General features: G+C 33.9%; 13 protein-coding genes and 2 pseudogenes across 23 annotated transcripts in view; 9 read left to right on the forward strand and 6 right to left on the reverse strand.

Annotated features, from left to right (window-relative positions):
- Positions 1–3038: 3038 nt before the first annotated feature.
- LOC110413601 (NAC domain-containing protein 21/22-like) lies at positions 3039–7153 on the reverse strand. Its single transcript, XM_021424467.2, is given in 4 exon segments — positions 3039–3307; positions 3310–3619; positions 4369–4634; positions 6726–7153. Coding segments are annotated over 4 exon segments (786 nt in total). The 5' UTR covers positions 6895–7153; the 3' UTR covers positions 3039–3266.
- A 10383-nt stretch (positions 7154–17536) lies between these two features.
- On the reverse strand, positions 17537–30607 carry LOC110413147 (Serine/Threonine-kinase). Its single transcript, XM_021423861.2, has 10 exons — positions 30490–30607; positions 30057–30262; positions 29875–29948; positions 28570–28650; positions 27782–27874; positions 27421–27540; positions 19408–19479; positions 18898–18975; positions 17963–18225; positions 17537–17881 (listed from the first exon to the last, which is right to left on the reverse strand). The coding sequence occupies exons 2-9, from the start codon at positions 30142–30144 to the stop codon at positions 18034–18036; spliced, it is 798 nt and encodes a 265-aa protein (XP_021279536.1). The 5' UTR covers positions 30145–30262; positions 30490–30607; the 3' UTR covers positions 17537–17881; positions 17963–18033.
- LOC110413146 (putative methyltransferase PMT3) lies at positions 30310–35434 on the forward strand. Of its 2 annotated transcripts, XR_002444924.2 has the most exons (10): positions 30314–30721; positions 31409–31460; positions 31582–31890; positions 31995–32159; positions 32269–32451; positions 32564–33158; positions 33861–33973; positions 34056–34276; positions 34452–34624; positions 34839–34863. XR_002444924.2 is itself a non-coding variant. In XM_021423860.2 (9 exons), exons 3-9 carry the CDS (start codon positions 31645–31647, stop codon positions 35005–35007), a joined length of 1692 nt encoding a protein of 563 aa, XP_021279535.1. In that variant the 5' UTR covers positions 30310–30721; positions 31409–31460; positions 31582–31644; the 3' UTR covers positions 35008–35434. The 2 variants fall into 2 exon arrangements, 1 of the variants encoding a protein (XP_021279535.1); XM_021423860.2 differs by lacking the exon at positions 34452–34624 and having other exon boundaries at positions 30310–30721; positions 34839–35434.
- A 262-nt stretch (positions 35435–35696) lies between these two features.
- Positions 35697–43632, reverse strand: HAP6 (ribophorin II (RPN2) family protein). Its single transcript, XM_021423858.1, has 20 exons — positions 43481–43632; positions 43167–43311; positions 42685–42877; positions 42495–42584; positions 42203–42265; positions 41882–41951; positions 41628–41692; positions 40750–40804; positions 40406–40533; positions 40198–40313; positions 39104–39173; positions 38615–38719; positions 38399–38488; positions 38167–38315; positions 37878–37989; positions 37715–37798; positions 37306–37386; positions 36992–37216; positions 36179–36301; positions 35697–36080 (listed from the first exon to the last, which is right to left on the reverse strand). The coding sequence occupies exons 2-20, from the start codon at positions 43307–43309 to the stop codon at positions 35964–35966; spliced, it is 2079 nt and encodes a 692-aa protein (XP_021279533.1). The 5' UTR covers positions 43310–43311; positions 43481–43632; the 3' UTR covers positions 35697–35963.
- A 10595-nt stretch (positions 43633–54227) lies between these two features.
- On the forward strand, positions 54228–57187 carry ABCI18 (non-intrinsic ABC protein 4). Its single transcript, XM_021424427.2, has 3 exons — positions 54228–54904; positions 55616–55900; positions 56876–57187. Exons 1-3 carry the CDS (start codon positions 54419–54421, stop codon positions 56939–56941), a joined length of 837 nt encoding a protein of 278 aa, XP_021280102.1. The 5' UTR covers positions 54228–54418; the 3' UTR covers positions 56942–57187.
- A 1123-nt stretch (positions 57188–58310) lies between these two features.
- Positions 58311–64283, reverse strand: CHR8 (chromatin remodeling 8). Of its 2 annotated transcripts, none has more exons than XM_021424071.2 (8): positions 64071–64283; positions 63678–63818; positions 62966–63541; positions 62377–62776; positions 61216–62089; positions 60462–61071; positions 59810–60286; positions 58311–59379 (listed from the first exon to the last, which is right to left on the reverse strand). In XM_021424071.2, the coding sequence occupies exons 2-8, from the start codon at positions 63798–63800 to the stop codon at positions 58720–58722; spliced, it is 3720 nt and encodes a 1239-aa protein (XP_021279746.1). In that variant the 5' UTR covers positions 63801–63818; positions 64071–64283; the 3' UTR covers positions 58311–58719. The 2 variants fall into 2 exon arrangements, with proteins under 2 accessions (XP_021279746.1, XP_021279745.1); XM_021424070.2 differs by having other exon boundaries at positions 63678–63880.
- A 199-nt stretch (positions 64284–64482) lies between these two features.
- On the forward strand, positions 64483–66820 carry ABCI19 (P-loop containing nucleoside triphosphate hydrolases superfamily protein). 4 transcript variants are annotated; one of them, XR_002444933.1, is made up of 7 exons: positions 64488–64688; positions 64790–64950; positions 65061–65112; positions 65205–65341; positions 65650–65736; positions 66071–66435; positions 66637–66820. XR_002444933.1 is itself a non-coding variant. In XM_089783110.1 (6 exons), exons 1-6 carry the CDS (start codon positions 64514–64516, stop codon positions 66159–66161), a joined length of 690 nt encoding a protein of 229 aa, XP_089639236.1. In that variant the 5' UTR covers positions 64483–64513; the 3' UTR covers positions 66162–66297. The 4 variants fall into 4 exon arrangements, 3 of the variants coding, with proteins under 3 accessions (XP_089639236.1, XP_021279747.1, XP_089639235.1); XM_089783110.1 differs by lacking the exon at positions 66637–66820 and having other exon boundaries at positions 64483–64688; positions 65663–65736; positions 66071–66297; XM_021424072.1 differs by having other exon boundaries at positions 66071–66820.
- Positions 66617–69290, forward strand: LOC149527394 (uncharacterized; annotated as a pseudogene).
- Positions 69291–79702: 10412 nt separating this feature from the next.
- Positions 79703–86120, forward strand: LOC110413625 (uncharacterized). Of its 3 annotated transcripts, none has more exons than XM_021424508.2 (14): positions 79704–79898; positions 79994–80284; positions 80714–80888; positions 81035–81118; positions 81199–81440; positions 81517–81736; positions 82084–82163; positions 82481–82565; positions 83456–83587; positions 83686–83799; positions 83904–83951; positions 84665–84749; positions 85331–85387; positions 85507–86120. In XM_021424508.2, the coding sequence occupies exons 2-14, from the start codon at positions 80049–80051 to the stop codon at positions 85629–85631; spliced, it is 1683 nt and encodes a 560-aa protein (XP_021280183.1). In that variant the 5' UTR covers positions 79704–79898; positions 79994–80048; the 3' UTR covers positions 85632–86120. The 3 variants fall into 3 exon arrangements, with proteins under 3 accessions (XP_021280185.1, XP_021280183.1, XP_021280184.1); XM_021424509.2 differs by having other exon boundaries at positions 80030–80284; XM_021424510.2 differs by lacking the exon at positions 84665–84749 and having other exon boundaries at positions 79703–79898; positions 85507–85580.
- A 16481-nt stretch (positions 86121–102601) lies between these two features.
- LOC110414324 (scarecrow-like protein 23 pseudogene) lies at positions 102602–104137 on the forward strand (annotated as a pseudogene).
- A 6744-nt stretch (positions 104138–110881) lies between these two features.
- On the forward strand, positions 110882–117741 carry LOC110413179 (casein kinase 1-like protein 9). Its single transcript, XM_021423920.2, has 14 exons — positions 110882–111742; positions 111868–111908; positions 112756–112825; positions 113276–113424; positions 113518–113613; positions 113796–113866; positions 114602–114663; positions 114763–114826; positions 114965–115049; positions 115621–115747; positions 115922–115995; positions 116073–116136; positions 116432–116565; positions 117209–117741. The coding sequence occupies exons 1-14, from the start codon at positions 111667–111669 to the stop codon at positions 117470–117472; spliced, it is 1377 nt and encodes a 458-aa protein (XP_021279595.1). The 5' UTR covers positions 110882–111666; the 3' UTR covers positions 117473–117741.
- A 1211-nt stretch (positions 117742–118952) lies between these two features.
- VPS2.3 (vacuolar protein sorting-associated protein 2.3) lies at positions 118953–121950 on the reverse strand. The gene is made up of 11 exons (XM_021424744.2): positions 121751–121950; positions 121454–121498; positions 121189–121223; positions 121061–121111; positions 120814–120918; positions 120626–120697; positions 120248–120319; positions 120064–120144; positions 119794–119829; positions 119634–119689; positions 118953–119288 (listed from the first exon to the last, which is right to left on the reverse strand). The coding sequence occupies exons 1-11, from the start codon at positions 121782–121784 to the stop codon at positions 119237–119239; spliced, it is 639 nt and encodes a 212-aa protein (XP_021280419.1). The 5' UTR covers positions 121785–121950; the 3' UTR covers positions 118953–119236.
- A 6560-nt stretch (positions 121951–128510) lies between these two features.
- LOC110413188 (serine/threonine protein phosphatase 2A regulatory subunit B''alpha-like) lies at positions 128511–135343 on the forward strand. The gene is made up of 12 exons (XM_021423934.2): positions 128511–129410; positions 130904–131146; positions 131276–131381; positions 131527–131626; positions 131749–131854; positions 132016–132106; positions 133099–133240; positions 133555–133702; positions 133831–133940; positions 134171–134327; positions 134397–134522; positions 134619–135343. Exons 1-12 carry the CDS (start codon positions 129243–129245, stop codon positions 134757–134759), a joined length of 1638 nt encoding a protein of 545 aa, XP_021279609.1. The 5' UTR covers positions 128511–129242; the 3' UTR covers positions 134760–135343.
- A 351-nt stretch (positions 135344–135694) lies between these two features.
- Positions 135695–137303, reverse strand: LOC110413189 (Ribosomal protein L14). The gene is made up of 5 exons (XM_021423937.2): positions 137178–137303; positions 136900–137001; positions 136620–136749; positions 136429–136541; positions 135695–135864 (listed from the first exon to the last, which is right to left on the reverse strand). The coding sequence occupies exons 1-5, from the start codon at positions 137178–137180 to the stop codon at positions 135808–135810; spliced, it is 405 nt and encodes a 134-aa protein (XP_021279612.1). The 5' UTR covers positions 137181–137303; the 3' UTR covers positions 135695–135807.
- Positions 137304–138985: 1682 nt separating this feature from the next.
- The window catches only part of LOC110413874 (uncharacterized), a 5863-nt gene continuing 3564 nt past the window's right edge, over positions 138986–141284 (forward strand). The window contains exons 1-4 of one of the 4 annotated variants that reach the window (XM_089783092.1): positions 138986–139250; positions 139715–139854; positions 139982–140077; positions 140888–140991. In XM_089783092.1, coding sequence (XP_089639218.1) covers positions 139729–139854; positions 139982–140077; positions 140888–140991 — 326 coding nt within the window. In that variant the 5' untranslated portion in view covers positions 138986–139250; positions 139715–139728. Of the gene's footprint in view, positions 139251–139307; positions 139472–139703; positions 139855–139981; positions 140078–140887; positions 140992–141284 lie in introns of those variants that run through there. The other 3 variants (XM_021424877.2, XM_089783093.1, XM_089783091.1) reach the window with 3 other exon arrangements.

Genomic DNA, 141284 nt, shown 5'->3' on the forward strand with positions numbered 1-141284 from the left:
CGTTCATTTTAATCAGCTCCTTCCAATATTTAGTTATATTTTTGAATACCCTACAACACCACGCATGCACCAAAATCCCTCTAATTGCCACCCAGTTGTAATGTATTGGTGTTTTAAAAGCTTCATTCCACTCCTCCATCAATAAAAACCAATTCCAACCCCTCCCAACTTCTTTTCTTTACTTCTCGACAATCCTTATTTTCACTAAAGGACATCAAACAGTGTTTTGGTACCTACCTTCTAACCATCAACTCTCATGGTAATCCTACTTGCAGATATGTTTGGAATGTGTCTACTCCATGTGATGCTCAACCTTAGTAATGAGACTTCTTTCCAACTAATGTAGATTTTCTACATGTACAGCACAATCACATTTTCTTCTCTTTTTTTTAAGTCTTCTTCTTTCTAGTCATACCAACTATAACGTCATTTCTTTTTCTTTTCCAACTACCTGGGCATATGTCACATTCTCTACATTTCTGCTTTATGGACTTATACTGTGTTGATAATTTGCATAATTGGGGCTAAATAAGGTTGATTTCTTACTTGGTTATGAGGAACAAATGCTTTGTAACTTGATATTTTATGTCTACTCTTTTCTTAGATGAGGTGTTGGCTTTAGGAATTGTGTTGTTGTTTTTTCCTTTTTATCTTTTTCTCTTTTCAAAGGAATACTATGTTTTGCATTCGAATTAATAGGTTTAGTGCATTGATGATGGTGCTATTGGATGTTCTGTTCTTATGGTTGTTTCCATTTTGTGACTTGTTATTATGTTTGATGAAGGCTTGATGTTTGTTTGGATTAGCTTAAATTTTTTTTTTTTGCACAATTTGTGATAATGTGCTAATTAAGAGTTTCAAGACAATTAATTGGATTTTTCCCTATCAAACAGGGGAGTTAGGTAGGTTTTTTTATCTTTGATTATGGGAATTGTTTCTTATAGAATGAAAATCATAGCAAGAAATGCTAGAGGATTGCTATATTTTGTGAACTGCAATGTGTTGAGGAAGTTACGGAGGAATGTTGGAAATTTATGGTGTTGTCATTGTCAAGGTGATGTGATTATGAGAAATTTAGAGTACTTCAAGAATGTAAAAATGATGTTGTGCGTCTATGAAGTGGTTATTGTTTTAGAAAGGTATGTTCTACATATAGTGGTTGGCATTTCACAAAAAATAGAGAAAGAACTACCTTGGTATTTAGACATATTTTGCTCTCTAGTTTGGTGATGTTGTGGCCTGTTAATTGACTATGATTTTTTTTGTAACTTGGTTCTATGCAGCCTAATGTTGCTTGCTGTGTTAAGGGGACTGAGCTATTCATAAGTGTAGGCGTGATGTCAGGTGGGAGGGCTTAATGCCTGTTTTGACATTATACTTTTTTTGACAACCAAGATGTTACGAGGTGGTTGACCTGCTATTTTGATTTTGGTGTTTATTGTTAAACATATTAATGAAATGGCGGCTTAACCAAAAAAAAAAAAAAGGAAAAGTTAAGAGCATTATGCCATAAACCTAAATCTTTTTTTTTTTAATGCTTCAGGAATTCTTCATTAATTTAAGTAACTTTACAAAAACTACCCTATATTGGTAGTGGTACATTACACTGCCAAAATCAACTTGAGCCAACCAATTTCAGTGTAACATGTATACAAAACCGGAAAACCTTATTCCTAACAGGTTGCATATGTGATCAAACAATTGATAGCTTAAAAAAAAGTGCCACTCGATTCCCGAAACCTGAAATATCAACACCTATACGCAATATCATCACGTAACAACCCAAGAACTACCAACCACCTATACACAAATAGCTATCAGCTCTACATAGTTAAAGTCACGTAAATTGAGAGGATCAAAGAAGACCCCAGCTACAAAACCATTAGAGTTCCTTAGCATTCCTTCACAACCTACCAAGCCTTATTTGCTTCTAGTCGAGCCATCCACATTGAATTTATACTCACCCATTGCCGGTGGTTCCCATGATACCCCAAGTCAATGGTGAAGAAAGATCCTTTTTATGGCAAAGTTTTGTGGCTTTAAACACCAATAGTACTCATCAATCACATCATTTTCATCACATGCATGGAACTAAAACAAAGAGCGCATTCTAATAAGGAAAAGAATTCCATATCCATCCCATAGCTTGTTATTAAAAATAGAATCATTACATGCCAACCAAAGAGAGCAAAGAATTTCCCCACATACAATCAGCTAACTCTGGCGAGTGCTGCCCAAAATAGTATAGCCAGACCATGCCTGAATGACCACAAAAGCTTCTTTTATAGCCAAGTAATATGAGGGAAGCTTCTTTAACTAACACCCCCCTCGCCTACACAAAGAGTATATATATATATATAAAAGCTAAGCCTAGGTGAGCCTGCATGATTTGTTTTTGATGCATCATGACCCGAGTTTAAACCTCCTATTTTGGATTTGCAAAGCAACCGTGATAAGTTTCTATAAGAATTGTTTTCAAAAACAAATTGTACTAGCAATATTTATCTTATGATTATTTTTATATTATTATAATTTTAGTGCATTTTCAAAATAAAATTACCCTTTCATTAATGAAATTTTTGGTTAAAATGCAATTAAGGAAAATGCTAAATCTTAAAATTAACAAATTTTCTTTACAATTTTCACAGCGATGATTTTTCATTTAATTATAATACATATATATTTTAATAGTTGATAGTATAAAGTTATTTAAACATTCAATAAAAATTTTAATTAGAAGGCTATAGTCTTATGATTATTTTTCAATACATTGCTAATGGAGTGTGAAATTTCACAAGCAAATTTGCACTCTTTTGTTTCCACACTATTATAAATAAAATAATTTTTCCATAAAAATTAATTAATTAATTAATTTGTAATCATGAAGTTAACATATTTAATTAAATGTAAACAACGAAAAAAATTAAAAAAATCTTGTCAGAGTTTTGCACTCTATTATCTACAGGTTTAAATTGCATTTTTTTATATTTGATTTTTTAAAAAAATAGAATTTATTTAAAAAGATAAAGACCAATAAAGAATAACTATATGCTTTATATATAATTTTTTTACAATACCCAATGTTGTATACAAAAAATAAATAAACCCTAAACTAAAAAACACACAATCTTCTAATATCCAACGTAACATGATTTGTATCGTCAAAGGCAAACACCACACCAACATCACAAATCAACAAATGGTAGTTTTTTTCTTTTTTCAAAGTATACAACATTTTTTATAGGAAAACCATACTGTTGTCAATCTCAAATCTCATGTCCTCCAAGTTGGAAGCGACCCCATGATGTCCCAAGCTGTTTTCTTCCATGTTCATGTCCCACAAGAACTCGTACTCGTCATCAACTTTGGAGCTAACTTCGTTTGCGGGATTGTTATTGCTCTTTTCCTGAGAAAATTGAAACAGGTTTAGCAAGCTTTGGCCGTGGCTTGGATGGGTAGGTGTGGCGGATAAAGAGCTGATTTGTTGATACGCACAAGCCATGGTTTGGTCTGTTAAAGAAGGGGCATGAGTTGAGGTCTCGAACATCATTGGAGGGCTGAGCTTGCTGCTGTTCTCTCCTTTGCTCTTGTGGAAAACTCTACAGAGAACCCAGTCTTCCTGTCAAACATAATGTCAACTTTATCAGCTACATAACAGCAGGACGAGAAATGTTAAAGGAGAAAATCGAAATAAAATATGACCACTATCATTTAAAAACATTCTTTATTTTTGAATGATTTACGATTCATGTCACTATAAATGAAAAGATTGACCTGATATATATTATTTTTATAAAAAAGAAAACCAATTTATTTAACCGAATTCACAATTGAGATACATATAAATAAATACATAAAAATGTAAATAAAAAGTTGATTAGTTCTTCATTTAAATATTTTACACTTAACAAGGATCTAAACTTTTAACTATGTACTCAAACCTGAGTAGAGTAGTACCAAATTGGCATATATATAAAGAAAGAAAGGAATTTCACAGTCATAATTAATATGGAGATGAAGGTTTAGAGAAAATATAGAAAAAAGACAAATGGTAAGCACACGTATATAGTAGCCATCAAATTGGGGTTGGTGATAAGCCTGAAGCATCCCTGGACAATAATAATAGTATTAGTTGATTAAGAGAAGACAGTGACGAAAAGTTAGTGGACAACTTGCATGCCCACTGCTTTATATTTGCTAATAAGTTCCCTTAGAGAAAACACGATATTGATATATATTTATACATGTGTATGTACACGGCTGGCCGCAATAGTGTCGACTCTCTCTTTCTCTCTCTGGTAGTCATTGTCAAGAATACAGAGACATATGATGATGAGTATAGTTGACAAGAGAAGCGAGGAAACTGACCTTTGGAGGCATATGTGGGGTCTCGAGGCGAAATTCATGCATGATCCAGCCCGTCTTGATACCATTAGGGGCTCGGTTCCTGTAAAACACCAAGGTCTTTCTCATCCCTACCACCTCTTGTGTTCTTGGGTCGACCACCGTTCGATCCTTCCCTGTTGCTTTCCAGTAGCCAGATGTTGTCGCCCGATTCGTTCGGAATCCCGTGGCATACTTTCGGTCACGAAAGCTGAAGAAGTACCACTCGTTTGCGTTAAGCTTCGCCACCTCTTTAATTTTAGTCCCATGCATACACAAAACAATAATATGTGGATAATTAGTTTAATTTAATCCCTACTCAGATAAAATAACTCTTCCATACGGTCTGAATATAATTAATTACTGTTCGTGCAAAATATATAATTTACCAAGGAGACAGCAACTTGGGTGAGTTACATCACGCTCTGCCATGGAATGCTATTTTGCTTTCAATCAACTTTAAAAAAGGAAAAAAAATCAAAGAAATCATCTTCACTAACTTTTTCTCCCTAATTACTTGAATTACTGAGAGTGTTGGTAAGTCTACGTCACCCAATGAGTTATGTCTAAGAAAGCTAAGGATTTGTCTGGCATTACATGCTTAAGGAAAAACAATAATTCCTATAATAACTAACAGTACCTTTTTGTTTGCCTTGGACGATTGTATCAAAAACTTAAAAGTGACGTTCTGCAGAATTGTGGGGAAGCAAACTCTCCCTTAGTAAATGCTTTATAACAGCTAAATTAGACAAAGTTGTCTTATATATACCTCAAATATCCTAGATATAAACTTTAAAACAAAATAATTAATAGTTACGTACAGAATTCTTTTACTGCTCGATTTATATTTAGAAAAATCTTTATGTTTTAAACTTTAAAAGTCACTAAACTAAGAAAAGAACTACCACCAGTCAAGGAAGAGTGGGAAAAAAAAAATAAGGAGACAAAAAGAGTGGCTTCTATTTCGGGGCCTCATGTTATTCCAAGACCACACTCTAACATTTTTAGGCATTATGTCTTGTGGAACTTTCTCTATTATAGCAATCACCCAGTAATTGAATTACCTGGCATGAGATGGTAATGATCTCTCACACGAGTGTAGGACTTTCCAATTCAGACTATAAACAACATTATTCTTAATGAGCACGACTGTATTAATTGGAAAGTGCACGAGATAACAGGAAGAGTGAGAAATTGAGAAAAATTAAGACGACATATGGGCCAAGGTATGGTACTTGCGTATGAACACCATATATATATCTACAATTTCTACTTTTAAAAGAAAATATCACAGTTCCTGCAACAAAAGTGAATGCATTTAGGGAAAAGCAACCCCTCGTATTTACTTGTGGTGGCTAAACAACACGTAAACATGCAAATGCTAGCTGTTTTTCCGGGTAAGGGTTGGCATAGAAATAATTGATAGATATTTTAACTATTTGTTCATATAATTTATACGAAAACACTAATCCTAACGATAAGTTTAATTAATAGTTGAGATTTGACAAAGGGGAAAAATGTAAAATTATGAAAAGTTGAAATCCTCACCACTTGTTGGTATTGAATGGAAAATATATCCGTGATTTCAGGCTATAGTTGTTAAAATGTATAACCAGAATCAGACCATCTCAAGGTTAAAAAACTTTTCATTTTAGTTCTTGCAATGTGCCAAAACAAAAGCATAAGCAAATGAGGGAAAAAACAAACAACCTTACCTGCATGACTTAAAGAAGAAGGTGACAGCATACAGAATATGAAAAAAGAAAGAAATACTTTTGGTGGATTCGTTCGAAGAAAAATTATACGTTTTAGGAAGTTACCACTTACCACTAAAGAAGTTGGCATTCTGTATTTCTATTCAAGGGAATGAAGATGAATAAACTATATACATATACATGCACGTGTATATGTTTGTGTGAGTGCATACACTCTAAGAAAAGTCATGTGCTTCCTTTCCTTTCTCTTTCTCTCTCTCTCTCAGACGGAGAAACGTGTTTATAATTTGTCTGCTGTTTCTAACAGCTAACATGGCAGATGGCACCCCATGTTTGTCTGCCTAGTACCAGAAGAAGTCAATAATTTTTCTCCATCCTGTTTGTCTTTAACATGTTAAAACAAACCAACAACAGCAGCAAGAGACTCCCCTAGTTTGCTTAAAACTTTCTTATCAAGCAATGATTGTTTTCTTCAGCTTTAATGGAACATTTAGCGAAAAGCGGAAAGGCAGAAAACATCATGAATTCGTGGAAGACAGAAAGCGATCAAAAGAAGAAGATTTCAAAGCAACCCTCAAGGGAAACCGAGGAAGGAAGTAATTAATAAGAAAGCAGAGAGAGACATACCAGGAAGCTGCCATGGCTCACATGTATGCAAATCAATTTCCACCAAAGTGCCCTTCAAGACTTCCTCATTAGCAATCTTTTTGTACAGATAATGGCAGACCAATTCCTCGTCGCTTGGATAAAACCTAAACCCAGGAGGCAGTGTAGCTCCAATGTCCCTTAGGCCCATATTTATGATGCGGAGAAGGAAAAGGGGGGGTGGTGGGTGGGGAAAGAAAGGAAACTTTATTTCTCTAGGAGATCTTTGGTACGGAGGGTTTTGTAAAATTTAATAAGAATAAATTTAAGGTAGGAGATGGAATGAAAATGAACTAAAAGAAGGTATGGGATGGTTTTCTTTGTTTGGGACTTGGAAATATTATATGGAAGAGGATGGTTTGTATTATAGATAAATATATATATATATATAGCTAGTTTGGGATGAAAAGTGGCTTTGCCAGTTAGAATCTCTTACAATATTCTAGCATATATAGGGGCCGTGCTTGTGTAACTAGTTAGTTATAATTGGGAAGTTTCAAGAAAAACCAAAGTTACAAGAAATCTTGTTTATTGAGGCTGCTTGGAGATAGGGTTAGAGCAATTGAGGCCAATATATATATATGGACAAGGATCCAAAAAATTTTATTAGAGAAACACTCCAAAATACCCCTTTTTATCTATCATATTTTAAAACGGACTATATATGTAAAATAAATAAATAAATAAATAAATCAAAATAAAAATGCTCATATTTCTTAGTACTTGTAGGGAGATCCCTTTAAAAGAGAAACTGTGTCATGGAACCCAATGATGCCCAAAGATAAGAGTATTTTTCATGGTCATTATCATTTACTTTTGTTTTGGGAACAATTCTACTTTGTGTGGTTTATAAGTTTCATTAACCTTTCTGCAATTTTTATCTGATTACATTGTTTGACTATCTTCACATATAGCTGATATTCATTGGACCACTTGTGACCAATTAGAAAGAAAAAGGGAAAAACAAGAGACGCAGAATTTTCCTATGACAAGAAAACGAGTAAAATTAGAATTGGAATTGGAATTGGTATTAGAATATTCACCGCTATTCCAATTAATTGGCGTGATACTGATTAAAGTGCTTGATTTCATTGGATAAAAATAATTGCAAAATATGCTAATTAAATCAACATGTACTTATTTTTCATACGTGGGAATAATAATTAATTGGTCGGACAATTCCATCAAAGGGGTCCATTATCATCTTCAATAGAAAGGCCCTCAGAAAACCTAATGTCCCCGACCACGTGAACCATTTGATTGGTCTGAGCAACAACAGAGACAGCTCAAGAAAAAACTACATCGAAAAAGAAGAGGATATAAATAATCAAATATTAATAGCTGGAACCTTTTTTTTTCCTTTAAATATGTTCATATTTATAACCATCAACTTAAGAGAGAGAGAGTCCCATCTGTTCAAATTTTGATCACATAAGAAAAATTCTGGATGGATGCGAAGCAAAAACCAGTGGGCCTGATGGCTTGTCTTTGATGGGGTCCACTAATGATGAAGGGGCATCAGACCCATCTCAGAAAATAAAATATAATAAAACTAAAAAAGAGTGAACTTATCTACACATTAATAATACTATTTGGTTGATCTTTCTTTTGTTTTGGTTTAGAGGTGAGTAATGTTAGAAAGGCAACAATTGCAATAAGTTAATAATAATAATAGAAAATGAGGACAAAAGGATATTTGTCACAACATGTGTTATCTGATGATAATAATTAAGGGATAGTATATATATAGCAGATGATGACTGGACTGGGGTCACCAGGAGTACACAATTAGATTGAAATAATGGAGCTCAAATTACACTATACCAGTGAATGTGACAGAAACACACACCCAAAAAGAAAAAAAAAACCCTAAAACCTAATTAAAACTTCTAGATATAGAGATATCTTTATATGCATATATCCGTAGCCAAAAGTCGATATTGTCCTCGTGATTTACCGTAGGGGGATACCTTGCATAGCAGGTCAAGTTGGCTAGCTATTGAGATGAAGGGTCATTTTCGCCATTAGCCGACAACTATTGCACTCTTTATTAATTATGTGGCATATATGGGAAGAAGAAGAAGAAGAAGCAGAGGCAGAAGAAGAATGCGATGCGACAGTTGTTAAAAATGGGGGTTGCTCTCTTTTGATTCTTGTCGGAAAACAACGGTAATTTAATGCGTATTAATTTGCCAGCATATATTTATCAGCTGAATTAAGATATGAAAGTGAGGTTCTAGTCATAATCATAATCTACATATGTGTAGTTGTTGCACACTCTGATTAACTTGGAATATCAATCAATGTTTCATCAAGACCATAAATGACCCAAGCTTGGGCAGAAAATATTGACAGAGGAGTTTACGAGAAACGGAAACAAGTAAAGCAGTAAGGAAGAGTCGTAAACATTTTCAAGTCACAGTAGGTCATGGAGTTTTCTTACTAATCTAGAGTGGTAAAAACTGCCCAACATATAGTCTTTCAAGCAAGCTTGATGGATATTTATACACATGTATACGTTTGTGTGTATATATATATATATATTATAATATTAAATTTTATTTTTATTTTTTATTTTTTTTTTAAAAAAATAAAACCCTAAATTCACGGGATGTCGAAGGCACCAAGCAGACATGTGATCCACATAAAAAGTTACACGTCATAAGGGGGGATGACGTACAGATTATTCTAAAAGAAATCATGGAGAGATCCCTAGCAAGGAAAGATGATTGAAATGATTGTGAGTTCCAGGGTTAGGGTTTTTTGCCAGGGAGGGAACTTGGGTTAGGTGTGGTTTGACGTTGGACGATGAGTGACGGCTTAATATTCCTCTTGGGAACCAATAATTCCAACAGTCCCTCTTCCCTCTTCCCCGAAATCCCTTTCAGAAGTGTGTCCTTTTTGCTTGATACACTTCCATAAGTTATGGGCTTCTTCTTTCATGGGATCACAACCCACATAGCAATCCGTTCTCTTCCCCTTGCCCTTCCCCTTCCCACCCCCAAAATTTCAACGTCCTCATAATTAATTAGAAAGTTACATATTTTTCCTTGTAGGGTCCACCCAGTCATCTACAGATTGCTTCCAATGGCGTGCCGCCAACTCAGCCCATGCGTCGGAACCCCCACGTGGCTTTCCTTAATGTTCTTTGGCCGCTTCTTCGTAATTGGCAATTGGCGTTTGTGAGGGCAAATCACTCCATCCATGAGCACCTCTGCCTATAATAATAATACTTGCCTCCATCGTCCATAGTCTATATTTACGCGTAGAATCATGTATAAAATTTAATAAAATATCATGATTTCAATGATTATCCTAAGATTTGCATACTGACTTGACAAGCTAAAACTTTTTTTTATTTATTACTCCCCTAGTTAAACGACGGTCGTATGCCAACAAAAAAGAGGAATAGTTTTCTTCTTTCCTTCCACTTCCTATGATTCAGACCCCAACCCTGCTCTGCTCTCTCAATTTTTTATCTTCACAATTCTTTTTTATTTATTTCCAGATGCAGCACCAATATACGCTATTCAAATATATAATCTCGATTCCTTCCATTTCTATTGTACATTCTATTCTAGAGAGAGTGAGTGAGCGAGGGATAATATTATTATATTGATATCTCTAATTTATTTATTTATTCCCTGGGGGCTGCATGATTTTCTCTTTTTCTTTTTTTTTTTTAAAGTTCCTCAAGAGTATGAAAAGGATGTTAGAAAAACCCAGCAGCCAGCCCAGGCAGGGGGCTTAAGTTGCAAAACGTTATCCTATGAACAACTATTTATAAACAGAAGTTGGGCACGTCATGGTGAAATGGCAGAGAGAGATTTACATCTTCACCCTCATCAAGAAACGAAATAAGTATTTGGAAATGCTCCTTCTCAGTGTCAAAATTCAACACCTTTTCTGCATCTTCCATGAATTACAACTTTTTCAAAGAAAAACTGGAAAAAGTAATCTTTATTCGCTTTATGCACTTTTGAAAATTGTGGTAAGTGATGAGGATATCTTTGGTGAATGGTGACTAATACTATTATCCAACTTTATCAAGAAACAACTTTTGTTTTGCTTTTATGAACAGATGAAACATTTGGGGAGGCCAGAGATTGCTTTTTGCAAATCATCAGGGAAAAAAAGATAAAGAGACTTCACTCGATCATTTCTTGTTATCCAACATTTTCTTAACCTAGGGTTGGGGTTAATTTGAAATTCCATATGATCTCCTTCCGACTATAATTAAATATTTTTACTCTTCATAAACCCAGTTTTTTTTTTTTTTGTTTTATCATCAAGCCTTGACCTCCAAGTCTTTATATTGTCTTCAAGTACATTAATGAAATAATCCACGCTTCTTCCTTGTTCAAATAAAAAAAAAAAACGTGTTGGTTCATGTGATTGTAATCCTTCCAATTCAATGTTTCGATCCAAGAATTTTTCTTTAAATTCAATCAGAAATCAGTTTTATTACGTATCAATAAGTTGATACATATATATATATATATATATGAGTTTAAAGCTGATTCAATCAATCCAGAAAACAAAACAAAAATGAAACAGTATCTCAATAGATAGAGTTAAACCATTACTTACAACACTTTACAAACCACCATAATATATAAACTGAGATTAAGCACAAATTGTACAACCCAAGATTTGACTACACCATTTATTTTCAATAATATATGAACAGAAAAGGAAAGATATAATTGCAGAAGCAAAACACTGAAAGCTAGAATTATTCGAGAAAATATATCTTCTTTCAATGTAAGATTAGGTGACTATGATGATTATTAATGTACCAAAGGGAGATATATATATATATATATATATATAAATGTAAGATAAATCTTTCTATATCTATCTTATCGACATTGGTTAACAAGATTTTAAAGCGATAAACTAATCTTTCAATGACTTAAAACAAGTTTAATTATCATGCATGCACTTTTGTTTGATGATTAATAAACAGTCTCGTCTTTGGCTTTTCAAAGGATTGTTCACCTTTTTGATTTGAATAAAAAATCTCATCAGTTTCACAAACCGAAGAAAGATTTTGCTAAGAATGGGCATTGATTTAATCTGTGTAACCAAAAACATGACGCTTAAAAGTTAACTCTAAGATTCTTAGGTATAGGAACAAAGTAGACACCTCATTTGTCAACAAAGCTATGGTAGATTCGAATTAGTTTAGTGAAGTTGTTGGCGATTACACCATCAAAAGGAATTTCGCACAGTGGATTTGAAGCTGATTTAGAATTAAAAGCCACCCTCAAATGGGATACATGATTACCAGACATATACCTTCATCACACAAACAAGAAGAAGAAAAAAAAGAAGAAGAAGAAATTCATAACTTTATGTCTTTTTCAATTCTCTCTCTTTTTTTGGGAAGATGTAAGCACATCAAAAGATTCGGTTGATAGCTTGAAAACGCGGGAAATTGTTATCTACAAGTAGAAGCATCGTTAATCACGCAGCCATGGATGTGATTGGCAGTCATAAAAGCTAACTCGGACAATTGAATTCACTAAGCTAATTTGTCACTCAAGTTATTTAGGGATTCTATGTTTATTGATTTTAACGCCAAAACTATTTGGCCGATCACCACATCGGCTTTGGGCTTTTCTTTTCACAAAAAAGAAAAAGAGAGAAAATAATTTTATGCTTTCGTAGGATTTGACGCGTATGCGACCAAGGGTGACGTTGCAGGCTTTGTGTGGCGACAGCTGGTGACTCATACGGGGAGTAATACCAAGGAGAAGCTAGGTTTTGTGATTGCAGAGAAAGCGTGTATGGAGAAGGGTTGAGGTGATTTATGTGAGAGGCAGACGCTAGCTCCTCCTTATGGGCGCCGCAAATGTTTCTGAATGAGCCCACAAATGCAGACACCAATGGAAGGAGAAAGAAAAGAGGAAATAAAAGGCAAAAACAGAATCCCATGCATGACTATCACATGAAGGATTCTGTTCCTTTTTCCAATATAATTATTTCAATTTCAAAAGACCCACATATCCAAAAATCAACAACAACATCTTGGCTTCCTGTTTCCGAGGATGAGATCGCTCCCGTCCATTCCGTTCCATTATTATTTGCTTGGTAATCTGGATTCCGGAAGAAGAAGAAGAAAAACAAGAACCCTAGATTTGATGACTAAGTGTGCTGGCTCTTGAAAGCTATTGCCCACCTAATAATTTTGTAAAACACGCACACAAACTCTGCGATCTATTTCTCAGCCAAAGCCGTTGTTTTCACCTCCCCACCCTAATCTATTTGAGGGTAAGCTGTTGAACTTGTTCTGAAATCTGACCTGCGTTGTTTGTTTCCCAATAATGAGGCTCTCTTTCTCGCTGTAGGCTGTACTTGAGATGTTCAATAATGGAGAAAGAGAGGCCTATCAGATTCAGCAGCTGTCACAGTAATCCGTGATGTTTAAGCTAAGCTAAGATAGACCATTAGTCTGAAATTGATCCCCTTGTGTCAGCTCAAAGGATTTCAGAGAAAGTGAGATAAATTACAACTTGAAACGTGAAAATTGTTATAGTGCTACAGCAACGGCTCCGGCTACATACATCATACAAACATCTTAGATTCTTAATTTTACATGTTGTCAGGGACAAAGAAGACGCGTGTCTTGTACTGCTTGGTTGTCGATAAATATTGACAAATAATAATGTTTTCACAGGCTATATCAATCAATCTGAGATTCTTATGTAAAATGGCCTACCATCTCCCATAATTAAAAATAAGCATCTATACACAATTAGGGAGGCCATGATAACTGCTCTAGCTAATAACATCTGCAGGTCTCTGATTGCACATTGGATTTAACTCTGGGATCCACACACACCCCTCCTAAAGCCTAATCCAAATTATTAGTATTTTCAAATTTACCTATTTTCTTCTACCACATTAATGTTTATTTTGGCAGGTAGCTCTGATCTAACCTACAATCAACCCAACTTCATGTCATGCAATACCCTTTATTTTCTCTTCTACTCAAAGGCCAGAATTAATCCCATTGAGTGTTTAATTTAAACTGCTCTTAATTAAGCCTCCAAATGAGAGTGATCGAGTAAGGTATATGCCCCTTTAGTTCTTTACCAACTAGCTAGGACTAATACTAGTATTCTCCTTTGAAAAAATCTTGGGAGTATCCTTTCTCAGTTTGGGTTTCAAGGGACCACTTTTTTCTTTTTTCCTTCTCCCTCTCAAACCCCACTTCATCCTTTTTTATTTTTTTCTTGTGTCAGCTCAAGAGGAACACTGACAAAAGTTTCATACTCCCAGCCCCTCTGGAAACTATCCAAAAATGGTCCCTCAACGCCCACAAAACTGAAATTAAAATTTGAACAACTGTTGACACGCCACCTCACAATGACAGCAACAAAAAACAATACATATATAGAATCTTAAAGCAAACCGTTTAAACAACCTTTAAGAAAACTTATCCGCCTAACTCCACTCTGTTAGTCTTGAAGCGCTTTCCTAACTACAGGTCAGAAAATTATTAAACAATCCCCCTCTGCCTATTATCTCGCGATTCTAATTAAATGGAAAATGCAGCACAAAGAGTTGTAATCAAACAAGGAACAAAATCAAGTATGTCACCAACATCTAAGATATTCCTACACTACCAAACGGCAATTGTTTTCCCTTGTGTGAGAATATTTGCATTTAAATAAGAGATTTGAGATTCACAGATTACATTGCAATTTAATTTATCCCCACATTAATTCTCATGACGCTGACGCCTTTCTAATCATTCTTTAAACGTATGTGCAAATACTTTTGCAAGGTTATATTTAATTATTATGGTAAGGTATACCCTTTCTTCGTTTAAATACTTGCTCTAAACGCATATTGCCTCAAGGCATTTTGTTAAATACCCTGTAGAGAGATTCCTATACGTACCTTGATGAGGCGTTCTTTTTCCATCATGATTTACATTAGTCAACTTGATTATTGTCACGTATGTAAATGATAATGATAATTTGTATAGATGTATTATCATGTTAAAAGGGGAAAACGAAAAAGAAATTAAGTTCATTGAAGAGCTGGCACGGAAATGTTTTTATCATGCAACTACATGGCCTAATTTGATAGCTCTTGATAAATCCAAGGGGGCGTGGAAAATTTTGGAAACATTACATCAACATGATTAGCGTAACACATATCTAGTTTTATTTTATTAAAAAATTCTATGGGAGTAGAAGAAAAGGATACACGGAGGGGACCAAAAATAGAAAACACTCTTGCTTACCCGTCTCAATCCTCCACTTAGGAAAAGAAGAACAAAAAAAAAACTAAGAATGTGAAAACAAGTAATATGAAGCTAATGTTGGCAAATTCATCATCGTTTAAAAATGGGAAAACAAGCGTTTAGCAAACCCTTTGATTGCCCAAGGACAAGCCTGAGTTGTCAGCTAGCACCACATGACGTTGAGTTCTCGGCATTCAGCCCCATGGGCTGGCCTGGGAGGTTTTAGGCAAGGTATTTGTGCTTAGTAGTCAGCATCCGGATGAATGATGAGCCCACAGGGATGCAAACCACCAACAACATGATTGTTTTCCATTGCATGAAAGGGCTCACTTTTGGCAGGAAGGGAAGGTGCCTGGATGCTGATTTAGTCATACTTTTGGCTAAGATTTGGTCGCACGTTTAGCTACCTTTACTCTCATATTATTCGAGCATTCATGTCCAAACAAAATTATAATTATTAAGTTCTCTAACTTTAATAGTTTATAATAACATACATAGTACAGGGCATAGAAAATCTAAAAGAAAAAGAAAAATAAAAAAAAAGACTGAATCACTTGCATATCATCCCTCGTATACTTTTGGATTTGATCCATTCCCTTGAAAAATTAAACACTATCCTAAACACCCTATCTTAATACCTTTAGTCCTTAAAAGGGGAAATGTTGATTCTAAATTCAGGAAACCAATAATTCATACCATTGTCAAAGTGTTTTCAGATGAACATATTACCCACTGAGCATGGCACAAAAAATATGAAATCGGTTTCAAAACTAAAGAAATAAGTAAATCAACACACACTAATCAACAGCCGCCCATACACATCAATGCTCTCACCATCACAAGCATAAATCCACATTCAATTTTCACATCTAATATTTCTACGAGCAACCAACTCGAAAACAACTTATCAAAGATAATAGAATAAATATAAGCAATCGGATGAATGGATAGTGTTGAAGCAACCTATGGATATAGTAAAAATACATACAGACCAATAGGACAGGATGGATTTTTTCAATTAAAGCAAATAGCCAAGACATACAACTGATGCAAGCTTTCCACCTTATGGCATAGATGAAAAAGTACCTTGCTTTAATAGGATTAAAGTTCTTCTCACAACTCTTATCACACTTATGAGAACTCAATGCAAATATGACAAATCCTACGGTTATTAATGACCATGCAAGTCTACAACATCATGGACCCCAAAAAATAATCATTCAACAATTAATTGTCCTAATTATGAGGAGCTGGCAACAGGAATCCAGTTCTCCATATAAGCCTACTAGAAGTCATTTCTGCACGGAGATCACAAGACTCTAAAATCTTGCGGGTCCTACATTTTTTCTTTCTTTCTTTCTTTCTCTCTCTAGTTAGTATGACAATACAATTGATGTAACAATATTAGATTCACATAATTTAGAAGATGTAACATCGGCTCCCATAGATGGTGATACTCCCAAACTCGATCAATGAGAAGAATTCACAGTAGAGACTGTTGGGGAAGTAATGACAGAATAAAAGCATAATCTTCTCTAACATTAACTTCTAATCCAACATCTTCAATTAAATCAAAGGTCAGATGACTATTCTCACAGCTTGTCACCACAAATCATATTTACCAGTATAAGCATCGTGTTCCATTAAATAAACACATTCCCCTAACACATAGATGACTTTCTCAGGAATGCATTTATTTCTGATAGAAGCTTGATATCCTTACTTTTGACCGAATGGTCATGTCACTGAATTCAGCTGATGTTTTTTCCTTCTGCTAAATTTCATCAACTACCTAAAATTCTGAAGCATAAGGCATATCAGCCAAGTTACTACCAGACCATATCATGGATTTTCTCTCTTAGAGTAGATTTGCAAGCAAAGCAAAACATTTTCCTTGGAGATTGTTACACCAAGATCAAAGATAAATTTAACACTAATGAATGTTGCAGCAGCAACAATATATTCCTTCTAATCCTTTGAGATTCCACTAGGTGGCAGCTGCACCATTGTCAAAAACCTTAATCCATATCAATGTTACAATTTGATTTGATTCTTTACCCCATTGATTCAAATCTTATATCTTCTCTTCTAAATTTGTTTAAAACAATTTACATTCTTAAGAATTTCCTAATGAGTGAGAAAAAAGTCTTATAAACTCTATATTTGTTTGACTATTTTCACTATATTATTTAGAAATTACGCGTATTTGATCATAGGATCTTTTAAATGAACAACATTTCAAGGGGAAGATGTTTCTTACAGTTCCCCCTTTTTTTTTTCAAACATTTAAGCACACAAAGACAACAATTACATATATAAATGAAAGTGCTTATAAATGTGGTCAATGAGCATGAAATGTTTACCAACAAATTTTTACTTTCAAAATATTTTGCTTTCTAGTATGTATACGAGTATGATATTAATAGTAAAGCATAAGGTTTTATTCTCAATTCAAGACTTTCAGCAGCCCTAGCATTCCAATGTTCAAAATATTTTGTCAACATCTTTGGTATATGTATTCAATTGCTCTCAGTTATGGTTTGGATCTACATGACTCTTTAAAAATCATTTACAGTGGTTAACTTCAGTTTAAAGATGGGGAGATCAAAAGGGAAGTAATGAAACGTTAGATTTGCAAGTTGATAGAAACAAAAACAAAAAAATAAAAAAAGTAGATGAATTTGGAATTGACCATGACATGCTACCAACTGAAATATTATTAGTGTTATGCCTTACAGCAGTTTAATCAATAATGGAAGGTTGCCGAATAAATGAATAATACAAGATTTAAAAGAGAAAAAACTCACTTCATCCTGCATTCGTCTATGCTGATGTGCATGATTGCAAGAAAGTTATTGTTTGTTCTTCATTCATCAACCTGATCAAAATTTTTCATAATTTATTAACAGATTACATAAAGCATTAAAAGCTAATGACTCCAGTGAATTAGTAACTACACCTCATATTCAAAGCTAAGCCAAAAGAGAAGAAATAATCCAACTGCCACTGCTAGCGGTATCCTCCTGTGATCTAATCTTTTGAAACCCGAACAACTATGCCAGTTGGTGAATGGGCAGTTTTGAGATGTCCAGATCCAATCAAGTCACGAAGGTGAAATCTCATATCAAGAGGAGACAATCGAAGGCGCTTCTTCTCCAAAGGGACCAACATCATTTCTTTATATCTTCTACGATTTAAAAGAGAGATGAGTTCCTTCCTTCCCTGAGTACCGAGCAAAATAAGAAACTGTAAGTACAGTGCTGACAGAGTAGAGGACTAAAAACTTAAATATCTCCCTATAAAATATAAAAGCATTCTGACCTTGCTAGACCTAAACAGCATCTAAATTATTCAAACTGTTTAAAATGTTTTGGAGAATAAGTATCTATATGTATGCAATTCATACTCAAGTATAAGTCCACAGGTTTTAATATTACATCCAGTTCCTAAGTTCAGGCTCCTTCCGACCTCTTAATTTGATGGAACTGAAATATGCAAAACCAAAAGTTTTGGCAACTGGGAACCCAAAATAACATAATTCAATGGGATTCTGTTTTAAATATCTGTTTTAACTTCTTTTCATAATCAGCAAAATGGACCGTTACATTTACTGTATAGTTCCAACAGTGCGTTGGTATTTTTATAAATCCAAGCACCTAATTCACAATATGCCCACAACTTGGGATACATAAGTAAGCAACCTATCAAGGATAAACATTCTCCCCCTTCTTGGCAAAACAAAACCTATCATATTGCCTCAGAATTATAGGAACCTAACAGACCTGGTGAGTGAAAACACTGAAACTCAGTGAACTTGTAACAGATGGAATATGATAAGCAAATATTTACATCCACTAGTTGTTGCAGAAAAATTAACTAAAAGAGGTTATTTACCTGGGAGATGCCTTTCAGTATCGAACCAATATTTGGGATTGCAAACCAATACATATTTGGATCAATCAATTGGCGAGTCTGAAAGGAAAATGTCATTGTTAGAACAGAAACAGACTCAAGGGGACATCAAGCATGTTTAAGAGCAACCATGCATTAAGAGGAAAAGAAGAAAACTAAAGGGAAATGGAATTGCATAAGTACCATCTGGGGGAAAATTAAAAAGAAAGACAAAAGGAGTTATAAAAACCCAGATATGCATTCAACTAAATAAAAATATAAAATCAGTGAAAACCATTTTCATGTGCCAGTTTACACTTGTCCATTCGAGTAAATCCATCCAGTGACATTAACAATATAGGATGTAATTCTAATTTGATCTAATTACTGAATTTAATAAAGGAAATCACTTTTATGATGTAACACAGCAAGTAGTCACATGATATATCCAATCATGGAATTTCAACAAACTGAAACAATATGACAAATTCATCAGAAGCAGAGTTCACTTACAAGAAGGCCAGCATTGATTAGAAGGGAGATGTGATCATCTTTCACCCTTCCTCCTAGTGATAAGAGTGAACACTGCAGGAAAGAAAGAAAGCTATGAAACTACAGACACAACCATGCATGCACATGCAATTGGTAACTCAAACAAATAAAGGTAATAACATTCTGCAAAGAATATTACTAACAAAATGTAGAAGGAACATAATCCTGATGACAAGGCATTCTTCTTAAGTAACATGAAAATTTCATGATATAAGATCTCAGAAGTCATCACATTTAACCCACATGTCATGTATTACACATAAATATATGAGTCTGCCACTATATAAACAACTTGATAATCAGTAACTCAAAATTGTTTTAAAATTTTCACATCATAACGAGTTGATAAGTGTGTCAAGCACACCAAATGTACACTTACCTATGACTAAAATAACTAAATATATCAGCACCCAAAAATAATAATAATGTTAAAGACTGATATATATTGTTATGTGTTAGGGCTATTGTAGGTTTAGAACCGTTTTAGTCTTTTCCATATTCTCTATTCTATTATAAATAGAATGCCATATTGTGGAAATAGACCTTTATCAAATATATGAAAGTAGTTTCCATGTTATTAGAGCCTACCTATCCAAAACCCTAAAAAAAAAAAACCCAAAACCCTAAAAAGAAAAAGTCCCAAAACTAAAAAAAAGGGAAGAAGGAGGTACTCATCGGATCATTGTAACTATGTGGATTTGGTTTTATTAAGATTGGTAGAGCTTGTTAGTCGAATATGAGGTTGGTTAGTTTTTGGTGTGTTAATTTTTTTTAATAGTGGCGGATGGAGTCAGAAGGTTGTGAGAGTGTGGAGGTTGTCCTCACATCACAAAATAGTTGATGTTATGCTAGCTAGAGATGGTTCTAATTTTGTAGAATGGAAGTTTCTAGTTAAAGTTAAAGTAAGAGGACTTGGGAAGGAAGCACATCTTACTGAACCCTATCCAGATAAAGAAGATACTACCAAGGTATGGATGACAGATGATGGAAGACTGTTTTCTTGGATTGTTAGTTGTGTTGATAGAAAGATGGTTTTTTCAATGCAACATACTATGACGGTTAAAAAGTTATGAGAGTTATTGCATGAGTGTTTTCCAGGCACAAAGAGTATGAAGAGATTGCACATTTTATCACTAGAGGTTAGTCATCCAAGTCAAAATGGACGTACAATTATGGATTATTACTATGATTATAAGTGTGCTATTGAAGATTCTTACACTGCCATGCTACTTTCTACTGATATGGCTCAAATGAAAGAATACCTTGAGAGATTGTTTGTCTTTGGTTGGCTATCTGGTTTAAATTTAGAGCATGACATGATTCATTCTCAACTCTTGGCTAACAAGGATGTTTCTTCATTGTTTGATATTGTTATCACTGTACTAAGTGCTATCAAGGAAAGTGTTTTTACTACTAATGATATGTTTGATCAATCTCTGCCTTAGTCTGACAAGGTAATAATGGGTTTGGCTATGGATATAGAGGAAGATCAAGTGGGGAATAAGGCAATTTTAGAGGAGGTCGTGGTGGAAAAGGAATAGATGCTCATGGAGGTCCAAAAGTGTGTTATAATTATGGAGAACAAGGTCACCTTAGGAATCAATGCTCTAAACCCTGCAGAGACAACAAAATTATCATTATCAGCCTACTTCACAAGGGTAACAACAACAACAGCAGCAGCAGTATCAAGTCACCTCTAAATTTGCTAATGCAGCATTACAAGTTGGCAATTCTACTTCACCCCGCATTGAAGGCCATGTGATAGGAGTTTTCCAGATATACGCAATTCCAGAAGTCTCAGCAGCCTTCATCCTCTTCTATTGCAACCTTAGTTTAAGCCAGGTAATCCCGCAGCATGTCTTTCTTCTTCATTTCATCACTGGGTCATTGACTTAGGTACCATTGACCACATGACAGGAAATTCAAGTATTTTTATCCACTTATAGGCATTCCAATCACTATACTATATCACTGTTGCTGATGGGCATGATGTAGTCGGAAGGTTTAAGATAATTAGAACTCAACAATTAGGCTTGAATGGGGTTGATTGTGTTTGGAACAATAAAAGATAATTGGGTTTCAAAGAAACCTCTTGAATAAAACTTCAAAATAAACAAAAATTAGTAATAATCCTCTATCTAGGATCACCTATTTATACTAGCTAAGATAAATCCTAATCCTAAATAAGACTTAAGGTACTAAAATTCTAATAAATATAAGAAAAAGAATCTCAAACTAAATAAAATAAAGAAAATAAAATCCTAAGCTAACGAAAATACTAAATAAAATAGAATTCTTGATGTGCCTGCATCAGTAACCTCGGGTAAAAAAAAAACTCAACTCCGACAAGTAGGCCTTAACATACTCCTCATAGATGTCTAGATTTACTTGTTTCAATTCTTCTTCATTACTGCCTTCAACTTCAAAATTTTCAGCAGATAAATACCCAGCAATTTTACTGATTTTGCTACTTGTGGGACTTGAAGTTGCCAATTGCTTAGCCTCTTCTTTAAAAGGATATGAAGTATACCTCTTGTTGTCCTTGTAAAAGGAATAGGTATTTGACTTCGTCTTATAATCCATATCATGATCATACAACTAAGGTCTACCAACAAGAATATGACCAACATCCATTGGCACAACATCACATAAAGCCTCATCATCTAAATTACCTCCCATAGCGAATTTCACCAAACAATGAGTAGTTACCAATACCGATATCCGTTCTTTAGTCACCTAATCTTGAAAGGGTGAGGATGTTTGCTTGTAGGAAGCTTCAATTTATCTATTGCCTCTTTTGAAATAACATTTTGCATGCTTCCTCCATCAATAATAAGATCACACACTTTACCTTCACGAACAACACGTGTGCGAAAAATGCTTCACCTCCTCCATCTTTTGCTTCCTCATTGATGGTTGTAGTCATCATCCTTCGTACCACTAAGGACTCACTTGTGCCAGATACACATCAATTTTCTCTATTTCCTCATATTTATTATAAATGGGTTCTAATTCCTCCTTAAATTCTGCTAAGTTCACCCTTCTTTGTGGGCAAGCAAAAGAAGTATGTCCTTTCTCCCCACAAGTAAAACATCGAATCTGGGAATTGCTACATCCTGTATTTGTAGAAGAACCAGAATTATTTTATCCACCATAAAGCATTATACTTTTGCCTTTATCGTTCTTTTCAACATTGGTTGCAACCCCATTAGTTTTATTGGTTGTGGTAGCCTCTCGGTAATTTGTAAGTATGTTTCGTAACCTTGTCTTGCTACTAAATAGTTTTGCTAATCAGTGTAATATAAGGCCTTTCTAGCACCATAGCGTGAAACTCATTTTTCCGTTGCTAAAGCATATCGACGAGCATCTTCAATAATGAACAAACGAACTACTCCCATCTCGTCTCTAATAAAATGATTTAAACCAGCAAGATAACAAGAAGTAATTTGTTCATTACTCTCTATTAACCCAACCCGAATTGATAAGTTATTTAACTTCGATGTATATTCCTCAATTGTCATGTTATTTTCTTTCAAGCAATGAAACTTTTCATATAATTCCACAGTATAATCACATATAATTCCATGGTATAATCAATAGGCAAAAATTGCTTTCATAATTTACTTTTCATGTGCTCCCAAGTGATGATTTTAAGCTTCCCTTGTCGCGCACATTGCTCTTCAACTCTCTTGCACCATTGACCTTCAATTTTTGCTTTACAAATAACACTTTTCAATTTTCTACCATGGTTTTCCGCTCAAAGTAATTTTTCAAACTAGCTTCTCAATCCAAATAATCCTTTGCATGAAACTTCCCATGAAAATCAACTACTTCAACCTTAATTCCTTGACCATTTAGATCAAAGGTGTGTAGTAACCAGCCTTCCAATCCAACTCTTGCCACTTGATTTACAAGTCCATCTCATGTATCAAAATTCTAATAAATATAGGAAAAAAATTCAAAGTAAATAAAAGAAAGAAAATAAAATCCTATGCTAATGAAAATACTAAATAAAATAGAATTGTTGATGAGCCTACATCAGGTCAACTACTAAAGTCTTAGGTAGTGTTAGTACATTTGTTAATCTGTCATTTCCTTTATCTTCAGTTTTGCATCTTCTTAATTTTCCATCAAACTTGATGTCTATTAGCCAAATAACTAAAGCCTTAAATTGTTACGTTGCCTTCTTTCCTGGTTATTGTCTATTTCAGAATCTCTTGACTTGGAAGATTATTGATAGTGGAATGAATCAAACAGATTATACTTACTAGATGAAGTTATTACTACTTCTATTGGTGCGTCAATTGCCTATTCTAGTGATCTTTCCCCTTTCCAACTTCACTGTCGACTTGGTCATCCATCTTTATCAGTGTTGAAGAAATGTATCCTAACTTAGTATTTATGTCTAGTTTACCATGTGAGTCTTGTGAGTTTGCCAAGCACCATGTGTGCCATATGTGTCTAGAGTTAATAAGAGGCTACGTCTGTTTTTGAGTTAGTTCATTCTGATGATTGGGGTCCATGTCTTGTGACTTCAAAACCGATTTTAAGTATTTTGTAACATTTGTTGATGATTTTTCCATAACTACTTGTATTTTTAATAAAATCTAGATATGAGGTGTTTTCCATCTTTGTTACGTTTTATGCAAAAATTCATACTCAATTTAACCCTAATATTAGTATCCTTAATGATAATGCTAAAGGGTGTTTCTCTAATTGTTTTAGTTCTTACATGATACAAAATACTATTATTCATTAGTCTTCTTGTATTGTTACTCCTAAGCAAAATGTAGTAGAGAGAAAATCGTCATCCTATGAAAGTTGCTAAAGCATTAATGTTTCAAATGAGGGTTCCTAATGTTTTTTAGGCTGATGTTCATACAACTACATCTCTTATTAGTCGCATGCCTTCATCTGTTCTTCAACGTCAAACACCATATTGTATCTTTTCTCCAAATCAATCCTTATTTCTTAACCTCCCAAGCTATTTGGTTGTACTTGTTTTGTTCAAGATATGCAACCCCTTGTTAGTAAGCTAGATCCTTGCTCATTAAAAAGTATATATTCTTAGGTTACTCATGTACATAGAAAGGCTATCATTGTTACTCACTAGAGTTAGGCAAGTATCTTGTTTCTTGTGATGTCACATTCTTTGAGCATAGTCCTTTCTTTGCTGGTCCTCCTTCCTTTGTTTTTGAGACAGAGACAATAGATGATATCTTGATTTATACAGTGAGTACTCCTAGTCTTGATACTCCATCTGTTTCATCTTAACCTCCTATCACACAGGTGGTACACCTGTTATCATGGCGCTGATGCAACAGTTCTTCAGCCCATAGATAAGTCGTCCGATTCACTTCTTGTACTAACTTCTACATCATCAGATCTTGATCTTGATCTCCTTATTGCTCTTCAAAAAGGAAAGCATCAATGCACACATTCCATCTCTTCTTTTGTGTCCTATGACCATCTTTCTCGTTGTTCTTGTTCCTTTGTTGCTTCTCTTGATTCAGTTTCACTTCCAAAGACTTTTATTGAGGCATTATCTCATGATGGTTGGCAAACAGCCAGCGAAGAGAAAATGTTGGCTCTTAAGACTAATAGTACTTGGGATTTAGTTTCACTTCCATCAAGTAAAAAGGTCACTGGGTGCAAATAGGTGCAAACAATAAAGGTGAATCTTGATGGAACTATTCCTAGATTGAAAGCCCAATTGGTAGCTAAGAGTTATGCTAAAACATATTGTGTGAATTATACAAACACATTTTCTACTATAGCTAAATTAACTTTTGTTCGTATATTTCTTTCTTTAGCTGCTACTCATCATTGGCCTTTATACCATTTGGATGTGACAAATGCATTTCTTCATGGTGACTTAAAAGAAAAGGTGTATATGGAACAACCACCTAGGTTTGTTGCTTAACGGGAGTTTGCTAAAGTGTGCAGGTTGAGAAAATTATTGTATGGCTTGAAACAATCTCCTAGAGCTTGGTTTAGGATGTTTAGCGATGTGGTATTGGAGTTTGAACTGTCGTGGAGTTCATGTGATCATACTATGTTCTTTCGAGATACTGAAAATGGTTGTATTTTGCTGATTGTTTGTGTTGATGATATTGTGATTACAAGTAGTGATCAACAAGGTATTCATGATCTTAAGGTTTTTCTTTAAGCAAAATTTCAAACGAAAGACTTGGGTTCCTTAAAATACTTTGTAGGGATTTATTTAACTCGCTCCTAAAAGGTTATATTTCTCTCCCAAAATAAGTATGTACTAGATTTGCTCAAAGATGTTGGATTATTTGGAACAAAGCCTTGTGAGACTTCTATGGAATCAAGCGTTAAGCTTATAGCAAGAGTGGGAGGCATTTGTAGATCTTGAAATATATAGACGGCTAGTTGGTAAATTGAATTACTTGACAGTGACTCGTCTTGATGTTTCTTTTCTAGTGAGTGTAGTAAGTCAATTCATGTCAGCACCTACTACTATGCATTGGGATGCTTTGGTTCATATTCTAAAGAATTTGAAAGAGACACCAGGCAAAGGGGTCGTATATGGATATCATCGACATACTTGAGTTGACGGCTTTTCTAATGCCTGTTATGCTAGGTCACAAGATGATAGAAAATCTACTACAGGATATTGTGTTAGTGGCAGGAAATTTGGTATCATGGAAGAGTAAGAAGCAGAATGTGGTAGCAAGGTCTAGTGCAGAGTTCAAGTATTGTGCTATGGCACAAACTACTTGTTAGCTTATGCGGATTCGTCATTTGTTGGAGGAAATTGGTTTTGCAGATTCATCTCCTATGAGATTGCGGTGTGATAATCAGGCAGCTATGCATGTTTCTTCTAATCTAGTGTTCCATGAAAGGACAAAACATATTGAGGTTGATTGTCATTTTGTACGAGAGAAAATTCAACAAAAATTGATATATACTTCCTATATGAGCATGGGAGAGCAGTTAGCAGATTTGTTTACTAAGAATCTTTCTCGAGTTAGAATTAATTATATTTGAAAGAAGCTGGCCATGATCAATATCTGTGCTCTGGCTTGAGGGGAGTGTTAAAGACTGATATGTATTGTCATGTGCTAGGGCTACTGAAGGTTTGAGGTGGTTTAGTCTTTTCCATATTTTCTATTCTATTACAAATAGAATAGCCACATTGTGGAAATAGACCTTTATCAAATATATGAAAGTAGTTTACAAATAAAAACAACAAACAAACACATGGCAATCAACATCCAAAACAAATTTCAAAACGCTATTGAAATACGAATTACAAGTTGGCTATAGATCCAGAATGATTACTTAAGGAAATGGTTTGAACCACTTGAAGTACGACACAAGTAGAAAATTTATCTGTAAAGGACATCGACAGATTAATTACAAAAAGCTTTTGGCATGTCAAATCTCCAAGTGAAAGGACGCTGTGGTAAGAGATTAAAATTAGGTACTATAGTTGCATCATAAAGAAAATTAGGATCACTTGAACCTATGCCCATTTTAACAAATGTTAACACCTCTACCTAATTCAAGAAAAATATATGTACATCTGTCTGTTCTCTGTATCAAAATTCAATAAAGTAAGAGACCAAAGAGAAAAATACAAAAGCTGGAGATCCAAACTAAAGATTTAATAGACTACTAGTGGCTAGGATCTATTACTTTGTAAAATAATTTTAATTATAAGAACCAATGTTCCTCAAAGAAACTTTCAAGACAATACCTTATAACGGGGGGAAAACTAGGTGCACCACACATGGATTATAATAGACAAGCATGGTAAACACAAAGAATAAGCATCCAGACATACAAACACAAACAGACACAGAAAAAATGTTCACACAAAGACTCAAAATTGTACTCACAGAATGCAGTTGGTGACTCAGGATTCCAATAAACACAGTTATGTCTATCTCGAGTAGAGTAAAAAGTAAATAAAGAACACAGTTCATTGGTGTTTGGGTCACTCACGAGTTCTTGATGTTCAATGCTAGGTTCCAACTTGGATTCAATAACATACGCTTTAAACCACTTAAAAACTTCGAGATCACCTTGTTTCCTCTCTTCCATTCTTCTGATAACATGTTCCATCTGTACAAATATTATGGGACACTGAAAATCTGTCAAAATGTAACTCGCATAGTTCGCATTGCAACAAAACAAGCATCCCTTATTAATAATGCCAAGCAACATAGAACCTAATTTCTCAATCAGAGGCCAGTCCAGCTTGTAACAGACTCTCAGTTTGAACTATTGACATTAAAGTTGAAAACTAAGAATGACAACCTAATCATCCTTAATCAAATGAATTCACAAATATCAATCAACCAACCTGCTTTATATAATCATCTAAAAGCATTATACCATGATCATCTTGCCCGGTATTTAGTTTGAAAATGCGCACAACTTTCTCCCTCCTTAGAGACTGCACAAAAGAGAACACATAACATAAACCACATGAGACAAAAAGAAAAAGTTATTCCATATATAACTGCAGGAGAGAAAGTTGAAAAAAGTATCGCAATCAAAGAAACTCCTAACAAACTAGAACATATACATGCTCATTTCACAAAAGCCAGGCACTCACTGTACAGAGAGAATCTTTTCTTATCATTTTTCAGCCATGAAACATGTCCCAAATATCTATTTTACCAAGAACCACATGATGTATTAATCATGAAACATACACGTCTAACTAAAAATGCAAAACGCATATGGATCTAGTTCGAACTTGTAAAGTAGGTGATACCTTTTTCTCCTGAAAAACCACGTGATGCCCTAGAGAAATACATAAAGTGCAGAAAATCAACTAGAATATATATACAAATATATATATATCATAAAATAAAGTCCAACAACTTGGATATAAAATTTGAGGCTTCAGCGTAAAATGCAAGACTAACATGCCAAACACACAACTAATTATAATAACTTGAATAAACTTTACTTCAGATTGCAACAGCATTTAAACCAAAAATAAATAAATAAAAGCTTTTTTATTGCTACTCTCAAGATTCAATTAATAAAATAAACTTTTGGCCCAACTTAAATTGAATCATAATTCAGGAACAACTTCGTATGCAAAGTAATTTTCCAAATTTCAAGGTTAAGGAACCAAACCTCTAGGTCCCTATCCACTTGAGTTCTGTCCTTTACACTGCTATACAATTGTGACTGCAAAATGAAAGGCTGAATTGCAGCCTACGAAACAGAACCAAATCAAATGAATGAATTTTAGCTTTACAGCTTTACACAAAAGTTACATAATTAAAATTACGCATTGCAACCCAAAAACCTTGCTTTTAAAATTGAAAATTGCTAAATAAACTATTTTCAGAAGGAAAGGTGGAAATTTAGGAAAAAATACCAAAGCCCCCATGAGGTTTAGTAGAAAATACACCTACCCTCCCTTAATTTGAAAATATCCTCTTACCCCCCTGAAGTTTCGTGAAAATACACTCATGAGTGTTAATTACAGAATTAACATTAAATGAAAAGACAAATATACCCTTTTTAATTATTTATTGTGTATTTATTTTGTTTTTCTTTCTCTTTTCTTTATTTTTTCTTTTACACAAGATTTTTTTAACTACAAAATTATGAGATTAGTTAGTTGTGAGATTTTATTTGTTTTAAAATGATCTTTAATCACTATCAAATTAAATTTCAATTAAGTTATATGTTACGCCAATTACATATTAACATTTTTAACTTATCTTTAATTCGATTACATATAAACTTTGAAATGAATGTATAAAATTATATTTAGTTAAAATAAACTAATTACCACTGCTTTCAAAAAAATAAGGTTTAGTGATAAAGAATTGATTAAAACTCAAAAAAGAAAAACCAAAATGACCGTACTTTTAGTATTTAAAATAAACTTTGAACAAATATTAGTTCGGTTAACAAAATCCTAACACCAGTTACTTTTTTGAAAAAGATAAAGAGCGTATTTCAAACTAATGGGGTAAGTTTATATTAAACAAAAAGCTCATGAATGAAAATTATTTTTCTTAATGAATAATATATAATTTAACACATAATTAAGTTATATTTAACCTAACTTTTGATAACAATTAAAGATGATTTACTTTAAAATTAATAAAAATTTTCAATAGTAATTATAATAAATTAAATCTCACAATTTTGTAACTACGAACAAAAAGCTTTGGACAAACAAAAAGAAATAGAAAGAAAGAAAGACAAAATGAAAAAAAATTAAAATATAAAATGCAGAAATAAATAACAAAAAATATGTTGTCTTTTTGTATAAAATTAATGAAACATACAACACCATTACAATTTAGGATAAGTGTATTTTCAAAGGAATTTTTCAAATTAATGCGATAACTGTAGTCTTATACAAATCTGAAAGTTGCTTCGTACATTACCCAGAAATTGAAGGAGAAGTAGAGAGCTGACCTTATCAATTTGAGGAAACTGAGCTCGCATTATACGAAGCGCCACCAAAGTGTCGCTGAAGGTAAGATTTTGCTCTGCAAAATAAGAGACCAGTCATGATAAACATTCGCTATAAATCAAAAGGAAATATTATGTTTTTTGCTTAGGTGAATTAACTGGAATTGAAACGTGAAGTTTCATACCAAGAGAAAGAGAATGATCAGCATCGCTACTTCCGGCCTCGATCTCTTCCTTATTTTCTTCTCTTGTGCGTTTTTTCCCTTTCTCCATCCCTAATGAGAGAAAATAGTTCCCTTTCAGAACCCTAACACGGCGGGAATTCGAACATTTGCGGCGGAGCCCACGTCTCCGACTTTGAACTTTTCAGTTTGGATTCAGTTGTTCAGCGCTGTGACGTGTAATTATAGTTAAACTGAAGTTTTTTAATTACATTTATCCATATTTTATTTATTTATAAAATGGTTTTTTTTTTGGTTAAATTTGAGCTGCATTTACGTCAGCTCTGTGCCACACTTCCACTATTATAGTTAATTTGACTGAAACAAGAAAAAGGGAAAAAGAAAAGATTTCTTCTAAATCTCTAACGAAAACCACAGAAAAAACCGCCGTCTACACCTGAATGTTGAAACCAACCAAACGACCGCCTTCATTGTCGTTAAACTTGTTCTCTGTCTCTCCCGCTAACTGACTTACAGCCTAAAAACAGAAAACCAGAAACAGCTTTAACATTCTGAAAGATCTCAAAAGAAACAAAAATTTTCCCTTTCTGCTCGTCCGTAAAGGTTTCTTCACTGCTCCCCACGGGCTCTTTCCACTTTTAGCAAGTTTTTAATTTCTCTCTTTACAGGTACGTGCATTCATTGATTAATTCAGCCGTTAATTATTAATTTTTTTCTTTCGCTTCTTTGCCCACGTTGCCGACAGCATTTCTTTTTATATTTAATTATTACTTTTAAGGTGTAGAAATGTTGAAACTTTGAAAGACTGAACTGGCTCTATTCTATCTCTTTCAAAGCATTTGGTTTGGATGTCAAATTGTAGTCGACAATGCAACTGTCGGTGCTTTACTAGTTATTACTGTTATATTTGATTCCTTTCCTCTTTTTCTATTTCCCTTTTTGCCCCCTGATTCTTTCTTCACTTGCGCTGTATTAATTCCAAATTTCAATGCTTTGATTTGTCTATTTACTGTAACTGCCCAACTGTTTGTTCTATTTGATCTGGGTTTGTCCTCTTTCATCTCTGCAATATCTTTCTCTTCTGTTGTAAGGGTTTAATGAATCCTTTTTAATACTACGGCTCTGTTATTTATTTCACTGCCAATGCTTCTTTAATGTGTTCTATTGGATTCAATGTCTGTAATATGATAATGGTTTAGTCCTCTAAATGGTCTTATTTCGTGCATTTTCCACCACTGATTCTTGGAATGAATGGTTTTGTATTTATTAATAGCCGAGGAGCTGAGGGTGCGTTGTGTGGGTCTTTTTGATATAATTGCTTTTGAAATTTTGTATGTATTTTGTTTTCCTATCAGTTTCCTATGAATATGCGAGTTGGGGAAGAGTCAAAGACACTGCTAATTTGAGGTATTTTCTTTGAGTGAAATATTGACTTAGTTATTTGGATATTAAATGTATAGTTAGTCTTTTGAATCCAATAATTTGATTTGTAAAGATTCTTTCTTTATTTCCTCTCTGTATGTTGAAGTCAAAGTAGAAGGGAGATCCTTTTCCTCTTTCTTCTTGGTTTGGTCGAAAAGAGAAAAAAAATATGACAAGGGGAAGAGCTGATGCGAATCCAAGGAAACGGCTAATCACTTGGATGGTAGTTTTGGTTATCTGTTGTGGTTGCTTCTATGTATACACCCGAAACAACAGTTCATCCGCACTAGAGTATGGAAGTAAATCTTTGAGGAAATTTGGTTCTTCTTACTGGCATGGGGATGAAGATACTGTTGATACTTCTGCTAAACTAGCTGAAGATGGAGATGATGGTGTTACGCTGAGGAGTTTCCCTGTGAGTGAAATTTATATGAGCCAACTTCTTTACCATTTTGCACTTGTATTGGTTTATGGATGACCTGATATAAATTGTTTTTGCTGCTAATTGCTTTGTCAAAGGTTTGTGATGATCGACATTCCGAGCTTATTCCTTGCCTAGACAGGAATTTTATATACCAGACAAGATTGAAGCTGGATTTATCTTTGATGGAACACTACGAAAGACATTGCCCACAGCCTGAAAGATGCTACAATTGTTTGATTCCTCCTCCACCTGGGTACAAGGTGAAGCCTTGCTCTAGTTTTCTATGTTAAATGGAATTAAGAAAAGTTCATAGGTTTCTGGCCGTGCAGGTTTAGGCATTATAAAGTGTTTAGTTCTTGATGGTTTCAGATACCTATCAAGTGGCCCAAAAGCAGGGATGAGGTATGGAAAGCAAATATACCACATACCCACCTTGCAACGGAAAAATCTGACCAGAATTGGATGATTGTCAAGGGTGACAAGATTGCATTTCCTGGAGGCGGAACTCACTTCCATTATGGGGCAGACAAGTATATTGCTTCAATGGCAAATGTAAGTGAATTGTCCTGTTCAGGAAGGAAAAAGGACAAAATACTGGTTATTTGAATATATAAAACTCAGTCTGATCATCAGCAGTAATCATATTCATGTTTTCAACTGGCAGATGCTGAACTTTCCAGACAACATTTTAAACAATGAGGGAAATATTCGAACTATTTTTGATGTGGGTTGTGGAGTTGCTAGTTTTGGAGGATATCTTCTTTCGTCTGATATCATTGCAATGTCTTTAGCACCAAATGATGTTCATCAAAACCAGATCCAGTTTGCCCTGGAGAGAGGAATTCCTGCATATCTTGGTGTTTTAGGGACAAAGAGACTTCCTTACCCAAGTAGATCTTTTGAACTTGCACATTGTTCACGTTGTAGGATTGATTGGCTTCAAAGGAATGGAATCCTTCTTCTTGAGCTAGACCGGGTACTCAGGCCGGGAGGTTATTTTGCCTATTCATCTCCTGAAGCATATGCCCAGGATGAAGAAGATTTGAGAATTTGGAGAGCAATGAGTGCCCTCGTGGAACGAATGTGTTGGAAGATAGCTGCTAAAAGGAATCAAACTGTTATTTGGGTCAAACCCCTGACAAATGACTGTTACATGCAAAGAGAGCCTGGTACTCATCCTCCCATATGCAAATCTGATGATGATCCAGATGCAGTTTGGGGTGTTCCAATGGAAGTTTGTATCACTCCTTACTCCAGTCGTGAGTACTTCTGCCCTTTGTCTTGTATATTTCATCTGATCGTCTGCTTTCCCTATCTATGAACTATTGCTACATAAATATTGTACAGAATTTTGTGAAATTCCTTCAAATTTAGACTGAAGTAAGTATCCAATGGATTCTTTCCATCTGCAAGCTAGAATTAAACATGGACTATTGCTACATGTATGTGTTGAAGAGACTAGTGTAAAGCTCAAGGACTTTAGACTAAAATAACTTTTTCTACCAAATATGCAAAGTAGAACTAATCATGTTGACACAGCACTCTTTTTTAGATAGAAATGACTTTTAACTTTGAAGCCATTGTTTTAGAACGAAAAGCATGCTTTAGAGTCTAGTTACTCTTGTATTCCTTTTCAATGAGATTCTCTACTTACCTAGTGCAATCTTCTGGTATCTTAATGTTATTGCTTTTTGCATCTGTAAGTTGTAAAAACTATATGCAGAAAGGTAGAATTAAGCATGCATTAATGATTGATTTTTTATCTATTCTTTTATAATTTATGACAATTAGGGAAGTAAACCTCTATTGTCAATATTAAATAAGGAGGAGAATTTCCCATAAAATTTTTATTTCTCAAAAGAAACATTGCTCTGTGCCTTGCTTTCTTGTTGCATTATAAGCTGATTCCATGCTAGAAGAGATTAATGTTGGAAGTTGACATGCTGTTTCAATCCAATCAGAAATTCAGAAAGCAAGAGGGAGTGGGTTGGCTCCTTGGCCTGCTCGTTTGACTACTCCACCTCCCCGTCTTGCTGATTTGGGCTACTCTGATGAAATGTTTGCAAAGGACACGGTAATCTGTCTCAAAACTTCTACCTATTTATCTGTGCATGCATTAAAGAAGCTGGTTTACGACAGTGGTTGATGTGTTGCAGGAACTTTGGCAGCGAAGAGTTGAAAACTATTGGAATCTTTTGGGTCCACATATTGAGTCTGATACAGTGAGAAATTTAATGGATATGAAGGCAAACATGGGTTCATTTGCAGCTGCTCTGAATGACAAAGATGTTTGGGTGATGAATGTGGTGCCAGAAGATGGACCTAACACTCTGAAGATAATATATGACAGAGGCCTGATAGGAACCGTCCATAACTGGTATGTTAAGAATTTTAATTAGACAATTAATTTGACTTTGTTTGTTTAATATGCAATGGCTTCTTTTAGCATAGTCCTGCTTCGAGGGGGCCAAGGAAGGTTGTGGTGAGGATTTCCAAATAGACATGCTGATACTTAGTTTACCTTCAGAAAGGTTAATAGTTAGTTTTCTCAGGGACTAAAGAGTGTAGCAGGCAGGGTCTAGACTCCATAGGTTCCAAGAGACCAAACAGTTACAGCTCCCAGATCGAAGAAGTTATTAACAGCTAATATGAATCTGAGTAATCGACTGCTGCAATCAATTATCAGAAATGTTCTAAAGCCCTTCTACATATGCTTTACCTAAGTGTAAGCAGTTTTTGCTTTACCCTGAATGAAATAAGGGGAAACCCCTGAGGTGCAAGATTGTTTTGCAGGACATAACCAGCCTTGGAAAGATCCATTCCCAACACCCACACAAACACAACCCCCCTTTTTCAGTTCGCATTGTCATATATTTCATTTTGTTCTGCCTTGAAGTAATCCTATTGTTGCTAAAATTCCTGTGCCTGGCAACTAACAGGTGTGAAAGCTTCTCAACTTATCCAGAACTTATGAACTCCCTCAATGCTTGGACTGTCTTCTCTGATATTGAGAAGAAAGACTGTAGCATTGTGGATTTATTAATAGAAATCGACCGTATCTTGAGGCCTAAGGGTTTCATCGATGTTAATGATAAGCGACGACGGTAGGTTGAATAAAGAAATATTTAGGAGCATTACACTGGGAATCATGGCAACACAGACTTTCAGCTGGACTCAGAGCAAGATGAGGACGTAGTGCTCATAATTCAAAAGAAAATGTGGCTTACAAGTGAAAGCCTTAAGGATTCGGAGTAAGAGAGCAAAGTTCGAATTCAAGAAATGCCTTTGACTTCATAAGGTCCCATCATTGCAGGGTTGGCACAAACAATGCCCATTTCTACAAGTTTAGTAGCCTTGTCTTCTTTTATTTCTCTTCCATCTTCAGTGTAGAACATAGAAGACAGCTTATCCAGAATATTGGTCCTATTCCTCTCTTTTTTTACACCCATTTATATTGATTAAATTCATAGATTGTGTAAGATAATTATTCTTTCACCAATTAATATCCTTGAATAATAAATGTAAGATTACGCACTGTTGAAGAGTTCCTTTATTCAATTGCGTGGAAAAGGAGATCCACTCTCCACATAATTCTCGAAATTGATTTAGTATAGTAGAATTTTGTTAAATTAATAATCTCAATTAAATAATACTTTTGATTTCTTGATTTGAGATCAACATCATAAATTAATAATTCGTTAAATTTATAAAATAATACATATTAAAAATATATATATATAAGTTTCGCTTAATATATAAATTAATAACTGAATTTCGTGCTTGGCAGAATCGAACTCTAACAAAAATGATATCGAGCTAGTAATAAATCTTAAAAGGGGATTGATTCCAGTCCAGTGGCTGGTATCCCAAAGAAGCCACGAATGTCTCAAGTCAACTCAACTTTTTAAATTAGAAATATTTTTGCCACCAACTATGGCATCGACACGCAAGTAGCATTGTATTTCCTTTTCTGTAACACTAATTACTAAGACTCGTAGCAGAAAACATGAGCCTACAAAATTGAGCTAAAATGTAGGAGACAAATCTTTTCGTTTGTTCTTCAATCAGGCAGATTTCACCTTGGCTGATGTTGCAGCCAGGTGGGAAAGGATTCTATGCCCAACCAACACAAGGAAAACTCCCAAGAAACCAAGTAGTTTCAGTGTTTGGAATAGATCCAACTGCACCAACAACATCAAATACAAAAGTTAATGAATGCGATAACAATATAATCAATTTTGGCAATTGACTTTGCTAACCACTATATAATAACACTAACCTTCAACCAGAAAAGCACATACAGCAACAGAACTGCTCCAATTCCAACATGGAAGAGAATGGCAAATGTGGCAGGTATGGCTTTGCTGGGAAAGTTCTTCAGGTTCACCCCTAAACGTAACAGCTGTCAAACCAAATTCACCCTGTCACTATCAACAAGTTCCAAAATAGAATGACCACGCTCTACTAAACTAAACACCACTAAGATATGCACGGATGCAATAACTAGCCAGAAACAGTTTAAACTCATGCCTCCAAAATTGCAACCCCCCATATCTTGACAGCAACACTGCCAATTGAAATGGCCAGACTTCTACCGAGATCTTTTAACAGGCTCTCAGAATGCTATCAAAGCAAAAAGCTTTTTCTTTTTCCAGGGCCGAGACCAAAGAGCTCAATAGCTCCAAAACCCCATGTTAAAAGACTTTCCTGTTTTCCAGTCTAATAAGTCCTTGTTTCTAATCTATGAAACACCCAATGACCCCACAAGAAATGTACTAAGAAGCAACGGCAGGACAGTGGCATGCAACACGCTATAGACACACAAATGTGAGGAGTTATGAAAATAAGTCCACGAGCCAGGTCCACAAGAAATGTTGATTCAACCTAAGATTTAAAATTTCCGAACAAATTTATAAGTTCACATGTAGAGTCAAGAAGCCCCCAGTCTGAGTTTTGGACCTGAACCCAAGACAAAGTCAAACAATTTGATGAACCAGCATAAAGGATTTAAAACATAAATAAATTAGAAATTCAGATATCAGTAACATTCTGGTTTAATGAAAATATAAAAAGAAACGCATGCAGGACTCACCCCAACTAAGAATCCAAGTAATGGCAAGATAGTAAGGCCCAGGAAAGCAAGAGAAAGCTCCTTAGGTGGATGCTTTTCAGGAGCCCTGAAGATATGTGTTATCTCTGCTTTGGGCCCATATCTTGAGTAAGGATCAACAGGCTGTGGAGGAGGGCGGGGTGCCTTCTCTGGTGGTTCTGGTAGATCTAACTCGATATGTCCAATAGCTCGTAACAAGGAGTTCTCCTGAAGAAAGCAAAAGATATATATTTATTTCAACATATTTGTGGACTCATACAAATTGAAAATTTTCTAAGAGCAAAAGCAACACTTACCATAACAGCATCACCAACTGTGAGCTCGATGTCATATCTACCTGAGAGATAGAAGAACTTCTCAACCAGCCCAAGAAAATTCTGCAAGACAAGCCATATAGGATTAATAATAATAAAAATTATTTTATAAAGCACATAAAACTGAATATTTTTCATCTGATAGGAGTCTCAAATCTTAGAACAGTGCAGTATAAGCTGAGCCAGCTGAACAAAACTTTAATTTGGGAACAGCTCTTAATAACAGAATAAAACTATAGATGTCTTCTCGTTTCCCGATGAAAAGACTAATAAGTCATTATCATTTGCCATAGGAAATAAGAGAAATCTCAAATAATACTTTGATAATAAGATTTTAAACCGACATACACCCCAAAAAGATACTCAACCTATGAACAAAAAGATACTTAACTAGAACAATCTCAAACTGCTTTCCAGAGTTTCCAACCAGAAAGATGTGCTCAATCTTGCTTTCATGTCTCAACTTGAGCAATGCCTGCAAGCCAGCAAACTTAGCAACAAACTGCTGCAAAGAATGCAATTCATTCAAACTGAAGACATGTAGATGCACAAACCTGATGTGGCCTAAAAGCACGTCCACGAGGAGTTGTCAACTGAAAGGATATTCGCAGCTTCTGAAGGTGGTTTGCTGATAATGATACAGCATTGTGTCCAGCTAAATCTAGCCTATATATATAGGGTATAAGACCATGAAAAAAACATAATCAAACACACTAGTCACTAACTTGTGAAAGTGTCGTTAGGACATTATACAGGTATCCAACACAGTCATCAACTATATCAATTATTATAGGAATTATAGAAACCAACAAAATATAAGTAAAAGAAAAGGTAGAGCAATACTTTTTCTGTGTTTCTATGCTCCCAAGATCACCATCAAGTACTGTAATTTCTGCACTTTCAATTTTGATAAGTCCTGTGACAAATATTGGTACTTTTGTTTGGCTCCCTGTAACATAGACCTTTACATGCTCCGATTCATGAAGCACAATCTACAAAGATTCAAAGTTCATACGTCAAGGAAAGACAGATCAACATAAAGCTTCAATCCAAGAATAAATTACAACAACAATACCTCAAAAACAAATGTGTAACTTCCAACGTCAATGCTCTTCGGCAAGTTGCTCAAGATATGTACCCCAGTTTCAGCGTCAAACTTCAGTTCCTGCATTTCATCATTTTCGTAAACAGTGAATCATATTAAACAGAATAAAAAAAATGCAAAAATAACACTTGTAGGCAGCAGAAATTACATCCAACAAAATGAACACTACTTGAGGGAACAACAGACCTGGCTTTCAACTAGAGATGCATCCTTTGAACCAGAACTAAAAGCTCCAACAAGCTTCACTGTTAGAGGTGGTGCATTTGAACCAAGCACAGTGTTAACTCTAACCTGTTAACATTCAAAGAGCATAAGTAAAAGTGAGTAATAACAAAACCCTCTCAACCAGATTAAGTGATTCCAAATCTGGCATAAATAAAAAAGGCTTAAGTATGTGAATGGATAAGAATAGAGTGTGGAAAGCAAGTCAATGGACCACTTATATGCATCATGAATTTGATGCAGTTGAATGAGACTTAAAAGAAGATTCCTTTTTTTATTAAAAGACCAGAACAGGGGTCAGCATACACTACGTCAAATGACAAGGTATCTTCATGAAGCAAAACGGAAATGCCACTAGCACTAATACCATCAATCTGGGTGGTAGGTTTTGGGCACTTTAGAGGAATTTAAATCACTACTTATTCATGTGAAAGATTTTAACTTGAGACAAACCTTGAGTGAGTCTTTTTTAGTCAAAGAAAGCTCTGTAGATGGAAGTGATAGGATCAATGGGATGGAAACCCTGCATGGCAAATGAAATTTAAGATCAATTAAGTTCCAGAGTTTCATTATGCAAAACCAAAAAAAAAAAGGGAGACACTGGCACACTAAAACTATTACTCATCTCTCTGAATATCACAAGATAAACTATTACTCATCTCTCTGAATATCACAAGATAAAATGCAATCTCTCTGAGCCTCAAAAGACATATAGCAAGTGAGAAAACATGTTGAGAAACACTAAGGGTGCATTTGGATGAGGGAATTTCTTTTGTAGAGAGAATTTAAAAATTCTGAAATAAAATTACCTTGTTTTGCAAAATAAAAATAAGAATTGCCAAAATTCTTGGAATTTAAACGAGGAATTTATTAATGGGTCAAATTCTACCACAGGAGGTGGAATTTGTGAAATTCTTTGGTTTTTAATTAGATATCAACATTTATTATGTTCCCCTTTTTTTCTCGACTTTTGCTTCCTCTAACTCTAACTACAAAAACTCATTTTAAAATATATTTCTTGATTTTTCCCACATTTATTAGTAATACTTATACATTTTTAAAATACCTAATGGTACCCATATTGCATATTTTGCTCACATTTTTCTTCATTCTATCCCTAACATGATTGTTTTCTTCTACAATTATGTTTTCCAATGCTCTAAATTTCCTTTTAAAAAGTACTTATCCAAAAAATGCAAGTACAAATACCATGCTTTTAATTGAGGCATTCAAAATGCCTTCATTTCAAAATTCTTCTAACTTTCAAAATTCTTCACACAAACACACTCTAAGCTCAATTCCAGATCATACACAATAAACCTAAAACTTCTGCAAACTAAAGCTATACAAATAGGCCTGTTCATAATTTCTTGCTTTCTTTCCAGGAACAACCAGAAACTGTATTATCCAAGAGCGACAAAAACTCAACCAAGGTTAAGATATCACTATCATTAAAAAGCTATTGAAATAATCCCATGAGCTAAGATCATCATCAAATCATATGAAATAAATGCAATGCAATAAAACTGCCAAAAGAAAAACCTTGCCTGTTGCTTTCCAAACAAGCTAAGGAGTCTATTTGGTTGAAGAAATCTTCAGCATCGCCAGGAACTCCAATACCAAGGAAGAATTTCGCCAATCCAAGTATTTTGTCCCCTGGAAGCTGTAGACATAAACCAGAAGTATTAGAACACATTCCAAAAACAAAAGATAAGTGGACTAAAAATGCATGATGAGTGAGCTCTCTGTACAGACATTGACACTTCCAGCAGTCACTGCTGCTAATGCTGTGAGCCCTCTAACAACAGATGAGGTGGTTGACAAAGGACCTTGATGTTCACGACCATCAACAAGTTTATCATCAAAGTAAAGGGCCCCAACATCTGAAATAAGAGATAGCTTGATTAACACAGAATGATAATAGAATAAAAACAAATATCAAACTAAATAAGATTTAAAAATAGTAAACAATTCTCTCTTTTTTTCAATTGAGAGATGATGAATGGAACTATTAGGAGCAAAAAGATTTTGAAAAAAAAAATCAAACAAAAAAAATAGAACATAGAAAGAACCTGGGAAAAAGGAGAAAATATACATACCATATTTCTCAATACTGTCAAAAAGCTTACTTACATCATTCTTTAGAGTAATGATCTGCCAACAGGAAGCAAACACATATTATGGAATGCCCAGACTAACAATAGAAATGATTGACAAACACAGATAAAAAGCAACAAAAATAAGAGTTAAAATGAAAGCAAAACCTTTTCACTGTCGCAGAGATAATTGGATATCAATAGACACCAAGATATGATTAAATGAAACAATAAACTGAAAACATTTAAAAAAATTCATAGAAATGTTGATGATTATGAGCTCATTTGATGAGTCTTGCATTGTTTATAGACCTAAAACATCCATCTGCGACTTAATATGTTTTAAGAAGTTTAATCAGACTGCCTAGAGTTTTAATATAGGCTCATCACTATAGAAAGTGGTAGTTCCATACTTACAAGAAGGATAATCCAATTTTCCTTCTAAGAGTTCTAATATAGAACTCACCACCACATAAAGGATAATCAATAATCCACTTTTCTCAACACAATAATTTAATAATTAAATAGACACCCAAAAGAATTGGAGATCTAGTAACATATACTAATCCTTACTTATATTGCTTTTAAAAAACAATAATTTAAGATCCATCCAAGTCTACGAGCTAGATATCCCACATGATATGGCTAGCAAATGAAGTAAACCATTTGCAAAAAGACATAGGGCAAGAAAATAATCAATCCAAATTTGAAACAGCAAAATACATACAGCTAAAAAAACTACATTTGCCTACAAAAAAGGGGGGCAAAATGAAGATTAATAGGAGAACATCTTATCATCTATTTAGAGCTGATAAATGTATCAGACTCATGAACTGATCAAAACTTTGACCAGATCAAAGCAAGTAACAATGACTACTTACCAAAGATTGGTCCATTTCTGAAGATGCTAATGAAACAATTCCAGCAAGTGTTTCAAGTGCTATTCCTGCAAATATATTACAAAGCCTAAGTGAATTAGTATCACACAGTTTGATTGAACTTAATAAATGGGAGAAGAAGATAAGCAACATTAATCAAAGAGGTAACATCATGATAGAAACAAAAAAGCTATATGGTCAGCTATACTGGACATTTTCTTTGAAAAACAAGTTGTAGAATCCAGATAAATCATTACCAGCAGCAAAGGCACTTGACTCAGGATTATTTGAACTATAACGCCACCTGCCATCACTCTGGCTGAAAGCCTGGCAACAATTTATAACATAAAATCAACCATTCGTGACAAATATATGTTGCAACACAAATCAAGCCATAGAGTTGGCTGAAGTGAAAAGGTAAATATAAATATAACAATGGAGGTTTGAGTCAGTTCAAGTAGTGAGCCTCCTCCACAAACCCAAATCTCATGACATCAACAACAAATCCCACCAAAATGGTAGGCCCAGCACCATATCTAAGTCTGACCATAAAACTAAAGCTAGTTATAGCAACAAACCTTGACTGAGCGGAAAACACCCTCAGCATCAGTAAGATAAACATCAGCTTTAGAAGTCTGACCCTGCATTGACAAACAATGCATTAGAAAGTAGGGCAAAAAATGAGAAACAACTTAAAGCTAAGACCCTGTAGAACAGAAGCTAGGTTAACAAGGTCCCTTGATCAACATAACAAAACTGAAGCAAATTTAGGGCATATACAAATCATATACAAAACTGATAAATTTCTTAAACTACATGCATAAAAATGAAGTACATCATAATAGTTAGTATCCCACATGCATTCATTACCTTGATGAGTACCAAACCTCCTATCGAATAGTAGAAGTCAAGCAACGAGCTTGCACCATTGACAGCAGCATTAAGTCTTGTAAAAATACCCTTTTGCAAAGTAAAGAAAAAAAAAAACTAAATTTGAGCAGGGTTAAATAAAGTTAAATGCTGTTGAACAATATGTCAACACACAAAATTCAAATAATACCTCAGAAGTTTTCTCATTTATCTTGCATTTCACTATGCTATTTGCTTTTAGAGCATAGAAAAGATCCTTTGGGGTTGAAGTCAATGAGCCAAGGGTTTCCGAAATGGAGCGGCAAGCTGTGGCAGTTACATCAGGCTTCTTTTCAATTCCAAGAACCTCAAATGTTCTTAGTGCCTCGTATGTCTCTTCTAAGCTGGTAATCAATTGCAGCAAATAAGATAGGCATTCTAAAATGTCATTCTCAAAGATCTCTTTTCTACTTCCAATTCAAACAAAAAAAATACTAAAATCTTAAATTTCACATCACTAAAATTATTAAGAGAGAGAGAGAGAGTGTGTGTGTGTGTGTGTGTGTGTTTAAATATAACTGACTTTGACCTTCAACGGTATCTGTCCATTTTCTCCTAATTTCTTTTCTATGAAACACCAAAAAATAAACAAAAAAGAACGGCGTGCTAAAAAAGATTAGGGTTTAAGAAAACCTTTTGAAGGATCCATGGGTTGGAGTGAAGAGCTCAAGAGCGGCAGATCGATGAGAATCGGAGATCGGTTGAAAAAGAGAAGCGGCTCCGCAGATCAATACGAAGGGAAAGAGAGCCAGAAATCCAGCTAGACTTCTGGCCATTCCTGCAATTAAGATCCAAGACACACACCCTCAGTCGGTCAACAGCCTAAAATCTGACGCTTATTTTGCAAATAAAAATTTTTATAGGATTCGAAAATCGAGAAGAAATTGGTGATAATTTGGGAAACCCAGGGTTTAAGAAATATTTAGATCGAGAAAGGGTAAACGTACGTGAAATGTGGAAGAAATTCGTCTTCGTCTGTGTTGCGTTTTTTTTTTTTTTTTTTGGGTGAAGTCTTCGCACAAGTGATGTACTGCTAGCAATGAAGTGAGTAGTAGAGGGAGAAAATAACGTAAATTACCCTATTCGTCCAAGCTTAAGTTGCATTTACCCACTTTGTCCCAAGCTCATTTCGCACCAAGATGTTATGGACTGGACGCAACTGGAGTAGCGTCAATTTATGTAAAAAGGTATTTTGTATTTAACGACTTGGTGACAGCGACACGCCCGGAGGAGCCATTACTTGTCAATATAATTTACAGATTATTTTAAGTAATTAAATAATTTTATGGTAAAGTGAAAGCACAAAAATATGAAACAGCAAAGGAACTGTGCATGATTCTACAACCTTTAAATAACTTTATTATGTTAACTCATAGTTCAATAAAAAGAAAGGAAAAAAAATTCAAGTATCTTAATTTAAACAAAATGCAAAATATGTCAACAAATTTGACAAACGTAAACAAATTATTTTTTTTCCAACTTCACATAAGTTGGTCTAGCTTTGTTCCTTGAAAAACAATTTGTAAAGAGATTAAAATAACACAGATAACAGATATAATGTAATCAAACACACATACTCAAATACGTTATGTTCATTGTTATTAATAATATGTATAGGTGAAATTTACCCGAGGCAAAAGGAGAACTACAATCCTCTTAAAAATTTCACATCCATTTAACCTCTTTTAACTATCGAAAGAACATAACGATGATTTGCAAAATATCAATTTGACCAGCTAAGACCGTTTGCAAAATATCTAAAGTACATGCGAATGTTCATATCATGCTTTCTAAAAAATGTAAGCAAGAAAGACGGCAAACAACTTATACATGAAATGAAGAAAGGGAGAAAGTCAAAATAGAAAAACACAGTGGAAAATATTAGAATGATATGTTACAATCTCTGTCTACTTGTACACCAAGTTTTTGGCAACCAAAACAGGTGATTAAGCAAAAATTAACAATTGAAAAAAAATATATCTAGCAAAAATCTAAGTCCTAAGTTTACTATTTTAATGTTAATCAAATAATAAAATAAACGAAAAGGGGAGAGGAATCGAAACCTAAAGCAGCAGAGAAATAAAGAAAATGAAGTAATTAAAAATATAAGTGAAGCAAACCATTAAATTCATTAAAATGAATAATAAACTGCAAAGTAGGGGAAAAAATTAAGCAAACATAGATTTATAGTCACCAACATCACATCTTCCTTCTATTATTTTGAGGCCATCTACAAATAATAAGAAACGACTTAAAAAGTAATTTTCACTTGAATAGAATATACAAAGAAGATGTCTAGATGGCAAGATGTTACTTTTAACAAATTTTGTTTGACAAATTACATAAGTTAAAATCAAATGCAGCTTGTCAAGCAAGAAGAATTTTACGGCAGATAAAAGAAAAACTTACATAGTCATGAGTGCATCCCTTTCCTAATACCCCTAACTAAAAATGAACCACCTTCTCCTATAATCATCTATAGGTAAATCAGAATCATTAGTGCCATTCAAGTAGGAATCATAAAAAATGAGAACAGAAACTAAATAGTGAAGTTAAGAACATAGAAGAGACACATGATAATGGAACTCTTACTTTATTTAATTCAAAAGATTAAAAGGTTAAACCTCTTTCAATAGGAAATTTAGAGACTTTCAAAATTACTGTAAAAATCTTAACAATTTACATAAAAAGTAGCAGAGAGAATAATTCAAACCTCAACTTCTTTTTAAGTTGCACTAAAGGTGTGACTGCCTTGTTTTCAAGCCCTAGTTCGTCTGACTTGATGGCTTCATCAATACATATCATGGTGAAGAAAACCTCTTGAATGCATATATTTTACTCTAGTAATCTAGAAAAAAAAAAAAAAAGGTCGAAAAGGGGAAAAATTTAAAATAAAAATAAGTTAAAAACTTATTATTTACCATAAAAATTTTAAATATACTTACCAATTGATGAGCAAGCATCAACACTATTTTTAATGAGAGTTTCCTGTTCTAATAGTTGAACAAATCTTCCAAACTAGGTCTAAGAACGTCGATTACCATTACATTGTAAACTGCTTTAACTCCAAACCACTTTAGCTGGAGAACACCTGCTATCAAAGAGAACCCACATCAAGTTATTTAAATATAAAAATAATGTTTTTTTTTTTAATTTGTACAAACAAAGAGAGGAATAGAGTATTCAAGATGAAACATCAACCTATTAGCCAACCTATCTAAAGAAAGGTTAGCACTTATGTATTGAACAAATTGTTTAAAGACTTAGTTGATTTATGGAAAGGAAAGGAAAGGAAAACTTACTATTCTCTTTCTAAATCAGTAGTTACCAAGTCCAATAGCAAATTTAATGAATTCGGATTTATAAAATTATAAATAAAAAAAATTATTAGCTTCCGTCAGACCAAAACTTGTATATTTTTCTCTTCTTTTTTTTTTCTTGTATAGTGATAGTGTACTAGAAAAGGCTGCTCAGAGAAGACTTTAGTCAAATTATGAAGTAGTAAAGAAAATTTTTACAAAAAGACAAAGATGAGGGAGAGAGGAGAGACAGAGACTTACTTTTTCCTTGAAGAAGCATATACAATTTTGATTCATAACAAAGTTGTGGATGCTTGGTTTTCACAGATTCTTGACATTTGTAACAGAAAAAGAAATATTAGATCAAGATCATTATCTTTGAAATTAGAAACTCTAAAATGTCAAATAAATAAAAAATGGTTTTCACCCATCTCTATTTTTTCATATTCAATGCCATGATTAGAAATTTTTTCACATCAATTTTACAATGACACATTCTTACATGTAATTAGCACCATCACATCTTTATTTCAAAGTAAAAAAAAAAGGAGAAGTGTAAGTTGGAAACAAAACTTGATAAAATTGTGTTCTAAAATTACACTTAAGTATTAACTTGAAACACTTTTTCTCAAAGAAGCATAGTTTAAATTTCTTGTTTGTGTAAAAACACCTTTCTTTTTCTCAAAATGGAAATGAGTGTGTTAGTGCAATAAGCATAATGTAAATAATTTCAAGATGAGGAGAATTAGACTGTTTTTAAAATTTTGAAGAATCCTTTTCAATTTTAACAAAATAGAAGCAAGACAATTGATTTCTTGTAAAGTATGAGAGGTTGGAAACATAACTGAAATTAAAAGAGTAAGAAAGGAAGAAAAATCAACACATTAATTTTATACAGGTTTGACTTCCTTACCTGCGTCTTCTCTCTTAGATTGACTAAGAAATTTAAAATCCACTATTGAAATGGAATTCAATACAATGCTTTTTGGGGATTAAGCACTACCTTTCAATACAATGCTTTTTTTTGTTCAAGCGCAACTACTTTTATCTTAGTTAAGGTATAACCACTCAATTGATGAACATGTATCAATAGATTTAGACTTAAGTGCATTTCTCAAAGTCCTTTTTCAATGTTTTTCTTTTTAAACTCATTCAAAAATGCTAGGGAATGTCTAGGCTTTATTTTTCAAGTCTTAAGGCCTTCAACCACTTAATATTCAGTAATACTTTTCTATGATTATAAGTCGCAACTTTGCTTTTTGAATTTCCATTCTTATCTCTCAGTCTACATTTGGACCGTTTAATCGCAGAGCCCTCCATGGTCTCATTACCAACCTCCATAGCACCATCAAACAATTTACCATTTACAAAAATTATAAGTTGCAAATTTTCATCATTATCATCTCTCCAGAATTTTTTATTAGCCTCAAACAAATCCATGTCACCTTCATAATCATCCCATTTTCAGCTAAACACCATTTTTGAGAGATAATATCCCTTTCTTCAAACCTTGTCATCCATGGATAATTTGAAGTACACTACTTATCAAAAGCCCCACCTCTTCAAACTCTTCCAATTAGGTTGGAAATTTTAAATTGAGTGGACTTATGTTTAAAGGGCTTTTGTCTTGACATAGAGACCTACTGTGCATAAGTCCTCCAACATGATTACAGGGTTCTTAAGAATTGTAACATATTAATTCTGTTTAAAAAGACTTCCCTTGATCCAGACAATTACTTCCATGATTAATTATTTTATTAATGCTAGAACCCATCCCCACATTAACGTTAATTCCCTTATCTTGCTTCTGACAAAACTTGTTTGCCTTATCCATATGGGATATTGGCTACTCGAGTTTGAATTTAAAAGCCTCATTTCTCTCCAAATCATTGGATGATCTTCAAAAAAAGAATTAACAAGATATCTTTCTGATTATTTCCTTCTCAATCAAACTCTGATTTTCACAACTTCTAACAACCTTAAAACTCACATCCCTCAATATCCTTTCCCACATCTAAATTTGAATTTGAGTTGAACAACAGATTAGAGAATAATTGAAGCTCCTCATCCAAACAGTCTTTATGTTTGAGACCAATCAACCCCTTTCATACTAATTCCATTTCTGACAACCATTGTTCATTTGATTTTGATACCTTTAGCACCTCTGTTACCAGCGCCGGAATTTTGTATGAATCCTCTCCCACCCACAAGACAGTGTATGCGAAAATTTGACTCACCTTTTCTACTTTAACATGTATCTTATCCGTAATCAAATCGATTCATGGCCGAGGTACTAGCATCCATCCTCTGAAATTCTCCTAAGTTATCCCTTATAGCTTTAAATAAGTTAGGATGCCATATTTGCAGAAGAATTTCTTTTAGTTTCACCTAACATAGAATTTATTGTTGTACAACCTTATTATCAAAAGGAACAAATTTATTGGACCATGATTGAAAATAATTAAAATAGTCATCAACTAACACTTTTATCACCTTAGAATTAGAGAAAGTGAGAAGTACCTTAAACCTTCTTATTGGTTAAATCTTGGCTTTAATACCTTGCAATGCTAAACATTTCTACTAGTCAATGATTAAACATTTGACTCGAAGAGTTCCTACAGCACTACATTGCAATCGGGCAATGTTAGTTTTAGGATTAAATATACCATCATCTTCCTTATTCAAACCTTGGGCAGAAGGTTTGGCAGAGGGTTTGGTAAAGGTAATATTCACCACTCGAGGAGGCTGAGCAGGTTAATCACCCTTTATTACATCTTTAAAGGAACGATTCAAACTCTAACTTGTCACTGGTTTTACAACTGGTGCTACTTTTATTTTCTTATCTCTTGCATTTGCCTCCTTCACCATAACCTTTCTACCAACAACTATCATCCTATTACCTTCCCACATAGTAGTCCTAAGTTCCATTTCTTCCCTACAAAAGGAAAATTTGACATCTTCCTTGTAGAACTTCATAACACGAAAACATCCATTGCAATAATAAATCTATCAAATGCTGCTTTGATCTCAACACAAGAAATCCATTTCCTCATATTATCTACGAAAACCATAAACAAATATTTCCTCCACCGATCCAACTCAGATTGACCATAATTCTGTGTGACTTAAAACCCATATCTCTGATGAACACTAGTTGCCCCTCCTCTTCCAAGCCTACTTACAAAAAACTCTCAACTTTTTCTCTTTCTCATTTTTTTTAGGGTAAAATCTATTTTGAATAATTTGTAACTTAGTATCAAGTCATGGTGACATGAAATAAGTATTTAACTCGCACAAAGTGATAAAACAAAGTTCTAATTTCTTGACCATTAAATTTGATTTACTTGATCAAATTATTGATTACATAAGTCCTTTAATTGTTTAAATCAAATTTTATGAAAGGCGGGATTGATAAACACTAAGTACAATTAATTTATAAAACAAATGAATGATAAATAATGAGAGGCAGTAGAGATAGCGATAAGGGAAGACCAAGAGATCAACTGACAACCAAGTAACATTTCATTGAAGCAAAGATTTTATAAATTGATTCAACAAAAAATTGATTCACCATTAAAGAATTAGTCCAAGTCCTCCAAGAGATGTCAATTCTAAAGCAAAGATGGGAAGTGGGAGTGAAAAGGGAAAAAAGTGAACTAATTCATGTAAAAAGTGGGAGGAAGTGGAAGTTAAGATATGTACCGTGGAGGGTGGCAGTGGCGAGGTAGAAAATGGTAGGATTTGAAGAAAAGAAAGAATTTATATGGGAGGTCTAAAGGAACCAAAATCGGTCATGTAGATACGTTTACATGTTTAATTCAATGAGTAATAAACAAGTTACAAGTTATACAGATACATGATAACACAATTAACTAAATGTGTTGATTAAATAAGTTCGACAAGTTTAAGATACAAAACACAGTTATTCTAAAGCAAAACTCATATAACTTTCTATTATGTTATCGTGTAGTATGCAAAATTATCAAATTTACAACATGCCTCATTCGTCTTTAAGTTAGAGTTGGAGAATTGCTAATACTACTATGTAAATGTCTTTTATTACAAATTTGAAAATAATGCATTAGATGCATAGATGTTTGTGTAGTATTTTTTTTTAACAAGATATACCTTATGTCATGGGCTTACATTTTCGACCCAAAAGACATGCCTGTTAGATGGAGGAAAGCATATGTTTATATACCTACGACCCACTCTATCTCTTACTGATGTGGGATCCATGACATTTTACCACTCAATTGTGCAATGTTCTCGTTGCACTAGCTCTTTACCCATAAAAGAGAATGACCCTTATACTGGTCTGGGTTTACCTTGACCCTTGTATCTTTCATGGGCACATTAGAAAAGATTTGAATTTACCATATTTTCAATCCAAAAGATATGTATGTTAGGTGGAGAAAAACCCATATTTATATACTTAAGACCCACCTTATCTTTTAGGGATGTGAGATTTGTGACATTTGTCACAGACGCACGTTTCTAACCTAAAAGACATGCTTAATAGTTGGAGAAAGGCCCATGTTTATATTCCTAGGAGCTATCCTATCTCTCACTTATTTAGGATCCATAACATTCTACCCGATCCAATTATGCAATGCCATCATTGCATTGGCTCTTTACTTATATAGAAAAAGGACCCTTACACAGGTCCAAGTCTACCTCAACCCTTTTATCTTTTATAAGGGTCCCATATCAATAAAAATTTAAGTATGCTTTTATACCACTTGTTACAAGCCCACATTTTCAATCCAAAAAACATGCTTAATAGGTGGAGAAAAGTCCATGTATATATACCTAAGACCTACCCCAATTCTTTCTGATGTGAGATCCATGACACCTACTTGATTTAATAAATAAAATATGCCATTTATATAAAAAAATTGAATAACCAAATAAGCCCGTGACTTAGACCAAAAAAGCCAATTAAGCCTTTATCCTTTTACTACATTCAATTAAGCTATTAAACTTTTTTTGTTGATCAAACAAGTCCGTGTCACTAACTATTGACTAACCTCCGTTAGTCAATGGTACAATTAGCACATTTTATGTCATAGCATTTGCCATGTTGCATGTTAACATGTCATTTTGATGATGTCAACGCCACATGGCGAATGACGTGGCAATAAAACTAGCTACATAAGAATTATGTCTTTACATTTTTACCTCACTACGTATCCAAAAATAATTGGATGAGAAATTTGAAAAAATAAAAACAAAAAGCATCAAATTTAATAAATTATCATTTTATTTAGTTCTTAACCTTGATTTAGGGTTTTTAACCAAATTTAATAAATTATCCAAGAAAACAAAAAAAATTTCTAACTTTTATTGTTCATTGTTGAAAAAAATTTCATTAAATTGTTGGTATATGCCTTTGAACCAATTGGATTGGTCAAGGAATATATATTGTCATTTAATACATTCTTAATCGCATAACTATATGTGATAAAGGTTTTCCTTCATGTTAGTGCAATAATAAGGAGTTATTAAGTACTAATTGGATGAAGCCCATGGAACATAAACGTCTCGTAAGAGAATTGTAAAGTTGTTATAATTATGAGATCACTATGCATTAAAGCCATGTTTCTAAAATTATTTTTGGTCATTGTATTATCAAGACAGGGTATTGACAATACTCAAAGACTGGTACATGTTAAGTCTCCTTACTTAAAAAGTAAGCAATCGATTTCATAGATTAAAGTGTATGGGTTACTTAAGGATAATATGTAGGTCCTTGTTAAAGAATAAGTTCACTGAACATGACTCGCTATAAGAACTCCATTTGATATTTCACTCAAATGTCTATAGTCTATGTTCTCATGTGATAGTTGTGCAACTATTCTTCAGACTTGAGACACCAAGTCATCTTGTTTGGGGAATGACATACTTTAATTTAACCCCTATGGGTTTGGAGGCAACCAAATGCCTAAACAAGGTGTTTTTAGGTATGCCATAAAGCATGCGAAGGTAAATGAGTGGTTAAAAGAGAATTCATCACCTAAGTGATATGAGGGGATGTATCTCACTTTTTCTCAATTCTTGATTAACTTGTATAAAATCTTTAGCCAAAGCATGATGAATTTGAAAAAATTTAGTTTCTTAAATTCATAAGATTAGTCATGAATTGTGAGAACTAATATGGAATGTTATAAGTAGACACTGAGCTAGGCTTAATGACATCCGGGATATTTGATGGGAGGATCATATTGCATTGAAAAGCTTATCAATGACAAACTTTGTCAAATTCTTTAATTGTCTTTCTAATATTTAGGTGATCATGATATATTGCTAAATGCCGCTCATGATCTATAAATATAAATCAATTATCAAATTAATATTTGATTAAGATTTATATTTATTGTCAACATGTTAGAAGCCTAATGAATCACACACTTTTAAGTGAAATGATTAGGATTAAATAAGAATAATTAATTAAGTTAGATTTAATTGAAAAAGACCAAATTAAAGTGAAAAATTAATTAAGTTCTCAAAGACTTAATTAAATTAAAATACAACTATTATATTTAAAGTTATAACTTAGTTTGGCTATATAAATATATTATATTATCAAGCTAAAACTATAAGCCTCCAACCACTTTTCAATCGTTTCATAAAATAAGAAAAGAAAAATAATTTTTTTTATCTGACAAAAATAAGATTAGGCAAGAATTTTTAGTCTTTTGTTTTAGAAACAAAACTTGCTAGCACAAATTAAAAAAAAAATTTCTACTTTTGAAAAGGTCTTATTGGGTCACTGTGTGGATTATTATTAAAGGCTAAACACTTGGGTGATTGAAAATTTGACAAATCCTAAAGTTGAAGAAGCAAAGATTTTGATCTAATAGGCTCTTAATTTCAATATCTAAAGCGAGGTATATAACTCTTAAACTTATAAATATTTATAATTAATTTGAAAGTTATATGAAAAACACAAACATTGATCTTGTAGGATTTGACTGTTTCTCTAATTAAATACTAATTTATTTTTCTGTTGTGTTATATTTTAATTTTTTGATTATTTTTTAATTTGAACATGAGGTCGAATCCCAGCATAAAATCCTTGACATCTGTGTTTATATGTTGTAAAAAAGCTTAGAAGGAGATGACAGTTTTATCTTTCTCATTGAGAAATAATTCCTAGAGAGCAATTCAATCACCCTTTGTCAACCCCTCGTTTATTTTTTCCTAAATCGTTTAGGGTCTTTTGTCAATAGAGCCCTCCATTAACTCAAAGGGAAAAAAGTGACAACAAAAATCCAAGCTTTCAATTTAAAGATTGAGAGATTTAGTGGAGTGCCAATGCCTTATAAGCCACACACTTCCTTTATTTGTTTAAACATGGCGGTTCTTGATGGAAGACTTTGCTTAACATTTTATAATCATAAATTTTATCTTAGATGAAAAGCACAAGCAAGGCAAAGCCAGGAAAGGGAAGAACATGTCATGAGGTTGTTATCCTTAAATCCTTAGGATGAAGGTAATCCTTTTTGGCTTGTCTATTTCATATCATCCCTTTGTTTATATGTTTCACTAGCTTGTGGACTATGGTTTTCCAGCCAAAAGAGGCAATTCTAGTCGGTCTAAGGTCTAAAGATTGAATTTAATGGGATAATGCTTACACTAATTAACTCGTTAAATTGAGATCCAATTTAGGATTTATTTGACTTTTTGTATCTACGATAATTTTTTTTCTATTGAAGATGATTTAGTTAGTTTTGTTAAAAACTCTATTAGATGATTTAATTTGTTTAGGCACAAATGATTATTCTATTAAATTAGAGAAAATTGAATAGAGTAATTAGGTTGTCTTATGACAAACCCTATTGCATGATTTAAGACATATGATTGGGCAAAAAGAGAGAAGAACATTGTTATTCAACAACATTTTATGTCACATAATTTATCATGTAGTATTAATATATCAAAATAACACGTTAATAAGTCACGCGACAAACAATGTACTATAAAAATACGAATAGTACTGTTAACTAACAAAAATTAGTTAATAATTAAAAAAAATATTTATTTAATTTAAAATAAAAATTTAAAAATTTAATTAAATGTATTAAAAAGATATGGATTTAATTGACTTCTTTATATCGTTTTAGAATTTATTTAAATATTTAATCAAAAAACACAAAACTTCCAATTTGAAGACAAGATTAAGGGACAAAAGGGGAAACAGCTGAAGGGCCCGCCCACCTACAATCCTAGTTGGACGCAAAATCAAAGGTCCAGCAGACCAGACCACGCAAGAAGGCTCAACCCCGCCCACCGGACTTGGTAAGGTATGGATGGGAACAGGTGCCCAAATGCCCGAAATCGACATTTTGGAAAACAAAAAGGATAAAAGAGTAATTGAGTACAGCTTCCCCGTCCGGAAAGCAGTTGACATATCAATCAGTCTCTTTGAATCCACGTCTCTGCCACCCAAACCTCTCAACATCCGATTATTCCCTTCCACCTCTCACCTCTCTCTCTCTCCGAATTTTCCCTAAAAATCTTTCAAAGTTCTTATTTTTTGCCAAAGAAAAAACCCTAATCTTACCCCCTCTGCATTTCTGCGACATGTCGTTCGACGAAGAAGAGTCCTTCGAACACACCCTCCTCGTAGTCCGCGAAGTCTCCGTCTACAAAATCCCGCCCCGCTCTACCTCCGGCGGCTACAAATGCGGTGAGTGGCTCCAATCCGACAAGATCTGGACGGGTCGGCTCCGGGTCGTCTCGTGCAAGGACCGTTGCGAGATCCGATTAGAGGATCCCAACTCGGCTGAGCTCTTCGCCGCTTGTTTCGTCCACCCGGGCCAACGCGAGAGCTCCGTCGAGCCGGCCCTCGATTCCTCGCGATACTTCGTGCTCAAGATCGAGGACGGGCATGGGAAACACGCGTTTATCGGGCTTGGGTTTAATGAACGGAACGAGGCGTTTGATTTCAACGTGGCGTTGTCCGATCACGAGAAGTATGTTAGAAGAGAGAATGAGAAAGAGACCGGTGAGACGAGTGAGAGTGATTCCCATATTGATATCCATCCTGCTGTTAATCACAGATTGAAGGTATCAATTTTCAAGTTTTTTGCTTTTTAGTAGTTTTAAAAGTTCAAATTTGACTGATCTTAGAATGCGGGTTGATTTCTTGTTTTACTGATTTTATCTTATTATTTTAGCTATTTACGTGAAATTGTTGGGTTACAATTTGATTTCTTATCTTTTATTTAGTATTATAAAAGTTTCAATTTTGACTGATTTGAGAATGTGGGGCTAGGGCAGGTCGTTTTGATTTATTTTATTGTGTTTTTTTGAGCTATTTAAGCGAAATTGTTGGCGTTATATCTTGAAAGATCATGATTTTATGAATGCGAGCAAAGAAAGATACATAGTTGATTGGTTGGTTCCATTTATAATTTAATTTGTATTTATAATTTCGAATTTATTTTCTGAATTTGGATTTTGGTATTGATGTCTTAAAGAATCCCAATATTGTGGAGGGATTGTGAAATTTCTTTTGGCCAATGTGCCATATTTAATAAATGGTTTATATATTTATTGTTTTAGGTTCCATCGTTCTGATATTTCATGCTTTACTGATAAATAGTAAATAAGGGTTTTAATTGGATTGATCATTCATCATTTGCGCTTGCTTGTTTTATTTTTCTGCTCTAAAGAGTGCAATTTAGTCTATTATTTTGTTCATTATTTATGGGTTTTGAATACTGTGTTTGTTTTTATTATAGGTGGATTTTGATCTTATGGTGTTTTGGGTTATAGGAAGGTGAGACCATCCGGATTAATGTGAAGAACAAGCCATCTAGTGGAACTGGCATGCTTTCAGCCGCAGGATTGTCAGGGGGACTTTCAGGTAGTGGAAAACCTAAGACTTTGGGCCTAGCCCCACCACCCACTGGTGCAGGAAAAATAAGGTCTCCTCTCCCACCCCCTCCCAATGACCCTGCTGCTGCTCGGATGACCTCTACTAGTCAAGGTGTTGGTCTAAGAGCACCCAAGGAAAATGCAAGACAAACTGACCCTTTAACAGATTTTTCTCAACTAGAGGTATGGCTACCTGATATATGTTTCACGTACTGTACGCAAACTTTGATGTCTTTGTCTGAAGGTTATAGTTTTTGTATTCCTAAATGCATCAGTAGGCTGTTGCCAAAAGAAGATGATCTTTATTCACTGATTGTGCTCTTTTTTTGAGATGACTGTAGTAATGTGTGCTTTGGATGCAGCTTTTGCTTGGTAATGATGTAGTTTCAAACTATTAGTGCTTTTTTTTTACAGAAAGAAAACTTGAAAAATATAAGAAAATATATGGTAGAATATTTACATGTGCTGATCAATTGGACAAAGTACTAACTGCTTTTAATAGCGAAGCAGATTTCTATGCATGTCTTAATCATGGAGGTAATATGTCTGAATGTAGCTTTGCTGGGGATTTGGCATTATAATATATTTTAGAAGATCTTTGTTTCCCTTAATGTATACTTTCTACACCATATGCCTGATTTTTTCTTGGCTTCTAAGCATGTCTTAATCAGGGAGGTAATCTGAATGTATCATTGATAGGGCATTGGTATTATAATATATTTTAGAAGACCTCTGGCTTGCTTTGATGTATACTCTTTACACCACATGCCTGATTTTTCTTTGTTGGATTTAAGTTATACTCAAACCCCTTGGCAAGCAATGTCGTGCCAGCATGTCTTCAAGATGATTCTGCACGTCCATTGTTTTATAGATGTTATATGTGTTTAGCGGCATGGACTTCTTTTATATTTTCCTGTACTAATTGTGCTGTGCTAAAATCAATGCTTATCGTTCCCTAATCCCTAGTGGTGGAAGAAGCTCTAATGTAAAATGGAATTATTTTTTGGCTTTTATCATACTTGAATGATGTTATGGATGTTTTCTTAGGTACTGTTTACCTGGATGATAAATGTTCAGCACCATAGGGTCTGCTGTATTTTCTTAGAAACAGAAACCTGTTTTTGGCTGCACATTTAACAACTTTGATGGCATTTACAGAGGAATCTTCCTGCGACTGGATTAGGATCTAAGAAGACCACTGCATCAGGATGGGCGGCTTTCTAATTGTGTGAACATTTGTTGAGTATGTAAGATCTTCTGTTTGATGTTTTTGATATTTGAAAGGAAAATGAAGAGAGCAAAAAAAAAAAAAAAAACAAAGAAAGGACAAGGTATCAAATACTTCCAAATGTTTGGAAAATAATGATTCCAAGATCATAATGATATGCCTCTTTTGTCTTACTTGAACTTGTATGATTTTGTCTTATACTATTTACATATAATAGAGAAATTTCTTATTTTTCTTCTAAATCTAAAGTGAATTGGATGTGTTAATTGATGTGTGACATGTTGTCTCCATGGCCGGCCTATCCACAAGGCAAGATACCCCTCCATTTGGACTTTGCTCTGAATATAATTTGCTGATCTAAACAGCACAACCATCAATCCTGGCCCTTTCCAGTCGCCACTGATTTCTAGTGTTGCATGCGTGAATGAACTGTGGATGACTAGATTGATCTGGTAGGGCCCAAGGCTAGTTTTAGTTTAGAGTAGCATCTCGACTTCTCAACTGTGCTTCTTAGTATCTCAAGCTGGTCTCCACTCCCGTTTTGCTAGCAAGAATTTGCATCAGTGACAGTGACTCAAGAGAGCTGCTTGCACAAGCATTCACCTTTAAACGTAAGGGTAAGGGTATTCTGTATTTGAGCTTATCCAATTAAATTTTTAAATTGTTATCTGAACTTGTATGGATTATTTATTAAATATTTAATTAAAATAATTTTGTATGTATATCATTAATAAAAATTAAAATTAATTTATAAAAAATTTAATTAAATTTGAAAATTATATGTAGAATAATTAATTAATTTTAATAAACAGTATATTGATTGTAAAGAATTTAGAGTAAAATGTGGACATTTTTTAAAATTTTAATTAAAATTTCATACATGTTTATTAGTTTAAAAAATAGATGATCTATCTTAAAAATTATTTTTTGTTGTACGCGTGAGTTCAATCATTAGAGTTTCGTTGATATTTTAGTTAATTAGTTAATGTGGTTATATTTTTCAGATAATTTTATTTTTTATTAATTTTAAAAATTACATAATATATAAATAATAATTTTTATTTTTAAAATATGTTTCCTATTAAAAGAACCTTTTCACCTGTAACTTTTTTCCTCCCAAATGGTCGATTGGTAACACTCCTACCATTAGTTGACCACCTTTTCAGTCTGATCTTTGGACGCACTCCTTTGGGGAGCACTCAACTATGCTCCGCAAGTTAGGGGAGTCGAATCTTTGATCAGTCAATGTTCAACGGTCAACTTGGGAGAAGGAAAAGAGTAAAACACATAAAATATTTTATATATTTCATATCTAAATATTAACGTGTATTCTAATCTTAATTAATTAAAAAAAAAAAAGCCGACGGGCATCCAATGAGTGCATATTGACGAAAATAGTCGAGGAAAAAAATCAATTAAATTATATGCACGCCTCATTAAGGCCAAAAAAAAAAGGTACATTTTTTTCATGCGTTTTGAGCTAACCATGAAGGTCATGTCATGGTCCAGCAAAGTAAAAAGCCTCAAACAAGTGAAACTCTACGCTATACGCTGAGAGGGGATTGTGCTTGTAAAAATGCGCTGCAAACAAGGGCACCAAAAATTTATAGACTAAACTCTTCCCTTTTTCCATTTTCCCCCTAAATGAAACTGGCCGCAGCTCCGAAGACAAAATTTAAACCACTTGGGCAGGATTGGTGTGTGGCCTTAAGAATGAGTTCAAAGGAAGTAAACTAGGAGCCCTGTTGAAGCAATAAATCTCTGGATAAACAAATTACTGCTGCCGATACTCTGGCTTTAGAATCCAAACTGATCCATTTGGATCCTTCTCTAGTATAGCAATTTCCTTCAATAGATTCTTAAACAAAGGCAGATTGTTTGGGGGTATTCTGTCTTTAAAGTAATCCACAATGCTGGCTGAATCAGTGCTGCCACCTCTTTGTTGTATAAATGTACATATCTGACGTATCAATACTTCAGGCTGCACACTGGATACATAAGAAGATGACCTAGTAGTCCCATTAACTACAGATCTTGCCCTGTTAAAAGAACTCGAAGACAATCCAAACTGCTGTTCCAGCCCAGCACCAACTGCTTCTTCTTGGTTTCCTTGAATTCTAGCTAGCAATTCTGCTGAAGACAATGCCTTCCCAGCAGCTGCCCCAGCTGCAATGCCATTGCTAGACGACTCACCTGGGGGTTTTACTAACTGGGAGTTCAAAGTTGATCCAAATTTCTTACGAACTGCTGATGGTGCACCGGCCGCTCCTGATTTCCCAGTCCAAGTTGGAACAGAAATACTATCATGGCTTCGAAGCATTCGTGACTGGCGTAGTGCTTCTGCTGCTCTTTGTGCCACCTGTGAAGCCTGTTCCTCAAGCCTCATCTTCTCTTCACCATGGGCACTCATGATGGCATCATGGTTCACCGCACTCTGGAGGAAAGAAAAAATAGAAAATAAAAAGCAAACCAAAAAAAGATCACATTCACCGGTGCATAAGAAGGAAAGGCAAAATTCTTCAGTTATGTGGAAAAAGGTTTTATAAGAATATAATGGATCTAAAAAAATCTATTTATCAAAAAAATTTTGTTAAACATGTGCACCAGCAATGGTGAATACTACTCACCATGTGTCTCAAAAAGAAAAAATTTAAAAAGGAGTTTTCAGATAGCACCACTAAGCAAAGAACGTGCACTGCTTTGATTTTCCAGATACAACAAAAAAATGTGAAGTAATACATTTTAACTTTTCTGTGGAGTTAACAAGAAATTGTAATGCTTTTAAAGAAGCGGTACCCTAAACAAAACAGTGAAACTACCCTTAGATAAAGGAAATCATTATCACAGATAGAGGGACATCTTACATGTATCCCTTGGGCATCAAAAAGGCTTCTCAAAATATTTTTTTCTTCATCTACTTCACCATCACTATGATCATCTTTTTCCTTTTCCTTTCCCTTTCTCTTTGAAAGACCAGTATTTGAGCAATTTCCTTTTCCACTGGCAGCAGGATCAGCATCAGGAGTAGCAGCTTTCAACTGTTTCTGCTTATCCTGCTCATCTGTCTGAGCACCAACAATATCTACATCTTCAGACAACTGGCTGAATATATTAGATGTTTCAGTTGATCCATTCTCTCCATTATCATTCAGGGTGAAAAGATCCTTCATATCTCGAGCTTTAAAGAACCTTCTCTGCTGGGGGTTCTTCAATATCTTATTTGTAAGAAAATGCTTGTAAATTTGCCGATGATACACCTTCTCCTCAATTGTTCCACGGGTAATCAATCTGTATACGGTTACATCTCTTTTCTGGCCAATACGCCAAGCACGTTCCCTCGCCTGTTATATATGACAGCGATCACAACAACCTTCAAATAGGAATATCAAGCAAAATGCACCCAGATCCACCACAGGTCTACCTTTTACTATAAATTCATCTGAATTAATGTTTTAGGTGTGTTTTGTTATATCTTAAACAATATGTCATTAAAAAGAAGAGTCATTCAAAAGATACCTGTATGTCTGTCGATGGGTTCCAATCAGGATCAAAGATAATCACCCTGTCTGCACCTGTTAAATTTGTTCCTAAACCACCAACTTTTGTTGTCAGAATGAAAATAAATATATCATCAGAGTTATTGAATTCATCTATTAAGGCCATTCTCTGTTTTACGGGAGTATGTCCATCCATTCTTCGATAGTCATAATCACTAGTAATTAAGAAATTTTCAAGAATGTCAAGCATTTGCTGTGTTTGAGCAAACAAAAGAACACGATGGCCCTGCTCCTTCCAAACCTTGAGCACTTGGGCAACAACTTTCATTTTCCCGCTGCGTTCAGGATTTCCGTAGTCTGGATTCTGGCAGGAATGATCTCTCTCAAGCAGATCAGGGTGGTTGCAGATCTTGCGCATCACATCAATTCCATATAGAGAATTTCTACTCCCATCCAATATTTGTTCCACCTCTGAGCTAGCAAGAAATGCTCTATAAACAGATCTTTGGTCAGCAGTAAGGCTGCAAAAAAGTACATGTTCTGTCTTTTTAGGCAGTTGGGCATTCACATCAGCCTTCATGCGCCGGAGGAGATAAGGCATGATCAAATCACGGAGGACAACAGCACACCTGCACAATATCCAAATTCAGAAATCATTCATAAAGGAAAACAGTCAAAGAATTCAGCATGAAGAAACACAAGGCACTGATGACAACCACTCCTCCCAACTTCCTTAAAACCAACTCAAATTTTCAGAGATACACAATGTGCACCTGTAGGCTGTGGATACTTGTAATGGTGAAGCATTGGCATATCCACCAACAGATATAGGGACAGCAAACTCTGCCTCAAATACAGGTAAGACACCCAACTTTCCAGGGAAAACAAAATCAAATAATGACCACAGTTCACCAAGCTTGTTCTGAATCGGTGCACCAGTCATTATTATACGGTGAACCGTCTGAAGCTGTTTGCAAACCAGAGTGATTTCAGCATTTGGATTTCGGATTCGATGTCCTTCATCCAGAACCGCATAACCCCATTCTATGTCAAGCAACTTTCCCCCTAGCAACCGGAGTTGCTCATAAGTTGTAATTAGCAACCCAGATTTTGATCTCAAAACTCTATTTATCAAAGAATCCCATTTTTTTCTGCTTTTGGAAGAAAAGTTTCCCTCATAATCGCTGTCAAGTGAACCTTCACTTTCATGATCACTTTCTCCATGAGATTTGGCTTGACTCTTCTCATAAGCAGGATCCTGAGCAGAATCATGTAGTATCTCAATGTGAAATTTTGAATACCATCTTCGTGCCTCCCTTTTCCATTGTCGCAAGAGTGTTACAGGGCAGACAACAATGCTTGGTTCATACATGTTACTGAAGTGTAATGCTCCAAGAAAAGACAAGACCTGGACGGTCTTGCCAAGACCCATTTCATCCCCTATAATCCCACCTGCTCTTTGGCAATGCAGTTCCCACAACCACTGCACTCCCACTTTTTGATAGTCAAAAAGTCTACTAAAAATGGTTTCAGGGATCTTTAGCCCACCTTCAAGTGTAACATAAGGAGGATCACTATCATCCATATCCTCCCAGTCCTCTTGGTTTTCTTCTTCATCATGAGAAGTGAACTTATCCCTCTCATCTTCTGCACAATGTAAGAAAAAAATTGATGCAGCAAAAAAAGCTTTCAGCACAGCATATATTCAAGCAACTGTCAGCACATATTCAGCAGAAAACAGAACAGTTACAACTGTGTTCATCATAAAGATAATGTATCACAACCATCAAGAACAAACATTAGTTCATATATATTTGCTGCCTGTTAAGGGATGATGGTTAAAATGGTAAACTAAGCAAGAAACTTCTTCTTTAAAAGAAATCATGGTAGTCATAGAATACATAGTAACTTAAGCAAGGACAAAGTGAGCACACCTCCCTCTTCCAGATCCCTTTCCTCATGAGAGATGCGCTTTCTCCATTTCTTGTCAGGCAAAGGCCTCTTCTTTTTCTGTTTCAAACCTTTATTCTCCTCTACCTCTTTAGTTTGAGGAAATTTAAAAGGTTTTCTTAACCTTTGAAAAGGAAAGGTGGGTGCATCAAGCTTTGGCAAAGCTTCAGTATCAAGTAGTTTGGTTGATGGCCGAGCCTGTGCAGCCTCTGATATTGACTTTGCAGCTCTAGCAACACTAGAAGAAACAAGAGTATCATTCTCGTCTTCTTCAACAGGTATACTGTGCCCATCAGATGTTCCAGGCTGTTGAAGACGACGCTCAAAGCCCTTAAGCTTATGAAAAGGAGTTAAAATTCCCTTCCGCACCAGTTGATCCCTTTCCTAAGCCATAAATATTATAGCGTTAGTAGCCTTCCCTTCCCCCAGCTTTAAACAGAGGGAGGTGATAAACATATACAATTTAAAACTTCAATCACAGACGTAAAAAATAATTATCTAATCCCTTCTCTCTAACTATTTAGTATTAGGCAAGCCAATAAGTATCAGACCTAATAACCATGATTAACTTACCGTTTCTACAAATCCAGCAGATGCGGCGTCCAACACTGCATCAAAATCAACATCATCATTAAAGGAAACTGTTTTCTTCCTCTTTTCTTGATTTTTGCTGGGTTTCTGAATTTCTTTTGACTTTCTCTTTGGTCTAGGCTCTTCCTTCACCAGGTCCTTTATCAACTTGTCATGCTTAATGCCCTCAGACGAACTTTCTACAAGTAAACCAGACAGTTCTTTCTCAAGTTGAGCCTTAGTTTTCTTAAGGCTCTTCAGTCTATCAGTAGCTAGGGCATGCTGAAGGGTCAAATCAAGTGAAGACACATGCATAACACTTTCGTCATCCTCTTTATTCCCTTTCTTCGCGCTATCATCATCATCATCATGATCAGCTCGATCATCACCACTCACAACATTTCTCCCCTCTTCAACAGTCGATGCAACAGCATCTATCTCAAATTCTATGGCCCTCAATTTATTCAAGAGTTTTGCTTGGTTGGCTAATGGAGAAGGGTCACTGCTTTCGGACTTTCCAGTAGGTTCCTCCTCAGTGCTCCCTCCTACTTCACTACCATCCCCAGCATAATTTTCCGCCTGTCATTCAACAATTGGCCATTGTCAAATATCCACAATATAATAGCACTATTTATAAATGCTAGTAGTAATTCTAAAAAATAGAGTCAGATTATAGAAACTAAAGTTGAAAATGAGAGAGAGGTTGAGGTGATACCTTGGCTAAGATATCCCGTTCGATATCCTCAGGATTTGCAGACGTGACCCCCAAACTACTCAACAAGATCCTATCCTCCTCTTCCTCCATCCAATTTGCCTCAATCAGCTCCAATCTCGTCATATAAACCACCAATTCCACCTACCAAATCAAAATCACATTCAACTCTTACTTCAACAACCGTTTCCGTCACCCTAATTTAACTGCAAATAAAATGTACAACTCTGTTAACGATTCGATTAAATCCAATTCCTGTTTGACTACTAAGCAAAGCTACTGAGATTCTAACGAGCACGAACAAAGTAATACGCTGATATAATTATGATTTTTTATTTGTTTTTTTTTTCCTTAAATGAAAAAGAAAACAAATTGATAGAAAGCTGATCGTCGTACCTAAAGCTTGCAATTCGAATCGTTGCAATAGGTTTTAAAATTTGTTTCCTTCTTTAACATTAATAACGAGAAATCATCGAGAATGCCATTCTTGACCCGTCTCTCTCCCTCGCTGCCTCCGGTTTCTCCGTGGCCTCGACACGACCCAAATGGAGGTCGTATTAGCACCTAAATTTTTTTCCCGTCTTCCTCCGCAAGGAAAAACTCAAGAAGCCAACGTCCGCTTCTAATCAAAACGCAGCCTCACATCCGCGTTTCATAAAGCCGAAAGGGCGAACAACGTGTCAAATCTTTCACCGGCACGTGTAGAAAAACTAGTGCTTGAAAATCTAGTTCCAGCAACCATGTACGTGTCAATTTCCTAGTGGCTGAATCTCAACAAAGAAGGGCATGCCTATATGATCGCCAAAAGCCGCGGGAGCTACCTTTTACTGCCCCAAAAAATGGCGGAGCAAGCTTGTTGCAAATCAAGAGAAGAAGAGGGGAATGGAGAATCGAAAAGCATCAGAGTGTGTGGCATGCAATTCGCATACGAATCACAGCCTCCGCTGTTCGTCGATTTCGATCTCGACATCGCTCCTGGATCGCGTTGCCTTCTCGTGGGCGCCAACGGTTCTGGTAATCTCGATCGCTTCCAATTCATTTCCTCTTCAGTTTTACCTTCTAACCGAAAGAATTTCCTACAAAAAATTCTAATTTATATTTGTCCTTGTGGACAGGGAAGACGACATTGTTGAAAATTTTAGCTGGAAAGCATATGGTTGGTGGAAGAGATGTTGTGAGAGTGCTAAACCGTTCGGCTTTCCATGACACTCAACTTGTTTGTAGTGGCGATTTAGCTTATTTGGGTGGATCTTGGAGTAAAACTATTGGCTCTGCTGTCAGTAATCTTTCCTAAGCGTCTTTTTTATTTCCCAAAAGATTTAAATTCACCGTTTTTGTTTAAAACTTGTCCTCAAATTGTTGTTTAACCTTGCCAAACATATGCAGGGGGAGGTTCCATTGCAGGGGGACTTCTCTGCAGAACACATGATATTTGGAGGTGGGTGAATTAGGCTCCGTTTGACCGTTGCTTTCGCTATTTGCCTTTTTGTTCAACTTTGAAATTGATTTGTCTAATTTTACTGTTGGCAGTTGACGGGATTGATCCTGTGAGGAGAGAGAAATTGATTGAGCTGCTTGATATTGATTTGCAATGGCGGATGCATAAGGTATCTGATGGGCAACGGCGACGAGTCCAAATTTGTATGGGTCTTCTTCATCCTTTCCAGGTATTTTGAAGTTATGAATTTGCCATTTTTATATGAGTAATATCACCAGATGAAGCTGCACGCCATGTATACTTAATATTATGATTCTAAGATTGATATAAATCCACGAGTGGGTGAATGTAATGATGCCTTGTAATACTATCTTGTGACAAACAAAACTTCAACTGCCACCGTCCACTTTAAACACTGGAAAAACTGCAGATAAATTTTGTGGCTGCTAACCTGCATGATTACTAGTTTTGCTGATTTGTTGTGGCGACTCAACTTTTTTTTCTCAGAACTTGCATTTGTCTTTTACTTTCTTGCAGGTTCTTTTGCTAGATGAGGTTACGGTGGACCTTGATGTTGTTGCGAGGATGGATCTGCTTGATTTCTTTAAGGAGGAATGTGAGCAGGTAGTGACTTCTGTTGTGTGTTATAAGGGCTAGAAAATGAGGGATTACTATGAATAGGCTGCTGGAATAGTCATTTATCTACAATATGTTCAGGAAAAGGATATAACAGTTGATATAGCTTTTCATTATCTGATACATTTGTTTCTGCACAATTAGTTAAATTGGCAATTGCATTTTGATTTATACATTGGCTCTCTTATTCAATTGCTCTCCGCATGTAGAAAATTGATGTTCTCGTACTGTCCAAGTACTCTCATTGATGATTGCATCATCATTACTAAAACCAGTGTGTAATGCTTCAATTCTTTAACTAATATTTACTATTATATTTTAGAGAGGAGCCACAATTGTATATGCAACCCATATCTTTGATGGGTTGGAGACATGGGCAACACATCTGGCTTACATCCAAGATGGTGAATTGAAGAGATCTGAGAAGTTGACAGACGTTAATGAGTTGAAATGTTCGGAAAATTTGCTTTCTGTTGTTGAGACCTGGCTTCGCTCTGAAACCAAGTGTGAGAAAAAGAAACCCATCAAAACCCCTGCCCAAGTCCAGAAGGCCTCGCCCTTTGGTACTTCTCCTTTCATGTCATCCAGGCACATGGCATACTATCGTTGATCTCTCTCAATCCAGCAATTTTTCAATAATTTTTTGAAAATCGAAGCCAGAAATACAAGTGGGGAAAGTTTTCTGAGGTCAGATACTACTGACTTTTGCTCTCCCCACTATAGAATAATATACTTGTGAGCTCCATCTTGTCTAATTAATAGGGAATAGCCTTTCTCTCTTTATGGTAATTCTGTTGAAAAATGATAATGGTGAAACACATGGTCTGTCATTGCAAAATAGTGTTGTAATTTATCAACCATTTTGGTAATGGTGTCAATGCTGAACAGGTGCTAGCTGCTGGATCTCGATGGCTACACCAGTGAAGCCCTGACCCAACAATCTGACTTGGGCAGATTTTGTTTGAATTGTCACCATTTTAATAATGGAAAAAGCTTTGAGTACATTGGACATATATCTTTTGAGATTTATAATTAGTTGATACAAATGTTTGGGAAAAATTCTCTTTCCTGACTTTGTTTTGGTACAATATTGACAAGAAATTTTTGCTTTTTGGTTGTTCAAACTGTTGCTGTAAGAAAGCTTTTGGGCCGTGAATTTCTTAGTTTTAGTTGGATTGAAGGGATGAGTTTCTTAGTTGCAGAATTTTAAGTTATGGTTCTGACTCTTCTTCTTTGCATGATTTGAGACTGATTAGAGTAAGTGATAATGCTAGAAATATTAGAAAGTCTACTTACTGAAATTACAATGTACAAATGGAGATGGGATATGACTAGGCAATCTGACCTGCAGCTTAAACATGAGTGATTTCCCAGAAAACTTAAAATACCTCCGTTTGATATGCTACTTGATATCTTTTTCAATACTTTACTCTGCTTGTATCATCTCCAACTCCTTTCAAAGGGATGAAAGCTAATGGTTATTATTCTTCAAAAAATTAAGGGAAAATAGCCCACTTTTAAGTTTTAATTGAAATTCTAAATGGGTTCATTAATTTTCGAAAAGAACACTCAATCTCAAAAGTATAAACATCGTGAATAGATAATATGAAAATATTAAAATATTTTTTATTAATTTAAAAAAATATTATTATATAATTTTTTTGAATAGAAAGAATTGATCAGTGTTTTTAGTTTATTTTTTTAATTAATAAAAAAATTAATAAAAATTATATAATAGTAATTTTTAAAATTAAAAAAAGTAAAATTATCTTTTCAATATTATCATGTCATCAAACTAATAGAACATTAACGGTTGGTTAACAGCTGGACTTATGTGTTAAGTAAAAAATACTTTTATGTAATGAAATGTTCATTTCAAAAACTGTCAGTATGAGTTTGAATTATTAATTTTAAGAATATCTTGGAAAGAATATTTTCTTATTTTCTTTTTACTTTATTTGTACTCTAAGTAAGTTTAAGGTTAGAATATTTCTTTATTTGCTATTTTCTTTACTTGTACACTAAGTAGGTTTAGATTTAGTTGGTTATTATAATTACTTTACTTATATTCCAAGTAAGTTTAGGTTTAGTTGGTTATTATAATTACTTTACTTGCACACCAAGTAGGTTTAGGTTTAGATAGCTATTATAAATAACTTCTTATGTAATTCTTTATTTTGTCTCAAGCAGTTTAGGTTTTTGCTTAGATATTGAATATTTTCTATATGGTATCAAAGCACTTCTAATCACAAAAAAACCTTCTAACAGGAATCTCGTATTCTAAACTCATACTTGAAAAATCATTATCATATTTTTTTTCTTTCTGTTCATCTCAAATTATATGGCAGAAATCAATTCCATTGTTCCAACCAAATTAAGCAATTTCATGATTCAAACCGTACAAGCAACCCAACACCACAAATTATTGTCCATTAAGACAATTTTGTGTTTTTTACCAATATTACACTAGATGAGACAAATTACTTATTATGGTTTCAACTCATGAAGATGTATTTTGTCACTTGCAATAAAGCTGGATATCTCACCAAAAAAGCAAAAAAATTGCACTTAGAGATTCTAACCTTGGAACATGGATTATTGAAGATCACAAAATGAAAATTGGCTTATTGACTCAATGAGTCCATCATTAATGCAACGATTTATTCGTCTTCCCGCAACCAAGAAGATATAGGAAGCTATATTGAAGTTGAAAACTATTTATGATGGATTAAACAAGATCCGTATTTTTGAATTGAACTAGAGATCTTTCTCTACCAAATAAAATGGCCAACCATGTCAACATACTATAATGAACTTGTGGTTATTTTTCAAGAAATTGATTACGGGATTATCTCGCAGGAAAGAACAGTTGAAGGTGTAGTCTAATTGCATTTCGCGATGGTTAGGCTCCATATTTTTCTAAGTGGATTTGATTCTGAATTTGATCAAGTCTGTAGAGAAATTTTACTAAAAGATCTAAAACTTGATTTGGAAAGCACGTATACATATGTCATGAGAGAATATCAACAAAGACAGACAATGGGAGGCTCTCATCCGAATCTTGAGAGCACAGCTATGCTAGCCAACCAAACTTGGCCAGGACCATCGTCTAGTTCTTCTAAGAATCGAAGCAATCAATCAACTAAAAAATTGACAGTTTGGTATGTATTCATTATGGTGAAACAGGTTATTCGAAACAACGATGTTATGAAATCATTGGCTATCCTGAGTGGTGGGACTTCACAAAGAAACCTAAAAAGAAGATTACAGGAAAAGCGATGGTGACATCTACAAAAGAAAACCAATCGAAGCCTACGACAAATGTTATAGACAAATTGCAACCTACGGCAAACATTGCCCACTCAAGTATGGGTAATAAGGCATTAGTATTCTCTACAACTTCTAAGAATAATACATGGATTATTGTTACAGGTGCATCTGACTGCATGACTAAGGACTTTGGTTGTTACAATCAGTCCTCCCTTTTTTCTCAATTTGTTATCTCCATAGTTAATGGTAATATATGTCCTATTATTGAATAAGGATCTATCATATTATTTAATACTTTTACATTGGATATAGTTCTTGTTGTTACATCCTTTGAATGTAATCTTTTGTTTGTTAGCCAAATTACCTTTACTCTTAATTTCATTGTAACTTTTTGGCCCTCATTTTGTATTTTTTAGGACATTCTAACTTAAAAGTAGGGGGCGTGTAAACGGTTAGCTCGATTAGTTATATAGTTCAGTTCAATTTCAGTTATTTTTAAAGCAATCCGATTAGCGACCAAATGCAGTTCTTCATAAGCAGCTTTGACAAGTATATGCCATTAAAGTCTCAACACAAACTACATCGATAATTCAGCTATTGCCTCAAAGGCATATCATGCTCCTCAAATTTTTTTCTGGTATCACTTACCAGCTCTAAAACAGTTTATAGATACAAAGTAGTACTACTATTAATTGTAGTTGCTGCTTTTAATGCTCTTCCTTTTCCCACTAATGGAGGCTATGAGCTTAGTTGAAGAATGCAATAGCTAGGGTGTCTTTGTCTATCTCTCAAAATGCAATAAACAGAACAAATATCATCAAGAAAAGTATTAATAGTGCCATAAGAAGTACTTGAAACTTTTACTATGAGTGTGTAAAAATTTTTCAAGAAAAGATTCAACCTCGTAACATTTTCCTAATCTTCATGTTCAAGTATCCCATCTCCCATCAACGAATCAGTTCTATAATAAGAATTGGCTTTTTCAAATAAATTAAAGGCTTTTTCAAACTTTTGAGCTGTTTCTAACATCAAATAAGTGGAATTCTATTGAGTACTAACATCCAAACATAACAAATTTTTTAATTGAATATTTGTAGACTCAACACATTCTTTGAACTTTACTAACCTAGCAGGTGACTGTTTCACAGATCTAACTATCCTTCTAATATAAGTAATTGAATCATTCATTTCCTTCAATCCATCAGTGACAATGAGATTAATGATATGTGCAATACATCTCATATGTAGAAATTTACTTTCTAAAAAACTGTTTCCTGATAAGTTCAATTTTTTCTTCATATGTGCTATTGCAACATCATTGAAACTACCATTATCAACAGTAATGGTGAAAACCTTACTAATCTCCCAATCACACAAACATTTATCAATCATTCTCCCAATGGCCTTACATTTGTGACTATAAATGGGATAAAAATTTAAAATTCTTTTGTGTAATTTTCAGTCATTGTCTATAAAGTGAGTCGTCAAATACATATAATTCTCTCTTTGAATTGATGTTCATGTGTTTGTGATCAAAGAAACTCTAAAAGAAGATGTTCTCAATATATTCTTGAAATGGTTCTTTCTATCAACAAAAAGGTTAAAGCAATCTCTAGTAATAGTCCATCATGATGGCACAATAAATTTAAGACATGAAGTTGACACGAATTCCTTAAATCTTTCCCCTTCTACTGATCTAAATGGTAACTCATCTTTGATGATCATCTTAGTTAGAGACTTTTTAGTGGCTTCTTGACTAAATTTTCAAGTTCCTATTGACCCATCTCTCTATTGAAAAGCTAACTCAGTTTGAGAAGAATCATTAGTAGAACTAGGAAACTTTTTGCAAGAATTCATGTGATTCTTCAATGAAGTTGTGCCATTATATTTAATATTAGTAGAAAATACCTATCATAATAATTACATCTAGCTTTTTGTTCACCTTGATCATTGACGAATCTGGTGAAGTGTTTCCAAACTTCAGACTTCTGTGGAGGTGCTTTCTGTTTCTTAGAATTAACAGCATCACTTTTATTAATGGAGATTATAGTTTGCTGTGCAATTGGTGTTGGTGATGATGACAGCATGCCAATAGGCGTAGGCTATGTAGTAGCATCACTAGGAGTAGGAGCTGGATTATTGTTTTTCACTTGCCATTGAAATCTTCAATTTGTCACTCAAAAAGAATTAATTAATTAGCAAATATGTTATTCAAGAATGAAGAATCTATTAAAGAATTTATCACTAATAGCAAATATTAAAAAATGAGCAAATATAATTAAGAATCTATCACTAATAGTAAACATTTTATCTTTTTATTTAGAAAGCAAAAGGTAAGGTAAAGAAAGTTAATAATATAAGCATTATCTTTTATTTTATTCTCGTGTCCATGAATTGCTATACAAAGACTTTTGCCTAGTCTTCATACTGTAGAAAAGCTAAACCAATGACCATTTGCAGAATCACAACAAACAGGGAAATCACTATCCTATGAAATGAGCTTCATTCTCCCACACAAAAGAAATAAATATTTGGACTAGAGGCACAAAAGTTGTCAATTTTTCTATTTCTTTTTTCTTTTTTCTTTGAGATAGTTTCTTGGCTTTTTTATTTGTTATTTAACACCAAAAAAGTAAACAGGCCACTCAACAAGTGAAAGCTGGCAGACAAAAATGGGAAGGCTTTTAGTATAAAAGTTTACCCTTGAAACATGTAATGCCATGGAAGATTCCTATTTGCTGCAAAGTGCAACCATTATTGTGTTCTACTTTTTGGTTCATGGAAATGAACTAGATCAGAGCTGGACTTATAACAAGATGAGTGTTAAAGTGGTTGACCAAAAGAAAATAGCAGAGGGAGTGAAAGTTGGGGGTGGGGGAAGCCATGCTTAAGTTGATATCTTGAAGGAACCTTGAGGGTACAACTATGGTTTGACAAACCAGGATGAAAGCTACGTTAACCTTGATTAAGCCTAAATACGTGATAGGCAAAAAAAAAGGTAAAAATGCAAAAGTAATTGATCATATATGTAAAGCAAAAGCATGGAAAAAGAGGGATGGAAGCTTTATGCTCTCCAAAAAAGATCTCCAAGCTTTGAATTTATGCAAGAGAAACCTTAGTTACTTTGTTTTGGTAATGGCTTTTCTCCCTTTAAGCTAGGACAAGAGTTTGATATTGCATTTGATTATCGAAAGAACAACCTTTAACAATTAACACAATGTCAAATATCATTTAATTTTAGGTTTAAAAGCACTTTTTTAGACTATGATTTTTCTTCAACTGCAGAAGCACATAAAAAGTGCTTTTGCCAACCGAGCTTTTTCTAACAGCAATGCCAAACTAGGCATTAATCTTAGCCCAACTTCTACCAGGGCCTAGTTTCCCTTCCTTACATTTTCTTTATTGTCCTCTTCTGTTTAGATCTACATGTGAAAAATGCATCTTTTCAAATTACTTTAATTCTCTTTAAGGATATTTAACTCATCCTAGTCATGGCATTAAAGAGAAGAAGAAGAGTTAATGGTGAATAATCTATCAATAAACTACATAAAATGGCCAAAAATCTCCATATTAATAGCATAAATATTTACATGTTACACAAAACCACCACTCACAAAAAATCAAGCAGCAAAAAGTCAAAAACCAACATAAAAAACTCATTGACCAAACCCATAAAATTTCAAGCTAAGAAAACATAGAACAAAAGGAAGAGAAAAGGAACTAAAAACCCATAAAAACTTACTTGATATAGGAAAGGTGAAGGATGGTAGCAACTTGCTAAAAATGAGAGAAGAGGAAGAGAAAAGGGTGGAGACTGGAGAGTATCGGGAGTAGAGACAAGACAGATGAGAGAATGGGAAGAGAAAAGGGTGGAGATTGGATAGTCTAGAGAGTGGAGATGGGACAACGGAAAGAGGAACCAAACAAAGAGATGAGATTAGACATTTAGGTTTAGGATTTTTTCATGTAAAATCTCCATAATACCTTTATTTAGGTTCGGTTAGAAATTTTCTTAACCGAAATAATTTTACTAATTAAAGTATCATAACCAAATTAACCGAAAAGCTGAACTCATTTTGGCTCTATACGGTTGTTCGATTCAGTTTATATTTGCTCACCCTTACTTAGAAGATTCTTGGTTATGGAGTTAGGTGGGGCAAACTCTACTATTTGGAGTTAACAGAAAGTAGGAGATCGAAATTCAACAAGGCAAATCTAACTAGTAGCAAAGACAAGGCTCGAACGACTATATGATTCTGGTACCGAAGATTGGGACATCTTTTTGCGGTTATTTTAGAAAGTTACAATCGCATCCATTTTCAAGTTTGAATGATTTGGATTTTCATTGTGACATTTGTGAACTAGCTAAGGGCCATCGTATTTTTTATCCACTAAGTTTGAATGAAAGTTCAGAACCTTTTGCGATTATTCACTGTGATGTTTAGGGTCTTGTAAAATTCCTTCAATTTCTAATGCTTGTTACTTTGTTACATTTATTGATGAATGTGCTAGAATGACTTGGGTATCTCTGCTTCAAAATAAAAGTGATGTACGCACAACATTTCAGAAATTTTATAGTATTGTGGGCACTCAGTACCAAAAGTAAATTCGTGCTCTACAAACAAACAATGGTGCTGAGTAGGATAGATCTCTTGATAAATTTTTGAGCTTTAATGGGATTCATCATCAAACTTCTTGTACTTATAATCCACAACAAAATGGATTGACGGAATGGAAGAATAGATAGATGTTGGAAGTGGTTCATGCCTCTCTTTTTGGCACGAACATGCCTCAGTTTCATTAGAGAGAAGTTGTAAAATCTATTACCTACCTTATTAACCAAATACTTTCTTGAGTAATAGACTTTTAAACCCCCTAACAAAAAATGCGATATTTACTTTCAATTTCCCACCTGCTTAATCTTGAACCACAAGTTTTTGGTTTCACTATATATGTCCACTTTCCCAAAAGCTTACGAAATAAACTTGATCCATGTGCAAAAACGATGTGTCTTTGTTGGCTATTTTGATTTTCAAAAAGGGTACAAGTGCTATGACCCTCAAACCTGTAAATTAGATGTAACCTTGGATGTTTCTTTTCGTGAATTAAAGCCTTGTTATTTAGAGGGAGTCTCTAGACCGTCTCTTTAGAGGGAAAGCTCTAGTGAAGAAAATGTGTTACAATAAGGAGAAGGAGGAGAGGAGTTTATGGAGTTAAAGGAAGTGAATAAACATTTTGGGAAAAGTGTTCAACAACATTGTAATTGTATTCATGAAATTGAGATTGAGTTAGTTCTTCTTGCAAATGAATCAGGTGTTTCCATCAGAGAGTCCTCAGAATTGCCCATGTCTATGCCTACACCATTAACTGAAGAATCAACCCAGAATGTTGTCCCTCAGGTAATCCTGAATCCCATATTTGATGAGGTAATCTCAAATCCCATATCTAATGAGTCCCATGAAATTTTGAATCTCATATTTGATGAATCCCATGAAACACATGTTTTTATATAAAAGCTGGTTCTTAAACATCCGTAAAGGTTGAATAAAGGAGACCCAAAGAAACAATATGAACCTTATCTTAAAGCTAAGGTTAAATACCTAAGCAGCAACTATGTGTCCTCCCATAGATTGTCTGAATTGTATGCACTCACTATTAATCAATTATCCACTGTATCATTCTTAGTAGTTTGCAAGATGCATTAAAAGATCTAAAATGGATCAAGGCGATGAACGAAGAAATGGAGGCTTTGCTAAAGAATGCTACCTGCGAACTGGTTCCCTTACTTGAAGGAAAGAAAACGATTAAATGTAGATCGGTATTTACAGTGAAACTCAAAGCAGATGGCAACATTAATAGATATAAAGCAAGGTTAGTTGCAAAAGGGTATATGCAAAGGTATGGGGTGAATTATCAAGAGACTTTTGCACTAGTAGCCAAGATCAATACAATTTATATTCTTATATCTATAACAACAAATCAAGATTGGCCCCTACAAGAGTTTGATGTTAAAAATGCTTTCCTCAATGGAGACTTAGAGGAAAAGATCTACATAAAGTTACCAACAGGAATTAAACACAGTTCTTTGTGTAAAAGGAAAGTTTGTAAACTGAAGAAGTCATTATATGAGCTGAAATAGTCATCTAGAGCTTGGTTTGGGAGGTTTTCTTCTATAATGAAAGCATTTAGTTATAAGCAAAGTAACTTAGATCATACTTTATTTATAAAACACAACGAGGGGAAGGTAACAACTTTAATCCTATATGCTAATGATATGGTTTTAGCGAGAGATGACCCAAGTGAATGAAAGCATTATGGGAATATTTGGCTATTAAATTTGAAATGAGGGATTCAGGGCAATTTAAATATTTCTTAGGGATTGAGGTTGCAAGATCGAAACAAGGGATTTTCCTATCGCAACAGAAATATGTATTTGATCTCTTAACTGACAATGCTTGCTTACAAACAAGCAAACATGCCCATAAAGATGAATCATAAGCTTAAAATTTTTCCATATCAAGTACCAACAGACAAGAGTTGTTATTAGTGGTTGGTTAGGAGATTAATTTATTTGTCACACATAAGATCGGATATGACTTATGATGTAAGTGTCGTAAGTTAATTTATGCATGCACCAAGTGAAGAACATATGAATGTAGTATATCGAATCTTAAAATACTTGAAGAGTGCTTCGGGCAAAGGCTTGTTGTTCTCAAAAAATGGTGTCTTTGATATTGAAGGATTTACAGATTTTGACTAGGCAGGTGATCAAACAACTAGAAGATCCACATTTGATTATTTTACTTTCGTGGAAGGTAATCTTGTCACTTAGAAAAGCAAGAAGCAGAAAGTTGTGGCAAGATCAAATGCAGAAGTTAAATTTCGAGGTATGGCTCATGGTGTAGGTGAATTATTGTGGATTAGAAGTATTCTCAAAGAGTTGAGAATTAAATATGCAAAACCTATGAATCTTTATTGTGTTAATAAGGCAGCCACTGAAATTGCACAAAAACCCGTACAACATAATCGCACCAAGCATGTTGAAATTAATCAACGTTTTATTAAGGAGAATCTCGATAAAAAAATTATACAATTTCCATTTGTCTAATTTGAAGGTCAATTAGTTGATATTCTCACGAAAGTAGTTTCAAGGAAAGTGTTCCATGGTATAGTTGATAAGTTGGACATGATTAATATCTATGCTCCAACTTGAAGGGGAATGTCAGCATAAGCAGTAATTATTAATTTTAGCGAGAATATTTCTCTATTTTCATTTTATTTTGCTTGTATTCTAAGAAAGTGGTTAAAATACTTCCTTATTTACTATTTTCTTTACTTGCACTCTCAATAGGTTTAGGTTTATTAACTATTATAATGACTTTACCTGTACACTAAGTAAGTTTAGGTTTAGTTAGCTATTATAAATAGCTCATTATGTAGTTCTTTATTTTGTATCAAGTAATTTAGTTTTTTGGTTAGATCTTGAATATTTTCTACAAAAATTAACAAACCCATTTGAAATTTTGATTAAATCTTAAAAGTGATGTATTTTACCAAAAAATTAAACTACCATCAGACAGAACCAAAGAAGCCTCCTCAAAAGTGGAGAATAAGGCATATGTTTATTGCTGCAGGCTCATCTTCCATTGGAGATAAACTCCACATCTGAATTAATTTCACATTAGGAAAATACCCTGAAGGTTGGTGGAAACATTTTTTACCTTTTTATTTTGAAACATACCTTCTTGTCCTCCTTTTGGTAGAAAATACAGTTCCTTTAATAATAATAATAGTAATAAAACCTATAAAAGAGAAAGCAAAAGAAAGGAGAAAAGAAAAAAATTCATGGAAAAATAAATAAAAAGGAGAGCGTATTTATCTTTTCATTGAAAGTTAACTTGGTAATTAACAACATTGTATTTTTAGGGAATAAATGTATTTTCAATTAAATATTATCAAATAAAAAGGAATATTTCAAACAAATGAGAGCAAGTATATTTTTAACCAAAGGCCTTTTCATTGTCTTGAGTGTTGATAGAGCTTAATGTTTTTTTTTCGAAATTTTAAGCTATTCATTTGTAAGAGGTTTTGGTTTTGGAGCAAAAGTATAGTATATGTCAAGAAAGAGCAGCATCCTTACATGTCACTAGACAGGGCATTAGACGGCTAGGATATGCTAACTAGTTTGGTCTTTACCAAAAGGAGATGAGAGGTTATGAGAAAGAGAAGGCCTAGTTATTATTACGTTGCTCCAGCATGCAATTAGGGAAAAGAAAGAAACTTACAAGCATGGCTAACAAGGTGAAATGGAAGACAGCATTTACCTTACTCATCTCAACTGTTGGTTGCAGTGATATTATATGATAGCAATGCTTCTCCTACTCCCCCACTCAGCCACCTACTCAACTCAACAGCAACACTGGCCACTTCCAAGCTCAACTCTATTTCACATCATTTGCCCATTTTCCATGTCCCTCGTGCTGGAACTAAGGACTTACACCCATTGCAAGATAATCAGCCTTGTTAACAATAACAAAGCCTACTTCCTCTCTCTATCTTTGTGTCTTTGTTGGCTCTTCTTGTATGCTTTGGTTGCACAATTTCCTTTTGGTTTTTAATATAATGATAAAATAAGCGCTGAAATTATGATAAACTTTTTACGTAAAATTCTTATTCTTTTATCTGTATCAATTGAATTCTCAATTTCTTATTTAGTGTCCAATGAACCCAATTTAGATGAAAAATGTTGACAAGGCTAATGGTTTGATCAAATCACACATGTTAAAACAAGTTATGCCAGTAATCATGTCATTGTTTTCTACCCAAACTGAAATAAAAATAAATAAATACTTAGGTGAAAATTTTACAATAACTCAAGAGCATATTTTATCATCATGCCAATTTTCTTTTGGATGATGCATGGTCAAAGGTTAGGTGAACTTCAAAGCTTTTTATAACACTTGAACACATCAAAATACTTAGTGACAATAATTAAGTCAAAGTTACATTGTATTTTAAACTTGTGAGACACTTTAATATATATATATATATATTTGAGTATAGAATTTGGATGGATATATTGATACCTAGAACAAACGTGTAGTGACTAGTTGAGACAAATATGAGAGACATCCCTATAATCTATATGCCTAAATTTGTGGATTGGTGATGTTAGGGTGGTTTGGGTTAGTTGGCGGTGCAAGGAAAAGGTTAGAAGATGGGTGGCTTGGCTTGGCTTGTGTTATTTACACAGCTCTTGTTTGGTTTTGATGCCTACTGAATAAATAGACCAACGATGGTCCCATGATGCCCTTCTTGCAAGAAACCCCTCATCCAAATCCTTTACTTTTTCCAATTCTGATCCAACCAAAAAAATTTAAAAAAAAAAGAAGAAAAAGAAAAAGGAAAAGCTAAAACATTGAAACTTTATAACTAGCTTAATGTATTAGAGGTTAACCAACCCAGTAACAGGCTAATCCAAGAAGCCATCAATTTTATGCTAAAATCCTGATAAATCATGATTTCGTCAGTTCAATTAAAAAAAGAGATCATTTCAACAGTTAAAAGAAGGGTAAAATATTTTTATATTTTAAAATTTTAATTAAAATTTTAAAGGAGTTTATTAATTTTTGAAATAAACACTTTATCTTAAAAATATAAATAAGATTAACAAATATTATGAAAGAATTAAAATATCTTTTTTTCTTTATTAATTTTAAAATTTATTATTATATTTTTTCAAAAAATAATAATTAATAAAAAATAAAAAAAAATATAATAGTAATTTTTTAAATAATATCACATCATCAAACTATTTAAAACAATAATAATTGATTGACGATCGAACTTATGTGTCAAATGAAAGATATTTTTTAAAACATAATATTTATTTCAAAAACTAATAAGTTTATTTAAAATTTTAATTAAAACTTACAAATGTAAACAAAGTAACTTTAAGAATAACAATAAATTGAGAATGGTTTACCTTTCATAGCACTAATACTACAAAGTTATCAATATTTTCAAATTTCCTAATATATATATATATATATATATATATAAGCCTTTTAGGTAGAATTTTGATTGAGTTGAATCAATTAGAATCACACCAAATCATAATCCCAATCATTTGCTTTGATTTACGAATAATTGAACAACTTTTGAATTACTAAAAGTAAAATATATCCCAGTATATTTATTGCTACATTTTCAATATTCTAACATTAATCTAAGCACAAAAGTGAAGAAGAAAATATTCCAACATACTAGAGGATCATAATTGAAACCACTCAAAAAATATATTTAAAAAAACTTAAGGATTATTCTAATTTTTAAAATAAAATAAATTTTTATATTTAACAGAATAGTATTTATCATTAACAAAAATGTTACATATTTGTTGAGAGATGACATTGGACGATGAGATGATCCTGTGGCTTATTATATTTTTTATTTTAATATTATGTCAGATTTACAAGAATAAAAAAAATAATAAATTATGTTTTACTTAAAGATGAATAATTATAAGAATTTATTTAATTTTAAAAAAATAAAATTTAATTAAAAATAATAAAATAATATTTTATTTAAATTTTACGGAATAGAATAGAGAGTTTTTAGCGTATTATACTATCAATTTACTTGTAAAAAGAAAAAACAACTATATAAAATGAAGGGTCTGCAATCAGAATACAAAAGAGAGAATAACGCGCGCGACAAGAAAACGGAAAACCTTTCTTTCTTCTTTCCTTCCCTTTCTCTGATTCCGATACAAATTTTCTGTTTCTCATTCGCATTTTCTTTTGGAAAAAATAAATAAAGCGAGGCGAAATAGCCGCGAGAGCTTTTCGCGAATTGTATCGTCTAACGCAAGCTACGCGGTAGCGCGAATTTCTTAGCTTCGCTTAACTTTTCTTTTTATTTTTATTTTTCAAAAAATGAGAATCTGTGTTTTTTTTTTTGGTGAATTATTTAGGATTGACATGCAAAATGCGGGGGGGATTTTGTTTAGGTGAAGTTTGATTAGAGGGATGGATTCGGCGAGGAGTTGGTTTTTGAGGCTACAGCCGAGGGATAAGATGAGGGCTTCCACGAGGAGGAAGGGGCCCTCGGCCAGCGGTGAAGGAGGAGGAGAAGGGAATGACGAAGCGAATATGGACGAAGAGGCTCTCTCCAATGTCACCAAGCAAAAGGTCGCCGCTGCCAAGCAGTACATTGAGAATCATTACAAGGAACAAATGAAGAATCTGCAAGAAAGAAGAGAGCGGTACGCCTCCCTTCCTCCCTTTATCTTCCTATCTAATCTCATGCTTAAATTTTTTTAATTATCTTTTATTTTTGAGAAGCGAGGATTTTTGTGTACCTTTGAAGGTGTCTAAAATAATATTGAATCTGACTCTTGGTTGTATGCTTTAATCTGAGTAATAATTAATGAGATATAATTGATTTGTAGCCATTGCACTTAGTATCACTTGCTTGCCCCTATGATTAACTGCATTACTCTAAGATGACTCCACCTTTTAAACGGTACGAGGTAGTTGCAACTAGTGTCAAAATAAGCAGGGAATGGCCCCTTTTGGAGCGGATTTTATAATGATGTTTGATATCGTGAATTTTATTACAATATGCTCAACTTTGGTAGATTACTATCTTCATTTAAAAGGAATCCATTTTCTGATAATTCTTTTTATAATAGACGGACGATCCTGGAAAAGAAGTTGGCAGATGCTGACGTCTCTGAGGAAGATCAAAATAACTTAATAAAGTTCTTGGAGAAAAAGGAAACCGAATACATGCGCCTCCAGAGGCATAAAATGGGTGCTGATGACTTTGAATTATTAACTATGATTGGCAAGGGTGCATTTGGAGAGGTATACTTCTTTATTGTGTCAACTGTCATATATCATGTTCTGTTTGTCTTTGTGCAAGGGTTACTGATGCTATAGGCTACGCAGAGTCCCTTTTATCCAAAAAAAGTTGATCTTTTGAATTACTTGAGATTTGCTTTATGGTGCAGGTTAGAGTTTGTAGGGAAAAGACAACAGGCCATGTATATGCTATGAAGAAGCTTAAGAAATCAGAAATGTTGCGTAGAGGCCAGGCATGCATGTATTCTAACCATGTGGTATTATTGAGGTCTTGTAACGCTATATTCATTCAGATGTTTTTATCTTATTTTAGGTTGAGCATGTGAAAGCTGAAAGGAACCTGCTTGCTGAAGTTGACAGCAATTGCATTGTCAAACTCTACTGTTCTTTCCAAGATGAGGAGTTCCTTTATCTTATTATGGAATATCTACCTGGTGGAGATATGATGACGTTACTTATGAGAAAGGATATCTTGACTGAAGATGAAGCTAGATTTTATGTTGCAGAGACAGTTTTGGCTATTGAATCTATCCACAAGCACAATTATATTCATAGGTTAGCATACAGACAAAATGAATAGGTGTATTTTTTTGGGACGTAAGGTTAACCTTTCAAGTTTTAAATGTTGCAGGGATATCAAGCCTGACAACTTGCTATTGGATAGATATGGACACTTGAGATTGTCAGATTTTGGACTATGTAAACCTTTAGATTGCAGTACTCTCCAAGAACAAGATTTTTCAGTAGGAGGCAACATTAATGGGGTTACACAGAATGATGAACACCCAGCAGCTCCAAAACGAACACAACAAGAGCAACTACAGCATTGGCAAAAGAATCGGAGAATGCTTGTAAGTTCTCAGCCATTATGTCTCTACTGTCATCTCTATCTCTCTAGATCTCATGCTATATATGTGTCATAAATTAATGTTATATATTGATGTCTTGGAGGTTTGTTGACCTTGTTTGGTGAATTGAAGATGGTCTCATACATGCATCTTTTCACTGGTGGGCTGACTAAATGAAACATATTGGACCCTGCATTGCTTTTGTCTGAGCGTCCTTGTAAATGGTTTTGTTTCTGTCTACATGTGTTTGTTTGTGTTTTAAAAGTAATGGTTATGAGCTTTTGATAGAACTCAGCAGTGACTGTTAGATTCATCTTTTATTGCGATTGGCAAATATTTGGATTTTGCAGGCTTATTCTACTGTTGGTACTCCCGATTATATTGCTCCAGAAGTCCTCTTGAAGAAAGGTTATGGAATGGAATGTGATTGGTGAGTAGTTGTGCATGTTGAGATGAAATTCCATTTTGTTTCTCATATTAATCTCTTTTTGTTTGTTTGACATAGCAATTGAAATTATAACTGTTTACTTTAAAAACTGAATTGATTATGTCTAGTTGCTGGTTTTAGGATCTTTCATTTTTAAGTATTTTATATAGAATGGTGACTTCATTTTGAAAGATTAACTTGTGTCTCTCAATAACATCTGGTGAAGTAAAGTGATCTTGTCTTCAGCGGATGCCTATAATGCCTTAATTTCTTGTAGAGTATTATAGATAGTTGTGACTGATGATAATTGTTTTCCATAGGTGGTCACTTGGTGCCATTATGTATGAAATGCTTGTGGGATATCCACCATTTTATTCAGACGATCCAATGTCAACTTGTAGGAAGGTAACCTGAGAAATATTGCCAATTGATGTTATGTACTTATTCTCTAAGTCATCTCTTATTTTTGTCTGGATCTTGCTTGTGTTATCTTTGTTTTTACATTTTCCGTTTTTTATTTGAAGAACTGTTAATTGGTCTCGATTATGGTGAGGCAGCGATGTGAAAAGGAATTGCCCTCCAACAATTTAAAATTGCTGTTTTTCTTGTAACATTTTCTTGGCATAATGCTTTAAAAAGTCTTGAATTATTCAAAAAAGTTCAAATAGGTCTTTATTCTTTTATTGTGTTCAATCAAACCTCTATATTTCTATTTTAAGCCAAATAGGCCTTTATAGTTAATGGTTGACTAACTGTTATTAATCAAAATATCACTTGTCATTTCATACCCACGTGGCATTAGCGTAGAAGGTGAAGATACCATGTGACTATGTCATCATACCATATTAGTATGTCACGTCATCATCAACTATGACATTTTAGCATGTCACGTTATTGCCTTGTGGCATATATAAAATGACAAGTGACATTTTAACTAACAATACTTAGTCAATTGTTTGTCATAAGTGCTTATTTCGTTCAAAATAAAAATACTAGAGCTTGATTGAATGCAATAAAAGAATAAAGATTTATTTAAAATTTTTTAAATAGTTCAGGGGCTTTTTTAAAGGTTTATGTTTTTTTCTTTTTACTTTTTGTTTATGTGCTGTTATTCTGGAATCTTTACAAAACTTTCTCCATTTTCTTCTGTTAGTAAGGCAGCTTCAAGTGTAATCCTTTTTTCAGCTGCATAACAGCTATCTGTTTGAGTAAAATGAATGAATTGATGAAGGGAAAGGAGGATATGAAGAAGTTTCATTTGTCTAATAGTGTTGTCATTTTTTTTCCTTACATAGATAGTAAACTGGAGAACTCATCTGAAGTTTCCTGAAGAAGCAAAGTTATCAGCAGAGACAAAAGACTTGATTAGCAGACTCTTGTGCAATGTCAATCAGAGACTAGGATCAAAAGGGGCAGGTGAAATTAAGGTGTTTCTTTTTTTGTGTCCTATTCTAGATTCTTGGATTTGCTTCTTAAACTTGTTTCAGATAAAGGAGATTATGTTGCTACCTTTTTACTTCTCTAGGACCACCCATGGTTTCAAGGTGTGGACTGGGATAGGATATATCAAATGGATGCTGCGTTTATTCCTGAGGTTAATGATGAGCTAGATACTCAAAATTTTGAAAAGTTTGACGAGGTATTGATATCCCTGAAATTTTGGAATTCTGAAGTGCGGATTATGTTGGGACGTTTTGGCATTCATAATGTTTGTTTTATGTTTGCTTATTTTTACTTGTGCAGTCTGAGAACCAGAGTCAAACACAATCAAAAACAGGTCCGTGGAGGAAGGTAAGCTTCCGGTAGTTATTGTATGGTATTCAACTCATCTGTCCATTGCAGTCAGTCTGCTGTTAGCTGCAAATGACAAAGTTGTCATTCTTTCGTTTGGCTCTCTAGAATGACCATTTTGTCTGAACTAAGATTTTCTAATTAGATGCAGCAGCAGCCATAACAAAGAATTTCTATTGTTATTGTTATTAATATAATAATGGTTTTTGCATGAGTACTGTACAAATGATGTTTGAGGTGCTTCAAACAGCTCATGCAGTTCTGGCTGGCATTAGGGGGGTGGTGGCGGGGGAGTGTTCTTTACTCTTTAAGGTGTAAGAGTGTGGCAATGTTATTTATGTGAGGATGATAGCGAGGAAATAATTTAATTACGGAACAATATTTGGTACCTTGAGTATTTTAGAGTTTCCTTTAACTGATAGCAGAAGCTTCAAAAGTACAATTTTGATTGTTAAAAGTTCACAGAGATCTTTATTCTAATTTCTGGGAGTCTTCCATGAATGTACATTTCCTGATTTTGTGCTTCTTAATCCTAACATGTCATGGAAGTGTGTTTCATATGCTAATGGTTCATGACATAACAATTTTTTCTTGATCAACCCATCCCCGCTTTCCCCCACCCCCCCAAAAAAAAAAATTCCTTCTTTATTTTCCCAACCCCTACTCTTCAATTTTTCTTTCTAAGTTTTTCCTCAATTTTCTCCATGTTGCAGATGCTTTCATCAAAGGACATCAATTTTGTGGGATACACATACAAAAATTTTGAAATTGTCAATGGTTATCAAGTGCCTGGGATGGGTATTCTTCTTCCTCCACTATATGTTGGAATTACATAGGTTACACATGCATGGTATGGGTTTCAGAATCATGTGTGAGAATGCCCCTCTGGCCAGTATTTCAAGTCTTCAAGATTCTCTGGCCAAAGAAAGAAGTCTTCAAGTTACTAAAGCCTCATATAATCATTATTATGTTTTATAAGCTGTGTGTCTGACTAAGAATGGGTGCATCGTTGTGTTTGTCTGAATAGTGCATCTGAACTTTATAGCTTGATTGTGCTGTATGCGGAACAGAGTTGTTTTAGTTATTTGCACTAAAAGATTTATCCCCAGTCACTGAATTTAAGGGTTATTGGTTTATATTCTTGGGGACTGCGAGTGGACCGGTTTGTTATATTGCTATAATTTCATTTGGGTTAAATGGTCAAATGGCCAACCCAGAATAACTGGGAAGTACAGCGTTATCTATCCAGCCTGTTTTGATTTATTGTTGGTATTACATAACCATACCTCTTTTTTGTTCAACACAAATTTTCTACTATTTGTTAGTATTTTGACTTGGGAAGTTACCTTTATAAGATGACAGTTTCTTTCTCTTTGTAGCTGAGTTGAAGAAGAAGAACACGAAACCAAGGAGGCCGTCGATCAAGTCGCTTTTCGGTACTTTTACTTTTTCCTTTTTATACTTAATATGTTGTTGATTGTTCTTTGTACATTTGCGGACATATTCCTGACTGTCTTAGCATATTTGACTCTTCTATTTAATTCACTTGACATAGAGGGTGAGTCAGAGTCATCGGATACTTCAGACTCGACTACTAATGATCAGCCTGTTCAAGGGAGCTTTTTGAATCTGTTGCCTCCCCAACTGGAAGCCACTGAAAGGCAGTGTGGATCCCAGTAACTCAGCCCATCTTTTGGACTGTTAGAAGATAAGTTCGTCCGTGGGTCACTAACCAATCACATTCTGACACTCAAACGGCGATTTCCAATACCACCTTTTACATTTGGATATGTTGGTGGCCGTATCTGCAGGAATTTCAGGTTTGATAGAACAGCATAAGGCTTAGATGCCAAGGAAAGCTACTGCTTATCAATGTTGGCTTGGGCAAGAGTGGATTAAAGTTTTATTTGTTTCTTCTTTTAAAATAAAGATCAAAACAAACAGGGAGTATAGAAAAGGAAAAGAAAAAGAAGGGAGTGTGAAGAGTAACTACTGATTCATTCCCTAATGATAGGTGTAAAATATTTTCTTCTTTAGTAGTGTCACAAGCAGCTAAATGTTGTACAAAGACACTCTTTTAAGTCATACCATCATGTATACATGCATTACTTGCTATGTGTTAACAGTTAGCAGATTTAAACGCTCACACTGCTCTCTATTCTTTTCTAATCCTTGAAGTTTTTATGTTCACCCTTAACCTTTTAATGCCCAGTTTCTTCATGTGTTGAAGTTTTGAATGCCTTGATAGATGGTTTGAACTTTGAATAGGTTAGCTTATAGATACTGCCGCAGGCCAGCAGATATTAACAGATTGTTTTGCTCCCAAACTTCCCTAAGCCCCAGGGGCCAGGACCCGGAGTGACCAAATCTTTATGTTGTGTGTTTTTTCTTGGTATAGAAAATGAGTGCAGATAGGGTCCAAGGAGCATTGCCGCCTTACCCTTTGACTACCTAGAAGAGAGGAGTAAGTTCAATCCCACCAAGTGGTCATATGGTATGGCTCGAACCCTAATCTTGGCAAATGCTTCCAACTATGCCAAATTCGAGGAGCATGATGAATGACAAAATGATTAATGCTTTAGATTGACTGAAATAGAAGTTTTTAGATTGACTGAAATAGAAGTTGATCACAATCTATTTGACCTCTCTAGTCTTTTGTTACCCAATTCAGAATCTTGTCAACAACCAAACAATTTGGCATGTTATTAGAATATATAATATATATTATGGGCCCAGATTCAGGTTTTGGGTGCCATCTGTCAGGATATTATGGAAATGTAGTGTCACCATCAATTTTGTTTTGTTTAACCCAATTTAGGATCTAAATTTGACTATGTGACAAGCAAAACTACATTGAACCCTTGGTAGAAGCGAATTTTTTGAACTAGTAATCAATCATTGAGTGGTGAAAGTGAGCTCAACAACTAAACTGATTAAAGCTGAGACTGAGTTAAATATATCATACAAAAAAGAAAATTAGGGTAAGATGCAGCTTGATTTTCTTTTATAAAGATTTTGAACTGTACAATGAAAAATAGTTAATAGGTACAAGTGTTTTTATGTTAGTTTGGTTCTAAGTATGTAAGTACTTATTGAGATGAGAACAATACAAAGTAGGTCAATGCAACTCATAAGAACTTGCAATTAAAATCTGCACCCAAACAATAATCATTCCCCCTTACTACCAGGTGCAAAATATTTTAGATTTATCAACACCCAGCTTTTTTAGGAAATCTGTAAATGAATTTAATTCTCTACAAGTATACATAAAAGTAACATTCCTTTTTTTTTTTCTTTAAATTGTCAATTTCATTAAAAATCCATCATTTATCCTATGATCTTAAATTATTATTATTATTATTATTATTGATTAATCAATTATCAATAAATTAACTTATTTCTCTGTATTAGACTCCAATTGAAACACACCATTATGGTTTCACATTTTCTTTATCTAAACTTATTAAATTAGGCTTTTCAGCTGATGGAGGGAAGTAGTTTATGTGGATTTCAAACCAACCATGAAATTTTATTTGTCACCTAAGTTTTTGGTTCGCCTTTCTCCAATATTCATCCTTTTTTTTTTTTAAAGTCATAAGGAAATATCCCTTAATTTATAGCAAACTCCAAAAGTATGTACTGCCTATAAATATTCATATTCATATTGTAATTGTGTAAGTTAGTCCAAATAAGTTTTTTTTTTAAATTTTGGCTATTCAATTTTTTATTTTTTATTTTTAAAATGATTTGCTAGGTATGGTTGTGAGTGCTTCAATTGTTTGTGTGTTTTATGACATGGTTTGATCATTGATATCATAATTTAATATTATAGTATATCATAATTCATAGGGTAAAATACCCTATCCTTTTAGTTTTAATTGAAATTATATAGAAATCTATTAGTTTTCAAAATAGTTTCTTGGGGAGCTAAAAAGCGCCGATTGGTGCTCTCCATTTTTTTATTTTTTTAAAAATATAAATAGTTTTTAAATTAATAAAAAATATATATTTTAATCTTTTCATATTTTCTATGAACAGTGTTTGCATTCTATAGACGGAGTGCTCATTTTCAAAAACTAATGGATTCTCTTAAAATTTCAATTAAAATTTTAAAAATGAAGATATTTTACTCTAATTCATAATATATAATTTCCAATTAATACATAAGTTGAAGAAAGCTGCCTTGTGGTGCTAAAAAGCTGTTAATAAGATATTGATGCTGTTGTAACAACTCCCACCATAGCAATTGAAAGAGATATCACATATCATGCACATTGGGAAGACAGTCATGCATAAATTTAAAACAACTTTTTTTTTGGTTGTTATGACCTTTCTAAATGAACTCACTAGTTAATTGGCATAAAATTATCAACAAAATCATTTTTTTAAAAAATTGTATTACCTTCTTTTAATAAACTTTTAGTAATTTGTTTTTTTAATCTCATCATTTATACTTTTATTATATATATATATATATATGTATATTGCAAGGTTAAATTTGGTTGAGAATGTTGTGACATTAATTATGTGTCTGTGGTCGTTAACCTATGCACTTGTTTGGGTGCGCAATGGCTTCAATCCAAGTCTCTTGAAAAAATTCAAGCAGGCGAAGACTGGTTGTTTGAAGGTTTGGCCCTTTCTTGTTAGAAAAGAAGGCATTTGACCCTTTAAGAGCTAAGACAGCTTCCATCTTTGATTCTGAGACTGATTTTTTTTTTTACTAATTATTTCTAATACCCACTTTTAAGCACTACTTTCCATTATTATATATTGAGTTACATCTAATCCTTATCCGGCCTGCTTAATTTCTATTCTTTTTCCCTCCTACTCCTGCATAATTTCTTTTGTTATGGCCATTTGCAGGAGAATCATTAAATTGATCTCAAGTTAGATATAATTTCATTTGTATTTCATGGCGATTTGAATATGAGAGTCTAAAGATTATCTTGTGGTATGTACTTGTATGCATTTGTCTTTACAGAAAAGGTACTAAATCACAAGTTTTGCATTTCTTTTTTCTTTTTTTAGCAAAGAGACTTCATTTATTTAAAAATAAAAAGAAACATTAAGAATATCTTCCTAAACAATCGACAAACTGGTTAAAAATTAACATCATATCCTGTGTTCATTATTACACCAGTTTTGATAAAATCATTTGTCAATTCATTAGTAGTCCGAGAGATGTGCTGATCATTTTCAAACTGAATTGATAAACTTTCATTACATAAAACAAATTTTTTTCTCACTTTCCATGAAGAAATGAGAGGATTTAAAACTCATTTAACTGCATTTGAGGAATCACTTCAATTAATAAGCAATGAGAATTTGTCAATTTAAAAACAGCAAAGACAACAAGAGTGTAACATCCCCAATTTTTCAATATAAACAATGTGGATGACTTAAGTAAATTATAAAGAACAAATTTAAATCTATTATGTATTTGAGGATTTTTGATGATATGTTAAATATGCTAAGTGTATGGAAGCCTACACTAAGGCACTTAGGCAAATATTTAGGAAAATTATGTGATGGGTCTTAAAGTTTGAGGTTTCAATCTAAGTTTGATCTTGTAAGAATTTTGAGTCATATGAATGATTTGATGTGTTTTGATTGAATGAGGATGAATTGGAGGTTTTATGAGTGATTTTGGGGACTTGGAGAAGTAAAAATCTGAAATCTGGGCATGATCTAATGATATATGTTGTATATCTATCAATACATACAAGAAAGAAAGCCTGGGAATGCAATTTGGACAAACATCTACTGATAGATCCCCTTAATTATCGATAGATGTCCACCAAAGAATTTTGTAAAACATAATGGCCCAGAAACTATCGATAGATTCGAGGAATCTATCAACAAATGGCCATATGGGATGAAAAGCAGGCAAGTAGAGAAGCAACTATCAATAAACTTGCAGAATCTATCAATAGATAGCCAAAATGAGGAAAAATATGAAAGGGTCTTGTGCACAAATATTGATAGATTCGAGGAATCTATTGATATATGAAGGTCAACGCCCAAAAAAATAATAGAGTGATCTATCGATAGATGCTTTCCATCTATCGATAGACGAATGTTAAAATACAAAAATAATAGGGGCTAAAAAGCGTTAGTTGTTTAAAAACAAAAGAGAACTTTCCCTTCTCTCAAACCCTTTGAAACCTTGACTCCCAAACTAATTTGTGGACTCGATTAAAACGAATTAGAGCTTGGGAAATGCTTTTAGAGGTAAGATTAAACATTTTTACTTATTAATTTTCAATTTAATTGATTAATAACTTCAAAATTTGATTTTTCTAGATTTGGTGATTTTTCCTTTTTGATTTTGTTGGAGATTTAGAGCTTGGATATGAGTAACCCAGTGGTTTTAGGTAAGGATTAAGCTCATTGTTGAAGGATTTGAGCTTGTATATTGAATTACTCAAATTGGATTATTTTCAAAAGCTAAAGAATTTTCGAAAGCTAGGAAATAATTATTATTTTGATGTTTTGATGTGTCATAAAGGGTAAATTAAGGCTATTGATGCATTTGTGAATTGGAAGATAGTTGGAGGCTAAAAGTTGAGTTTAGTTGTGAAAATGCCTTCAATTGCCGTTGTGAGTGGGTTTTCGTTAAAAAGCATGTGATGCTTATCGCATTGTTAATGCGCTATCATGGTACTAGCATAATATGTATTGTAAATAACTGCCTAGATGAATGTGCCTAGGCTAGAGAACAATATGTGTGTGTGTGTGTGTGATTATACGTGCTGTGCATTGTGAGCTTTAGTGGTAATTGTTTAAGCCTAGACTAGGAGGTTTACTCTAGACATTGAACCTTATGAAGGATTATGATCATTTGATGCCTTAGAGATTGAAAGGCATTTAGATCTATATTAGGCTTGTAAACCATCTAAGCTCGTTAAATGTGGTTTATGATATGAATGTGGATATATGTGACATTAAAGGCATGATGGCCTCACTTGTGGATTTGTATTTTGTCCGATGATGAGAATTCTGGATGTTGATTTGATTAAGGTTAAGTGGAGTCCTATGCCCTGTAACTATGTATATGTTTGCAGGGATGGTGGTAATTAGGGGTTGTGGTTTAAATCCCGCTTATGATTCCTACGTGTAGAGTTATGATGCCATCTATTAAGACTGCTTCGGATGATGATTACATTTATGATGCCATCCGTTGAGACTACTCTGGATGATGATTATGTCCATGGTGCCACCCGTTGTAAGATTACTCTAGAAAATGACTTTGATTCTTCATTTGTTACTCCGGCACACGTGTGATTTGACTCTTCATTAGCAATTTAGCCTTGAGCATGATTTAACTCCGCCAGTTGGCCACCCGTGCATGATTTAATGATGTCTAGGGGAGGACCATTCTACAATTGTGATATGAAATTAATATGACATAGCCTTAGATAGGTAGAGGGAAGAGTTTGAAATTAATATGCTACTTTGGCAACTAGAGTGTGCTAATGGGGAATAATGTTAAATAGCTTTGAGGATAAGCCTAGTAATTCATACTACTTGTGGAGACTTCTAAGGATGATTAATATGCATTTAGCATTGGAGATGTTTGTTACAACTCTTGGTTGTACTAATAGTGAAATATATATATATGATTTATTTGCACCCTTATTGAGTATTAGATGACTTGCTCATGTATTGTATCATGTATAAATAACTAGGCCACAGGATTGTGTGGCAAGGGTCGTCCATTAATAAACCAATTTTGGCATCTTACAGTCCCATCTTGACATGTCTACTACATCGAATTTGTTATGAGCTTTTGCCTTTGGAGTTCGATCTAACTTGTAATGCGTGTAAACACGCTATGCCATTTAAATTTGTGCAAGTGTTGTAAAGTAAGAACTTGTTTGATGGCCAACGTATGGTCTTATGAATATTGTGTTAAGACTTATGTATGAACAATGTGCCAGGGATAATTTTATATATATATGGATTTAATTTATATTTATGAGTGTCTGTGATGTGAAATCCCTTGGCTAACTATATATGAAATGATTTTGATCCAAAATTTTAAAGCTTACTCATGTTTCACTAACTTCGCTTGTCGGACTTGTGCACTGGCCACAGACCCCCAGTTTGGGTTGTGACAATGTTAGCTTCAGAGATTAAGGTTTAAGGTGCCCAAAGTCATCTTATGTCTGTTAGTGAAGTGATGGGATTAGTGTAGATTCTTGTTCATAGTTTGTGACTATAGCACGAGTCATGAGCAGGGCCCTGCACGAACTCCCAAGTTTATAGTAAACTAACCTTTATTTTGGAATGATAAATTTTAGAATTTTAAGCATGGTGTTGATTCATCTTGGCACAAGATGCTGCATAAAACAAGAGCCGTCCTCAGGTTTTGGTGAACAAAATGCCCCGAATAAGCTTAGAGAATAACCATTAGCTTCCTCATCAAGTAGCCATGGTAGAAACAAAGCCACTAGGAGTGCTCGCGATGTGGAACTCAATTATATATATATGGGTAATGAGAATATGGGAGCTCAGAATGACTACCCTACAAGAAGAAGTGTCAACCTAAAAGATCTAGCAGCAAGGCTACAAAGTTTGGCTAATGAACTTGTTGAGTTCTGTTGTAGAAAAGAGACATAATCTGAGGAATGGGTTAACTCTAGTTGGCAAGATCCAGACTATGTGATGTAGTATGAACATCAAAGAGGGGCTATTGAGGTCACTTTGGTCGATTTTATGAAGCTTAAGCCCTCATCATTTACTAGGTCAGATGTAGAGGAGGATCCATAAAGATTTTTAAAAGACATGGAATGTATTTGTTCTACTTAAGGATGCTCCACATATCGGTCAATGGAATTGGTGAGATTCAGATTGATGGATGTGGCCAATATATGGTTTGTGTCACTCAAGAGAAGTAAACCAGTTAAGTCAACCCCAATAACATGGGAGGAATTTGTTGAAGGTTTTTTGAATTGCTTCTTGCTTGAGAGTGTGAGAAACATAAAGGCACAGGAGTTAGAAACATTGGTTAAGACCCCAGACATGACAATGACAAATTATGTTATCCTATTCACCCAACTATTTAAATATGATCCTGACTTGGTCTTAACTGAGTAAAAGAGGATGAAGAGATTTGTGAAGGGACTAAGTAAGCTGCTATTTAGAGATCTTATCATTTAGAGATTTACCTCATATGCGGCAATGGTCGATGTAGTCAAATTGATTGAAACTAGAAAAATGGAATCTAGAATAGAAAATAGTAGGGTCGGAGAGCTCAAACACAAGGCGAACAAAGCCAAAAGGACTCTAGCATGACTTTGAGCCCAACAAATATACGCCATTAGAGTCATGAGGAGACATTCCTATGAGCAGGCCACTTAGAAACAATGATTCATTTAGCCCACTTTTTATATGAGAACAATCTAGTAGAGCATCTAACTTGAGCCTCAAAGAGAAAAGTGTTTCATGTAATTATTGTAGGAAGGCACATGGTGGACCATGCCACAGAATAGCTAGAATATGCTTTAGATGTGGTCAGTCCAAACATTTGATAAGAGAGTGGCCAAAGTAAAGGTAGTTAGCAAAAGCTGACCACGGATATGTGCAACAAGTTACAACTACCCTACTTAGAACAACATCGACTAAGAGAAATGTTAGAGGTTACAAAGGCAAGAGTATAACCTCATTGTCTCGACTTAGATCAGCATAACTAGGTAATGATGGTGGAGGTCAAGCAAGAATGTTTACTTTGACACTATAAGATGCTTAGACTTCCAATGCAGTGGTCACAAGTACACATCCTATTTATGGCATTTAAGCTTTAGTTTTATTTGATCTTGAATCGACACACTTTTTTGTGTCACCCCACTTTATGGCAAAGTTGGATAGGTTTTGTTGTAATATGGAAGAACCCTTAATTGTGACTACTCCATTAAAGAAGGTATTTATGACAGTGTATGTATATAAGTCCTGTGTGGTCCACATTAGGGACAATGACACATTTTCAAATCTAGTATTATTGCTAACTTTGGATTTTGATGTGATTTTGGGGATAGATCGGTTAACATCTTGTTTTGCTAAAGTGAATTGCCACAATAAACTTGTGAAGTTTAAGTTTCCAAGGGAACCTTTGTTTGTGATCTATGGGCATGATAGTTCAATAGTTGTGGGAGTCATGTCAGTTATGGCCTTAGACCAATACCAGAGTAAAAAGGCCAAATGTATCTAGTGATGACAAGAGATGTTTCGATGAACGAGAGGAGTGTGGGTTATATATCGATAATAGGTAAGAATTCAAATGTATTTTCAAAAAAATTGCTTGGATTGCCTCTTGAAAGGGAAATTAAATTTTGTATCAATTTGATTCTGGATATGAAGCCAATCTCTATACGTCCGTATTGAATGGCACCAGTTGTATTAAGAAAGCTTAAGGAGCAATTGTAGGATTTGTTGAACAAGGGCTTTATATGCCTGAGCATTTCGCCTTGGGAGCTCCAATGCTATTTGTTAAAAAAAAAGATGGTAGCTTTCTATTGTGTATTTACTACTAACAGTTTAATAAATTGACCATAAAAAATAAGTATCCATTCTTGAGAATCGATGATTTGTTTGATTAATTGTAAGATGCAATGTGCTTCTCTAAGATTGACTTATGCTTTGGGTATCACCAATTAAGAATTCAAGAAAATGATTTATCCAAGATAGTGTTTCATACATGCTATGAACACTATGTATTCCTAGTGATGTCATTTGGACTTATTAATGCCCTTGTGACTTTTATGAACCTGATGAATAGAATATTTTGGGCATATTTAGATAAATTCATGGTCGTGTTTATAGAGGATATATTTTTGTATTACAAGAGCCCAAAAAAGCATGCTTATCACTTAGGAATTATGTCGTAAACATTAAGAGAACATAGATTGTATGCAAAGTTTTCAAAGCATGAATTTTGATTGAATAAAGTTAGTTTCTTGGGACGCATTGTGTCTAAACAATGGGTACAAGTTGATTCCTATACGACAGAAGTTGTAGAGAATTGGCCAATGCTAACATTTGTAATGAAAGTTAAGAGTTTTTAGGTTTAGCCGAATATTATAGATGATTTGTACAAGACTTTTCTAAGATTGCATCCCCTTTGACAAGATTGACTTAGAAAGGAGTAAAGCTTGATTGGTCTGATGCATGTAAGGCTAGTTTTCAGATGCTTAAAGCCTGTGTCACTTCTATGCCCGTGTTAAGCCTACCATATGGATCCGAAGGCTATACTGTGTATTGTGATGCATCACAGATTATATTGGGTTGCATATTGATGCAACATGAAAAAGTCATAGCATATGCCTCCTAACAACTTAAAAGACATGAACAGAACTACTCTACTCATGATTTGAAGGTGGCAGTGATTGTATTTGCCTTAAAAATTTAGAGGCATTATTTTTATACAAAAACTTGTGAAATATATATTGATCACAAGAGCCTGAAGTATATGTTTCAGTAGAAAGATATGAATTTGAGGAAACATAGGTGGTTAGAGTTGTTGAAAGATTATGACTACACCATACTTTACCATCCAAACAAAGCAATTAAGGTGGTGATGCCTTAAGCTAAAAATCGATGGGGAGTTTGGCACATGTGACTGTAGAGGGACGATCTGTAGTGTAGAGTTTATATGACCTAGGCAATATGGGAGTACATTTCGAGATTAATGATTCGACATCATGTTGGTGTAGTCTAGAGTCTAACCAATGATATTAGGTCGGATTAAAGATGCCTAAGATCAAGATGAGTATTTGGTGAAAAATTTTGTAGACATGAGCGAAGATAAAGCTTGAGACTTTGTTTATGGCACCGATGGTTTACCTAGATATCAATCATGAGTTTAAGTGTCGAATTTGGATGATGTAAGAAATGAGATATTGGAAGAGGTTCATGTTGCAGCTTATGCGATACACCTAGGAGCCATTAAAATGTATCATGTTTTGAAGTCAATTTATTGGAGGTCAAGATTAAAGAGAGACATGGTTTAATATGTTTCTAAGTGTTTGGTTTATCAACAAGTGAAAGTTGAACATCAGAGATCTTTGGGACTATTACAACCATTACTGATACTCGAATGAAAGTGGGAACATGTAGCCATTGACTTTGTAACAAATTTAGCACAAACTAAAAGTGGTTATGATTCCAATTAGGTGATAGTCGATCGACTAAGTAAGTCAACCTACTTCTTGTCGGTTAAGACTAAGTATGGACTAGCTTGGTATACCCAAATTTATATTAATGAGATTGTGAGGCCATATGGTGTTCTGGAAATGATAATGTCTGATAAAGGACCATAGTTAACTAGTTTGTTTTGGAGAAAATTGTAAGAGGCCTTAGGCAAAAAATTGGATTTCAATACAAACCACTTATTGTGCTCAAGTTTGGAGTTTCATGGAGTCATTACTTGCTTTTGGCCAAGTTTACTTATAATAATAGCTATCAAACCACTTTTGTTATGGCACTATACGGGTCTTTATATGGTTGAAGATGCAACCAATTGGTTGGTTTGAAATTAAGGAATGAAAGCTCTTAAGATTGAAACTGGTCTAAAAAGCTAAGTGAGGCGTTTATATAATCTGCGAAAAGATGTTGATGGCTTAAAGTTGGTAGAAGTCATATGCCAATAATAGGTGAAAACCTTTGGAGTTTGAGGTTAAAGATTATGTGTTCTTAAAAGTTTCATCAACTAAAGGAGTTAGAAGATTTGGGAAAAAAGGGAAATTAAGCCTGAGGTACATCAGACCCTTTGAAGTGCTAAAGTGCATAAGTGCAATTGCTTATCACTTGGTGTTACTGCCTAAATTGTCCGATGTACATCTGGTTTTTTATGTGTCTATGCTTAGAAAGTATGTTTTCGATCCTTCGCATGTGATACAGTATGATGAAGTCTAGTTATAAAATGGGCTTAATTATGAAGAGCAACCCGTAGTTAAGTAAAATGACTTCTTTTCAAAGATATTGCTATGATGAAAGTATTGTGGCAAAGCCACTCGGTCAAGGAAGCCATATAAGAACTCAAAGAGGAAATGCAAGCCAAGTATCCCTACCTCTTTGAGGTTTAAGATGTGCTTTGGTCGGTGGTGTGTAATTTAAGTTTAGAGAAAAATTTTCTATAAAGAATGGAGAATGAGGGAAGAATGTAACACCCTTGATTTTTCAATATAAACTATATGGATGACTTAAGTAAATTATAAGGAATGAATTTAACTATATAACGTATTCGAGGATTTTTTATGATTTGTTAAATCTGCAAGTGTATGAAAACTTACACTAAGGCACTTAGGCAAATATTTAGGGAAATTATGTGATGGATCTTAAAGTTTGTGATTTTGATCTAAGTTTGATATTATATGTGAGGATATATGTAAGAATTTTGAGTCATATGAATGATTTGAAGTGTTTTGATAAAATGAGGATGAATTAGAGGTCTTATGAGTGATTCTAGGGACTTGAAGTTGTAAAAATCTAAACTTTGGGCATGATCTATTGATAGATGTTCTATGTCTATCGATAGATATAAGAAAGAAGGCTTGGGAAGGCAATTTGGATGAACATTATCAATAAATCCCTTTAACTATTGATAAATGTCCACCTGAGAACTTTATAAATCATAGTGGCTTAAAAACTATCAATAGATTTAAAGGATCTTTTGATAGATGGCCACACAGGATGAAAAGCAAGCAAGTTGGGAAGTATCTAATGATAAACTTGCAGAATCTATTGATAGATAGCCAAACAAGGAAAAATGTGAAAGGTCTTATGCACAAATCATGGATAGATTTAAGGAATCTATCGATGGATGAAGGTCAATGCCCAAAACAAAAAATAGAGTGATCTATCGATTAATGTTTTTCATCTATCGATGATGACTGTTAAAATACAAAAATAAAAAGGGCTAAAGGGCGTCTATTGTTTAAAAAAAAAAACTTTTCCTTTCTTTCAAACCCTTTGAAACCTTAACCCTTAACCTAATTTTTAGGCATGATTAAAGTGAATTATAGCTTGGAAAATGCTTCTAGAGGTAAGATTAAATGTTTTTACTAATTGATTTTTGATTAATCGATTAATAACTTCGGAATCTGATTTCTCTAGATTTGGTGATTTTTCCCCTTTTTATTTTGCTAGAAATTCGGAGCTTGGGTTTAAGTAACCTAGCGTTTTAAGATAAGGATTAAACTCATTATTGAAGGATTTGAGCTTGTATATTGTATTGTTAAGATTAGGTTATTTTCAAAAGCTAGAAAATTTTTGAAAGTTAGGAAATTATTACTATTTGGGTGAAATACTCAATTACCCCTAAGTTTTAATAAAAATTACACAAAAGTTCATTAGTTTTCAAAATGGACACTCAATCTAAAAAAATATTTTTATTGGACACATAAATTCTATCGCTAATCAACCGTCAATATTTCTATTAGTTTGATGACTTGGTAATATTTTTAAAATAATTTTACCTTTTATTAATTTTAAAACTAACTATTAAATAAATTTTTTTTTTTTCAAAATAAATTTTTGGCCTCTTATAACCTGCGATCAAGCTCCTAAGGGAGCACCCAATTCAGTGCTCTCTTAGGAGCTCTAGTGCATCTTTAAAGAGCTCGATTTAGGGCTCCTTAGGGAGCATCGGTGCTCCCTTAAGGAGCTCAATTTAGGGCTCCCAAAAAGAGCTTTAGTACTCTATTGGGATTCTTGATGCTCTCAAAAAGTACCAATTTGGTGCTTTTTAAAGGAGCAAGGTGAAGATGGGTGGTCAGCCAGTGTAAAAGGACACCATCAATCGGCCTGAAAGAAAGAAAACAATAGAAAAGAAAAAAAAAGTTATTTTAGACATTTCATATTTAACATTAATGCTATTTAGAAGTTTGGGGTGGAGTGTTCACTTTGAAAACTAATAGATCTGCACGTAATTTTGATCAAAATTTAGAGGTGCCTGAGTATTTGACCCTTATTATTTTGATGTTTTAATGTATTTTAAGGGGGAAATTGAGGCTATTGATGCATTTGTGAATTGAAAGATGGTTAGAGGCTAAAAGTTGAGCTTGGCTGTGGAAGCACCTCCGATTGTCATTGTAATTGTGTTTTATTTAAAAAGCATGTGATGCTTATCGCATTGTTAATGTGCTGTCATGGTACTATAATAATTTGTATTACATATAATTGCCTAGTTAAATGTGCTTAGGCTAAAGAACAAAATGTGTGTGTGTGTGTGTGTGTGCACGCACACACATATGCGTGATTATACATGCTGTGTATCATGAGCCTTAGTGGCAATTGTTTAAGTCTAAACTAGGAGGTTTAGTAAATATGATGGACGTCTAAGAGTAATTTACTTTAGACATTGAACTTCATGGAGGATTATGACAGTTTGATGGCTTAGAGATTTAAAGGCACTCACATCTATATTGGGCTTGTAAATGATCGAAGCTTGTTAAATATGGTTTATGATAAGAATGTGGATATATGTGACGTTGAAGGTATGATGGCTGCATTTGTGGATTTATATTCCATCCGATGATGAGAATTTCATACATTGATTTGATTGAGGTTGAGTGGAGTCCTATGCCTTGTGATTACGTGTATGCTTGTAGGGATGGTGGTAAGTAAGGGCTATGGTGTAAATTCGATCTGTGATTTTTGCCTGCAGAGCTATGATGCCATCCGTTGAGACAACTCCAAGTGATGATTATGTCTATGATGCCATCCATTGGGAGATTACTATAGATGATGACTTTGATTCTTTGCTCGTTGCTCTGGCACACGTGTGATTTGACTCTCCACCCGTTGCACTGATAGTGCAATATATATTTTCAGTTATATATATTTATATGTGATTTATCTACATCCCTCACTAAGTATTAGTTGACTCACTCATCTATTGTATCATGGGTAGATAAATAGGGCACAAGACTACATGGTGAGGGTCATCCATTGCCAGACCAATTTTAGCATTTGATAGGATCTCGTCCTGACATGTACACTCCGTTGAATCTGCCATGAGCTTCCACTTTTGGAGTTCGATTTAACGTTTAATGTGTAGGCATGTTGTGCCCTTTAAATTTGTTCAAGGGTTGTAAAGTAGGAACCCGTTTGATAGTCAACATATGACCTTATAAATGTTGTGTTAAGATTTTTGAATGAACAGTGTGTCAGGGATAATTTTATATATTTAGATTTAATTTATATTTATGAATGTTTGTGATGTGAAATCTCTCAGCTAATGATATAAGAAATGATTTTGAGTCAAAATTTTGAGACTTGCTCAGGTTTCATGAGCTTGCCTATCATACTCGTGCGTCTATCCGGAACTCTTGAATTTGAATCGTGACAAAGAAGTTCTCTAATATCAAGTAAGAGCTTCTCCAATATCAAGTAATTCCACAAGATCCAAATCACCAATAGCTATTGATTTTGAAAATATAAGCTTCACATACTTCATCACTTATCCCTCCACGATTCATCAACGTTAAACTTGAAGGTGCAAGGAGGAGGACACAACCCTTATCTTCATAGGCTTCAAATTTTCTAGAACCAACATATGAAAATCTAGACACATCCACAATCCAGTTTTCATCGCCCGACCATTTAACAAGCAATTCTCAATTTGAAGACCTCAAATAATTAAGTAACGTTGATAAATTTATCTTTAAAAATCATCTCATTCTTCAAAAACCAAATACAGCAAATGATAGCAAATAAAAAAAAATAATTCGGCATATCTTTTCGCCTTAAACGTTTGCAATAGCAGAATTTCAAACCAAAAAAAAAAAAGGTATAGCTGCCTGTGAAGCAACCCAAACAATTCCCAAATAATGAAACATATAGAACAAATTAATTTTTCAAGATTCAAAACAAGTGAAAAAATAAGTATTCATTCTTCAATTTACACAAGAAACGAACAGTGGAACTCCTAGCTATCCAACATTCCTCTCTTAACTACTTTTTTAAATTCACTTGATACTTGCATATATTTAATATATAAGATAAAGCAGTACAGAATTTGGTATTTAACAATTTTGCTTAAAAAATATAAAGTGTTTAATTAAGGTTAAGTGAGCTATAATTTTCTCAAATTTTGAATTCATAGGTATAGTCCTTTATTCATTGTTCAGTAGTACTTAAAAATGTTTTTTTTTCCTATACATTAAACATTGATAATAGATTTACTCAGGAGAAGTATTATAGATCTAACTTGAGTTAATCAAGCAGGTTCACAAATTTCTCAGGCTCTTACCAATTATCTGGGGTCATGATTTGTAATGAAATTTGCACCTAAAAATAATGTCTCAACCATTGGCAAAAAGCATAGGATCAAACACATTTACCATTTCATGCTATATATTTCAAAAAACCTTAAAAAAAAAAAGGAAGAAGGAAGAAGTTTGGCATCAAAATATAACATATAATTTATCTTGGAGATTTTTACAGCTTGATGCATGTCATTATCAATGTCACTGTCACCCCGTCGGCCTCACTGTGTGCCACTATCATTAACCAAACCATGTATATTACTTTAATTAATTAAACCCTAAATACATTTTTACCTTTTAAACTGTCATTATGAATAGCTTATTAAAGTAGCTTAGCCAAACCACAAAAAGGTCAAGGGAGACAAGGCTGTCTCAACATCACGACTAAAAAACCAAATTGTGATTGCTACGTGTATATATGATCATAACCTTATTCACTAATTCGCAAATTCTAGAAGAAAGCCATTTGATAAACAAATAAAAATGAAATATTGGGTCGTATGTTTTTTTGATCAAATTTGGTTATTTTATTAAATATCATACATAAAAGTTGATAAAAAAAACTTCAATTAAAGGTAAAAGTGTGATAAAAAAGAACCATACAAATAAGAATCCGGCAAAATTCTATTCACATAAACATGTTTAAAAAACCAAATTTACATCTTCAGCCATGTCATCACATAGTCTACTAGTCTACAAACAACTCACACCATAAATATAAAACATAAAACAAAGTCATCACCATGAACAAAGATATAGGGTTGTATTTGATATAAAGGATTAATCTTACATAGCATCTAATTAAAAGAGTTTTTTAATGTAGGAAAAGGAAGATTTGAACTTGAATCTTTTTAAATGTTTTATATTACCAAATAAATATGAACGTAATATAATATAAGACACTTGTAAATTTATAATGTTAATTTAAACACATGAGCCATGATTTACAGTTTAATTTGTTTATTATGATAATTTTATATTGTGGTAGTTCTTCTTTCTACATCTATCATGGATGCAAATTCCACCCTCCTATGACGCTCTAGTTTGCTCCTCATACATCTTCATATAGATTTTTAAGTTCAATGCTGTCAATGGCTTTAATACATACTTGTAGGAAAATCTAAAGAAAGTTAATAATGAGAAAATCACTACCAAACTGACGTGTGCTCGGCTTTTAGCTTCTTGTCCTTGTCTATGTGTCTGGCTATGCCGGCCGCGCTGATGCATTAAACAAGTCCCCAAATTTAGTAATAGGCCATTTCTTTGGTCATCCTTGCTCCAAATTTGCCCTTTAAAAATGGTCTCCAGCTCTCCTTTACGCCCTCCCTCACCCTTCTGCTATTTTTCTCCCTTTTGCCTTTACGCCATCTTTATAGCATTTCAATGATGAAAGGAGGGTTCGAAGTGGTTCATGCAACTCTAGATATTATCCAACCTCATGAACCGATATGGGACTTTGCCTCTGCTGGTTTTCCAACAACGAGTGTCAGCTCCATGCCGAGACACGCAGTTGAAAATCGTTGCGTAAACTTGGAGAGAAATGAGCTCTCTGAGTGGATGGAACAAGTAACCAAGCAGCTCATTGATGACCTGCCAGCTGAGACCGAAACCGATAGCAGCTTGCAAGCTGACGCGTCAATGGTATGCGAGGATAGCTTTGCCCCATCGCCGCTGGGTGATTTTAGGGCAAGGAAACCAGTAAGAAGAAGTTTTTTGGATGGCGGTGGTGACGAGATCCAATGGAGCAACGAGCAAGGAAACCAAACAAGTAACTTTTGTGAAAATGGAGTGAATGGTAGAGGGTTAAGTAGGTTAGACGAGCAAGGGTTAAGCTTGATAACTCTTCTTTTGGAGTGTGCTGTTGCTATCTCGGTTGACAATCTTGGGGAAGCTCATAGAATGTTGCTTGAACTGACCCAAATGGCTTCTCCTTACGCTCCTTCTTGTGCTGAAAGGGTTGTCGCATATTTTGCCAAGGCCATGTCTAGTAGGGTTATTAACTCATGGTTAGGGATATGCTCTCCTTTGATAAACTATAAAAGCGTTCATTGCGCCTTCCAAGCCTTCAACAACGTCTCTCCCTTTATCAAATTCGCTCACTTCACCTCCAACCAAGCCATCCTTGAGGCTCTCCATAGGCGAGATAGAGTTCACATCATAGACCTTGACATCATGCAAGGCTTGCAATGGCCTGCCCTGTTTCATATCCTGGCCACGCGTATTGAAGGGCCTCCGCACGTCAGGATGACCGGCATGGGCAGTTCAATGGAGCTTCTGGTGGAGACCGGAAAACAACTTTCCAATTTCGCTAAACGGCTTGGAATGTCTTTCGAATTCCACCCAATCGCAAAGAAATTTGGAGAAATTGACATTACAATGGTACAAGTCCGAAGGGGAGAGACAATAGCTGTTCACTGGCTACAGCATTCACTATATGATGCCACGGGACCTGAATGGAAGACATTGAGACTGTTTGAGCAATTGGCTCCAAGAGTGATCACATTGGTTGAGCAAGATCTCTTCCATGGTGGATCTTTCTTGGACCGTTTTGTGGGCTCTCTCCATTACTATTCAACCATGTTTGATTCACTTGGAGCGTATCTGCCAGCTGATGACCCTAGCAGGCACCGCATCGAGCATTGCCTTTTGTATAGGGAAATCAATAATATATTGGCAATAGGAGGCCCTGCAAGAAGTGGGGAGGACAAGTTCAAGCATTGGAGAAGTGAGCTTGCAAGGAATTGTTTTGTGCAGGTGCCAATGAGCAGCAACTCCATGGCTCAGGCACAACTAATATTGAACATGTTCCCTCCTGCTCACGGGTATAGCCTGGTGCAAGGAGATGGAACACTTAGACTTGGATGGAAAGATACTAGCTTGTTCACTGCTTCTGCTTGGACATCACGTGCCTCTAGATAGCTGCTGATCCATCCTGATGTTTTTCCCTTCTTTGTTATTTTTTTCCCTCCTCTCGTTGATCTACTGTGAGCTTGCGTAAGTATAACATACACTAGATGTAATTTCCTCATCCTTGTTCCATAATTCAATCTCGGCAATGCAGATTCTGAGAACTGTCCAGGCAACTATACTCTTTAACCAAAAGCACCAACTTGTTCCTCTATCTATTGTAAATAATTTGCACACAAAGTCCCAAACATTAATTTGATTTTTCTTCTTCTTTTTTTTCCTTTTATGCACCCAAAAGCCAACAACTTGGTTGGCTTCAAGGATTAATTTGTGATCAGTTTTTCGTCTCCAATTAGATCGGTGGCCTTCTGTTATGCTTCATATTTCATAATCAATGAATTTCTTGAAGATCAGCTTGTCATTAGCTTCTAACTTGTTATTCTCCTGTTGGGATTTGTTCGGTCTTTTTCTGGTCTCTAGATCTGTCTGTTATACTTTTCCTAGGGATCTGGGAGGGAAAGGGGCCTTAATCGTTTAATAATAGTCATGAGTAGGACTAGGTGCCACAATCTGAATGCTGACTGCATACGTGTATATATGTATATATATCCGGTACCTGAGTTCATGATCATATTATAGTAGACGCCTGAGTCCATTGGAAACTCTGACCAATTAACGTACGTATAGGTTGAACTTGGTAAGATGAAAGAAAGATACAGGAACAGGTGCGGAAATAACTGATTTAGCGAGATGGATGATTAAGTAAGTATCTATGTGAACCACTTTATATCTGTACATTGTCACTTAATTTTGGTACGTGCCAAGATCATGACACCCATGTCTCCTTAATTAATTAATAGGCGTATTAGGTGAATTCATAATTAACAATGTCAAAGAGTGATCAACTAGTAAAATTAATTCTCAAAGTAATTAAGATGATTAAAATTAACACAGTTCTTAAGTAAACTAACTAAAAAGCATGATCAGTATGTTGCTGGTCTTATTGCAGCGGTATTTTGATCATCATGCTAGTGTAGTTAGCTAATTACGAGGATACATTGAACAGCACTTGTCCTGATGTCTATTATTGGAGCTTAGGATTCTGTCCGACGGGTTGTGAATGATAAGCGTGTGTAATAAACATGGAAGCAAGGGGAGGCCCAGTACTTGCAGTAAATTACAGACGTGGACGAAAGGCGCAACACGAAGCCTCTGCGCGATGGGTTTCGATGTTTTGGAATTGAGAAAAACATCCCACTCTCGCTGTGCCCTTATACCTAGCATGGAACTCAACCAACACAACAGCATACCATTTTTGCTTTTCATTTCCAAATTCGTACACACATTCATTGTACCAAACAATAACTCATATCTCTCTCTCTCTCTCTCTCTCTCTCTCTCTCACACACACACACACACACACTATATATATATATATAGTATTAAGTATATATAATTAGTTTTCAATTGTTGCCCTCTGAAATACTTGTTTACTTTGATATAAGTGTATATGTATTTGCATGTAAGCACATAAATCTCATGTCAAAAATAAGGTTAAAAAATATAGAAACAAATAACAGTGTAATAATCAGATGTAGAATTATATTTTTTGAGAATTCTTTAAAATAAAAGAATAATGTTGTGATTCTTTCTTTCAATGAATTCACTTCAAAGGTCTTGATGACTTAATCTTGAACAAATAGAATTGATCTCTTTCCTTGGATTGAAATAAAATCAAAGTGCAACTTCTTAAATAATCTAGAAGCCTAATATTGATGTTCTTCAAGATTTTTTCACTTTTTAAGAGCTTGAAACTTGAGATTTTCGAGGACTTTTGAGTCTTCAAAATCTTCTTCTAAATTGTGTAGGTCAAATGGCTTGCAGAAGCATAATATTTATAGTGCTAGACGAGAGACTTCCATGAGGATTTAACCTATTTGATTTTATCTCTAAATTATTTTTAATTTAATTAGAGATGAAGTACAATAACTCATACATAGTTTTTTGAATGGCCCAAATATGAGTTTTTCAATTTTAATTGACTAAATTCGAATTTTATCTTTAAATTATCTTTAATGTATTTAGATAATGATGCACAACAATTTTAAGGTCCAACCCTGATATCTTTTTGTAAGTCCATGCAAAGACATCTCGATAGGTATCAAGAAATCAAGACAATATTTCTCTTCTTCTAGAGTTAAATTAGCATTTATGAGAATTGGGCCCAAGAACTTTTGTAGTGTCGATGTTAACCCTTTTAGCTCATTAATCATAGGTCGATTTCCTTCTTCAAATGGGAGAACTTCTTAAACATCTTCTTCTTCAGATTTTTCATCACTTTCTTTTATTGACACATGATTAGATGTGAAAATCTCCATTTCCTTAGATTTTTCCTACTTCAAAGATGAAACTTGTTTAGTCACACCATTGTTTGCTTCTTTGCTTTTAATGCTCTAAAAATCATTACGACCCATTTGCTTTGTCTTTTCCTTCGCAAAGAGACAATGCTTTCATCGACCATGAAGCTCCCTTTTTTTTCTTTCATTGTAAAGGTTTTCTTCTAAGCCTTGGGTGCATAAACTTACTTAAAAAAGCTTTGAAGTACTCTTACTAAATTTGACCAAAAACTAAACCTTTATTAGAAGGCATACTCAAATGATCAAAAAATGACTTCATGAATATAATTGGAGAGTTCTTCCTATGACAAAATATGAGGGATGAGTTAGTGTGGAAAAAAACAGCTAGTGGTGAGTTTATGGTTAAATCTTTCTATCAACAGTCTAGAAAATTGAGTGAAACTTCACATAGGGAATGGAAATGGGTATGGGGAGGAATTGCTCCTCACAAAACTAAAACTTAGGTCTGGCAATTAATGCATGGTAAAGCAGTAGTGAAGGGCAAAGTAGCTAAAAGAGGGATGATTGATGCTGCTGATGCAATGTGCCTTTTGAGTAAAAATGTGATTGAAATGATTAATCATTTGTTTATGGGATGTACTTGCATTAGGGATCTGTGATACGATTGGTGCAATGAACGGGGTTTTTCTTGGGTAATGCTAACTAAATTTAAAGATTTGATGATCATATGGAATGTAACAAAGTTATTGGTTGGGAATGACAAGATTTGGAAATTGGCCATTTTTGCAATTTCTTAGACAATCTGGATTGGAAGGAATGAGTTTGTGTTTCAAAATAAAACTTTGGGTTAGGGAGTTGATATGGGAACTTATTAAGTTAAGAGTTGCTATGTGGGCTCAAGACTCTATTTATGTTCTTGATGTTTGCAGACAACTAGCAAAGGGATCCAAACAAATTAGAGAAAGGAAATAAAGATCGTTGATGGAGTGGAAGAAGTCGAAGGCTAGTTATGCAAAGCTTAATGTGGACGAGACTGCTAATGGATGTCTTGGGGAGGCTGGAATAAGTGGTCTGCTTAGAAACGATAAAAGTGAAGTTCTGATTAGATTTTCCAAAGTTATTGGCATGGGGGATTCTAACCTTGCAGAGTACATGGCCATTAAGGAGGCTTTTGTCCTTTTCTCGAATTCTTGTTGGGCTAAAAACTCCTTCCTTATGATTGAAAGCAACTGAAAGAATGCAATTGAGTTGATTATTGATCCTATGAAAGTTCCTTGGAAGTTAAGGAAATGGATGTTACAAATTGAAGTCCTTATGCAAAGAGTGCATGTTTGGAAGGCTGTGCATATTCATTCTCAGAGAAGGTAATCGAAAGGCTGATCAATTGGCTAAGGATGAGGTGGGTAGAGAAGTGGATCTACTTGTGGTGTTTTGTCCAATGTGAGACACAGTGAATGACCTTTTCTTATTGCTATGATTAGGTGGCGTTTTTTGGAAATGATGCTAGCGAGCCACAACGTTTTATTCTTGAAGTTGTTGTCTTCTGGGTTTTTGGTCATTATTGTTGACATCTTTATGGTTGTTTATTGATGTTGAAGATCCGGTAAATGATCTCTAGACTGATGTGCAAAGATTTCTAGGTGGTTTTTTTGCTTTTGATTTAGGACGGCCTTGTTTTTTTTTTTTTCTTTTACTTTTGCAACGGCTTTCCTTTAAGGTTTGAAATGGTGATCTTGAGGCTATAAATGGTTTGTATAGATCAACTGATGTTTTTGATTGTATAATTGCTTTGAGATGATGAATGTTGATGAAAATTGTGCGTATCTTGTTCTTCTAAGCAACCATATTTTTCCAAATTTCTAGTGAACCTCCTCTTTTTCTTTTGTTTTTCTCTTATCAAGGGCCTCGCCTTTGGTCCCTTGATGTTTCTACCACACGTTGGTAGCTTTTGTAAGTATATATTTGATGGAATGGAATTCCTTTCTTTTGGCCTTTTAAAAAATGATGTTGCATAGTTGAACAACCCAAATAGGAAAACATTTTGATTGCCAAATCCGAAAAGCTTCAAGCTTTGCCATCAACTATAGGTTGTAACCCTATAACTAAATGGGTATTACCATTGCAAGATGTGTTCATCGTGTAGAAGTATTGAGTTTTATCATAAATGGCAACAAGAAGGAAAAGGAAAAGAAATTTAAAAAAACAAAGAGGAAAACTTTAAAATATAAAAAAATTTATAACAAAAAAGGTTGTTCTAAAAGTGAAAGACACATCATGCAAACGTGTGTGAAAAAAAATTTAGATGTTAATTTCCAACATTTGTTTATATAAGAAAAAATTAGCATAATCTGATGATTGCCGTTGAAGGTTGCCACATGCTAAAACAATATACCCACGACAAGTCCATGTGGAAAAGAATTTCCCATGTGGCAATAAGTTAGATTTTCATTATTATTTTTTAATTTCATTTTCTTTATTTTCTCCCAATATTTTTATTTTCTCTTTCTCTACCACCGCTTCATCTTCTTCAGTTGAAATAATTCCTGCCCAAGCGCCAAAGGTAAGCATCCCCGAATCAAGTTCATAATACTTCCCCACGTGGACATGTTACGTGTTAATTTTTTACTCTATGGCAATTGTTACTCACATTAAACACAATATTAAATTTTTTCTTAATATAAACAAAATTAACATATGAAATTAGATAAAATAAATAAATTTGGACACCCAAATGAGATTTAAATTTGAACAAATTAGCCGATGCTTCCATATTTGGAGGCAAAGATGCCTCCATCATTTATGGAAAGAGAGAAGAACAAAAAAACAATATCCATCTTTATTGTCACAGACAATACAAATGTTCATGAGTTCGGTTAGATCTAGTTAACACTTTTAAAAGTTAAATTTAATCTTAAATTATTAAAATATTTTATTAAAATTTTAATATAAATAATTATTAATGAAATAATTTCTCAAAAAAAATCTTATTTAAAACTCCGCCCAAGTCATGCTAGGTCGGCAAGCTTGGCGAGCTACACAACTTGTGAATAAGACTCATTAAAAAAAAAATCAAGATTTATATGTACATATTAGATTGACATTTTTATGTTCGATTAATTAATAAAAATAATAATAAATTAAAAAATAAAATATTTTTAATTTTTAAAATTTTAATTAAAATTATATAAAAATTTATTAATTTTAAAAATAAACACTCTATTTTAATAAATATTTTTTATTAGACACGTAACTCTAGTTAGTCTATCCATCAATTTGAATATATTATAATTTATTTAACTTTTTTAAAAATTAATATTATTTTGAGTTTACATTGTTTAAAAGAATTTTGTTTGAGTTGGAGTCGAAGTAGGAGGGTGACTTTGACCCACTCCAGATGGGGTCATGCTCCTCCTTAATCTGACGTCAGAATTTAAATTAAAATAAATATGCTGAATTATTCTTTTCTCTTTTTTATGAGGGGAAAAGTAATATGCTGAATTATTCTTATACTAGTATTAGTATTGTTCTTTAATTTTTCAGTTTGGCTTTTTGGACTTTGGATTCAGCCTATACTTGGTGGGATTCTGCCTATTTTTTGTGTATGTTCTTATATTCATATACCAAATATTTAGTTAAGGGCTTAACGCTTATGGCATTTTCAAGATTTAATCTATTTTTAAATATAAAATATATTTAATTTAAGATAAAATATTTTAATTTTTTAAAATTTTAATTGAAATTTTAAACAAATTTAATAATTTTTGAAATAGATACTTTATTTCAAGAGTGTGTTATCCCATATTATAAAAAAATTAAAATATTATTTTTTATTAATTTTAAAAAATTATTATTATATTTTAAAAAATTAAAAAAAAATAAAAAACATCTAACTCTTCAAGAAAGTTTTTTTTTAATTAATAAAATTATATAATAATAAATTTAAAAATTAATCAAAGATAAAATTATCAATTTTCAAATAAAGATAAAATGTAATGCAATCAATTAAAGATTATTATTGATAAGATTTAAATTCAAAAAGAAATCGACTTATTATTATTAATTAGGTAAATCTGTTGGTAATAAAAAATTATATTTATTAATTTGAAAAGAGAATATGTAAGAGATAAGGGAGAGCACGTTTTGCAACAAGCAGTAGTAACAGCAACAAACAGCAAACCCTGAAAGAGTAGAGGTTCAGACACAACCCCAACGTGTTAGGTCAGCCGGCAGACTGAGAAGGTACCGCATAACCGCTCATGTCTTTTTCCTTTTTCTTTTCCCTCTATTTTTCAATTAAAAAAGAGAGAGAGAGAGAGAGACTACTCTACTTATATAATTATACTATAATATTAAAACATTTAAAATAAAAAAAAATACTACACAAAAGGAAGAAGACAAAAACAGATATAAAATCTCTCCTGTTTCTTTACGTTTTTCCTTCTTCTCCTCAAGTCTCTCCCTCTACTTTCCTTCCTTCTTCTTTCCTCGTTCACAAACACACCTGAAAACTATTTCTTTTCTATTTTGGTTTTCTCTTTTTTAAAAAAAATTCCAAAAGCGGATTTTTTATTTCATCTGATTTATTTCGGCCATTTCTGATTTTTTTTAATCGAGTTTTTGGATTTTATGACGGTTGGAAGATTGATTTTGGCTGTTGATTCTTTCTCCTCTTCTTCTGAGGTCAATGTAGCTGGGTTTTTCTCCAAAATTAGGGTTTCCTTTTCAAAGTTTGGGGATTTTGCTACCAAACTATGTAGTTAAGGAAGCTGGAGCCTCGTAATACTAATAATAACAACGAAAAGATCCTCTTTTTATCTTTCCTGGGTTTAGATTGAAATCTCCATTTTTTTTCTTTGATTTTAGCTTTATTCTTCCAAGGATTTGCTTTCCTCTTCTTATTCTTCTTCTTCTTCTTCTTCTAATTTTGGTCAAGAGCTTAGATTTTTTTTATTTGACGCTTTTACCCCTGCTGATTATTGAAGAAAGTTATGATTTTTGTTGCATAGTTGATCTGTTTGAGGCTTGGAGCTGTCAATTGAGTAAATCACTGAAGTTTGAGGCGGGATATTGGAGTATGGAGCAATAAAATGCTGAATTTGACACAAATCTGAGTGAAAATAGATTAGATTAAGCTCTCTGGGGCATTAGGTATTATTGAAGAGTTTTTTTGGGGGGCGGTTGAGAATGGATCATGTGATTGGTGGTAAGTTCAAGCTTGGAAGAAAGATTGGCAGTGGCTCTTTTGGAGAACTCTATTTAGGTATGATAATCCAAATCTCTTTGATGGCTTTCTCTATCTTTTTAGGGAAAATATGTCTTTTTATTTGTTTGTCAGCATTCATTGTGCCTTTTATCTTTCTGATATTTTTGTCTTTGTTGTTGAAGGGGTAAATGTGCAAACTGGAGAGGAAGTTGCTGTCAAACTGGTGTGTGATCTTTTCTTGAGTTTTTGCTTCTTTTTCCTTTTAGTCCCTTTTGTTGGTATGCTGATGGACTGGTTTCTATTGGTGGTTCTCATTTGGTAATGAGGATGTTTGGGTCCTCGAATAATGAATACGTATAAAGCAATTGTTAGTTTTCATATGCTTGCTTTCGTGGTTGTTTTTACCACCTTTATTTGTAGTCTCTTGTCTTTCTCTGAAGAGAACAAAACAATTCTATTACTGGAGGCAGTTATTCTTTCTTCATCTTTTTCTGTTGTTTAGTACTAACCCTTGGACTTTAAATTGCGTTACATTTTGGGAATTGACTTTCATTTATTCATTGGTTTTTCTTAAAACGAAAATTGATTTTTAAATGTGCTTCTTAATTTGTGAAAAAAAAAAAGTCAGTCGTCCTAGACAATGTTTCCATAACCAGCTATGTTCAGCTTTGCATGGTTTGTCACTTAAGTATAAATGGATCGAACATTTCTTATTGCATTCATTTCCATTCTGATAAGAAGAAAGGTGCTTTTATAGAGCTGAGAAATTTGAACCATGCTTCTTTGAGAAAAGGTGTTGCAAGTTAATGCTTAAGTGTAATTTAGGAACATAATTTTATCAAGTTTTGTTTCTAACTAGCACTTCTCTGTTTTTTTCTTTGAAATGAAGATGTGATGGTGCTCATTTCATGTAAGAATGTGTCATTGTAAAATTGGTGTGAAAAAATTGCTAATCATGGCATTGAATAAGTGATTGGCAGAAACCATTTTTTATTTATTGGACATTTTATATTTTCTAATTTCAAAAGCAATGACCTTGACCTAATTTTTTTTTCTACTCCAAATCTCAGGAATCTGTGAAGACCAAGCATCCACAGCTTCATTATGAATCAAAATTGTATATGCTTCTTCAAGGAGGAAGTAAGTCTTTGTCTCTCCTCTCTCCTCCCATCAGTGTTTCTGTAAAAATTGTTTTTACTACATCATAATTTGACTAAGTGTAGCCTTTTCCACTGCACTATCACCGTACGAGAAAAAAAAAAAAAGAAAAAAACATGCAAGTTCTGGCCTGACGGAAGCCAGTAATTTTCTTTGATTTATAATTTTATAAATCAGTCTTCATTAAGTTTGCTATTGGACTTGGTAGCTGCTGGGTTAGAAAGAGAATATCAGGTCTTCCTTTCCTTTCCATAAATCAACTAAGACTTTAAACAATTTGTTCAATACACAAGTGCAAACCTTTCTTTGAACATGTTGGCTGGAAGGCTGATGTTTTATCTTGAATATTCTATTTTTCTCTTGTTTTGTATAAATTTAAAAAGCATATTATTTTTATCTTTAATAACTTGATGTGGGTTCTCTTTATTATAGCGGGTATTCCCCACCTCAAGTGGTTTGGAGTTGAGGCAGATTACAATGTCATGGTAATCGACCTTCTTGGACCTAGTCTGGAAGATTTATTCAACTACTGCAACAGGAAACTCTCATTAAAAACAGTGTTGATGCTTGCTGATCAATTGGTAAGTGTATCTGACTTTTTTGTGGCAAATAATAAGCTTTCTGGTTTTTTTTTTATTTTTAATTTTCCCCCTTTCCAACCTTTTTTTTTTCAGATTAATAGAGTAGAATATATGCATTCAAGAGGTTTTCTTCACCGTGATATAAAGCCTGACAACTTCTTGATGGGCCTAGGTCACAAGGCTAATCAGGTACTAGTTATCATGTTGCTCTTGTATTTTATGTTGGTGAATATAATATGTGCAATCTCATTAGACGTTCAATTTTGACTTTTTGGTTAAAATAATATTTCATTTCTGTGAATGACTCTGTTACAACTTTAAAAGTATGAAATATTGCAGCATCATTCTTTCTTTTTAATTTGTTATAACAGGTATATATCATTGACTATGGTCTTGCAAAGAAGTATAGGGATCTTCAGACTCATAAGCACATCCCATACAGGTGATTTTTGTTTTGTTGACTACTTAATACATAAATTCAAACTTGAAGTTTTGGATATTGTATAGTTCTCATCATAATACATGACTGTTGGGTTTAGAAACTAGATAAGAAAGTTTCTTTATAGTCCATATACTTCTTTTCAGCTGGGTGTTTGCCTTAGTCATGGAGGCAAGGCATGTTGCCTTAGCATTTTGCACAGTGAAGAAAATTATAGTGTTCATTAGCCTTTTGAACTCTTATAAATAAGAAAAACTGCAAAATGTGATACAATGCTCATATGTCATGCTATCTTTCCTTCTGAAACCATTTTGTTAGTCATTCCACATGCACTGCTGCCTCAGTAGAGTGAGATATGTCTGACTTGATGGAATAGAATTTGATGCAGATAAAGGTCTCTTTTATTTTGGGTGAATTCCAAATGTGGGTGATTTCTTCTTTCTAGATCTTTAAACTTGCTGGCTTTTTATAGATGTTGCAGCATTGCCAGTCTAATTTACTCCTTTTCAATATGCTAATACTTAATTGTTGTTGATGCTCATCCTACTTTGCTTTATGATTTAAAACATCCAGTCTGATTCTCTCTTGTGTTTTAGTTTCTTTCTTTACTTATTATCTACTCTCTCTGTATCCTATTTTTGTACGTCTACCTATGTGGTAAAGATGCACTTGGTATTTGGTGTCAGCCTACTCCTGGATGCATTTGTTTGCTAAAACTCATCAAATTCTTTGCTGCAGAGAAAACAAGAACCTCACAGGGACAGCTCGTTATGCAAGTGTGAACACTCACCTAGGAGTTGGTGAGTTAATTGACTCTGGCACATTTCCAACTAGTAACAGTATATCATATTTCCTAGATGTTTTTTCTCTTAACATACATTCTTCTATTCCACTCGCAGAGCAAAGCCGAAGAGATGATTTGGAATCTCTTGGTTATGTGCTTATGTATTTCCTGAGAGGAAGGTTTGGCTGCATGCTTATTTCATTCAATGTTTTGTGCATTTTGAGATAATGTTTGATTTTTACTTGTTAGAATGTTCATTTTTAGTTTTTTTTCTCCCCATTGAATTTGATTCAATTTGCACAATTTTTTTGCTCTAGCCTTCCCTGGCAGGGATTAAAAGCTGGCACAAAAAAGCAAAAATATGATAAGATTAGTGAAAAGAAGGTATCAACTCCCATAGAGGTATGATCACTTCTGCCATTATTAGTTCACAAATTGGTTTCCAATAAGAAATGTGGTTGAATTGTTAATTTGACTGGCATAGGGATTGCCAGTGCTTGCACGTGGGCCTGCTCTTTATCTGTGTACAGGCATGGCTTAGGGGTCAATATGATGGGCCAGGCCTGCTCTTTGTATTCCCTCCCATATTATGGCATGTTTCATCAAATGCTATAAATTTTGTATTCAATTTGAATTCTACAATGGCACATTATTCCATGAATTGTTTATTACAAAATGTTCTTGAAAGGAAAAGACCTCATATATGTTTTAAGTAAGTTTAACATCAAAAAGGAAGGATTTAGTTCCTCTATTTTTGTTATAATGAAATTTAATGTGGCTTAACAAACAATGGAGAGTATGACATCTAAGTTTGACAAAGGGAATCACTCTATTAAGACTAAGCTAGGGTCAAGCGTTTCATCCCAAAATTAGTGTTAATTTAACTTATGGTTTTCTGTTTGAGCAAAAAAAAACTTATGGTTATTATTCTTGTTTCCTTGTTCAGTAATAGTGGTGTATGTGTGTTCAACAGGTGCTCTGTAAGTCATATCCATCTGAGTTTGTGTCATACTTTCACTACTGCCGATCTTTGCGGTTTGAAGATAAACCAGATTATTCATATTTGAAGAGGCTTTTCCGAGACTTGTTTATAAGAGAAGGTTGGTTATCATCATTATGGCTGCCTTAGCAATGATATATTTATACGTTCTGTTACTTTTACTCTCTTTTCTCTATCTCTTACACACACAATGCAACCTGTCTAGTTTATTACTCCATGGAATGTCAAGTCAATTTCTTTTTTTTTTTTGGTTCTGAAATTGGCATTGCTGCAGGTTATCAGTTTGACTATGTCTTTGACTGGACTGTTTTGAAGTACCCACAGATTGGCGGCAGCTCGAGAGGGCGGGTGAGTACTTATGAACTTCTAGCTCTAGGTTACTGTAATTTTGGAAATGTTACTTATCTTTTCCATCTATTGCTCAGCATACCAGTGGAAGAGCAGGTTTAGCTGCAGGACCAGCTATAGAAAGACCAGAAAGAATCTCAGGTCTGCTTTCTTTTAACTGAACTAGATTTCTACTTAGGGTAGTATAACCATACCCGATTGTTGGAACTTTAATAATTGATCCTTTCAACTATTTGATTTAGACGATGGTAGTTTAGCAACTTTAATTTAGTCCAAAAAATAGGAAAAAACGACGGCCATTTATGTAATGCCAACAATTATATAATTTGGATGAGGACAAATTTTTACTGTCTTTAAAAAAAATTTTATGCCTTTGCAAATTACGATGTTCTACTAACCTCTCTTCTTTCTATATTTGAAATCCCTTAATAATCAGTGGGTAGAGAGATTCGGGATAGATTCTCTGGTGCAGTTGAAGCATTTTCCAAAAGAAATGTTTCAAATACTAGTCCTCGTCGTGATCATTCTAGACACAAGACTGCTGAGGATGTAACTTTGTCAAAGCATGTGGTGAGCGTTAATTTCCAGCCAAAAATATTCTTTTGTCTAGCCTATATTTTGTGTGTGAAAATCTTTCTGAAAATTTGTTGCTTCTATTCTTTAAATATGATATCTTACTAATCATAAAGGCTATTGGCCACCAATTTGCTTTTCAGCTATGTTATGGCAAAGCTGAGACCCACTCTTTCTCCAATTTTATAAATTTGGAGTTAATTATCACATCATATATCTGCTTTGCCATCCCTCTGATTGTTGATTTTAAGTTCATTTTTCATATCCTTCCATTTCTATTTTATTTCATATGACGGCCAAGGTTAAGTTGCAAACCCGGTAGCTTTTGTCTGGATTATGTTCAGGTGATCCTGATGGAGTCATGCCAAATACCTTTCCAATCTTCACTGCAATTTCAGTACTATTTACAATAAAACCAAACGACAACCTCTCATTTGCTTGCAGTTGTCACATCTCTGATCTGACAAGTATTTTTTTTCATCTTTTTGTTTTAAGTCATCCATTTTGGTTAGCATGATACGTAGGATGACCTGTTCTGCCTATTGAACCTTTTCTTTGAGTTGTTTAATTCATCCTTATTCTAACTATTGGTTTTCACCTCATTTCCAACATTCTGATCATTTGTTGGTTTGCAATTCAGCACCCTGATTCAGATAAAAGACGCAGTTCTTCTCGATATGGTAGCACTTCAAGAAGAGCTGTGGCAGCGAGCAGGCCTAGTTCATCGGGTGAACCGAGTGACATTCAACAGAACAGACTAGTATCGAGTGGTGGTCGCATGTCTACCACACAAAGAATCCAACTTGCCTTTGAGGCCAAAACATCTAGTCGTGCTGCCCCTGTTAGAGGAAGCCGTGATGATCATCCTCTTCGAAGTTTTGAGCTGCTCTCGATTAGGAAATAATGGAGTTTGTGGGCTGATGCTTTCAAGAAGTTCCAATGTCACTGTGTATAATGGGGATATCACCAGATTGAATGGCACTACAGCTCATGTGACTTCCCTTACCACATTTGCCAATTCTTTTTTCCAAGATTGTTTTAGCCCCGGTGAGTTTATGGCCAGTGTAACGTGTTTAAGGCTGCATGGAAGAGAACTCATTATTGGGAATCGTATTTGTCAAATGCAACTTGAATAGCTGCAATAAAATACTCTTTTCATCTTTTTTCCCCTTATCCTGAATAACTAAATTTACTAGTTGAACACTTGATAAAGCATTAATATAAACCTTTTGAAGCCGAAGTGTTGGTCAATGATCTCGGTTCCAATGCTGTCAGTTCCGTCATTCGGTCCAAACTATGATGTAAATGAGTTAATTCGACTTATTTACCATGGAGCTGTGCCACTGCGAACTGTTCATTCGAGGCTTTTATAGTAAGGCCTAAAAAGAAAAACCAGACGAGGCCGTGGGCTGTCTAAGCCCAACCAAGCCCAAATGGATTTCACCCTTGGGCCGACTAATTGGCTTAGGCCCAGACACCAACAGTGAAGTATAATTTTTATCTAGCTTATTTTAATTAGTCATTATGCTTTTAATTTAGTTCAATAAAATTTCCTAATTTGTAAAATGAAATGAATAAAAAAAATTAATAAATAATGGATTCCAAACATGGCTATTTAGAAAAAGTTTGTAGGTTTTTAGGTAAGATTAAAATGACATCGTTTTATCCTTTTAGGGGGGAACGCAAAGCAGAAAGAAAAAGGAGAACAGGCCGCAAGTGTCTCTGACCTAAGAAAATTCGTTCCAAAACTTATTATCTTAACCCAATTCACTAAATCAAAGCCCATCTCCGATGCAAAAAGTTTTTTTATATATATTGTGAGTATAATTTTCCACATATTATTATTATTATTATTATTATTATTTCCAATTAAAATTAAGAAAATTATTTACTTTGTTAGATGGATGAATCCATTAATAATTTAGGAATACTTCGTAATAATTCTTTGCAACTCTTCAAATTATGGTTTTTAAAGAAATTTTTTATGATATTTTTTTCAAGAAATAATTTAATGGGATGTATCCAAGTGTCGGGAGCACCGAAAAAGATTATTATTATGATGTGGCATAAATTTAAATAATCATAAATAGTAATGTAAAATAAATAAAATAGAAATGAAAATATATATTATGAAATTAGGTAAAACAAATAGTACAAGAGTAACAAATGTAAAATTAATTAATCAATTAAGTCTTAAAATAACTTTAAATTGCATCTTTACTTTCTAATTGTCTGTATCACACATTTAAATTCTAATCACGCAAGTAAATGGAAGTTCACTAATGATTGAATTTTGAAATGTGATTTATGAGTATCTACTTTAATATATTTGGGTTCAATTTTATTTCAGTGTTATTATTATTATAAAAAGATTAAAAAATGCATAAAAGAATATAACTATTTTGAATAATTAAAATAATGCAAAGACACTCCATCCTCCAGTTACCTTCTTCTGTAGCAAGTCCCGACAAAGCACCCAATATTTTCTATCTCCATTCCTCACTTCCTACAATATTTGCAGAAATGAAAAGCATCCAAATGGGAATCAAAGTTACATCATGGTTGGGGTCATCTTCTGGAAACATGAATGATCACGTTATATCTCTACAGCATAAAATTACAAACTGGTATTGCTCAAAATATTGACCAAGTAAAAAAATTCAGGGTTTCATGGATTTCTAAGAGCTGCCAACCGCTTCTCAAGCTCATCCACACCCGAACTGCAAGGAGGAATCCGAAATTAGCAAACACAGATATTATTCATTATCTTTCAAGAAACAAATCAATGTGGATTATGAGGGATAAATTTAGAATATTTGGGTTGAGTCCAAAAACAAAAACTGAGATTGCAAGGTAACAGCTTGTGTACTATTATAAAAGGCAGAAAACCATAGCCGTGTACAGATCCGATGCCAGGGGCACACCTACCCCAAGGCCATACTAAAATAGATTACTAAAGCACAAAGTTCAAATCTAAGATGAGGTTTGTGCAACACGTGGGTATCATACAACTGTAAAAATCATTCCAATTGAGAATAATCATAGGATAAGAGACAGAAGAATACCTGCCAACACCTTCAGTATTCTTTCCTGCAATCCTACCTTTAGGAGCTGATGACAACTGCAAAAATTTAGATCGAAATCAGACAGTTGCACAATGTTTGATATTGGCTTACAAGAAATCCCAAAATGCAAGGGGGAAAAAACCAAAAACCAAAAACCAACCTGCGAGGCAACATCAATACCAATTTCATCTAGAACCTGAAGAAAGGAAAAATTTTAAAAAAAAGAAGATAGTATTAGTTCTTTGTTTTAGGGGCATAAGAGTCAAAAAATGGAATAATAATTTATTATCCCACCCAAGAAAGCTTGTGCACGCCCATAGAAGCACCCAAAGCCATCCATTCACCAGCATTGTAGTTTACTTCATCAGCCTTTCAACCCACCCCCTTTTTTTTTCTCTCAAAACAAGAAACGGAATGGAATAAGGCATACCTGATTTGTTAGCTCCTCAGTCTCTTCTTCCGCCTCATCATTGTCAAGGGCATCATCTATGGTATCTGACATCATTTCAGTCTGCAAGCATGAATGCTAGCCTTTTAGTTCCATGAGTATACACTAAAGACTCAAAGATGAACTTTTCTCGTTAATATTTTCTCAAAGCCAAGCATGATCTTACCGTCATATCCATCTGTGCCGACTGCCTCTGAAATTCCTGTATAATTTTTGCTTGTTTTGCAGGGGCCATTTGCTGCAAAGAAATCTCAGTCATAAGTTGCTTAAAAATCAAGGATTATTCTAAAAGTAGAACATAATTGTAAGATCTTATGTTCATGCAGATGTGCATAATGCAAACATGTATATATTGATATATGGATGGATGTCTATATAGGAGATAGTTATCAACCAACAATTCACACTATAGGAAGGCTACTCTCCATTCTAAAGCAGGAGAGGTGCAATTTCATAACATAGTTACTAAGGACAGCTAAATATGACTATATCATTATGCATGTTGAATGAAAATTAACATGTATATTATGATATTTTTACTGACCTTATTCATAGATGACATTGCCTTGGTGGCAGATTTCATGCCAACAGCAACGGAAGATTGAGCATGCATTGCCTATAAAAAGAAACAAGCATGACTAAGGGCACAATGTGACAAGGCCACCTGCAACGTCAAAACATAGATGCAATAGCAAAGAGCAAGAGATGAGAAGGGGAGGGGGTGATGTGCACCTGTGTATGAGTTGCAATGCCTCTCATTTGAGCTCGACTACTTTGTAACTTAGCTATCTGCTGCCTAAGCCTCACTAGCTGCCGGGCTAGAGTTTTAGTTGCATTCTATCGATATAGAAAAAAAAAAAAAAAAAAGCAAAAGATAAGAAACATCAAACAGGTTGGAGCCTTCAAGGTAAATGAACTAGACACATTTAAGTCTCGAGGGACACACACGAATACAAAGAAACTAAGATGCAAAAACTACCTCATTCCCGGTTTTAGCAATTCGTTTGATTTCAGCGACAAGTTTCTTTTCCTGCCATTATGAAAATCACATTAGAACCAACACAAGAATTCTCAGAAAGACAACCATCCATTGGTACTTGGAAGTACCTCTAATTGCAGTGTTCCTATTTCCTTCTCTATACCTACACCAAAGGCAAAAATATATTGAGTTCCAGATCAAAGCATTGTTACAACCCCCAAAAAAAAATGCATAATAATGCAAGAAAAATATCTAGACAAGACGACAGCCCATTAAAAAAAATCCTCCTTTAAATCGACTGATACAGAAACATGATCATCAAATTTATGCTTTTGCAAATACACAAAAATGAAAAAAGATTGTCAAGTTGTAGGGAAAATAGTCGAGCATTACCTCTAGTAGCATGCGCCATTTCTCTCTTACTGTCACGAAGAGCCTCTGCAACACCCAAAAAGAACCAAACAAAAAAAAAAGAAGTTAACAAACTAACTAAGAAAGCATGATCGCTAAGCTTGGACAAGTCAACGCCAATTGTAACCGAAGAGGAAAAGGAAAATCGCCAGAAGCATGCAAATATTGAAAATTTGATTGTTGCAAAACGTGAATACAATTCAATCAACACTTCAAACAAACTTGCAGAAAGAAAAAATGGGGATTGTGATTAGGGCACCGCATCCGGAATTGAATTACCTTTTGGATTGGGTTTTTTGCTGAAGATGCTCATTTTTGTTTCCGGTTTGGTGCTTTCAAATGGCCTTTTCAGTCCTCTGAAGAGGAAGGTTTTGGAGATATCCCAGCGGCAATGGTTGGAAAGTTAATAAGTTGGAATAACAAAACACTGTTTGCCTCGAACGTGGTGCGAAGTCACCCGGAAGTTTTGCGACGTTTTCCTTCCTTGTTCATTTTAATACTATTTTATTGTACCATTATAAGTGGGTCAAAATATCTATCAAGTTGTTATATTTATGTATTTAATTTAATTTAATTTAATTTAATTTAATTTAATTTATATACTTAAAATTAAAATAATTTAATTTTTTAATTTTAAAAATAATTTTAATTTAATTTTTTTAATAATATTTAATTTAAACACTCTATCAACATTAATATGATACTTACATGATGACGTGACATATCACGTTACATCGATGTGATGACATGATAGAATCATGTGACATTAATATAATGTTGTAATAATGTTGATGTGGTACTAACATGTTGATGTATCAACATAATAATATATAATAATATAAGAAAAATATTTACACAAGACAACATACCATTAAAAAAATTTCTGCTTTAAATCGACAAATGCAGCAACATGATCATCAAATTTATGCCTTCGCAAATGCACAAAAATGAAAAAAAAAATTCTCAAGTTGTAGAGAAAATAAAAAAGGGAGATACGGAGTTAGTAATAATTATAAACAAATTCTTTACTCTTCGTTCTTCGTTATATATTATTATGTTGACATGTTAGCATGTCAGTGTCATGTTAGTATTATCACGTAACATTGTCACATCATCACATCAGTATCTCGTGACATTTTACGTCATTGAAATATATCATGTCAACGTCCCTTTTAAAAGCAAAATTAAATATCATTAGAGGGATTGACTAAATTAAAGCAATTCTTTAAATTAAGAAATTAAATTACTTTGATTTTAAATATAAAGACTAAATTGAACAAAATACATGAGTACGAAACTTGGTGGGAATTTTGATCACTATAATTTTGAATTATGCTATAATGGGCACTCACCAAGGTTGTTATTGTGATTAAGAACCTCTCAATTTCTTCCATTCTAATTTAGGCTTGGCTTAAGTATAGAGCAATAGATTTGAGATTTTAGTTACTAAAAGAAAATCAAATCGTTAGTTTAAGTGAAGAAATAAATTTGTTGAGAGGAGAAACAAGGATGCTGACAACCAACAACAAGAGAAAGTGGCATTTAAGAAAGCATCTAAGGTTTCAAAAAAAAAATTATAGCAAAAGAATCAAGATTAACATGGCAATAACAAGTGTTAGTCTTGCATGGTAAAGGAATCAAGATTAACATCTCAAAAAAGATCAAGAATGGAAACAAAGCATGAGCTTTAATGTGGCAATGCTAGCAACCAAGAATCAAAGAATTGAAGCAAATCAGATGGCAAAATTGTGAGGTAAGCCAAGAATTATGGATGTGTTACCACGCGGTAACAACGCAAAATACAGTAACCTTTTTTTTTTGAAAAGTTGAAACCATTTCGTTTCTTTAGTAAATAGAACAAATAAAACCAGCAGAAGAAATTCGAATCTCCATCCACCAAAGGGCATACCTACAAAAACACAAAAAATATTTTTTCCAAATAAGTTTATCCGCAAAATTCCTCTTAATCACTCGATCATCCAATAGTTTGTTGAAATTCAATCAATTCTCCCCTTCCTCAAAGGGATTTCTCCAAAGTTCAATCCGCCATTTCCATTGATCCTCAACCCATTCCCCAAAGTTTTTAATATTTCCATTTTTGCCAAATCAAACATTCTAAGGAAGTTTTCTTGACAAATTACCCCGCTAATCCATTGCTCATTGCAAAAATTAATCTTTTTCTCATTCCCAACCAAAAAACCCATACCACATTTTCCATGCCATCCTCTAGGTACAGGGGTTCTGAAATATTTTTACAAATGCTCAATGTCATCCTCTTATTCTCGTTAATGGGTAGCAAACATTCATTACCAACTCCCATTTTCTCATCAACTATTCTTCTCCGTAAACTCTCCAGCTCCCAAACCTCCAAATCCATTTGTTTAAAAATGTTTGATTCTTGAGATATAAATCAATAACTTCAAGAACCTTTTATCTTTGTATAAACAAACGGAGTTCCAATTAACATGATAGATTTCCTCATCTTCTGTCTTCCCCCAAAGAAATTGCCTTTGAATTCTATCTAATTTTTTTTTCACCCCCATCGAAATTTGAAAGATTGACATAAAAAAATTGAGAGACTTACAAACATTGACTTCAAAAGTGTTGCCTTCTTACCCGTGGATAAGGACCTCACTTTCCACCTTGCAAGTCTTGCTTCAAATTTTTAAACAACTAGCTGCCACAATTTAATTGAATTGACCAAACCTCTTAAAGGCAACCACAAATATGCAATTGGGAGACTTTCCATTTTACATGCTATTCTTTCAGCCTATTTCTCAATTATATGTTGTTTCATTCCAATTCCAATCAACGAGTTCTTTTAAAAATTTATCTTAAGCCCCTACATAGCCTAAAAGCATATCAAAATCCTTTTAATATTTAATAAAAAATAAAACTAAGGCTTACAGAGAATCATTGTATCATCGGCATATTATAAATGTGTAATGAAGAGTCTTCTTCTACCTATCTCAACTCCCTCAATCATCCATTCACTTGTTGCCTTGTGCATCAACAAATTAAAGACTTTGACAACCAATTTAAAAAGGAATGGTGCTAGTGAACAACCTCGTCAAAACCCCTTCTCATCCAAAATTGTTAAGTGGGTGTCCCATTAACTAGAACCAAAATAAACATTGTGGATATACATGACATAATACAAGCTCTCCATTTAGTCTTGAAACTCATGTTCCTTATCACTAGACTTGTTAAAATGGGCTTAGCCCAATAGCTCATTTTCTATTAAATATGATGAAAGCTGAACTTGAAAATTTAAGTTCATATTAGAATCGAACCTAAATGGGTCAACCCATCAAATCGGTGGGCTGAGGTGGGTTAAGGCGGGCTAGCCCTATGGGTCAGAAAAAAATAATTTTAATTAATTTAATAATTTTATATATTTAACTATGTAAATTAATAATTTAGTTATCAACGGTATTGCTTATTTTATATATTTCAATGTTTTTAATTTTTACTTGTCAAATTAAAAATTTTAATTTAGATTAAAACTTATTATCTTTTTTTCTTTTATGGTAATAAATATTAGATGATAAATTAATAATGATTCAGACCTTGAGATATCATTACTGTCTAAACAAGATTTAAATGTTTTGCATGAGAATGAGGATTGAGGAGGATATAAAAAAGTATTGAAATTTTTATTATGTGGTTATATACTTACGTTTATAGGATATTAGTGTGTGTTAAAGATTTAAACTTTATTATGTAATTTATTTTTTTATATTTGGTGTAATTTATTTATTTGTAACATGTTTTTATTATTCAATTTATGAATTAAATTATAGAACAATTTTATTAATAGAAAATTTATCAAGTAGTATTATAAAAATGAGGGTTTTTTTTAAAAAAAAAAATGGACTGAGCCGGACCAGCCCATATTGACAGCTCCACTTATCACCAACTCAAAGAACTCTCAATCTATGCTATCATAAGCCTTTTTAAAATCCGACATTAATATAATATCTTATTGGACATCTGCAATAGAAAAAAAATCATGAAATAAAACAAAGAAAATAATTGAAAAAAGAAAGAAGATGAAGAACAAAAGTAACCAAACAAGTGATGAAAACAATAAGTCGGTAGCAAGTAGAAGGTGGCATTTGAAGGCAAAACCAAAGTGAAAGAAAAAAAAAAAACAAGGAAAAAGAGCATTAAGATTCAGCATCCAAAATCTATAAGTACCCAAAGTCATTTTTGAAGAAGTTGCATAACAAGTCACATAGGCAAAAAGACAAAGGAGTATGAAGTTTCTATCAAGGTATTGATTTTGACACCAAGATGGATAAGCTGATTACTATTCAACCCCACAAGATGCAATTGTGGCAACAAGAAAAAATGTCTAGAAAAATTTATTAGCTAAGCTTTACGTGACAAGAAGCAACCAATTTGCTAACAAAGACAATCACCATTCAAGAAATTATTGTTTGTCTTGTTATTTGAGCGTGAAAAAATTTAGCAAAAGGAACTCTTATTTTATAGAGTAAAAGAACAAAAGCCTAGTCCTAATTGACTAAGGAGTTAACTACTTGATTGGAGGATAATTTTACTCATTTAGCATGATTGAAGTTAAATTCAAAATGCAAGATTGATTCATAGAAGAATTCTAAATAGATGAGACAAAGATATCTTATGGATGAATTCTAATTTTAATGGTTGTCGAAGTAAATCATGCCAAGATTGCATGACACAAAGCTATCTCATGGATGGACTTTAATTTCAATTGAGGTCGAGACAAACAAAAAAAAATGTCGAAATGGCATGTGATAAATTGTCTCATGGATGGATTGAAATTTCAATTAATGCAGAGAAAAAAGAATGCCAAGATTGGACGAGACAAAGAATAATCTTCAAAATGAATTATAATTTCAATGTGTGCCAAGATAAAATATGCTAAGATTGTATTGTCTCATGGATGGATTGTAATTTCAATTGTTGTTGAGATTAGATGAGACAAAAGTATGCGTAAAAGGATAGCATATTTTTAGTTGGTCATGAATTCTTTTAAACATATTGGTAACATGTTCAGTGTGTATGTAACAATTTTTCTTAAGTGAAGAATGCAAGTAAATATGGCACTGAAAAAAAAAAAAATTTCAAGACTTGAGGGGGCATTTGTAGAAAGGAGAAAATTTTTTTTATCCAATTATAAGATGCAACATGTCCAAAATTGATAAATTGAAGAAAATTTTCAAAGACGAATCATGTACCGCCACGTGGACTTGAAGACATCATTAAAGATAGCTATATAATTAATTTATTGACTAAATTTTCTCAAAGACACAAAATTGGATCAATTGAAAGTCACTTTTGACTTATATATTTATATCTTGAGATAATTTAGAAATAATATCCAAAATTAGACCAATTAAAATTTGTCTATTGTTCATCCAATTTATCTATAAATAAATCTAAATAATTTAAAGATAATATGCAAATTTGACCAAATCAAAACTCAAAATTTCAAATTTGGGGCCAATCAAAAAACTATTTATAAATCATCATGATTTATTATTAATTAAATTAAAATAACTTAAAGATAAAGTCAAAGAGACTAAAAATGGAAGTCATTTGACAAATATAGTGTTTCTCCAACACATTTGACACAATTCAAAAAAATTAAGAATGCGAATATTTTTTAAAACTCAAAACTTGTCCAAAGTCTCAAGTCTCAAGTGAAGAACTTCTAAAGAAAACTGATACTGGTCTCAATCCATGAATCAAAGGACATTATTTAAATCAAGTCATTGATCGTTGAAGCAAATTAGAGGACATTGTTCAAGATCAAGTTGTTGACCCTTAAAGCAAAGTGTGAAAGAATTATTTAGATGACATTCTCAATTGGAAAGAATACTAGAGATCCAACTGATAAATAAAATGTCATTTGTGTACAAATTTCCAATTAAAGTTTTAACATGTAATTTGTATACATTTCTTCTTCTCATCTCTTTTCTTCAAAACTTAAATTTCCAAATAGTAGTGGCTCTCAAGAAAAACTTCACCAACAAACTCAACTCCCAAGCATGCTCGAGCAAATCTTTAAGTCTTCTCAAATTCATCATCAAGTACGGATATTCCAAGTCTTGAGGAGAATGATTCACTTTGGTTTGAACTTACTTCGATCTTGATATCTTTCATTGTAAAGTTATCAATTGATAAGGTATTCAGTAATTTTAAATACCTTATTTCGAATCTTATTAATAAGTAAGATAACCCTACAACTACTTAGTTATTTTTTAAATTTCTTACTCGAACCCTAATACTCTACCCACTACTCGTTAACTACTTTTTTCTTTTAAAAGTTCACTACTCATTAACTACTTGATTGTGCAAAAAAAATTATTAACCTCTTCATTATTAACTAATCAATCGAACTTGAACTCGTATTTATAAAAAAAAATTTATATTTCACAATTCACATTCATACATTTTCCTAATAATTACATTTATAAAAGTAAATTAATATTAAATTTTAAATTTAAACAACAAATTATTTTAAAAATATTTTAAATAACAAAAAATAAATAAATATTAGATATGAAATATCCACAAAGTGATACTTGTACCTTATCCAAACTCGAAATGAATACTAAATTTGCTACCCATAATCATCTCAAACTTAATAAAAAAACCTCATATGTATGTGAGTACCTAATTACGGTGTATTCATTATCATCTCTACACATCAATGGAAAGTTGAATTCGACTGATACCACTTGATAAAGTTAAAGTCAAATCATTTTGAAATGGGTTTCTCCCTCTTAATCTCAGCATTTATTTTAAATTTGAATATTTGATTAAGATGAAATAAAAAAAAATTGAAAACCGAAACGAGCCAGCTAAAACACAAGGTACACCAACGGGGGAAACGCAAACGGGCGTAGATGAATACATATATAACCGAAAATTATCAAATGTTTACGTCAGCAAAGCGGATAAGGATTACAGATGAGATGACCATAGGTCAACCCAAGTAAAACCGTATAATTATACGTATACTAGTATTTACTTACAAACACTGAAACACACCACTCCACGCGCTTCGCTCGTTTCTTTCTTTTTTTTTTCTCTCTGCCCTTTCTCCAAAGCGGTTTCCTTTTTCGTTCTTGTCTATCCCCCCTCTCTGTAAGAAAAACCAATAATAATAATAAAACAAAAAAAAAAAACTCTGAATTCTCTTAAGTTTTTGTTTCTTTTAATCCTTCACTAAAATTCCACGTTTTATCTCAGATTCACCGCCAATAATTATCCCCTTGGCATCTTTGTTTTTGTTTGGGTTTGGTTTGGTTTTTTTTTTTTTTTCATTTTTTTTCCTTGTCCGAACCAAAAGCAAACGGAAATTGTTGGAGGGAAGTATTTTGTCAGTTTTTACTTGATGCTTTGAAGCCAAAACAGATAAATCTTCCGGCGAGAAGCTTCGGAGAATTCGTATGTCAGTTTATTGTTTCAGATTCATAACTCGACAGTTAGGGTTTTGGGGGAACGGCGTGTTTTGAAGCGGGACGTTTTTCCTTCCAGTGGAAAAAAAAAAAGATTTTGTACGGTCATTTTCTTTAACAATTTGGAGTAAAATCTGTCAATTATCTCTACAGTGTTGTCAATTCACCTCAGAAACCATGACTCCGAAGCCCGATTGTTTCATTTTCGTTTTCTGAGAGAAATCGGGAGAGTGAAGTGTGGACTGTTACATTTGAAGAACTGAACGAGTCAGGGTTTTAGAGTGTTGATTTTTAGTGTGGTTGATAAGGTCGGCGAGATGTCGTTATTTGTAAAAATGGAAGTTGATGCATTGGAGGATGTTGCTTGTTTGGACCCAGAGCTTTTGCAGCTTCCCGAAGTGTCTCCATTTGCTCTAAAAACCAGTCCTCAACTTGTCGAGGACTTGTTCTCGCAGTGGCTTTCGCTTCCAGAGACCGGCCATCTGGTAATTTATTTATTTATCTATCAAACTTCTGTTATTATTGATTTGTTAGTATCTGTTTTATAGATTAGATTTTTTTTTTTTTAACTTTATTTGGCTGCTTACGTTTGGATATAGTGTCTAATGGTATTAATTGTTGTAATTTGAAAGTTATTCCATTTTGATGTTCACGGGAATTAATAATATGATGCCTTTGAGTGCACCATGATGTTAATCTTATGATCTGTGTAGGTTTCAATGAATGGATGGTCCAAAAGACTTGCACACCAAATAAAAATGATAAGAAAAAGTTACTAGGATTGGATGAGTGTAAAACTTGGTTATTTCTAAGAAGGGACATGTGAAACTTAAACATTAAAAAAAAGGACTCATTACTGTGTGACGGATGGGGCTTACCGTTGTTGATGATGTCACTGAGATTTAAAACAATAAAGAGAGGTACAAATGGCTGCAAGCATAGATTCATTTTAATCAAGAGCAGTCACTCTGATTCGTAGTCATAGGGTACCTTCTTTGGTGGTTTTATGCTCTTAAACGTGAGTGCATGATTTTGACTAAATGTAAATGTCATGATACGTGCTATAATGAAAAGTGAACAGATAATTCTATGATATTATTTTGGTCTAGTAATCATGGTGAAAATTGCACTTATATTATGCATGAAGATGGTTATGGAGAGAGATCCTAATCCTGGTGGTTGCATGCCGCTCTAGGGGCCCCTAGGGTGCCAAAACTAAAAGGATGAGGTCCACAGGCTCTGACCTATCTAAGATATTTGTCAATTCTGAATAATTGGTTAAGACAGACATGTCTGTTACAAGTTTTATGGTATGCTATAGACACAAGGATGTCTACATTGTTTGCCTTAGTTGGATATCTTCGGTTCAATTTTCGTTTAATTGGTGTAATGTTTGATATTTAACATCAAGTATATTTAAAGTTTGATGTGTCAATTTAATTTGTACCCCTACCCTTCCTTTATATTGAAAATTAAGAGGGGCGCAAGAGAGGGGGGGGGGGGGGGGGTGCAAAAGTGCCATTTCTTTAAATTTCCGTTCGAAATGTGACATTTTGTTTTTGTAAATGATTATTATAATTGTAAATTTTGAATATAAATGTTGAAAAAATAATAAAGAATATAAAAAAGACTATAAACAAATACAATAAAAAAATTAAGTCCATTTTTTTATTATTAATATTTTCTATTTTTTTTTTGTTATTTTATCATATGTTATTTTTATCTGTTTTTTTTTAACTTATTTTTATGTTTTTTTTAAACGCAATTACTTCATTTATTCAATTGAATAATTTCTACCTTCTTTAATTACTGAATTTGATAGAATATGGAAAAATCATAAGTTAGAAAATTTTGTGGATTTTAAATTTATTTTCTTTTGTGGTTACTAGATTTTCCACCATACTAAAGATTCATCTCAACCAATATATGTTTTGTCATGCAATGAGCTTTCATATCTCCCATTTTAATATGAGTGCAGGTCAAATCTTTGATTGATGATGCAAAGGTAGGGTCCACTGTTAATGCCTTTGCGAACCTTTCTAATGTAAATGTTGTTGGGAGCAATTCATTGCCTTCCATGTTTCCCAGTGGCAATGCACCTCCACTTTCTCCAAGAAGCTCATCTGGTTCTCCTCGCATGTCGAAGCAGAAGTCCAGCCCTTCAGCTCTTGGCTCTCCATTGAAATTAGTTAGTGAACCAATGCAAGAAGTCATTCCACAGGTTTGATTTGCTACTGAAAGGCCTCTTGTGGGCTATTTGTTATATATAATTTAAAGCTTTCTTAGATTGGAAATGTTGGTTTTACTACATTTGATTGCTGAAAAATATACTTCTGATAATTGCTTGCAGTTTTATTTCCAAAATGGTCGTCCACCAACAAAGGAATTGAAAGAACAATGTCTTTCTAAAATTAATCACCTTTTTAATAATCCTCTAAATGGATTGCAAATAGATGGTGAGATGTATATTTGATCTTTATGTCTTCATTTTATATTTTAAGTCATTTTTTCCCCTTAAAACATCCCTTTCTCCTAGTGCATAAGGGTGAAAAGATCCCCTTGAAATTCGAGAGGAATTAATCCTTTTCTCTGGTTATGCAGAGTTTAAAACAGTGACAAAGGAAGTTTGCAAGCTACCATCTTTCCTCTCTTCTGCACTTTTTAGAAAGATAGATGTAGACTGTACTGGAATAGTGACCAGGTAGAGCATCTTTGTAACTGAATTGATGTTTTATGTCTAGGAATTACCCTGATTGCTTAAACATGGGTCTGTTTAAATAAGTGCATTTATTATGCATTCTTAAGCTTATTGTTTGACTTCAGAGATGCCTTTATTAAGTATTGGGTTGATGGCCACATGCTGACGATGGATATAGCAACTCAAACATTTGAAATTCTTAGGCAGCCAGGCCGTAAGCACCTCACTCAGGTTTGTTTTGCCATCCGCCTAACTCAGGTTTTCTTTGTGTGTTCATTCAGGACAAATCATCTTGATTGGCAGTTTCTTCTGATAAAATTATCATTTTGAGAGCCTAAAGTTTTTCGCATTTTATTCATTTCTTCATAAGTTCATTTGGGACTTGGATGCAGGTTGATTTCAAGCCTGTTCTTCGAGAACTTTTGGCAACCCATCCAGGATTAGAATTCCTGAGAAGCACACCTGAGTTTCAAGATAGATATGGTAACTGAAATAACCATCAAGTAGTAAACTTGATTTCCTTTTTTCATGCCTTAATTCTTTAAAAGTGAATTAATGTGCAAAGCTACAACCATACTTGAACATGCAATCTACCAGCTAGATTGGCTGCAGAGTATCCCATGGATTGGTTCAATCTCAAGGATGATGATGTAGTTTGGCAGGAATTGTATGCAAAGTTCACAGCATATAGTTTTATCTTGTTGACTCGGACTATAATGTAATGCAATTATTCAAAGAGCCCATTGGACAAACGTTAATGAAACCAACAGGATTGTATGCATAGGGTTCTGAATGACTTAGACTGAAATTGCTAATATTATTCGAATCAAACCCTTAGCCTTGCCCAAGCAAGATTGACATGCATTTACAATATCCTGCGAGCCAATTCATGGCTTCTGATTTCAGTCTGAAGGCTGAATTTGTACCTGCAGATTTGATAATTTCTTGGGAAATTCTCACAAAAAGTGGCTTGATAGATCTTGAAGCTGCAATTTTTCACCTACTAACATTTCTCATTTGTTAATTGATATACTTTTACATTTTATCATCAAGGCATTGGCTTATGAAACTCTCAGTTTATCGATCTAAAAAAAAATGCATAAAGAATTATAATAATTTCTTTTAGAAAATGAATACTGTTTTTGTAGGATAGTTGTGTAATCCTGGCTAAGTTAACAAAGATTCTAAACATAGACATCATGGTGCTTGATTGTTAAGAATGCATTTCTGCTTGAGGAGTTTTCAGCAAATGATTTTAAAATTAAAGAAGAGAGAAAGGGTAGGGGGTGACATTTCCTCTGCATAATCAAGCTGGAAAAAGACGCTTCAAAAGGAGTTGAATGATTGTTTAAGACATTTGGGGGTTCCATGGATTGTTTCATTTATCTATTTAGTTTTTTGTTACTCCAATCACTGGACATTTAATAGTGAATAACTGATACTGGACAACATAAATTTCTGTGTTAATGTTCCAGCTGAAACTGTCATATACAGAATATTTTATCACATCAATAGATCGGGAAATGGCCATCTTACTCTCAGGGAGCTGAAACGTGGAAATCTGATTGCGGCCCTGCAACATGCAGATGAGGAAGAGGACATTAACAAAGTCCTTAGGTTAGTATCCAGGTGGACCTTTTTAGAATATATGCTGCTCTTTTTAAAGCAACTACAAACAAATTCTCACAGTCCTTTTGAAGAATAGCCAAAACATTATACTTCCTCCTTTTTTAATTACATATCTGATGCAAAATGCAAACTTGGGCTGCAGTCTCTCTCTACTGTTTTAGTTGGTCAGTAAAAGCATGGAAGTTCTTCCTTTTTTTCTTTCTGAATGGTCAGCAAACCTTTGAACATAGTGGAGAGCTTGCATTTTTGCTTCCTCTTCTAATGATGTAAATTATAAAATCTCTTTTTGCTTCATCTTCTAGGTACTTCTCATATGAACACTTTTATGTTATTTACTGTAAGTTTTGGGAGTTGGACACAGACCACGATTTCTTCATTGACAGAGAAAACCTCATCAGATTTGGCAATCATGCCCTTACCTACAGGATTGTTGATAGAATCTTTTCGCAGGTTGGTTGTTGTGGTCCTTATTTCTTTAGACTTCTGAATCAATTAATTTCCATTTTCAAGTACAATAAACCTTTTTCCTATATTGAGGTTTACTTTGGCTGAGTTAATTCATGAAAATTCCATCTCAGGCTCCACGGAAGTTTACTAGTGAGGTGGAAGGGAAGATGGGTTATGAAGACTTTGTTTACTTCATGCTCTCAGAGGAGGACAAATCATCTGAGCCTAGTCTTGAATATTGGTATCTTTTATTTGTTTCCCCTCCCTCATTTTCCAAAATAAATTACCCTACAGAGTTTTACTTATTAAACGTTGAGTTGATTCTTACATGATGCATTACTTTGGCATGCAACACTCCTTGCTATAATTGCAGAACTTAAATGTTTTAGCATTACCCTGTTTCATGCCTTATAGCTTTCTTCCCAGCTTGACTACCCTAGCTTTTCTACATATGATTGGTTATTGTTACAGGTTCAAGTGTATAGATTTGGATGGAAATGGTGTGCTCACGCCCAATGAAATGCAATTCTTCTACGAGGAGCAGCTGCATCGTATGAAATGCATGGCCCAAGAACCTGTGCTCTTTGAGGACATATTGTGTCAAATATTCGACATGATTGCACCTGAGGTTAAGACTACTTTCTTACATTTTATTTGCTTGTTACATGTGAAGTTGATTTAACTTGATATTTTGCAGAGAGAAGATTATATCACGCTACAGGACTTGAAAGGGTGCAAACTTTCAGGAAATGTTTTTAACATCCTTTTCAATCTTAACAAGTTTATGGCTTTTGAAACACGTGATCCATTCATGATTAGGCAGGTTAGTGATTGCATGATTGGATAGTGTATACTGAATTAATGCTAGTTTGGTTCTTTGGGTTGACAATAACCTGTTTGGCATTTTTTGTGTGAGCAGGAACGTGAGGATCCAACGTTGACAGAGTGGGATCGCTTTGCACATAGGGAGTATATCAGGCTTTCAATGGAAGAAGATGTTGAAGATGCCTCAAATGGGAGTGCTGAAGTTTGGGATGAGTCCCTTGAAGCCCCATTTTAAGTTTAGTGGGGCGAGTTTTATTGGCCCTTGTCAAATATATTCGAGGTGAATGAAAGCTACATGGAGATGATGCAGATGATGGTGATCTGGAGCTGCAAATTCATCAGCCACAAATATCAAGTTGGGTCGTATAGCTTTTATGCCCTCATTTCACCTGAAGGCTATTTGCAATTATGCTGTGCTGCACTCAAGTTCCACAGTGAAATCTCCAGTCAGGAAAGCTAATTGCTTCTTTAGAGAGGGAGGGATGATCCCTGTCCTTAATTAATCATCACCCAGGTATCAAATCAACAGTCTGCAACTGTGTTAAAAGTCGTTTTGTTAATTGGTTAAGACGGCCATTTGCTTTTATCCTTGCCTTTGAGCCCCGGCTGGAGAGGTGGATAGCATGCTTGCCTAGTTAACGTGTTGTGGGCCTGTTAACGGCTGGACAGAACCTGCCTCCTTGCCTACCCTTAAATGTACTGGGTTCTTTCGTAGCTTCATAGTGGGAGAAGGGAGGGGAAAAAAAACAGTAGAGAGCTGAAATTTCCACATTGCTGCAGTAAGGATACTGAAGTCCTTTATTCTTTCATTCTTCACCATGTGAAAATGGTCAGGTTTTTCTTCCACTAGCTTTCAGGACTAGAAAAAATATTTCACTTAAATTTTTATATTTCAACTTCGGATCATATGCCTTATAACCAGAGAGGGGTTGGGAAGGGTTAAAGGGTCACATTGAACAGGTCCGCAGGAAGCCACCGGTTTATTAGTAGGTTTCAAGGCACCTATCTTTTCTTAACCCAAAGTATAGAGTCGGGCAAGTTAATGATTGGGATATTATAATTCGAGTTAAATCTTTTTCATTAGTCCGACAAAAGTTAGTAAGTAATAGTCTGTGGGTATGGGACTTCGTTCAAAAGGTCAAAAAAAAAAAAACTCTGCAGGAGAGACAATTGATAAAGGAACAGTCTGATAAAAATAACGCACAAAATCAACTTGGTAGGTTTGCAAGTGGTGCATTGATGCAATCTAATAACAAAATTGGAAGGCTTAAATAGAAGAAAGCTTAGGCTGCAGTCTCCCTTTTAAGTTTCGCCATCTCCTGTCTGAGAATCCCGGCCCTCTGCGGTACAAATTTGCAGTATTCATCAGGATCAACAAATTATAAAATCAAGCAACAATTTCTGGAGTTGAAACAAAATTTTTACAATCATGATTGATGTGTATTAGCGCAATATACAAGAAGTTAACCAAGGGAGGCAAAATTTATTACAAGAGCTTATGGTATCATGTCTTGGTTCCCAAGCTTCTTTAAAACATTAAATTTCAGCCTACTATCAGTGCACTCTACAGCAAGAAAAGTGTACTAACTTAACTTCAACTTCTTTTCCATTCAAAGATTAAAGCACATGCTTTCATTCATAAAGCAGGACTGGATTAGCTACATATCTAGAGATTAAACACTTGAACAAGGATTCAGGAATGAGTGCCCTGGACACTGCATATTCTTGAAGCAGTGTTTACTATCCATGGCAGCCGTAGAATCAGCATTGTGTACTCAGATTTATGTTAATCTCACATCCATTAAGTACTAAAGTAAACACAACAAAATTCAAAGGATAGCAAAAACCAGGTAAGCATAGCATCGAAAAAGTGCAATGTAAAAAACTTGAATGATTTCGCTGACCTTAATCTTTGCCAACATGAGCTTGAACCTATCAAAGTCATTAAGGGATGCCCGTCTTTTCTGAACGATCAGCTTCCTGCCCCATGAACTCTTCTCCCACTTGTTCTTCACATCTGCACCATTATAAAGCAAGTTTCAGGCAACAAAAAAGAAAAAAGAAAAGACCACCCTTTTAAGGATTTAACACCCACCAGCTTTCTCCATTGCATCAATCAAAGTCTTCTTCTTAGGAACCCTATTGATATCAATCTTAATATCGGTGAGAGTTAGCCTTTTAAAGTTCATTTGGCTTCTTACCATATCAGGCGCATCAACAAGAGCCTACAACCACATTAAAAAAGCCATTAATACAGCTTATTTCATAACAATAATAACCATTTCAACCACACTTTTCTACCACCTAAATCTAAGCTAAATTACAGTACTAAAACCCATTAACACCCAAAATTATAAAAAAATAATAATTTGTACCCTGTTTTGATCAACGACGTCGACAATGACAACGAGCTTGCCATAGTCCTTGCTGTAGTTAACCAGAGCCACTCTTCCAATCTCTACATACCTCTTGAATGGCTACACAAACAAATTCAAAGATAAAATAATAATAGTTATTATTATTATTATTATTATTATTATATTCATATGGAAAACCATGGTATGATTTGCTCTCTTTGTAGTTTGGATGCCGAGAAAAAAACAAGAAGAGATGTATAAAAAGCAAAGGGATTTTAATTCTGTAGCAAGCTTACCATTTTGAGAGCTGTGGCGTGGAACAGAAAAGGATGAAGTGTGAGTTAGGGTTTCTGACGAACACCAGTCAAATATAAGTACCTTTGACTTTCTACTTTTCAGGGTTTTAGAGAGCCAATACGGGTTTATTGGGCTTCAGTCCATAGAAAATGATGGCGACTCTAAAACTCAATAACTAGACAGATAAGTTTATCCCTTAATCAGATGTTAATATTTTTATTTAATTTAATGATATGATAATATTTTTTAAATAATTATATTTTTTATTAATTTTTAAAAAAATTTAATTATATAAATTATAATTTTTTATTTTTAAAATTTTTTCTCTCCTATTCCAAGTAAAATTCTTTTTATTCTACCTCTCAATGACTGACAACCTTGTTACTAGATCTCGTTAAAAAGCATCATATTTTTTACGGGAGCACCAAATCTGGGCTGCGTGACTAGATCGTGTTCTCCTAAGGAGATCTAGTCGGATCTAGCATTTCATTGTCAGATCTAATTGTGGATGGACAACCGGTGTAAAGGAGGTAAAAAAAAAAATAAGAAAAATAAAAAAAGTATTTTAAACATTTTATGTTTTTTCATTAATGTTGTTTACACGTTTGAGACAGATAAGGAGTCAAGGTATTTTACCCAAATAATTTTTCTGACAAGCGATAGGGATATTAATAGATAATGTACTTGTTATTTTTTAAATATTTTAATTTAAATTTTATTATTTGATTGAATCTTATAAATATTAGATTAATATTTTGAATTACTATCCAAATACCTATCCAAATATCTTACTTGTTAAATATCCACACTCATTAATAAACCAATTAAAATAAATTAAAAATAATTTTTATGTATTAATAAAAACATAAATTAAAATTAGTCCATAAACAATTAAATTAAAATTTGAAATCATATTTAAAACAAGTAATAAATTTTAGTAAATACTATATTATTTATAAAAAAAATTACAAATAAAAAATAATATATAAAAAATTATAACATAATACTCAAATAAGCCCTTAGATTACTAAAAATATTCAAATAATCATTTTTTATTACATTTGATTAAGCTCATACTTTTATTTAAAGTCAAATAAGGCCTTATAATTAATGATTGACTAATTATATTAGAAAAAATGTCACTTATCATTTTATATCCATATGACATTTATATGATATTAATGTAGAGTGAAAAATATTACATAATCATATTATCATATCAAATTAAAATGTCACGTAATCATCAATTATGATATGTCAGCATGTCACATTATCATCAATTATAATATTTTAGCATATTACATCAGCATCACGAGATATAAAATAACAAATGATATTTTGATTAAGTCATTCATTAATCAAAAGATCTTATTTGACTAAAAAAAATTTATAAGAGTTTATTTGGTTCAAAATAAAAGTATAAGAATTTAATTAAATTTAAATTTTTATGAATAGTTTAAATTTTTTTAATATATTATATCAAAAATTAAAATTTAATATTAAAAATTTATTATTTATAATCTAATTTCAATAATGGATACTTTAAAAAACCACTATCTGTAACGACAATAACTTTACTATTTAAATTGGATTATAAAGACCACTATCGGAGCATGTGACAAATAATAATTTTATTATTCAAACCTAATTACAAGATATTTTAATTTTAATTAGTGGAGTCAGGTCTAATTACAGAGTAGTGATTGAGGTCCCAAGGCAGTGGTAAAGAAGAGTATTGATGAGAAATAGGCATGGGAAATGAAAGATAGGGTAGCGGCTAGAATTAAGGTTGGTGTCAAAATCAGACATTTGCCCCTTTTTGGGAGAAAGGAAAAGTAAAAGCATAGTTGCCAGTTGCACACCCCATGGCACACGACAACAAAAGTTTACCGTTTAAAATAAAGAAACCTTTTTTCTTGTCTTACCAATGATTCCTCTGCGTCGTTCTTCATTGCCTTGTCTCCGAGAAAAAGAATAAAAGAAAGCTTCCATGAAGGAATTATTGTAGCGTATCCAGTCCGTTCCCAGCAAAATAAAGTTGGCTCCTTGTATTTGAATTCATCACTCTACGTGTAAGTTGTATATAGCAATTAAATAAAATGTAAAGATGCAATGTTGAGCGTCTCTCTTATTTCAGAATTCAGTTTTGGTTTCCTTGTATTGGCATTTGGATCTTCTATGACAGGGGAGAGAGAGAGAGGGAGAGTTTGTTTCAAAATGGGTGGTGGGTTGTTTAGGATTTGAGGAATATTTGAATCTACAATTGATGGTGTGATGATGATTCAAAGGAGAGGTATCTGGGTTTTTAAGGGAATGAATCAATGAAAACTGATTTGACATTCAAATGAGGAAGTCATGAATTTACGGATGCCAACATGTTTTTCTTTTTTATTTTCGTGATGATCTTTTTCACCATTTCTTCCTTTCTATTTGTCACTAGCAATGACATAATGATTGTATTCACAGTTTTCTATGTATTCTGAGTATTGTTAAATGTCTTTAGTTTGATTGTGTTTAATGGGCAGTAAATGATCAGGGTCACTGATTTAAATGGTTGGTTGGGAGGCAATAGCTGGGATGTTTGGCAAAAACGCTGGAACAGAGGATTTGGAGGCCTTCTATCCCATAAGACCAGAATGCAAAGCCGACATTCCAAAGACCCGCTTTAGGCCCAGGGTGTGCATCTTTTACTTACCGCTTCTCTTACTCAAGTTGCAGTTCAATTCTGTTATACGCCTTGCTTTTTACTAGACGTATTTCATTTTATGGGTCATGCACTTCCAGTACTTATCCATTTTCTCAGGCAGGGAAAACTCTCAGTGCAAGAAGATGGCATGCTGCATTCTCTGAAGATGGTCACCTGGATATAGCAAAAGTTCTTAGACGGATCCAACGAGGGGTATGCTTCTTTCTAGTTCTATTTATAATTATGTTGCTTGACTACATTTATTTATATATGCAATTTGAACCAAAGAAAAGATACAGACTATTGGAAATTGAATTAGGATTAGTAATTTAACATAAACCCTACGTTATAGATAAGATTTTCTAACAAGTGACTCATATTCAATCTTAACTTTCTTGGAATTCTGAAATTTTGCTTAATATGAGATCACCTCTATGAGTTATGTTATGTTAGCACCCAAAAAAATCAGTACAAAATTTCTTTAAGCTTGTGAAAAACCGCAAGAGTTTATGGAGAAGTAAATCAGCTCTCAGATGAATGCAAAGTAAGTTTGATATGGATAGGGTCCAATTTAGTGAATTACTCCTGCATCATGTGTTAGCATATATGTGGGTAAATTTAGTTGTTGAACACAAAAATATAATAATGTTAAAATTTGCGATTTTAAATTTATATGTAGCTCAAACCTATGAATTATAAAGGAATAGAAATGCAATCTTATTACTCTCCCTCTTTTTGCTAAACTAATTACAGGCATTTGTCTACATGAATGCATATACATGTGTGTATGCACATGCAGTTTTGTCTCTTTTTCGTGACTGTTCTTGGACTGGTCTTTTGCTTTTTGTTATTTTGAAGTTGTTAACCATCTGTACCACCTGAGTAATAACTGATATCTACTTCTGCTGTTTACACTGGTGTGATTTCAATATACTTGTATGTTTATATCTGTTGAAAGTTAAACAACTTATATCGAATATTGAGAATTTATTATTATTAGTTTTACTTGATTTGTTATGCTAGGGTATTCATCCTTCAATCAAAGGGTTGGTCTGGGAGTTTCTGTTAGGTTGCTTTGATCCTAATAGTAGTTTTGAAGATCGAAATCAGCTTAGACAGCAAAGGAGGTAAAAACTTTACATTACAATTCAGTATGTAGAACTAGTAAATTAACTTTAGCATCTCAAGAAGTATAAATTCTTCATGATTTCAATTTGTCCTTTCTTTTTTCACTTCTAAATTTCAGTAGGACTCCAGATCTTGACTTGATTAAAGTTTCCATATCGTTTCCATATCCCTGGAACTGTTATTGGGCCTCTAAGTGTCCTAAAGTACTGAATTAACATCGTATATTTTGGTTCAAATAGATCACTATATAGATATTTAACTGGTCTTAAATTCAGTATGCAGAACTAGTAAG

The sequence above is a fragment of the Theobroma umbraticum genome, unplaced genomic scaffold, assembly GCF_002168275.2.
Source record: "Theobroma umbraticum cultivar Fairchild unplaced genomic scaffold, ASM216827v3 scaffold_4.1, whole genome shotgun sequence".
Taxonomy (NCBI): domain Eukaryota; kingdom Viridiplantae; phylum Streptophyta; class Magnoliopsida; order Malvales; family Malvaceae; genus Theobroma; species Theobroma umbraticum.

Bases quoted from the DNA above. Each gene is read 5' to 3' on its own strand.
- LOC110413147 (XM_021423861.2), bottom strand. From the start codon at position 30,144: ATGGAGAAAGGGAAAAAACGCACAAGAGAAGAAAATAAGGAAGAGATC. The intron at 28,651-29,874 runs GTCAGCTCTCTA...TCTGTTTCGTAG, and splicing joins AGTTTCCTCAAATTGATAAG to GCTGCAATTCAGCCTTTCAT. The intron at 27,875-28,569 runs GTTTGGTTCCTT...TCTTTTGTGCAG, and splicing joins AAGTGGATAGGGACCTAGAG to TCTCTAAGGAGGGAGAAAGT.
- LOC110413146 (XM_021423860.2), top strand. From the start codon at position 31,645: ATGACAAGGGGAAGAGCTGATGCGAATCCAAGGAAACGGCTAATCACT. The intron at 32,452-32,563 runs GTAAGTGAATTG...TTCAACTGGCAG, and splicing joins ATATTGCTTCAATGGCAAAT to ATGCTGAACTTTCCAGACAA. The intron at 33,974-34,055 runs GTAATCTGTCTC...GATGTGTTGCAG, and splicing joins AAATGTTTGCAAAGGACACG to GAACTTTGGCAGCGAAGAGT.
- HAP6 (XM_021423858.1), bottom strand. From the start codon at position 43,309: ATGGCCAGAAGTCTAGCTGGATTTCTGGCTCTCTTTCCCTTCGTATTG. The intron at 37,799-37,877 runs GTTTGTGCATCT...GCTGGCTTGCAG, and splicing joins GTGCTTTTAGGCCACATCAG to GCATTGCTCAAGTTGAGACA. The intron at 37,387-37,714 runs GTTAAGTATCTT...CTTGTCTTGCAG, and splicing joins AGCAGTTTGAGATTGTTCTA to AATTTTCTTGGGCTGGTTGA.
- ABCI18 (XM_021424427.2), top strand. From the start codon at position 54,419: ATGTCGTTCGACGAAGAAGAGTCCTTCGAACACACCCTCCTCGTAGTC. The intron at 54,905-55,615 runs GTATCAATTTTC...TTTGGGTTATAG, and splicing joins CTGTTAATCACAGATTGAAG to GAAGGTGAGACCATCCGGAT. The intron at 55,901-56,875 runs GTATGGCTACCT...TGGCATTTACAG, and splicing joins CAGATTTTTCTCAACTAGAG to AGGAATCTTCCTGCGACTGG.
- CHR8 (XM_021424071.2), bottom strand. From the start codon at position 63,800: ATGACGAGATTGGAGCTGATTGAGGCAAATTGGATGGAGGAAGAGGAG. The intron at 63,542-63,677 runs GTATCACCTCAA...GTTGAATGACAG, and splicing joins AACGGGATATCTTAGCCAAG to GCGGAAAATTATGCTGGGGA. The intron at 61,072-61,215 runs GTGCACATTGTG...GATATTGTGCAG, and splicing joins CAAGTATCCACAGCCTACAG to GTGTGCTGTTGTCCTCCGTG.
- ABCI19 (XM_021424072.1), top strand. From the start codon at position 64,514: ATGGCGGAGCAAGCTTGTTGCAAATCAAGAGAAGAAGAGGGGAATGGA. The intron at 64,951-65,060 runs GTCAGTAATCTT...AAACATATGCAG, and splicing joins GTAAAACTATTGGCTCTGCT to GGGGAGGTTCCATTGCAGGG. The intron at 65,737-66,070 runs GTAGTGACTTCT...ATTATATTTTAG, and splicing joins TTAAGGAGGAATGTGAGCAG to AGAGGAGCCACAATTGTATA.
- LOC110413625 (XM_021424508.2), top strand. From the start codon at position 80,049: ATGGATTCGGCGAGGAGTTGGTTTTTGAGGCTACAGCCGAGGGATAAG. The intron at 80,285-80,713 runs GTACGCCTCCCT...TTTTTATAATAG, and splicing joins CTGCAAGAAAGAAGAGAGCG to ACGGACGATCCTGGAAAAGA. The intron at 81,441-81,516 runs GTTAGCATACAG...TAAATGTTGCAG, and splicing joins AAGCACAATTATATTCATAG to GGATATCAAGCCTGACAACT.
- LOC110413179 (XM_021423920.2), top strand. From the start codon at position 111,667: ATGGATCATGTGATTGGTGGTAAGTTCAAGCTTGGAAGAAAGATTGGC. The intron at 115,996-116,072 runs GTGAGTACTTAT...TCTATTGCTCAG, and splicing joins GCGGCAGCTCGAGAGGGCGG to CATACCAGTGGAAGAGCAGG. The intron at 116,137-116,431 runs GTCTGCTTTCTT...CTTAATAATCAG, and splicing joins AAGACCAGAAAGAATCTCAG to TGGGTAGAGAGATTCGGGAT.
- VPS2.3 (XM_021424744.2), bottom strand. From the start codon at position 121,784: ATGAGCATCTTCAGCAAAAAACCCAATCCAAAAG. The intron at 120,145-120,247 runs GTAAGATCATGC...TCATGCTTGCAG, and splicing joins CGGCACAGATGGATATGACG to ACTGAAATGATGTCAGATAC. The intron at 119,289-119,633 runs GTATTCTTCTGT...TCCTCCTTGCAG, and splicing joins AATACTGAAGGTGTTGGCAG to TTCGGGTGTGGATGAGCTTG.
- LOC110413188 (XM_021423934.2), top strand. From the start codon at position 129,243: ATGTCGTTATTTGTAAAAATGGAAGTTGATGCATTGGAGGATGTTGCT. The intron at 131,627-131,748 runs GTAGAGCATCTT...GTTTGACTTCAG, and splicing joins TGTACTGGAATAGTGACCAG to AGATGCCTTTATTAAGTATT. The intron at 134,523-134,618 runs GTTAGTGATTGC...TTGTGTGAGCAG, and splicing joins ATCCATTCATGATTAGGCAG to GAACGTGAGGATCCAACGTT.
- LOC110413189 (XM_021423937.2), bottom strand. The intron at 136,750-136,899 runs GTACAAATTATT...ATGTGGTTGTAG, and splicing joins ACGTCGTTGATCAAAACAGG to GCTCTTGTTGATGCGCCTGA. The intron at 136,542-136,619 runs GTGGGTGTTAAA...ATAATGGTGCAG, and splicing joins TGATGCAATGGAGAAAGCTG to ATGTGAAGAACAAGTGGGAG.